Source organism: Molothrus ater, chromosome 18 (assembly GCF_012460135.2).
Source record: "Molothrus ater isolate BHLD 08-10-18 breed brown headed cowbird chromosome 18, BPBGC_Mater_1.1, whole genome shotgun sequence".
NCBI classification, from domain to species: Eukaryota; Metazoa; Chordata; class Aves; order Passeriformes; family Icteridae; genus Molothrus; species Molothrus ater.
The window spans coordinates 10,330,926-10,473,574 of record NC_050495.2 but is presented as its reverse complement, the minus strand read 5'-3'; the positions used below and the strand labels follow the sequence as shown (position 1 = coordinate 10,473,574).

Genomic DNA, 142,649 nt, shown 5'->3' with positions numbered 1-142,649 from the left:
CATCGGGGAAGTGCCAGGAGGGAATTTGGCACCCCCGAGGGGCACAGCAAGTTCTCCTCGCTCGCCGCCCGATCCCCCAGAACTCTAGCGGGGCTCTTTCGGTTGCCAGAGCAGCTCTCGGGATCTTTGTGCTCAGTAGTTCACCCCGGAGAGCTGACTACAGCTTCCAACAGCCACCGGGGCTTGCTTTCAATTTCAGATTGTTTGGCATGTTCTCGGGTAACATTTGTCCTAAAGGTACCCTCAGTGAACGTTGGGAACTGTAGTCAATTCAGCTCCCAATACTATTCCCTCTATTGAGGGCAGGACTGGTTGGGGTTTCAGTTTTGGTTTTGTTGATTTTTTAAATCTCCTTAGATCCCAGTACAGGAAGGAGGCTGAGGCAGAATACAGCAGCATAAACCTGTATATTGTCACCTTTGCTAAGACCCCATTCCCTCAATTTCTGATTATACTCTAATTTTAAGCAAGGCTTTACAGTGATGGCACAAAAACATTTTAAAGTGAACTTGTGCTTTTGGTTCCTAGATTCTGCAGACAGGAATTATGAGTTTCACAGCTTTTTTCTTTGTATACTGCTTTCTTGGGGTTTGCTTTCCTTTCCTTCACTTAGACCATGTTCATCTGTATGCAACAGCCCCAACACATCAGTCCAAAGGTGTTTTTGGCTGGGACAATTGGTGACTGATGCAGGTTTCAAGCACGGCTGGCTTCTGCCTGGCGTCAGACCCAGGGCCCTGGAGAGCTGCTGATTATTCCTAACAGTTAGAACATGAATTGTGGGAATGCAAACTTCCCTCTGGCCATCTGCCACTGGGACTTGGCCTTTCGTGGGGATACACCCCAACAGCCCAGCTTGGGGGATCTGTTGATCCTTGGCCTTTTTCTTGGCAGCATCAGTTAACAGCAGTGCTGCTTTTTGATATGTGAGCACCTACTCTCCAAGGACTGGGCAGACTGGTGCCTCGTGCTGCCAGCACCTGTCCCAGCACGGTAACTGTTGGCCCTTATGACCATTGTGATTTTCTTTTCGTTGGTGACCCAGAGGTGGCACCTCCTTTATCTCACAGCAATTCCCCCAGGCACTGACTTTTCTAGTCCTTTTGTCCTTGCAGCTCCACAGACGCTTACATTGCTGGAAAGAGGGATTGACCATAAGGTGAGATGGTTTGGACAATATTGGCCCTTTTAAAAGAATCCCTGTCCCAAGAGGAGCTGTGATTGCACAGATTTGATCATCTCTATTTAAACACAGGAGGGCGTTTAATATTTAAACTGATTGTGAGCACCTTCTGCTGGAAGTGCCTACTACAGCAAACCAAGCCTCCTGGTGTGATTAATGAAATCCATTGTGGCATCAATTTTCATCTCTAATGCTTCCTTCAGTGTATAAAACAAAAAGAGATTATACTGAGATGGTTTTAATCTCCCAAACAAAGCCTGAAACAAACCCCATTGCTGCATCTGTTAGGAGAGGGATGAAGAAAATCTATTGCTTGGATGGAGAGGGAAAAGCACATATAAATCAGTGAAATGTATTGTAAATATGCCACCATCTTAGTCAGGCCTCTATACAAGCTTAATGTTCTTTTGGGGACTATTGACTGCAAAACATAACTGTGTTATCTGGAGCAACCCTGGATTAAAGCTTTGTTTATAGCACAACATATTATTGACTTCCACTTAAAAAAAAAAATTAAAAATCCATTGTCCTGTGAATTTAATTATTGGTTTGGCTTTTTAGAAATATGGTATGTTACTGCTTCTAAAACTCCTTTGTATGCTACTTTATTAGTATTTGATTTTGTATGTGTCATCTCAATCAAATACCTATGAAAAACTGCTAAAAATATAACAATGCAGTTTCTTTACAATGAAATGGTGGTATTATCTTTTAGGATCCTAAAATATATTTCAGCTGAGAGCTGCGACATTTGCTGCCTATAAGTGGACGCCCAACTCCCATTTCTGCTCTTCTTGCCCTGCTTCAGCTTGGTTATGTCCTTTGGAGAGCCTCAGCCCAGAAAATAGAAGAACCAGTTATTGGAAACAAGTCAAATATGAGGTTGTTTTGTTTTAATTGCACTGCTGAAGGCTGATGTGAGACTTCACTCCTCAGGTACTGCAATAGTGAGTAGCTCTTGTGGAGATTTAGATCAGGCATTTCAAGAGCTGACACTCTTGAAACACAGAAGCTTTCTGTGTGTACAGAACAAATGATCTTTCAGCCTGGAAATCACTCCAGGGATGGCCCTTTCTGAAAATGCAAAAAGGCCAGACTGACTCAAGCACACAGAGAACCAAGAGCAAGTGACTGATGCCAGTGATGTCATCACAGAGCACAGAAATGTCACCTTGCCCAGGACACACTGCCTTCTTTGTGATATTAGCAAACAAGGGTGAAAATAAAGCATAGGTGTAAGAGAGTGGTGTAAGAGTCTTTGTAAGAGGGTCAGTCATTCTTTCCTTGCTCAGATGAAAATCTTGCATAGTTCTGTATAAACTAGAAAGCAAAAGGTTCTATTCTTATGGGGCAAAAGGGTGGCCCTGACCTTGCCTCTGAGTAATTTTTTCCTTTCTTGCTTTTTTCCATCCCACAAGCACTGAATTCAGTAAAAAAGCCATGGGGAGGGTTGGAGAACTTGATTCAAGGAGCCATCCAGGGCATCCTGCCAGTGCAAATTCCCTCCACTAAACAGGTTCCTAATAGAGCAAGATACTGAAACAGGCAATCCAGCTTAAGCTGTGGATACAGCAGTGGGTATTGTCCTTCCCAGAGGGTCAAGGGGAGGTGAACTCTAAGCTGTGCAGGCTCTTCAAGCCCAGTGTCAAGTATATTGTTAGATCTGATGCTTTGAAATCTGTATTCTGCCTTGCAGGGATTTCACTGGTTGGTTTGCTCACAAAGGAAGTGTGGCAGAGGGTCTGGACCTTTGGTGGTTACACCAACAAATGCTGGAACATGTAGGACTGTATGACTTGAGCAGGACAAAGCATTTTTCACACATCAGGAAAGCTGCAAATCCAATAAATGTCCAAGTGCTTCAATCAATACCTTCACCTCAGCTGTGAGGGCAGCACTCAGATAACAGGCACTGCAAGGGATCATCTTTTTTTGTTTAGAGTAAGGGGAGAAAAAGATGTGTTGTGGGAAAGCCACAGCCAGACCTGTAAAAGTAGGTTATTGTCCTGTGCTTTTAAAGCCGACTGTGGTGAGAAAGGAATTCCCATCAACATCCTTAATCTTCCTGCCAGTGGCTGACAGACTTCCAGGGGAGGCAGCACAAGCTATCAGGTTTCTTTTGCCATTCTCTCTCTCTCTTCTCTCTCCCTCCCTGCCCCACTCCCCCCTTTCTGAATGATGAATTGCTTTATTCTTCTCTCTGTTTTTCTGTACTTAATTTCTGACAAATATCTTACGTTTTCTGGTTGTTTGTGTACAACCACAGCCTCAGCCACAGCCTCCTCTGCTGCAAGAGGTGCAGGCAGCCTCAGAGAGTTTGCAGTTACCTTAATGAATAATTAAAGTACATCTGTGTCTTGCTTGCAAAACAGGCCAGAACTGTAAAGCCAGAGATAAGACTCGTGTGTGACCTTTCTTTCTCTTTGCTTCTGTAATGTCCAAACCTATCCAGTATGTCTGTGCCCAGCTTCTCCCTGATGCTGAGTAGAGGAAATACAGAATGGGAAGGTGTATTTGCAGAGCTTGGTAAGGGTGAAAAAAACAGAGATTTATTGTTAAACTCTGGAAAGTTTTAAGAAGGGAAAGGAAGTTGTTATGAGTGTTAGCCAAGCAAGATGTAGTAAAAAAAAAGGCCATCCTCTTTTTCTCAAGGCTCAGTATCTCCATAGAGTTTCTGACAAGTTTGTTTTTTCCCGGATTATCAAAACCACATCAGAAAGAACAGAAAGACCACTCATCCACCATGGTGACTCATGGTATTGAAGTCAGGGGAAACATCCCTTGACTGCTAAGGGGGTAAAGCATGGATGACTCAGGAGTGCCCAAGGACAGAACCAACCATGCTGTGCTCACCCTGCCTGTGTGTAAGGAACAGGAGGTGCAAAGGGAAAAGAACAGGAGAACAGTTTGACTTGTAATATGGCACATAGGAGTTAGAGATGTAACTATTTTGTACCATAGGTGTTAGTCTCTGTGAATTGTGAAGTTTGGAAGCATTCTGTAACAGTCTCTCTATACAAAGCTGACAGTGCTGGGAACAAGCAGAACTACTCCAGACCTGGAGGAGTTGCATGGCCAATATTTCAGGCCAGCTTGATCTCTTTGGTATAGTAGTGGAAATGTATTGGAATATCTGTCTAGAGGCTTTGCCCCAGAGGTCCCGGTTGCCCTTGATGGGCTGCAGCTGTAACTAATGAAGGTGACTGGGATAAAAGGGGGCAGGATAGCCAGTTAGGGAGAGCCTTGGAGGAGCCCTGGCCTGAGAGAGAACAGCATGCAGAAGAAGGAGTCAGTGAAGATCTGCAGCCATGAGAATACACCAAAGAGATATGGACTTTAGAAATCTGATAGAACAACAATATGGGACTCTAGAAATAATAGAACAACAACAGTTTGGGGTACCCCACCAACAATTTGGCTTTGGTTCACAGTTGGCCCTGATCTGACACACGTGCTGCCTTGCACCTGAGGCTCCTTCTTGGCTTACCATGATCCAGGGAGACTCTGGACACAGGATCCAAGCTGGCTCCTTAGTGGGATGACCTTCCAACACTTGTGCCAAGAGGGCTCCCATCCTCACACACCCTTGTGCCAGCTGCTGGGATTGCAGTGTGACTCTGCTGGAGCTACTCAGAGCTGCTGGAGAAGCTGCAGAGAAACAGAAAATATCTCAGGACACAGTGAGCAGAACAGGGTGCAGAGGAGAGCTGGGCTGGGGAGGTACAGGATGGCATGAACACTTACATGTGAGGTATTGGGTCTGAGTGCTCCCACACAAACCCAGCTGTGGGCTGGCTGCTCCTGCAGCCCACAGGAGTAAAGATGTAATGGTTCCATGGGAGATGCGCATCTACATCTAGACTGGTGCTGTGTTTTTTTAATGAACTAGGTGTTTTCAGCAGTGGGTGTAAGTTCTCCCTCTTGAATCTTACCACATGACAACGTTTGCCAGGCCTTTGTGGAACAAACACTCCTATTAAGATTTAAAAAGTAGCTTGTGCCTTTGCCCATATTAAGGCACAAACTGAGAGAGCTGTTCTTGCTTGTATTTCTTTACAGCAAACCATTAGGTCCTAAAATTACCTGTCATGGTGGGGGCCATGGAGTTCTGCAACCGTTAAATGATTGGACATGACTTAGTGCTTTGTTGTAGGGAAAAATTCTTGTTCACTACGATCTCTCTGTTTCTTAGGGATCTGCTGTGATTTGTAATGACTTGTTTTAGGAATGCTGGTCTTTGATCTGGCATTACTGGATTGTAATTGACCATGTTGACACAAAGCAATGGTGGGGGTTTAATGCAGCCCCTTTCACTCACTGTTGTGGTCAATTATTTCATGATAATGGCAACTCTGCCAGGTATTTTTGCTTCATTGAGCAATTATGTTGTTATGGAAACTGGTATTCTATAAATTATCTGAAGAGAGGCCTGATTCACTTCTTGGGAACAAGAAATTTTAAAGTAAAAAGTACAGGATAACAGGGTTTCTCATTAGCTGTATACTTATTTGTGTAATTACTAATCCTTAGAGCTGGTAATTTGCACTCCTTGGTGCAAATATCAGCACCTTCGTGTCCCTGCAGGATCTGTCACATCATTAGGAGTCAGACCATCCTGCCCAGGGGGAGGCATCATGGGTATGTGCAGCACAGAAGCTTTCAGAGGAGCTTTTGCAGCACCCATTACCTATGAGAGTAATCCCCTTTCATACCCTGAGCTGTTTCCTCAGCACTTTCCAAGAGCACGAACTAGATAAACATGTGGGTGGAAAACCATTGAACAGAAGTAATTAAGTTGCTCCTGGTGAGCTAAAGCTCATTCTACATGGATGAGGAATCCTGCATTAGCTTGAGGTAGTCAGTGCTAGTCCCCAGCATCTTTCTCCTTTTTCACACTTTCAAACTGAGATTTCTTCTGGTTCTTTTTAACAGTTGAGTTACTAAAAAGAACATTGTCACCTTTTCCACGTTCAGCTCACAGGACAGGGGACACACTGCCTCCCTGGGCCCCAGGAGTGCTCTGCACTGTCAGGAGCAATAACCTCTCCTCCTCTTAGCTCTGGAGGCAGCTGGAAATCTGTCTGCTGTGTCAGCCTGGCCATGGGGAGACCTGCAGTACCATGGAACCAGTCTCCAGATGATGTTTCCCTGAGTAGTGGGGTTTAATTTGGGAGGCAGTAATCAACCTTGCTATAAAACTAGCTAAGTCTTGATTTCTCCAGAAAAATGAGAATCCTGTGTCTTCTCATGCTAGTTGCTGGCTTCTAAATCCCCTTCAGTTTTGTCAGCACCTTTCTGTTTCACAGAATGGCGAGTTGCCAGACTGGTGTATCATCTTCCTGGGGTCTGCTGCCCACGTAGCAGGTATTCAAATTCAAAATAGCAGACTTTCTAAGAGTGCAGGACAGCTTCAGCTGGCAGGAAAAGATTTGGGTTTCTTACAAATGTGGTTGCATATTGGTGTATGAGAACAATTCACAATGAAATGAAACCTGCTATGAGTGATTTCCATTTTAAGCTCATGTTATGTATAGGAGTTTTCAAGAGAAAAAGAATTGCCAAATAACAGCTAAGACATACTGTTGAATTATGGGTATTGCTTTCTGCTGTTTAATTACTTGCAGACTGCACTACCCTGTTGGAGAGGCAATAGCAGAACAGTTTTCATCTGGCAAAAGTATTTCTGTAGGATTAGAAAGTAAATTATTTTCCATCACTTGTACTGCTCAGAAAACCAAGGTATCTTTTTTTTGCCCCATTTGGGGACTTGAATCACAAACAAAAGCAGAATGTAGAAAGCTTCTTTATTTTCTTGTTTTACTGCAAACATAACTCTGTACAGCACTGTGCAAAGATCCCTGGATGTGGCACATGGCATCTGCTTTTGGAGAGGAAGCAAAACCAGACCTTTCCCAAAACTACACACCACCCCTCCCTGTACTGTCTGCTTTCCAAGAGTTCAAAGCTCTTCACAGAAACCATAATGAGGCAACTCTAGGGGTGACATTGTCCTGTAATCCCTGCTCCCCTTTCGCAGAGGGATGAGGAGAAGCCAAGGCAGTAACTTGCCAACAGTCCCCAATGCCAAGGCATGCAAATCTCATGATCGAGTTGTGACCTACAGTCCTAACCCTTAGATCAGAGTTCCTCTTCAAGAGCCAAGTCACAAAAGGAAAACAGAAGAGTTCCTGTCAATATCTCTTTGGAATGGCTACACTGCTTTGGTTTTTGAGTCGGACTCCCAAGGATCAAGGAAGGAGCTGCTGTAACACAGCTGAAGTCACAGATATATAACAGTGATGGTATAAAACAGCTGAAGAGAACAAGAGCAAGAGAGAAGGTTGAGGCTCCAGAGGCCTTGAGATCAAAACATAAGCAACATGGAAAACATGAAAGAGATTGGTCTTAAATACTAGAAAGGACCAATGGAGAGAATGAATCCATTACAGTAATCTTACTGGTCCACTTTACAGTAATTTTTTTTAGATTTAAAATTGTGAGATAAATTATTCTTGTAATTTAAAAAAGTATTTCTTTATTCCTGCTGGGAGGACCTAGTTGACATCAGTTGTAAATGTGTTAGGACAGAAAAATCAAAGTGTTTAACTGCTGCGAGGCACTCTCATCATATCATGATGCCTTTTGAAGCAGTAATTCAATGATTGATCAGAGAGATCTAATTAACTGACTGCATTATATGAAAAAAACAACCATGGAGAAAGCTGTGATACTCTGGGTATCACATTCATCAGAATCTTTGCTCTGCTGCAGGGGTGTGGGTGTTCTAAGGAAAAGCCAAACCTTCATTCAATAGATCACCTAAAAATAAACCTTAAGATTAAAAGTTTCCTTTCTCTTTCTATCCTGCCTTTCCCATATTATTCCTTTGCATACTTCTAGACATTTTAGGAAGTGCATAGACCATATTTGTCACTAAAATATTCAGCATTAAGCTAACTGTTTAAATCTAATATTCACCCACACATTATCTATATGGGGGTGAAATTAAGATGTGAACATTACCTTAATAAAGTGCCTTCTATTCTTGTTTCCCATTTTTGCATTTTGCTGTACAGCATTCTGTGCCTGCAGGGGCAGGGTGAGCTCAGTTGCATTGGGAATGACATTTATGAACATTTAGTGCAGCCTTGGTGTGAGTTCACAGCCAATGTCTCCCATGGGGTGTGTGAAGGCAGTGATGTGACAAAAAGGGAGCCAGATACTCTTCACTGGGATCAATGAATACGTTGACATGCTGTTGTCAAAAGATAGGAAGATGGGGTGCATATTTTTCTTACTCAATGGCCTTTCATCCTGGATGTAGAGACTGATAAAATCCACAGCAATCCAGGCTCTGGGTTTGGCTGAATGCCCTTTGGTCTGTGATTCTCCTCTCTCTTGGAGATCAGGTTATTTTATAAAGCTTCACACCTTTGCCTACCTAGAATGACATGAAATCAGCTTTGTTGAGCAGGAAGGGAAAAGTCATAAAAAATAATATTTTGTACATTATTTCAGTGCTGTGGGTTAGCTTGCCACTTATTTGTGTATCTGGCTTCTTTCAGTAACACTGTGATATTAAAAGTATATCTTAGGATGTTTTTTCCTATTTAAGTAATTCTCTTCTAAGTCAGTGTCAGATGTAGCCTTATGTGAAGAATTTTGTTTTTATTTTCACTCACTGTTTCATATAAACCCATCATATAGACAGATGAGTTTTGCTTCCCCAAATTTACACTTAAATGAAGACGTTTCAGTGGAGGCCAAAAAACAGAGGCAGCAACTACCTTCCAAACATTCCATTATTGAATATCCTTGCAGAAGAGCCTGTATGGCTTTCCATTCCACTGTCTGCTTCATAATCCTTGTTACTCCCTGGGTCAGTTTTGTGCTACTCAGTATAAAATACACACTGTGTCAGTTTTATTCCAGTTATTTAACTCCAAACCTATACACAACTTGCTGAAATATTTATGGGTTTGCCCTTCAAGTGTTTTTGTTTGTTGAGTGTTTCAGAACTTACTCAGTGGGAAAAAGGAGATGCTTGCACATAACATGATATGTCTGCAGAGTTCAGGAAATATTGTCTCACTTTTTGAAGCACACCAACATCCCTGTCCAGTGCAGAAGCCTCCTGGAAACTTGCTGTGGGCAAGAAAGGTAAGAGCTTACTGTTATTTTTAGTGTGTCTGTACATGCGTCACCCTTGGTTGCTTCTCTTTCTCTCCTGATGACTTTTCAGCTCAATAAGTTGTAGCATAAATAACCTGCAGTGCTATAGCCACCAGAAATTGGAAAATCATTCAGCAGCACAGCCTAAGAGCCACCTCCAGCCAATGGGGGAAAGGCCTGTGGGTCAGGGAGGTGATTTATGGGAATCATCTCTCAACTGCTATAGAATTAGCAACTAGAGTTGGAAAAAGAAGCTGGAATAAAGGAATCTACCTCTATAGAAAAGTGCCTCACTCTGCACTTCAAATGTTTTATTTTAAAAGCTGGAGATGTATTTATAGAAATTAAGATGAGGTTCCCCAGTGCCAGCCTTTTGTATCTATTATTCTAACATGCTTCTATTGAACTCATCTGGCTTTCTGCTACCATTAATTGTATCTATTAGTTGTTAGCCTGTTGAACCCTTCCTCTATCTCAATTTTTGAAGAATAAGAGCAGTTTGAGTAATTGGAGAATGCTGCCTAGGCCAGTGATTGTGTTTATAAAACAGAAACATTATGTTCCTCTTTATTTACAGTCATTGTAAATGGAAAATGCATCTATTGTTTGTGTTGCTCTGAAATTATGTATTGCTCTTTCAGACACCTGAGGACCATTATCACCTCCTGAATTTTTGTGTTTGTCTGTGAGAGAAAATGCCCTTTATTGTCCTATCTCAGAAACACCATCTCATCAACTGGGAACCAATTTAGAATTCTTTTAATTCAGCAGATCATTAGAATATATATGACACTTCCAGGGAAAATTAAACCATGTCGAAGCAATAAAAGACTGGCAGTTATGTCTGATCAACAGTAATAGTCCAGCATCTTGGGAGAAAATAATGTATTTTAATTCAAAAGCCTATCAACATTTAACAAAGCTGAATTTTGTATTTTTAGCCCATTACAAAATTACCAGTATTTGGAAATTGGTTTTGTATTGTTTTTTTGTGCATTTTGCTGTTGTTGTTTTGTGGGTTTTGTTTGTTTTGTTTTGTATTTTTTTGGTGGGAATAAGGGGGAAAGAGTGAAAAGACAGACAGCTGCAAGGACTTGCAGCACATTCTAATGCTTTTTGTTTGACCTGATTTAACAAGCTTCCTCTGTTGAAATATCATCGTCTATGTCGGGAATTATGTCAGGAAGCACAATATGTGCAGTGTGGGTGAGTGAGCTTGCAAAAACTGTCAATGAAGATCAATTACAGGAATTTTTGAATTACACATTAGATAAGAAGCAGATGACTTCTTTTCCCTTGCAACTGCGCTGTTCACTATTTTTGTCTAAACTCAAATACAGCCGTAGAGGCAGTGCAAATCTGTCACTGAGCGTCACAGCCTGCCCAGCCTTATTGATCATTCTCTTCTTTATGGCTGAGGTCCTGCAGAGCCCCGGTTTTGGCACAGAGCTCTGTGCACAGGAAGCCAGAGAGCAGCAATCCACTAACAACCTAGGATTTATATGCAGCTTGGGCAGAAATGGCCCTTTACAAATGACTTGGTAGGCATGAAAAGAAAAATGCTATTTAGGAGTTGCCATTTTCTGATGTGTTGGTACTGCTGAATGATGCAGTGGGGGCTGTGTGTCCTTCTCTCACATCACAGCTGGGCAGGCAATGACAGGGGGAGGCAGCCTTGCTCCTGCACCTTCACTGTTTAGAAATACCTTGGATCAGCCTCTTCATTGGATATTTCTGAGTGTGGAATAGCATTTTTTTGCCCCAAGAGGCTACATATAAGGGGGGAAGACTTTTGCAGACTCTACACAGCTGTTGAACACCGCTGCCAGCATTTCCTGGCTGTGCCTCTGGCTCAGTTTGGAGCTGAATTCCAGAAAACATGTAGGATTTAAAGAACCCTTTTTAAGAGAGAAGTAGCAGTTCTTATTCACAGGAACTAGATGATACATGATCTTTTGAGGCTGGGATACTGAAAGGCATCAGATATAAGCAGGGGAACATAGAGAAGAAAGAGGTGCAACAAACTATGCAGCCTGTGTGCAAATCTCTTTTATTCCAGCATCTTGTATTCTAAATAATCTTTATTTTGTAGTATCTGTTCGTGGAGGAATAGGTTGATGCAGAACACAGACTCCTCCACTGATTTAAATGCTGTTTTCTGGAGGATTTTAAGTGGTAGCTGGTTGTTAACAAATAACAATTACTTAAGGTAAATTTAAAAAAATATTTATTTATTTTAGTTATTGTTGGTTTTTGTCATTTTGAGGTTGGCTGTTAGGCTTTTATTGATAGCTCTTTGATATGAAAAGCTGACTACTTTCTGCTTCATGCTTAAAAGCTTTAAGATGTGGGGTGTGCCAAGTCTGCACCTTCCCCTCATTTCCAAGGGACTAATTGATACTAATTGTTCTCATCCACTGGCAGAACTCATTAATTCTGCATCTGATCCATTTAAATTTCAGAGAAGCAATACACAAGATCCATTGCTCTGAGGAAAACTGGAGGGCTAAGTGGTGAGAGGAATACAAAGAAGAAAATATTCTACCTTAGTACCTCTATAATTCAATTACAGAGGAATTTGAACCAGTAGCATAATCCCACCTTTCATTAAAAAGTTCTTTTCAAAACAAAAGTCGACCTTCAGTACTTTAAAAACACAGGGGGAAAAGCAGCCTAAAGCCATTTTGTATTCAGGAAATGTTTATTCTACAGAAACTCTTTCACATGGAATTTCCATTCCTCTTTCAAGATTTGTATTTTTGTATCCAGCCTTTGGATAAAAATGGCAAAATGCAATTCCTTGGCACACCATGAGCATTGCACCATTGCAACAACTTCCCACCTTCCCTTTTTTTTTTTTTTTTTTTTTTTTTTTTTTTTTGAGGAAGAATATACTGGGTTTGGAGCCTTTTCTTTCCAGGTAGTAAAGGAAATTTCAAAGTGTGAAAAAACAATGTGAGCCAGGCCAATCACCATGAGAAATGGTGAAGAGCACTCCAAAAAAAGCAATTTCACCATGCAGCGACCTCCAAAGCAGCCAGAAATTGTCATTCACTTCCTTTATGAACCTTAAAATACTTCACTGTTTGTCAGTGTTATTTCTTAATCATGCATTCATCACAATTCTTAACAGGGAAAAGCTGTTTAAAAATGAGAATCCCACCACAGTCACTGTAAAATATCTCCTGGCCTCCAAGCAAACATTATAGAACTAATTCTAGAAGGATTAAATAAAGTAACATGTAGGCTGTCATTGCCGAGCTCTTCGGGACAGGAACGAACACACCCACTCAGAGCAAGAACATCCACAATCCAGGAGGTACCAAAATCGTGATTCCAGATTAAAAAATAGGCAGGCAATCAAATCCAAATTTCTTTTAGTCTCACCTGGAAGAGTCCTTTGACATTAAAACTGTCATTGCCTCATCTGCTGCTTTTATTTATACTCTGCACAAAGTGCTACTATTGTGCTTTTTTACCCTGTTCACACTGCCCACCATGCCATAGGGCTGCAGAGCACACATTATTGGTTACTGGAACTTTTGGAATAAATCTGCAAAGGAAAAAGACAGTTTATTTCATTCAATTACACAAAGAATCCAAGTCTACCTCTGTATCTTTAATCATTAGAGTTAGTAAAGACTGGGTTTGTTTTCTTTTAAATAGCTGGCATCATTTTAACAGACATATTTATTAATCTATTTTATACTTAATTTTGATACTTCAGTCTGATGGTATATTTGTTTTTGTAACAAAATACCTGGGCACTGATGCCCAATCCCACAAACAAGCAAATTATTGCTGTAGTTGAGGAAAGGATGTCTTTTCTGTGGATTTGTTGATTTAAGGCAAAGAAAAGAGTCCTGCTGTGAACATCTAGAATTAATTCACCCTAGGAGCAACATATGATTAAATTTTAATAATAAGTTTAATTGTGCTCTCAAAAGAATTCTGTCTCTTCACCATAAATGTATTGCTGTTCTTTTCTTCTTTTGGAATCTAAGTAAAATATAACTGGGTATGGCCATTTTTACGTGATTATTCTATCTAAATTCCAGAATAATTGAGAGTTATGTTAGATGCAGTTGCCATCTGATAAGCAGCACCTGTCCTGTTCTAGGTTTTATCTTGTAAACCAAAGTTGCCTTCCCTTCCCATCAATGAAAACATGCAAGTGGTTCTTTAGGACATTTAAAACAAAACATTTTTTATAATGGCTCAGATACTTTATCAGGTTTGCTTTAATTAAGCTCCTGTCACCTGTTGCTGTGCAACATGTAATTCCCATTAAGTCATGACAAATTCAGTTTTCAGCAGCTCCAGGAGATGTTAATGTGAATACATCAATATTCATGTCTCTTGACAGATTGTGAGGTTTAATAAATTGCTTTCTATAGAATAATTTTTGTGGAATCAGAGATGTTCCTCTGATAGCACAAAGCAAGCCTGAGCTGAGATATCTAAAATATCATTTGCTTTTCACTGTATCTGCAAGTTAATAAATTATTTCTCTGGAAAGTAATGAGGGATTTTTTTTAGGCTAAATATGAAAAAAAATTGTAGAAGACAATTAGGATTAAAAAAAGCACTTCACTTTCATGAGGTTAAACTCTCAGTTTGCACATAAAGAAAGATTCTTAGTGACCCAGTTCTGTTACTATTTCATTTTGGTCACACCAGAAATTTATCATGATTATGCTTTGGCTTACAGGGAAATTCAACATATGGCTGTGTTAGGAGAGTGTGGTCACAACTGAGCAGTGTGTGCTGGAATGAGGAACCCTCAGAACTGGGATTTGGTCTGAAGAGCATCATCACATATGTCTGTTTGCATTTTTATGAATAAATCAAAAGAGAGATGACAACTATGTATCTAATAGGAAGGCCCTGTGTTTTAAAAACTGTTTTAATGGATTTTACTTCTGTAAATATAAAGAAAATAGAAGCAATACATAAAAAAACCCAGTGAACATTAGCATTTGTATAATACAATTATTAGTATATTACTAATACAAACAAAAAAGACTTTTAATATTTTAGTCAAAATAACCTTGAAGAATATTATCTCTGTGCCTACCTTCTAGTGAAAGTCTATGGAAGAAACAGCAAACAGCCTTTCAGGTATTTTGAAGTTTCATTTCCTTTTTGCTTATCCCAGGAGGATGACAGCAGAGTGGTCTTTTTCCAAAAATTCTCAGGAGGAAATTAAAAATACTGCAGAAGGAAAGACAAAGTAATTGTTTTCCTGGTGATTATTTCTCTTTGCCTTCGTATCTTTGATAAGGAATTTACTTCCCTCTTCCATAACTCTTCTTCCCAAATCTGTGTTTTGCAAATATTCCTATCCCCTGTAGTGTGAATGACTATTATGTCAGGTTGGATAGTTTGGGAAAAGAAAGTGGAACAAAATGTGTCAGGAATCTAAGGATTATTTAGGTCCCATTAAGCAGTGGGGATAGCTACACTAAGCAAGGGTTTATGACAGCATTGGAGTCAGCCAAGTTAAACCCTTTATTTTGGAACAGGCAGTGGTAACCCAGGTGTGATCAGGGCTAGGGCTGAAGAAAGAGCTTGGTTCATTACAAGCTCTTTTAAATATTGGTGAGTTAGAGGAAGGGATAGAGCTGATAAAGGCAAATTCATTTTTTGTTTTCGTATAGAATTATAGATTGACATACAGATTAGCTATGGTAAAGGCCTTGCTGAAGAGCATGATTTATTTCTGGCATCCACATCCCCTGAGAGCCTTGGCTGCAGACCCATCTGCATGTGCAGCATCACAATTTGGAAAGAACAGAGCTGGAAAGATTTGCAAGGTAGGACAAAACCCCATTTTTTGGTCATCCTTAGCTCTTAGCATTGTGACAGCACAAGCCCTGTTTATTGTTTTCTGAGCATATATAAATTCATTAGCACCTTGGGCACAGCCACCAGTGCTCAGTGCTCCACAGATGAAGAGATTTCCAAGTAATGCTGCTGTAAATACAGAAGTTCACAGCCAGATGGTGTTGGGGGGGACTTGGCAGCTCTGTGCCCATTAAAATATGGTGAGGTTAGTTAGGATGAGGATCTGAGCACCAGGCTCTTGGCAAAAACCTGGAGTACCTGCCTGCCTGGTCGTTTACTTCTCCATTTATGGGGTATCTTAGACCTCAGGCAAGCCTGAAGGATGTTACTGTGACAAGCAATCCTGGGAACAGTCACCTTGGAGCACAATGCAGCAGCATGAGGGAGGAGAATTTGGGCCAAGGAAACAAAGGGAAACCCCTACTCTTATAATAAAATAATGCCAAACAGATGGTAACCAATTCAGTGCATGGTGAGATGTCAAAACATGTTGAGAACCATATTGGGACCTGCTTAGGGAAAATCACAGTGCTATTTATTCTGTTGCACTTTTGAACAACCTATTAATTTAATAGTAGGAATAAGCCCTTACTTTGTACAGTTGCAGGTCTGCTGCTGCTCCTTCCAGTTCAGTGAGGTTGTACCCAGGAGCAGCTGTCAAGTTCAAGGAGTGATAGATAATTTGGCTGTTACAAAGGACTGGTGCACTATGATTCCTCTTGATAAAAATATCAAAGGTAGGAAGGAATCATCACTTTCACTCTGAAGGCTTCAGATCATCAACTTAAACAAAAAGAAAATATGTGTTCTTCAGAACAGGTATGTATTTCTTTTTTACCTGAGACAGTAGTAATGGGTACTGAGGTGTTAGCACTGAAACTGCAGGGTTTTTCTTTCTCTTCTCCTCTCCTCATCTGCCACTTCAGTTGTTTTCTTAGCACTTGATAACAGTTCTAGTGCAACTGCATTTTTATACTACTATTTTATTTTGCTGCTAGACTTTTCCTGTTTACCTAAGTCTGTTACAAAGCAACAAAGAAGGAAAAAAACCAGTACGTGGTCTTGAATCACATGGCTGCTTCTAGCAAAATATGCATTTAAAGCCCTTCTTAAAGGGAACTAATCTGAGTCCTCACCTAAATGATGAGGAAAACTCTATCTGTCCCAAAGGGTTTTAAGAGCCAGCTTCTTTGCTTGCAAACACTCAAATCTTTATTTGGAAAAATGAATTATAAATTAATTTACTGTAAATCAGTAAACTGATGCTATTGCTGAGAGAGGCCCGTGTTTGGCAGCTGTTTGGCAGCTGAGAGAGGCCCGCGGTGCAGCCAAGCAGCTCACCTGGCTGGTTAAATTTGGGATATTGTGTGTTCATGTTCTGAAGGGAAAGGGGAGCATTCATGTACATGAGATGGGACCCTTAATGAGCCATATCCTCTCCCAGCGTGGATGAGCTGTTCCACTGCACCCTGCAGAGAGGAAGGAGGGAGAATCAGCCACACCCTGTGATTTGAACCCAATAGAGAACTGAGCTGTTCAGAAGGACAACCCAGGTCTTCTGCTGCCCCCATTTTCTAAATCCAAATTGATGTGCAGATATGGTGATATCCCCAGTGGAATGAGAAACAGTGGGGATGTTTAACAGTAATTCTGGCAGTTAAAACAGAGGGGGTTAATGATATTTGTTGAGAAGACAGGCTGGACAGAGGAGCCTGAAGGTCTCTTAGTTTGGATGGCAGACTTGTTCAAAATCTAGAGTAGAGCACCGTTAGACATGGTAGGGCTCCAACATCAGGGCAGGATGTGGCATTTCACTGAAATGCACTACCATGGCAATTGCCCAGTTCATGCACAGGAAGCTCTTTACTGCATTTCTATTTAAGAGCTGATCTCTCTGGGAAATGGGGATGTGGATGAGACACAGCCAGTCACAGTGTCCTGAGTGGAGTCCAAAACCAAATTGGCAGTGCAGGTAGTGGACAATAAATTAGATTTTAAAAACTCTTTCACACTTTGTAACTTGAAATGAACCCAGCTATGTAAGTTTCAGATGAGAAATACACCACAAATATGTCAGTGTTCCAGGGGTGGACTGGGGAAGGTGAAAGGTAAAATGATTTGTAGGAAGTCAAATGTAATAAATCCATGAGTGCATTACTTGATCAGCAAGATGCCAAACTAGTATTAGCATCATTAAAATGAATGTAAGAGGGCAAACTATCTTATTTTATATCACTCATAGCGACATGATTATTTTTAAGGACCACGTCACGGAGATTTCTGTTACCAGATTAAATCTTGCCCCGACCCTGTCGAACAAGGGCTGTGTTCTGCACCCTTGTGATGTCTGCAGGTCTCAGCAGTGCTCCCTGCCGATGTCCCACGGACATCTCCGCACGGATCCATCGGGTCCCTCCTCACACAAGGTCATCCCGCACCCCACTGCACCTTCTGATGACGCCTCACCGACACAGGGCTGCCGAGCTAAAGGCCTTTCACCAGTGCCTCACTTTAAAGTTAATCACCCTGTATCTGAATAAAACGGCCGTACAGAAAGGGTCATAAAGGTCAGGCAAGCATTTTACAGAAGGAAATTTAAAGCTTCTGAAAACCTTTCCATTTCCCCTCTGGCTGCCCTACCTGGCAGCAGCTACTGCCAACTATGACGTCTACGGTAGGGTTGAGCCAGCTTCACTTAGAACCACTGGGAATGAGTCATTTCTCCCTTTTAAGATGCGGCACAGGAAAATAAACAAACAAACAAAAAACCGTGAAATACACGACAAGCGCGAGCAAACCCGTGAGGGCAGGGCAGCGCCAGCGGTGTCCGAAGGCCCTCCTGAGCTCCCTCCGGAGCTGGGGAAGCCCCGCGGCACCGGGGTCCCCACAGGGTCCCCTCAGAGCCCGCGGCCGCTCCCGCCCTCACGGGGCTGGCGCCACACCTGGGCAGGGCTTCCGGCCCCGCCGGCCTGCGATTGGCCCGCGCCGCGGTACCAGAAGTGACGTCAGGAGCCCCACGCCCACCGCGCCGTTCAAACGCTGGCGGCGGTAAAAACGGGGCGCGCGCGGGGATCGAGGGGACCTTGGGGGCTCCGGGAACGGGGCGATCCTGAGGGGGAACGGGGCTTGGAACAGGTGGCGCTGAGGGGGGAACGGGGCTTGGAACAGGTGGCGCTGAGGGGGGAACGGAGCTTGGGATAGGGCAGCTCTGAGGGGGACCCGAGGCTCGGGATGGGGCAGCTCTGAGAGGGACCCGGGGCTCGGGATGGGGCAGTTCTGAGTGGGACCCGGGGCTTAGGATGGGGCAGTTCTGAGTGGGACCCGGGGCTTAGGATGGGGCAGCTCTGAGTGGGACCCGGGCTTAGGATGGGGCAGCTCTGAGGGGGACCCGGGTCCGCCCGCTGTAACCTCCGGGGTCTGGGGGGCTCTGTGTCCTCCCAGCGAGGTGGTGGGGTCGCCGTCCCTGGAGGTGTTTAAGGAAAAGCTGGCTGAGGTGCTGAGTGCCACAGGGAAGGTGGCACGGGGGGGTTCGCTCACTGGATGGTCTCTGAGGGTCTTCTTCAATGTAATTGCTTCTGTGCTTCTCCCCACTTTAATTGCTGGGGCGCTTCAGGTGTGTTTAAACACATAAATTTTGTCCCCGAGGAAAAGTAGATGTTACTTAAATTCCATCTCCTCTCATCCATATTTTTTGCTTAGAGTCAGCCAGCCAAGTGCTTCCTGAATGTCCCTGTTCCCTTTTTCAGGTGCTTGTTTCAATGAGATAAGCTGTAAAGATGTTGAAGTTTAAATGTGGAGCCCGAAATCCGGTCGAGGCAGGACCAATGGAGCCCATCACCAGCCGAGTGTCTCGGCTAAATCTGCTCTTTCAGGTGAAGGACATCTGGCCTGGGAGCAGCTGATCTTGGTTTTGTCCTTGTCCATCCCCAGGATCTCAAAATACAGCTTTGCTTTTTTTGGATGCTGAAACCATGCCTGTGTCGTTCTTTAGGGTAAAAGAAAGGGGTGACCAAGTGAAGTTCAAAGTGCACCTGGTTTGCACAAAATTCAGTGGATAGTAACTGGTCTTATGTTTTGTGCATCTGCTGATGTTTTAGCCTGATAGATTTTTCCACTTAAACATGGAATACTGCTTTCTGTAATCTTTAGTTTTTTCATGAGTGAAGGAGCTGTGCGTTTGTCCTAAGATGAATTTACCTAAGGGGCTGCTTTTTCATCATCTGAGGTCCAACAGCTTTTCCTTCCAAAGCTACTGTTGATGCTGATTTCTTCAATTGTTTGTACAATGAAAAGACCTGCATGATGCAGTGTCAAGGAAAAGGCCAGTCAGATCAGAGTCATCAGGAGGATATAAATTGTTAAAATTTGAATCATAGCTTTCTTGAGACTGGTAGTTTAGTTGCTTGAAACTTTAAAGATTGCTTTGTCTGCAAGAAAAATACCTGTAGCAGCTATTACAGATAGTCATAGTGAGATGATATATTTACCTCACACTTCTGTATCATTTGCCTAATTTCTGAAGTAGTGATTTTAAAATGGATATATATTATCTGCTCTATACATCTGTTATTGATTTGAGGCTTTTCATTGTTGTCTGAGACTCCATCTGCTGTTGCTGCTTTTTTTTTCCAGGGGAAGCCACTCTTTGTGACTCAACAGCAGATGTCTCCTCTCTCCCGGGAAGGCATCCTTGATTCATTATTTGTTCTTTTTGAAGAATGCAGAAACCCTGCTTTAATGAAAATTAAACATGTTGGCAACTTTGTCAAGAAGTGTAAGTTTGTTTACACTAATTTTCAGGTGTCACTTTATAAAACACTTCTTAAGAATCTGGATGTTAGAGTAATACTTTAGTTTCTTTGATTGTAACCCAGGACTTGGAGCATCTGATTTTTTGTTGGCAGAGTCAACTCTGCAAAGGGGATCTTGGCAATCTTGGTAAGGATTTGTTCAGGTCCAAGAAGATCAAATGCAAGTGGCTTTTGAAGTGCTGTGACTCAAATGTGCTTCCTTCTTAGTCTGTACTGTATATTTGAAGAGGTACTTTCTTGGAAAGTGAGTACTGGCTACAGCAAAGCTCTGAGTGTGCACCACAGAAGGGTGTCAGAAGTTGAGAGCAGGGTGGTGACTATGAGAAGAAAAGATTTGAGAGAGAAACTTGGTAATCTCTGGCTCTTTCAAAATACCTTTTGGATTCCATGTATTACCCAAGTACTGCATGTTTAGCTTGTAAAGAGTATTTCTGTGCTTCAGAAATACAGGTCCTAAAGGAGTAAATATTTTATTGATAATGTGCCCAGAATCCTTTTGGAGAAGAGCAAAGAAAATTTCCATCAATTTTTCCATTAAGATGTAGCAGAAAGACATTTGATTTCAAGTAACATGTTGTGCCCCCTGTTATGATTCCACCCAATGTTTGTAGTTATTATTAGCAGACAGTAATTTTCTGCTAGTTTGAAGAATTTTTAGAACAATCTCCCGTGAGTGACTGATTATCACAGTGCATGCTGGCTGGAACTAGTCAGTGGAAAGCTTGAGCTGAATATCTGCAGTAAATGCCTCTGGTTGGTTGTTAGACAATAGACTGGTGCCTCCCTCAGGCAGAGGAGCAAACCCTGCCCCTGGACTAGAACTTGCTGGGTAAAGCCATCATGTTTAGGGAATATACTTTGTATTGATAAAGGATGGCTGGAAAGAAATTAGGAACCAAAGAGGTTCTCAGCCTCTGATGTTATGAATGGGACAGAATTATGGTTGCCATGGGAACTGTCTTAGCATTTCCTGATCCTTTTGTATGTACCATATTTCAGACTTAACTCTGCATTGATACAGTCTTTTTCTAGTTCTGATGCATGCTGTTATTTTTAAGAAGCATATTCTGGAAAGATTTAACATTTCTTGAGAATCTGGAACTGAATGTTGGGATTTTTTTGGTTTTGGTTTGCTGGAGCTTTTTTAATTTTATTCTCCAGTTTCGATGTTGTCTCTTTTTTATAAAATGCCAGTTGCCAAATGTAAAAATAAGTGTTTTATTTTTATAGATGCAGAGGCTATCGCTGAACTAAAGGAACTGCAACCCAGTGTGAAGGACTTTGAAGTAAAGAGTGTGGTTGGCTGTGGTCACTTTGCAGATGTCAAAGTAGTGAGAGAGAAAGTCACTGGTGATGTCTATGCCATGAAGGTGATGAGCAAGGAGTCCTTGCTGGCACAGGAGCACGTATGTATGTTTTTCTCTTATGAGACTAGGAGGATAAATTGCAATTTGTTGAACACTTCCTTTCTGTCACTATTATTAGAACTGAGTTAAAAATATATCTTGAGAAAGTTCATCCTACATTTGAGCGAAGCAATAAATTTGTGAGTAGTTTTGCTGTGTTTAAAAGTCACAGTCTATGGGTCTGCTGGGTGAGGTGCCATCCTCAGGTACCAAAACATGGCCCTTGTTGTAAAGAGCTTCCCATCTAATTATAAAAAAAGAAAAACAGATGATGAAAACACTGAATCAGTATTGATCTTGTTGAAGATGGTTTGAATTTTCAGACAATCTATTCATTAAGGTTTTTTTTTTTTTATTTTAAAGAGCGAAGTAGAATGTCAGGAGTGGGTGTGAAGGCAAACTGTGGTGACTGGATTTTTATGGAGAGCCTCTCGCTAGCTTGAGAAATGTGTTACTTGGAAACTTAAAAAAGGGATAATGGAGGTTGTTCTCATAGTTTGGTGAGAAACAGAAGTTAATCTTTGCTGACATGAGATGACAAGTAGGACAGAGATACTCCATGAGAGACCTCATGAATTTATACAATATCTGCATCAGTTGTTCCCAATACATGGTGCACTAAGGTTGCTCCTGATAGCCCTCAGCATTGTTTGTGGCTAGGAGAAATGGAGCCTGACTAAAATGACCCTTTCTGGGGCCCAGATTGACAAGAAAGCAAAGTATGGTGCTACCCTCACATGGCACTTGCTCAGGAAACAGCACTTAATAATTTCTGTGTAATTTTTTTGGGATGTGTGCCAAGTTTTTCTAAAACTAGGGGATTATAATATATTCTGACTCCCTCTCATCATGATGTAACTGAACACTTTTTTGGTAGGTGTCATTTTTTGAGGAAGAACGCAGCATATTAGCTCAGAGCACCAGTCCATGGATTCCACAATTACAGTATGCATTTCAAGACAAGAAAAATCTCTACTTGGTAATGCCTAGTTTTTGATTTTCTCCTCTACTGAACACCATTGTTGTTGGTTTATTAAAGAATAATGTGATGGTTGAAATGTGCTTGTTTTCTGTACATTTTCCTGCACTGTTTGATATATGCCCAGTGCCATACTGGGGAGTTGAATGGAATATCTTGTATATCTGTTCCTTTAAAATTGTATGTAGGTTATGGAGTATCAGCCTGGAGGGGACTTGCTGTCACTCTTAAACAGATATGAGGACCAGCTGGATGAGAACATGGTGCAGTTCTACCTTGCAGAGTTGGTTTTGGCCATTCACAGTGTCCATCAGATGGGTTATGTCCACCGGTACGTCAAGGTTCCTTTGGGTGCTTCTGTATTCTGTCCTCTTTCAGTATTTCACATGCTATGTCAGAGGACAAAATGAGAAAATTAATCAGACTCCCAACTATAATTGTAGCTCAGGGCATTAACTTTGATGTAAAGTTCAGACCAATATCAAGAAAGGATTGTTACATATATTTTTCTGGAGGCTCAGTAAAAAGAAGCCTTAATATTGCACTATAAAAAATTTAAATATTTTCCATGGATTGCTGCTTTTGGCACCAAATACTATAGGGAATTAATGTAATTGTTAAAAATGGTTGTGTGCTGATTGGTGAACAGGGCAGCATAGGATGTTGGAGTAGTTAAATATCGCAGAGTTTTCTCTCAGGGCTTGGAGACAGTTACTGTGTGCATTTTCAAATCATACTGGTATTTAAAAAAGCTCTTCCATTCGGAGGGTGTGGAAATGTTAGCAAGTATATTATTTCCAAGAGCTTGTAGTGGCTGCACTTAGAGCATGGGCTGTGGCTTTCTAGTGCCCGGTCACTGGCTGAATTTGGAAGATGTACAGAATAAGTTGTGAGGGAGTTTGGGAAGAAAAATACAAAATACTTGACTGTAAGACAGTTACAATGTGGTCAAGGTGCAAAATCACCTTCTATTTTCATCTGCTGTCAATAATTATTAACCTTCCATGAAATTAGGGGAGCTGTAATACTTCCATATTTGCTTGGAAACAGGGCAATTTTTGGAAAAAACTCCCACTTGAAGGCTTTATGCATGTGGTTGAGTATAGCTGAATAGGAATATCCTGCAATCTGGATGTGCCAGTAGGGAATGGTCTGGAAAGGTTCTGATTGCTTTCTTCTGGCCTACAGGGACATCAAACCAGAAAATGTTCTTATTGACAGAACAGGACACATTAAACTGGTGGACTTTGGGTCAGCTGCCAAAATGACTGTAAACAAAACGGTAATAATGTGGATTTAAACTTTATCTGTGCCTTGCTTGGATAGTCCAGTTGAAAAAGGACAACTAACTTGGTATCTGTTCTTTGATTACACCTTGCTCTTCTCTTCTGCCTTTCTTGCCCACTATGGAATCTATTCACAATTGTATTTTTCCATTTGTGAATGGCTTTTCAAGCATGAGCTAAAGTATCTTTTTCAGCCCTCAGCAAATACATATTTGCTTATTAAAATATTAATACACAAGAAAGCAGACTTACCTTTACCTTTCTCATGGTGCTGCACTGGGTTGCAAAATCATACTTCTACAGGTTCTTACAGCTGTTCAATGCTGTGTTTAAAGGGGACGTGGATTTATAGTTGGAATGAAAATTGTGGCCTGTTGTAACTAAGTTCATAATTTTGAAGACTGGGGAGCTCTTGATCAAAATGAGTCACATTTAAATATTCTGGGCTTCACTCACCACAAAGTACTGCATCAAATCTAAATCAGTGGAGTGTTTTATAAGTTGCTTGTAAGTTTTGTTAACTGCACACAACTTCAAGTGAAAATTTTTAAAATTTAAATGTGTCTAAGTGAGAACATGAAGTTCTGCACCATATTTCTGTCTTGTTTTACAGTTTTTATTTTTCCATAACATTTTCTTTGTAATGTGATTCTTAATATCCTGTTTTTCCTTGCTCTTACATTTTCAGTGCTTCTCTGCATTGCATTTTCCTTTGAAACTTTTTCTTCACACTATCGCTTCAGTCACTCATAGGTTTTTGTGTTAGCCTCCCTGCAGTTTTGTTTCATTCTTTATGCCACTTAGCACAAAAATGATTGTAGCATTGGCTCCTGATTTACCTTTTCTAAGCAGTCCAGAAATTCAAACATTAGTGCTTTGCTGTTCATGAACACTAGGTAAAAAGATGACAGAGAATGTAATGAGGGCAGGAAGTGTTTCTGTCTGAACTTGACCATTTTTGAAATTTCAGCTATGATGTCCCTGTTAATACTAGTTGAAGCAGAGCATGTTTGCTGTTTAAAACAAACATCAGTTTAATATTTCTGTGCTTTTTGGGATGCTACTTTTCTACTTTAGCAGTTTGTACTTTATAGTAACAATTAGCTCTGATAATTTGACTACATCAAATAGCTCCCTTTGTTTATCAGTGGTTTCCTTAACCTGGTGCTTATTTGCTGAACAGCTTTGGTTAAAATTACTTTCTTAAAATTCACATGGAGGGCTGAAAATTACGTCTTGTTAAAAAAAAATAGAAAAAGGGTGAGGGGAAAAATAAAACCTTTGTTTTATTAGCAAGAACGTGGTAATAATGCCATTGAACACAAAGTGCTGTAATTTCACTTGGTTTATCTTTGCTCCCAGGTAAATGCCAGGCTCCCTGTGGGCACACCTGACTACATGGCACCAGAGATGCTGACAGGGTTGGGAGGGGATGGCAAAGCCTCCTACGGCCCTGAGTGTGACTGGTGGTCCCTTGGAGTCATTGCCTATGAAATGATCTATGGAAGGTCTCCCTTCACTGAAGGCACTTCAGCAAAGACTTTCAATAACATCATGAACTTCCAGGTAGAGAGATCTCCTTCCCTGTTCTCAAGTAAAAAGGCTGCAACTGAAGGCTGTTTTTCTCAGCTTTACATGAAAGTTTATGGATGTCTCTTTGTCACGTTCATCAAATATTTGGAATATGTGCATTGTGTTGTATTTATATAGGTATTGTAGGTATCAAGTTATTTTTTGTAACAGGTGTCATCATTCCCAATTCAAAAAATTCTATGACCCACCTTTTGGAAGTTTGTGAGAATTTTCTGGGGTAATATCTTGTTTTACTCTTCCATTTGTGTGTGCCATTGGCCATTGTTCAGCATAAGATGCTGACCTGGGATACCATTTGCCTGGGTGGGAATGGTTGTTCCTGTGTTCTTATCTTTACTGCAGTAAATGCATATAAAAGCCTACTTGGATAAAATGCACCATGCTTTTATTTGTGTGCTATAAATATTCATCCTTTGTACCTGACATATCTCAGAATAATGAAACTTAATCTTCCTGTTCTGAGCCTGTTTTCCTACTGAGCAGAAATCCATTTCTTTCTAATGCAGAGATTTCTGAAGTTCCCAGAGGATGTGAAAGTTAGCAGTGACTTTCTTGACCTGATCCAGAGCCTGCTCTGTGGGCAGAAGGAAAGGCTGGGCTATGAGGATCTCTGCTGCCATCCATTTTTTTCTAAAATTGACTGGAACAATATCCGTAATTGTAAGTAGAATAAAATTGTATTTATAAACAATTTCTGGGTTTTTTTGGTACTGGGAAAAGTTATACAATGAGTATTAAAGTGTGTTTGATCTGAATTATTCCTAATGAAACAGGACTGGTTCCTGGAGCAGGTGTTTTTAACAAAACAGCTCATTTTGGTTTTTGCAAAGGCTATGTTAACATCTCAGGTAAAAATTGTAAGGTAGGAGGATGTTTTATTAAACTCCACATGAATTCCTGATAGAATTGCCATATTACTGCAGGCACTAGACTGGAAAATCAAAATGGTCCTTTCCATGTCCTTCAGATTAAAAGGCATCAGTATGTTTTTTCAGGCCTTTCCCACTTCAGTTTGCTAAATTTTGGCTTCATCTTTTCTTGTTGTTGTTGTATCTTCAGGTTTCTCTTTTGCTGCTTGTGGACCAACTTTACTTAAGGTTGGTTTATTTTTTGTAGTCCCAGCAGGTGATGAAATGTCTGTGGCCATAAGGGCCATTGGAGCTTTTTGTCAAAGTCAATGGGGATAATGTATTACTGCTTTTTTTTTGGGTGAAAAATCTGTTCATTCAACCAGGAATAGAATAAAACCAGTGAACCAGATAATTCTTTATGCAGAAAACTGTTTATAATACTATGCAAGCAATGGAATTTGGTATTTGGAAGTACTGAGGCACCAGCTCCGTGGCAAAAGCAAATACTTCACAGTTCATCAGTGATCTCTGTATGGGGATCTGATTGTGTTGGAGAGTATTTTAAATTATTTGGACTGTAAGATTATCTGGGCAAGCAACATGTCTGCCTTATGTTTTTTGTCAAATATGCTGTAAGGGAATGATTCTGCTCCATTTTCCATGATAAATTGCTAAGCCAGTGCTTCTACTTTTGATGACTATCTCAGCACTTCAGCTGTCAGCTCCACAGACTGTTTGCTCACTTTTCTGTCGATTCATTAATTTTGAACTTGTGGAGCTGCTGTTCTGTTAAATTCCATTGTTTCTGCCCTTTGAGAGCCATTGAGCCTCGAGCCCTTTTCATCACTTTAGCATCCATTTCCCAGTGCTCTCTGCCTTCTCTCCCTAGAGCCCTGCCTAAGCCACCAGTTTCTGTTCCTGAGTTTAGTGTTGCATTGATATCATGTTACCTCAGATATAGAGAGAAGAGTGACATGTGAGCATATGTTCTGGTGTTTCCTTGGCAATTGCCTGTCTGGTATTCACACAGCTGCAGGAGTTAATGGAGCGTTTTGCCAATTTGTGTGACAGCAGTGATGCTGATGGACAAGCCACTAGGCAGCCCTGGTGTGGTTATAATGTTGGAATAATCATTTGGGATTTAAAAAAATCCCATTTCTGTCTGCAACTGGCCAGCAGATTGCATCATCATTCCCTATCCACACCTACCTACTGGGAGGTTTCATGCAGTTTTGACCCCTCATTTTGTTGTTATGCCTCATACTTGATAAACCCCCACTGTAACTAGCACAAAACACAGCAGTGTCTGTGCTTCAAGCAGCAGATTCAATGTATCACCTATTGCTTTGCTCTCAGTAGTGGTTCTCCCTGTGCTGATTTTTCTGAGCAGTTTTTCTGTCATTCTGTTCAAAACCTGGGTCAGGTTTGACCTGGGCTATCTGAAAGCTAAAGGCTTCTTTCTAATCTTGACCTCTGCTGATAGTGGTGTTTAGCTGGAGAAATGGCAGCTTGAGAAGATGGGTGATGGAAGAGGTCATAGGATTTAGACTTACATTAAAGAATCTCACTACCCCAAGTTAATCTGGTCAAAGACTTTAAGGTCATGGAGTGTTGGACTGGGTGATCCTAAAGCCAACTGAAGTGACTCTGATCCACAACTGTTAGACAAATTCTGTGTCAGTATAGTCAGACTTTAGTCTATAAGGGCAGTGATGTAATTTCTATTTCAGGCTGAGCAAGGTAGGGAAAAAAATTGGTACCTTTGCCTTGCAGGTATTTAATTATCATGCTGAGAGCTCCAGGATAGCCATTCTTAATACACTGATTTTGGTTAAGAATGTGTCATTAAGGGGCTTTTCAGTGTTACACTTTGTTGTTATGGTAACCTATGAAACACTTGACTTTTTAGCAAACCCCTTTCCAAAAGATCATTGCCTCTAAAAAAAGCTCCCAACTTCCCTGGGTCCAAGTAATGTGTCTATAGTAGCAGCTCTTATGTTACAGAAACAGAATCAAACAATTAAAGTCAGGTTTATCTGAATTTGTCTCAACAGGTGATTTTTACTCTTTGTTGGAGTATTGTACTGAAACACACCTATAGATTCTGCTCTCTGTTGGTCTCTTTTTTCTGCTATTTAATGACTTATAAAGCTTATTAAAAAAACCCACCTGAAAACAGATACCACTGCACTTCCTCCCCAAAAATAAAATAAACTAAAACTTTCAAAAGTTTGTGTTCACTTACTGAAGAATTTTCTGAAAGTATTTTGGAATTTATTTACCTGAAATAAGCATATTTCTGTCTGTGTTTCAGCTAAATGATCAGGTATTTCACTGGAAAGTTGATAACAGAACCATTTGAGTACCTAAGAAGTATCTAAAATCAGAGGTAGAGAATGGGGGAATGACATACTTAAGTTACCAGCAACAAGGCTGCATTCTGTATAATTTCAAGATTTTGTTGGTTGTCTTTTGTTAGTTGACATCCATAAACTGCATCAGCTTTTTAATTTGGAATCAAAAATCTGCTTGCTGAAGTCTAGATGGGACATGGTCAGAAAACTTTCATCTGTGTACAGCATAAAGAGCCTTTGATTTTACAAATTGTTTTGTAAGTCCAGTCCAAGAGGTCTTGAAAATGGAATGGCATATTTGGACTTGCACAAACTATATATATGAAAAGACAAGAGTTAATGTCTCGTGCAAACAGAAGAACTTGAGAAAGTATTAAAGACTGATTTTTAAACTGTTTTCTGCTGTTAAAGAGGCAGGACCCAAATCTCATTATTCATAAGTCCAAGACACTTCTCCTTATGAACACCATGTTGTCATTCAGCATGTTAACAGCTACACATTGTAGTGTTTAATTTAAATTCTTGTCTTCAGAAAAATGTGTTGACTTGTTTCTTGAAGTGGAGATCACTTGCACTGCAGGTTGGAAATCACTTTTATTAATAGGAATGTATGTGTTGGATCATTGCCTTGACAAAACACTAAAGGTGTTAAGATAATATTGTAATGATAGGTTAGAACTAGCACAGTGCATTCTTTATAAGTGGTCTTAGGAAAAATTTCCTTTAGTTTCATCACTGGGATTGTCTATTTTTCTTTCATAACACTTTCTCAAGTAGGTCTGTTAGAGCCTGAGGAAGAGGAATGCCTAACCTATTTAAAAAGGCTGTGTGGATGCTTTTCCTCAGAAAGCATTTATAGATCACCTTGTAGATCAAGAAGAGACACATTTTTATCCTTAAGAAACATTCTGTATTGCATTTAAGTTTCCTGTTTCAGTTGAGTCTTTCACTGTCCCAGGGGAAATGCAGTCTCTCTTTTCTGAATTTGCATGAAAATATTTTGAAAGGATGGAAAGACCTGGTTAAGGCAATGCTGTTTGTACCAGTCATAAATACACATACCGAGGCAGAGTTAAAAAAAAAAAAAGGCTTTTTTCCATAAAAGACACTTTATCTAATCTTAATTATAAACCGATTAAAATACTGGAGTATATGTGGTGGTTTTGGATTTTTCCTTTTTTCTTTTTCCTTTTTTCCTTTTTTTCTTTTCTTTTTTTTTTTTTCTCTTTCCCTTAAACTTAGCAACCTACAACACCCCCTTTTCCTCTGAAAGTCATTCTTTGGAACAGATGGAAGAGGGTTACATCCTTCCACAAGTGGGGATGTATCTAGGCAAGGAATTGGCTTTTTTAAAACATGCAGTTCTCCACAAGATACTTTAAATGGTAAACAGAACATGTACATTGTTGTAACGTGTCGGGGACAAAAGGAGCTCTTTGTACCCAACCAGTTTGTGTGAGTAGAAGCACTGGGTTTGCTGTCTTCTTGAGTAATACTTTTGGGTGAGCCTGGCAAAAGTGCAAATTCGTCACCTTGTCAGATGTGATGGCATGGTGCTCACATTTATTTCTCAGAGGCTTATCTTGACCTCTGCTGAAGGATCCTTCCTTTTAAAGAAGCAACTGATAAGCACATCAATGTATTTGCATTCACCAGTCTTCACCTTGTTCTGAAAATGCTATGTTTGTGTGACAGCTTTCTGATTTTAAACAAGAAGTAATAACTTAACTAGACATTATGCCATGGTGTGACCCACACTTGAGAACAAAATTGCTTGTGTGTTTTAGCTGGGTTTTACAAGACTACTCAGTTTATTCTGTGGGTATTTTGGGCATCAGGTAAAGGATTCCTTAGTCTGAGGAATAAAAATCCTTGAGGAAGCTACCAAATAATTAGCAACATCACACAGAGTGGATTTGCTTTTTTTTTTGAAAGTTATTTCCTCTTACCCCTAAGTGATATTTTTCTCCAACAGCTGAAACTTCTTCAGAAGTTCTGCTTCTCATTTTCAGCCACTGTTGACAGGTTCAGAACTACTTAACATCTAGAGGTGTTTTTGTCAAATGACTGTTTCAAGTTTTCTCTTTAGTTGCTACTACTTCTTGATACAAATGTTGTAACAAATTTATACTGCAGAGTTGCAGAGATTTTGGACTGTTAGTCATGGATTTTAGTGAATGCAAAATAGAGGGCAAAGGGTTTTTTCATTATTTTTTAATCTAGTATTCACAATTTCTCTTCTTTGTTCTCATATTTTATTGAACATCAGACGAAGCTGTAGTGTAAAACATTGTGCCCTTTAAACTAGTTTCCACCAGCCCCAAAGGTTTGCTCTGTCTCACATTCAGTTTTATCTTTGTGCATCCATTGTTCCCCCACTGAGTGCTTTTTCATCTTTTTGTGTGCATGCATAGTTAAATTATATTTTCTTTTATGCATGTGGTTTGAGTAGCAATTCTTATTGTTGGTAGGAGGAACAACTTTCTTTTTAATTGCAAGGCCTTGAAGATGACTCTTAAGATCTTCTTTGCTAATTTCTGGTGGGAAGTAAGGCTTTAGATATCTCTTTCAGAGATGAAGTTATATCTGTCAGGCTCTGGGGAGGACAGAACAGGGTGCTTGTACCATTATAAAAAGGCAGCTAAGTTGGTTTTTGCTGCCTCTTTAAAAACATTCTAAACTTCTGCAGATGAAGTGAAGAGTTTGCTGTTTTCTCTTTTACTTTACCTCATAGACAGTGTTTGCCTTCAAAAACAGTGTTAAAAATCCCACAGCAATCCCTTTCTGTGAGAGAAAGTACAGAGTTCTTTCAGCAACGGTCCTGAAACTAAAAAATACTAATCCTGAACTGATTCTCCTCTGCTGTGAATTAGCTACAACTTTGGGCTTGTATTTGCATTTAAGATTAGATGCTTACAAATTTTTTTCTGTTACTTCTCTGTTTTTAATCATTAAGAACATTTGTAAGAGTAGTTGGACATTATCCTGATATTCAGTGATTTTTTTAAAAGGAAATACGTATTCCAATCAACAATCTATATTTCAAAATTATGTTGCATAAGTATCAGCATTATGTTATATTTTTTATTATAACTAATTACAGAGAAGAAATTAATAAATCTGTGATACTGACATACATTTTAAATGTTCTGGAGCTCGTAAGTTCCAGTAGACTGAAACTGCTTACTACAGAACCTATTTAATTAGTGTATTTTCCCCATTTATCTCATTCTAATGCACTTGGAGCTACAGTACACGAGCAGCATCTGCTTCATGGAATTTCTTCTCACTTCCCTGCTTGGGAGCAGCGTCAGGATGGCTCTTCAGGGAGCTGCTACCAAAGCCTGCGCCTGTACTTGGGATTTGGCAGTTGACGGAGACAGATTCTTTATTTTTAATTTTTTATTTTTTCTGTCTCTTAATGCTGGTCTGGTGGGTAGTTCCAGCGAGGGAATGGAGAGTTAAAGGCGGGCAGTGGAGGGCTTTGGCAGCCTAGAGGGAGCCAGAGCCTCCAGCCGTGACTCGCTGTGCCCCTGCCACTCACGGGCAGCAGCGGCTGTCACGCCGCAGGCAGGTAGGGTTAACGCCGACTCGGGAGCAGGAGCCTGCACTGCAGGGGTTGGAATGTTTGTTCCCAGTCCTTCAATCCTCATCAGCCCTTCAGCTCCGGGAGATCCATGCTGGATCCATGGTAACGGTTTTAGCACACTCCACTTCCATCAGCTGGTGACAATGGGCTGTTCTAGCTGCTGGCTGAGGAGCTGTCTCCCCTTTGCTGAGCTCAGAGTTGCAGTGAGTGGGGACCCGAGTGATGAAATTAAATAAATAAACGTTAGGAAATGTGATTTAATGAGGTAGGGATTGCACAGCAGGGCTTCTGCATTCATTCCTTTCCCACACGTAGCCAAGCCAGCAGGTAGCTCGGGTGCTGCACAGCACCGAGAAGAACTTGTCCTTTTGTTCCTCAGGTTAATTAAACTGAAGCAAGCACGAGAAAATCATCTGAAATTAAACAACTGCTTAGCAAGTTAAGTGGTACCAATTTAGAAATTATAGTAAGAAATACATTGTAATTCCTGCTATTTATACCTCTCTTCAGAGCTGATTGTATCAGAGCCAGACTGCAGTGGTGTCCCGGCAAGAGTTCCAGATCTTAAGCAAGCTCTTTTAGAGAAATAAAATCAATCTTCTTTTCCTAAAGACCACCGAGCTTTTAGTAGCTGTAGTTTATTAGAACCTTCAGGAGAAAGACCAGCTTGCTGTTGATTAGAAACCCATGCTGGGAAGATTCTTGTTAGTGTTAAAGGGTAAGATATATCCCTTAGCTGACTAGCACAGGATCAGGCTTCTTTCTCAGGTAGTGTCACTAATTGGACAGGTTGGAGACATTTTCCTTTTCAAGATGAATCAGAATTGACAGGCTTCTGGCTATATTACAGTAATGATTTTCTTAGCCTGGTGCTTTGATTTTATTATTTATGTGTTAAAAACCCCAACATCTTCACCTGAAAAAAGCCCGAACCCCAGAATCTCTAATACCCAAGCTAAATCTCAGTTTGAACAGTGTGGGAGATGCTGTGCCTGCAGAGTGGTAGCCATGTTGGCAGCTCAGGGGTTAATCTCTTGTTGCTGTAATACGCTTTGAGAGCAGCAGCTCAGTCTGCTTGTGTTAGCAAGATTAAAAGCAGGAGCTGCAGTGCCATTGCAAGCACTGAATGAGTGGGACTGTTGCAGAGTGAACTGTAGCTGAATTTTATCTTTTCTTCTTGCTTTTTTTCCACCAGCTCCTCCCCCCTTCGTTCCTACTCTCAAGTCTGATGATGACACCTCAAATTTTGATGAACCAGAGAAGAATTCGCGGGTTTTATCCTCTACGCGCCAGTTGAACCCAGCAGGATTCTCGGGGGAAGATTTGCCGTTTGTGGGGTTTTCATTCATCAAGGCTTTGGGGATACTCAGACCAGAGTAAGTAGAAATTATTGCTCAGGTGGATAGGACTGCTGGAAAAATGGGTAGGTTTGTTGCAGTGAGGATGGTGTGTGTGAGAGGAAAAGCTGTTTTAACTGACCTGTACTCTGCTGTAGGGAAGCTGCCAGATTCGGGCTTTATCTGTTGCTGGTGTGTCTTGTGCATGTCCTACTGTTCTCTGATTATTTCTGGGATGAGGGGGAGGAAATGGGATAGAAAGATTCATTCTAAACCAGTTATTATTAAAATTGTAGTTCAAATAGTTTGAATTAGTTGTTGCTGTTAAGCAGGGAGCAGTAGGTGATTGCATTTCTGGTACTGCAGATCCCTGCAAGGAGGAGAATACTGAGGAGTTCAGAGATGGAAAAAGGGGATGGTGTTATTTTATTGAGTCGCAGAGTGGGCACCAAGTGCTGGGAATGTGTAAGGCTGAATCAGTGATCCATGGAAAAGGAGCTCCACTAACCTGGGAATGTGCAGTGATGGGTCAGTGAGCAAGGGAAGGAGCTGCATGGCAGCTGGCTCTGTGCTGCTGGGTCAAGTTAAATAGGAGGACTGGACATTGCTGTGGTCTGTGCTCAGACACTGGAGATTCAGATCAAATATGCAGTGGCCATGTGTGTGGAGGGATGTAAAGACCTCAGAGAAATGATTTTCAATGGAAAGAAAACATTATTTCCAAGAGAATGGAGTCAGAGAAAAAGAAGAATATAAGTAGTGTGATATAAACCATTTTATGTGGTGGCTGGCTGGTTTTTGGTGACAGAGCTATTGAAAAAGTATTAGTGCAGTGTGTTAAGTTGGGAAGTCCTTAGCTCAGGACCAGGAGGCCTCTCAGGAACGCAGTGGCTTTGGCTGGGTTAGTGACTCAATGCCCTGTGTTATCATGTCAACCCTCATTCCCTGCTGCTGGTTTGCTCCCTTCTGGGACTTCATTATCAATCTGTCTTAATTGAGTTTCATTTTATGTCATATTGGTGATAGTTGCTCTGCAGTAAGCTTGTCACTGAATTTGGTGATACTGTTGACATCTTTGATCTTGCTCACACCGTGAATCAAGGTTATATGATGGTTATGCCAGAAATAAAAAGGGATTCTTTGCCTTTCCCTCCTCAGCAGAGTTGCTTTTATGGCAAAAGAGGAAGGAGGGGAGAGGATATAAAACCTCAGAAAGTATTCTTTTGGTGAAATGATCTAATATTGTCAGCAGGATGGAATGTTAGATCTGTAGATACCTGAGGTTAAAAATCTGTCTTAATTTATGAGTGAGATAACTTAGGCTGTTCTCTTGTCTGCCTGGAGAACTGCAATCCATGTACCAGGTCTGTGTGGCCATTCAGGTTACAGTCAGGAAAGCCTCAACAGTGACCATATATGTGTGGTAAAAACATGTATGTCATTGGGCCCAGGACTAGAACTGAAGAGGAGCGTGGGGTGAAGTCTCAGAACAGTGGTGAAACTGTGCTGGAGGCTGAGAGAGCTGTAGCAGATGGACTGAGGGGCTTTCTCTGTGGAGCTGCTACCAAAAATGCGTATGGAAGTTACATTTGAATTTTGGGAATAGGTGAGAAGAGGTATAGCAAATGAATATAGAGATTAACGTCCTCTGCAGAAATTTTGACTGAAATAAAATTTCTGTTTGGTGTGGCCTGTTTTTTCTTAAACTGGAACAGAAAGTCATCTTATATTGAATTTTCTCCTAAATAATAATGGTTTCTTTTTCTTGAGTGAGATCTCGAAAAATGCACTTATTTTTAGCAGTAAATACTTGCCTTGTGGTCTAAGAAGGTGAATTAAGTATGGAAAAGCCCTTATGGAGACTTGAAAATACCTGTATTTAAATAATGCAGTGATTAGTTTATTCTCAATACCACTGCAAATGGGTCACAAAAAGATAACTTCTTACTTATAAAATATTGTCTGGTGTGTGTTTTACTTGAGGAAATAGAGTACTGTTTGTCTGCACTGCCTTGAAAATCAAATTTTAGATGATGAACAATAAAGTGTGAAGGGGGTTTATCTGCTGTGAATCTTGGGATGCCTTCTCTGGAAGGTCCTAAGTCATGAAGTTTATCAGTCCAGAATTTTTTGAAAAAAACCTTTTCCTGTGAAAGTCTATCCTTGTGGTTGCTAAGTGATGCAGATCTATTTTCCTGTCTGCAGCACGAACCCTCTAGTGCTGCTTACTGTAAGGCCAGGCAACTGCAGAGCGCTGGTGGCCAGATCCTTGAAACTTTCAGCACTTTGAACCTGGGGGCTGTCAGACTCTGAAGGTCAGGGTGATGCTCTTGCCCTTGTCCACTGGACTGTAAGAAGCTGGGTATTTGGGTATTTCAAATACTTCAGAGAAAAGGCAGCTAAAGAAGGACAGAAGAAGGATAACAGAAGTTCTCTTTTCCACTCTCCCAATGACTTGGGGCTAGAAGGGTTTTCCTTCTTTAAGTCACTTAGACCTGTTGCCAGAAATGACATGGTTGGTGTGTGTTTTAGAAGGGTCCATTGGATTACAGTGCTCTGTCTACTGCCCCATACCATGAGATTTGAGAAGAATTTGTCCCTCTAACAAATGTGAGATTAATCAAAAATGCAAAAGACACAGCAATAATGTGTCATAGGAAGCAATCAGGAGAAATCAAGGACATTGTTTAAGTTGTGGGCTCCTGTACTAGCAGAATGTTTCAGTGAAATCTGCTCTTAGGAGAGCTGGGCTGAGGCTGCAGAGAAGGACCAGCTAACTCCTTCTCTCATCATGGCCTCTGAATTCTGGATGTGGGGGAGAAAAGCCTGTCTGGCTGCAAATCTGGCTGCTGGTTTGGCTGCAAGCGTGTGACTGTGACAAGATAAGAGGCAACCAAGAGTTTAATTCCATTAAAAGCCAGCCCCACCTTACTTCCTGTCCCTAACCATGGCTGATCTCCAGTGCTTAGAACAAGTGACAGAAACCCTTAGCTGCCAAAAATATGCATCAAGTGGTGGAAGAAAATTGTTCTTGTCTTTTGCAGGTGACTAGCAGAAAACTTAAGATAAATATGTTATAAATCCAGAGCTAACCAAATATACCAAACTGCCTAATAAAAATAAATAGCTAATAAAATTAGTGTGTGATAAAAATAAATACCAAATGAAATATATCAAAATACCTAATAAAAAATAAGTGCCTAATTAAAAAATAGTTTGCTATTCAAAATTTTGCCTGCCTGTGCTCTCTCTCTGAGGTCCTAAGAAATGGTGTTTCTCAGGATTTCTGGGGTTTTGTTTTCTGGGGTTTTTTGGGGTTACTGGGGTTGAGGTTTTTTTAAATTAAAAATTTCGTATGGATTCATGACAGTCATTATAAAATACTGAGTTAAAATGGGCCATTCCTCCAAAAAGAAGGATTTCTACTGATTTCTTCCAACAGTTTGTTGGGTTCTGGTAAGCTCTTTCACCAAAGATAGATGAAAGAGGAAGCACAGGATGAGCATACCAAAAATATGCTTTGCTTCAGCAAGCTCTATTCACAGATTGATGGTATCACTGTTTGTTTTTGGTTGGTTTTTTTTAGGCCTGAGCAAGCATTTACGAGGGGGTGGAAGGTACAGATGAGTATAATGCTAAAAAGAATAGAGCATGAGGGATGGGGGATGAGATTATCAGCATGTTGTGTGGGGGCCAGGATTAGGACAGATGGTGCCAATCCTTGTGAGAAGGAAGCACAGGTGAGTTGGGGGTTTAGGACAGTGGCAGAAAAGGACACAGGAAGTTACAAGGTGTGATGGGATGTGCAAGGTACAAGTTGGACACCAAGAATCAGCTTGGAGCTTTTCCCATGGCAATGCTTTTTTCTTCTGCATCTCAGCCACGTTGGGACTGGAGGAGCTTTTACACAAGCAGCCCCATTTCTGCTCATTCTGCTGGTTGAGGCTGCTGCTGATCTAGCTGTGAAATCACTAGTCAGCTCTAAGTTAACTTGGCTTTTAGTCATGCAGGCTCTGCTTCTCTGGAAAGTAAATTGGCACAGCCAGAGCTATGAGAGCTTGGTACTCCAAACTTGGATTTGGGGTTTTTTTAATCTTTTACTGCAATTTTTTTGTTGATGGAGCTTTTGTTAATAATTTTTTTCACGCTTGAGAAGAAACAGCAGAAACTGCTCTGTTGTGCTAAGAGAATTGATCCAGATGTAGCAGTTAATTAAATGAAATACTCGGAGATGGTCCCATCCTGAATGATAGCTTTGCATCATGGCTTTTGATGTTGGATTGTATGTGTTTAATTTCTGCAATGATGCTGACTGAGGAAGAATATAAGTGCCCCAGAAATGTGGGTATTTTCCACCTTGTCATGCTCTGTTGAGAGCTTCTATCACCATGACAAGGCTTATTAGATTAGCCAGTATTCCATTTCTCTTGATTTCCTCTGTCTGCCCCTTTCTGATACTTTGAAGGTTGTATGGATGTTCAGGAAGTTGTTCTAATACAATTTGTACACAGGAAAGAATTACTGGGAGAGCATGTCTCCTAAAAACTGTGTGTCCAGTGCTAACTGAGATCAGCTTCCCTTGGGGATAAGATGTACTGTTTCCATGGCAGGAAAATCACCGTGTCACCAGCACATATATTTTTAAGGAATTTCTTCCTCACTTTGGACAGGGATGGGGAAGAAAGATTGGAGTTGTGTCTGCAGCCTTCTCTCCTCTTACAAAGCCAACACCAGCCCTGAGGAGCAGCTCCCTCTGCAGTCACCTCATGAAATCCAAACTTGGGCAGTCTCCTGTGCCCTGTCCCATCCCATCCCACCTGACTGAACCTCCTGCCTTTTGCAGAACTCCACTTTCCTTCCCTGCATCCCTCCTGTTCCTGCCTGCCTTGCAGTGCCTGGGGATGCTTTCAGCTGGTTCACCATGAGAAGTTTTTGAAATGCAAAATGGTGCCTGTAATATTAGGCTCTGATTCTTTTAATAGCAAATAAAATAAACAAGCAAAAATGGCAAATAAAATTAGCTCCTTTGGGGAGGTGGAATGGAAGACACAAATAAAACCAGCTCTGTCAGAACTGGCTAGAGTTTTCTTAGGTAATGCCTCAGATCTGAAAAGAATGGAAGTAAAAAAGTGATGATTAAGGTTGAAACTGTAATTTAAAAAAGAGATTGCTTTAGCCAATACAGTTCAGACCTGTAAAACTAAATTTTTATTAAAAGAAGATTTTCAGATTTGTCTCAGTACATATTTGCAGCTATTTACATATATTTGATTAACATTTGAAAGCAGATTCCTTAGTGTCATTTTTAGCTAATGTGAGCTTTAATTTGTATTTTTAGACTGCTTTTCTCAACTATTCATTTTTAGCCTTGTTTGTACACCCAGCTGTTATGGGATTTAATATGCATCTTTCTCAGATGGTTGCTTTTTCTCTGTAGGAGTATAGACACGCTTTATAAATTGATTTTTAAATATGGTAATTTGATGGATCAGATTGATTGGACCAGGGCTAAAGGAATGCTGTATAAAAGCATTCATTTTAAACTTTTTTTTTTTAGTAAGTCCTGATCATATCTCTATCATTGACATGCAGGATTCTTTCTTCTAAGTTTTTCCATATCAGGTTTCTGAAGAGATATATTAATACCTGACCTTTCAAGGCAGCATTGGTGGATTTTGCTGTGTTTGTTTGCTGATATTAAAACAGTCTTTCCTAATCACTGCTCGAGGTGGTGGTGCTGAAGATCTGTTTGATCCAGGAATGTTGCTGCATTTTTGTAAAAATCCACGTATATCTTTCTGTGCCTCTGCTGCATATCCAGTTGGATTAAGGAGTAGGTTTTTCTCAGAAAATGGTGGTGATGGAACGAAACTTTCCTTGGTGTTGAGAGGAGCCTGTGCTGCTGTGTGTGGGTGTCTGGCTCTATGCAGAGAGCTGCTCAAAGCTCCTTTCTCTCCGTGGGGATAACTGGCTGCACACCAAACTGTGGCCAGGAGAAGCAGAAAGCAACGTGTGGGCAGCCTGTGTGATCTTTTATTAGCACCTTCATTGTACTGCTGCTTTTTCATCTATCAGTTAACACTGCTTCCATCATTAACTGTTCCAGTCTCTAGTCTGAATCATTTTATGCAAGGGAGAATGTGATTTTTAAAATTGTGTTTTGATGTGTGTACTTAATTTTTTGGTCGCAGATTGCATATTTAAGACTTTGCAAAGCACTAAAAATATGCTCCTAAACATCAGGTGGCTTCCTATCCTCTTCTAAAATAAATTTAGACTAACAGGAATGGTAAACTTCTTAAATGCTGAGTCTCAATTAGACAGAAAGCTTAAGAACAAGTAAATATTTTCCCCTGGCTTCTGGAGTCAAATTGTTTTGAACAGTACAGTTGTGTCTCAGGAAAAAAAAAATTACTTCTAAGTGGAACTCTGAAGTTCTGCAGTGTGACTAATCATATTGATATTGATTGGGTTTGTAGGGATCATATGAATTGGGTTAGGGAAGTTTCAATTTTGATTCACAGAATGTAACTAAGGATATTAAATTCTTCTTCCTGTGGTGCAGATTATGACATGTTGAAGTTTGTAGGGCTTTTATACTTTGATGATAATTTAAAAACCTGTTTAAAAATAAAGTACCAAATAAAAAGCATTTCTCTGAAAATTTGTTATCTTTCCAAATGGTTATGTTGACTTTATGCTCTGTTTTTGTTGCACCTATAAATCCCTACAAATCATGCAAAACTGCTGCTGTGATTTATTGTTTTGCACTCTGACACAACCACTGATGGAAAATATTAATATTGTAATTAGAAGTGCACGTGGATTATTTAATAATGGTGTACTGTCATTAGCTTTTATGGTACCTTTGATCTGCAATGATGGCTGTTAGGCTGTGATTGCTGCACAATCACATTTCTTTTATCCTGGAATAAGTAAGTACCCAATGACTTTACAGAGGCTGCATAAATCAGATTTCTATACCTTTTGCCCATATTCATGTGCTGTTTGGCTTTGCTCTTTTAGATCTGTTTTTTCAAGTGTGGATTCCCCAGCCAAGGTCAGCTCCATGGAAAAGACACTTCTTCTCAAGAGCAAAGAGCTCCAAGACGCCCAGGACAAGTGTCACAAGGTATTTATTCATGCGATTGGCCACACCCATTGCTCCAGGAATCTGCAACCACTGTATGTCCAGGGATCTGTCAGATGCTGCTGATCATCCAGACTCGTGGTGGGCAAAGTGCTTTTCCTTCAGAGAGGTGGCTTCCTGTCCAGTACAAAGGGAGATGAATTTAGGCCATGCTGTTGCTGTAGATACTTTTAACTTAACAAGAAGCGGCTCTGGATTTTAAACAGTGCTTTTGTCAGCGTGCCACAGACGACTGCTGCTTCCTGCAGGCCCTGCCTCTTCATCAGACACACATTACAGCAGTACTGTTCTGAGGGCTCTTCCTCACTCATCAGCTCCTGCTTATATAACTGTTGTCACGTCACTGCTTTATGGTGAACGTCTTGTAACAGTTGCTGTGCTCCAATAAAGGGAACCTGGTGGAGTCTTTTAACACTTACTGCTTGTTTTGAGACTTTTATGAGAGTTCCATTACTTTTCTCCCTGCTCGGTTCTGGATTTGACCATTTGTTCCTGACAAGGAGATGGGGGGAAACCATCTTCTGGTCCAGCATGGATTTGGGATAAGGTTAAAGTGACCCATCTCTGCAAGTCAGGTGAAAAATGATTGTGTCTTCTTTGCTAACTGGGGTTCGAAGAATGACTGAATATGAACAAGCAGCTTGAATGAATGGGGTGACTTAGACTTACTACTTTGTCCTTAAGAAGAACTGTGCATTCCTGGAGCAGAGACAATGGTATCGGAATTTAAACACCATTTGGAGAAACATAGCTAGAAGTCTCTTGGAGACAAACTCCTTACAAAGAGAGCTCTGAAAGTAGCAGTTAACAAAGCTTTTGAAGCCCCCCTTTATAACCTCTTGATATTTATTGCAGATGGAGCAGGAAATGACGCGGTTGCACCGGAGAGTGTCAGAGGTGGAGGCTGTACTTAGCCAAAAGGAGGTGGAACTGAAAGCCTCTGAGACCCAGCGATCCCTCCTGGAGCAGGACCTGGCCACCTATATCACAGAATGCAGTGTGAGCCCTTACACCAGTCCTTTCAGCTCTGAAGGCCTGAAATCTGGTGGTCTTTGTCTTTCTCTTCCATCATGCTTTCAGTGGGGTACTTGATGGAGAGAAAATACTATGTGAGAGGATATCTGTTGAACATGGAGCCCTGAAGTGTTTGCATAAGCTTGATTGGTAGTTTTATTCAGATGTTGTTTCATGGTCATGTGCTTAGATCACGCAGGAGTGACTACTGTCCTGGTCTTGCTGAAACTCTTTGTGATGTTTGTCTTACTGGCTGTGCTAGAACATGCCTGGTTTGTGCTTCTTGAAGGTTTCTAAGCTGGAAGAGGATGGGGCCTAATCAGTGCCTAGACAGAAATCTTCAAGAACAAATAGGATTAGGAAGCAGTGGTGTTGCCTCCATCTGTGGTGTCCTGAGTTCAGACCCATCCTGTTCCCCAGCACAGTGTCAGGGAAGATCTAGGGCAGGTGCTATTTTTCAGGTAGAATATAAAAATGAGGCTGTAAAGCCATGTCTTCAAAGATCATTTTTCATGAGAGCTGGAATGTCTGCCCAGTTGTCACTGGCAATATTCCAGAGAGGCTATTTTCATTCTAGTTGATAGTCTCTGTATTTTCAGTTAGATACACAATTATGTTTCCTCTCTTGTACCAAGAGTAAAAATGCAGCTAATACTCTGTTCCAGAGAATTTAAACCATTTCTGATGTCTTGGTTTGTTGGGAAGAACATCTTAAAATGGGGCCAAGTGATTTTCCTATACTGAATGCTACTAGGCAAAGGAAGAAAATTCAGTTTATATCTTCCTGTTGATGAATAACACTTAGTTAATAGGAGCACCACTCCACTGGTGACTCCAAATTTGGAGGTAAGGCATGTGGTGAGATACACTCAGCTCTTCTGTTCCTTACAGAAATTTAACAATGATTAAAGCATTTGACTCACTTAACAGCAACAAGAAAAATGTAAGTAACATGAAGTTGAAGGATTGTATCTAGGTTGTGAATTAATAGTGCTGGATAAAATATAGATAAATGCTGTCAATAATGGATGCCTTTTGTGATCTGTGTTTGGTTTTTGTCTCTACACCTGATGTGAGGAAGTGGAGATTTGAACGAAGATTTAAGTTGAGTAAACAGCGTTTGTAAAATGGGCTGCTTCTGTTCAGATAGGAGCAGCACTGGCCATGAATTTCATTAGGATTCCATCATTGGTGCCTCCATTTTTCTGATGCCTCACTGCAGTCAAGGAGGCATTTGTGTAACTAAAGATCTTCATTATACAACCATTTGAGAAACCAAAGCCTATGTATTGAACATTTTGCTTTCTGCAGAGCTTAAAGCGCAGCCTGGAGCAGGCACGGATGGAGGTGTCTCAGGAAGATGATAAGGCACTGCAGCTACTTCATGATATCAGAGAGCAAAGCCGAAAACTGCAAGAGATCAAAGAACAGGTATTCCTGCTTCTTTGGGGAGCAGAGTGGCTGCCCACAAATAGGCATTCTTGGCACATTCTGGCTCTGGTGCCAGGATTGTGCTCGGTGTTGATAGGCTGTGATTACTCCCAAGCTGTGTGATTTCACAGGGGTTCCTGAGCAATACAGCAAGCTACAAAATTCCACTTGTGTATTTTGCAAGTAAGCACAAACTCCAGACTTCACCTTTTTCTTTTCCTAGTCCTGAAAGTACTTCATCTATACAATCAGTTTAGGAGAAAGTTCCAATGCTTTAGTGACATGCTGCACTAGAAATGACCTATCCATTTTAAATGTCACAAGTTAATGAATCTTCACCTGGGAGAGAGCTGAGCTAACCTGAATTTTGTGTTTTTTGGTTTTTTTAAAATTTTTCTTCTTTATCTTACTATTTAAAATGCTTAATAGCATTTCAAAATAGAATATGTGGTACCTAACTGTTCTTTTCCCGATTTGACCTGTTTGTGAAGTAGCAATAAATAATTTTCTTTTCCACCCAAAGAATGTTGAAAGATCACTAATTCACATAGTTGCTCATAGGAAAAAAAAAAGTCAAAATTAATTGAAAACATTGTGACAAATGTGGTCATTGCAAGGGAGAAGCCATTCAGTTTTATGAATTAACAGCAACATGCTGCATTGAGAAAAAGAAACTGAAATTTGCTATAGCATTCAAACAATTCTTTGTAATTATCTTGGTTTTCATCTTCAAAGCACTTTACAAACATTAACTGACTCATTTCAAAGTCTCAAAGACAAGGAAGCCCTGAAACCTTGGTAATAATTCTCCAGACATGAGTAGCTCTTATGTAAAAAGTAATGAAATGCAAACCCAACCCTCTGGATGTAGCTGGCCTCCACAGACTTCCCCAGCATTCTTCTGGGTGGTTGTTTTATGTAATACAAGGAATCTAAAGCTCCCTGCTCTCTCTTCTGGTGCTTTGCTAGCAAAGTTGCTTTAAATGCTGAAATGGGGAACATTTTTGATGATTTTAAATATCCACAGATTCTTAGGCAGTACAGGCAAATGTAACAGAGGAAACATAATCCAACTAATTTTTAATCAAACACTTTGTCCCAGAATCTCTTAATTTGGCTTGTGAAGATTCACAATGACATAAAGAGGCTGCTTAGTTCAACAAATGAGTCCTGCAGACTTTCATGTCTGTGGTGGCCTTCTGAGCTCCCTGAAACACGTGTGCAAGAACCTCACAACCAAAAATGCTGAGAGATTTGTGCTGACTCATGTCAGCAGGTGGATCTTGACCATTAAAGACTTGGACCATGACTTTTAAGTCAGAGGGAACTGGGAGTTGGAAGAGCCCCTTAGAATTTTGCTGTTGGAAACCTGAGGCTTGAGAGAGAATGAGTCAAATCAACAGCAAAGCAGAATCTTCAAAACCCAATAATTAGGCATTTGATATTTTCAGGGTGAGGCTGTAGGTTCAACTTAACCTCAGGTACTTGGATAGAAGAGCATGGTGGGTTTGTGGGATTTTTTGTTTGCTTGGGGTGTGTGTTTGGTTTTTGTTTTGTTTTGCTTTTTTGTTTTAACTAAACCTGTGCTCTGGTTGTTATTTGATGAAGAACTGTACTAACAGACAAACTTGCAACAAATCAGAATCTGTATTTTCTTGAAAGCCCCACTCATGTCTGTGTAGTTCTCTGATGTGATTTGCTTCAGATACATGCCCTGAACTTGTCTAGTAATCTGTGCTTAAATCTCTCTTGGTATCTTAGAACTCTGAGCAATGCATACCCCAGAGGTTTGTTCTGTGTTGCCTTGAGTGGTGTGGCCTGAGTTCCTCTGATCTATTTTGGGACTTATTCAAAGACAATCTTGCAAATGTGATGAAACAAGAAAACCTGAAATATTACTAATTATCTCCTCTTCTTTCTTCTTTTCTCCCTCCCCATTTTCCTCCCTTCCCAAATGCTCATTGTAACAGTGGCAACTATTGTCATACCTTTAATTCTTTGGTCAAGTGTTCACTGATAAAAAGCCCAGTATTTTAGGAAGTCTAAACAAATTATGATTTCTGAGCAGAACATTTATTCCTTCAAGCCATTCTGCCTTTTTGTTCATAGATGTATTTGTATAAAAAGAATACTTAAGTTAATACATGCTTAGTTATTAGGAAAAAAGATCTAATTTTTTTTCCAGCAAGAAAATAAGATTATCCTTGCATAGGAGACAAACTGGAAAGAGTAGGTCCCTGTCTGGCTTACAAAGTGGAGAACCAGTTTTGGGATTACAAGCCAAAGAGCCATTCTTTGCTCCCTGTAAGGGACAGTAAAGCAATCTGCTAGAGGCCTGGCTTCTTTCAATACCTGCATCAGCTCTCCATGCTGGGCGACGAGGGGCTGCCATCAGGGTCAGTGCTCAGCTGTCTCCCATGGAGCTGAAGGCGCTGCCTGTCTGGAGGGAGCGATGACAAACCTGATTCTGTCACGAGACAGTTACTCTTCTGAATATGGGGGTAGTCAGGCATACTGTAAGATATTAAAATGGAAAGAAAGATAGACTCCCCCACTGTCAGTCCTTCACAATCTTTGTTCCTAACTCTTGATGTGCATGTTTTCTACTTCTCAGCTTCATAAAAAATACTTCAATTTTGGAGAGGGCTTTTGTGTTGTTTTTGTTTTATTTTTTTGCTTTAGAATAATTTTATGAAATGCATACTTGCAGGACTTAATAAATGCTAAACATAATTAAATTCTTTTCTTCCAGTGAAAATATGTGAAGCACTCTCTCAAGCTAGTCTCAGTTTGAGTTCCCAGTCTCATTCAGATAGTCAATTCAAATGTTCTTTTCTTCTCCCACCTTCCCCTTCCAAATGCCCTGTCTTGTAGTCTCCTACATGGGGAATCTTTATTTCTGCCTGTACAGGCAAATATCTTCTATGAGCAATGCGAGTTTTAGGTAGTTTTTCTAAGTTAATATTTGATTTTAGGTTGTCTCCCGTACTGAGCAATGTGATCCTTTTTAACTCTCTCAAGAGAAATCTGATGGCTGCAAGCCACAGTGTGATACCCCTCTGCTTCTCCTTCTTTCCTTTTACCCAAGCTGTGCAGATCTGTGATAACTGTCATGTTATCAGCCTGAGAAAATAGATCTTGAGGGAGCATCTGGGCATTTAGTAGAGACATCAACTCAAAGGCACATTTCTGTTTCAGAAATTAGAAATGTAAGTAATTTTTATCATTTGTATGTAGATGTATTTATGTGTTCCTGCACTCTCAAAAAGTCAATGTTTTGAGTTGGAGGTATTAAGTTGAAAGTGGCAAGACTCAATCCAGAACACCATGGATGTTATTTTATTTAGTTTTTATCTTTTTATTTTGTACTTTACCTTTCTTCTACATGCTCTTAAGTGCATCTCTTGCCTGCAGTCAGTATTCTGGAATCTGCTGCTCCAAGCATTTCCCCTGTTGCCTCTAAACTGTAACCCCTTCTCCTTCCCTTGCACCCCAACCACAGGAATACCAAGCTCAAGTGGAAGAGATGAGGCTGATGATGAATCAGCTGGAGGAGGATCTGATCTCAGCTCGCAGGCGCAGCGATCTCTACGAGTCGGAGTTGAGGGAGTCCCGCCTGGCAGCCGAGGAATTCAAACGTAAAGCTGCCGAGTGCCACAACAAACTGCAAAAGGTAGTTTAGGCTCCATGGGAGAGGGGGCTGAGGCTTGCTGGAATTTCTAGTGCTGCTTGACACATGCACACACAAGTTGTGGGTGTGCCCTTCAAAGATTAGCGTGGTTCCTACAACTAACACAACATGGTTTTTTTCATTATGATTTCTATTTTGTGTACTGCTGGTGTTTAAATTGCATGAGGTGGTGACTGGGTAGAAGCCTAGCTTTTCCTGAGATTTTCATGTATATTATATTTAAGTTACAGGTTAAAGATCAAGGAAAAAATGAGGCAGGAGAGTTGTATTCCAAACTGGAAAAGGTATGTTACTTCAGTGTTCTAGATTTTGCTTCTCGGGTCTTTCATGTTTTGCACAGAAACCAAACTGTGGCTACTCAGTGGCATGCATGGCCTCACAGCCCCCACCTCTTTTGATTTTATGTTTTAAGACATCTTGGTGTGATTCACTGCTCTCTCTTATTTGATCTAAAGCTGTCTCTGGATAACCTGTTCCTAATGGATTGTGTTGAGAAGCCAGGCAAAGACAGGCTGTTATGTGTCATCCAAGTTTGGAGTCAGGCTGGGGCTACATCAGGGTTTGCTTTACTCAGAAAGAACAGCAAAGTGAAAAACTAAAAGAATTCTGTGTTCTCACACTGAACAATCTTCTTGGTAACTAAAATATTAAATCAACTGCAAGTTAGCAAAATGGGAATGGATTTGCTGAGGGGTGTTTTGGTGTGTTGGGATTACAGGGGGAAAACAAGATTTTTGGGAAGTGAATTGAAACAAATATGGTATCATAAGCAAAGAGCATTTTCTCCTCTTTGGTTTTGACTCTTTCCCTCCATCTTTTTGTCTAACTATAGATCAATACAGAGCAGCAAGCCAAAATCCAGGAGCTGCAGGAAAAGCTGACAAAGGTAACGACTGGGTGGTGAAAGTGGATTTTTCACAAGATTTCCCAGTGAAACCTTAATGAAGAGGAGGGATGCACTTTGTTTTACCCTCAAAAATAGAATTAGTCATAGCATGGGGGATGATAAGGAAAAGGGGGTGGGAACTGGTATCTGAAATCACTGGTGCTCTCAATATGCTTTTGGCTCTTGAGACATGTCAACAGTGTTTATTTTTACAAATGAAGCTGAGTCAGAACTGGAGTAGTGTAGAGAAATTCTCATTTAGAGGCCTGTTTGGGTATGCTCTGGACACTGCACTGGTCCCTTGCTTCTGAAGAAGGGCTCAGCTGCTTTTAGCTCACTAGTGAAACACATGCTGGACTTGCTTTAGTCTCCCAGTATAATCTGCTTTAATCACTTGACAGTTCAGTTCTTCACAGGATCTTCATAGCAAAAATGTTGAATGATAAGGATTCACAACAGAATTGAAACACCTTATCAATGTCTGCTGAAAGTAAGGCAGAATATCTAAGATTTGCTGTCATGGTCAGTCTGGCACTTCAGGTCTCACTTTAAGAACAGTCAGGGAACTTCTCTCATTGGAGTCCTTCAGCAGGAAAGAAAGGGGTTGTCATAGTAATTCCCTGATTGAGCTTTTCAAACTTGGCACCTGCTGAGAGAGGGCTATTTCAAGGGTTAATGGTCATGAATATGGAGGCCAAAACTACATAGAAATAGTACTTCTAGTATTTCAAAACAATCATGTTTTAATCCCCTGTTTCCTTTTCTACCTGCATTAATGCCAAGGAATTATCTGTAGGCCAACAGGTTATTCTTCTTGTCCTTCAGTAAGAGTATTTTCTGAGTTCTTTTAAAGAACTTGGGCTGAATTTGGCATAGACTTACTTGACTCTATATACTGAAAGTTAACTTGCAATATAGCAAGACAAACGTGTATCCTAGATTTTAATTTTTTTTGTGAAATAGAAGTCAAAATTATGTTTTGGAAGTTAAAATTTGGACTCATGCACATATTAATTTAAACTGTTAAACCAAAGTTCTGTAGTGGTTTTATTGAGAATGTTGACCATCTTGAAGTTCTGAAACTTTCATACACCAAATTTTTGTGTGTGTTTCTCATCTATTACCTTTTATTCTTCTCTCTTGACCTTCAGGCTGTGAAAGCCAGCTCAGAGGCAACTGAGCTCCTGCAGAATATCCGTCAGGCAAAGGAGAGAGCTGAGAAGGAGCTGGAGAAACTGCAGAACCGGGAAGATTCCAATGAAAGCATGAAGAAAAAATTGCTTGAAGCAGAAGTGAGTGCAGAGTGTCTGTTCAGAGTAAATCATTTATTGACATGTGCTTTAGTTTAGGAACCCTCACCTGGGTAGCTCTGAAGAGCATTCCTGTAGTAATTCTTCAGGGGACAGTGCTGTTGCACGTTAAGCCATTTTTAATTAAGAAGCATATTTCTTTGAGGAAAACTGAGGGGTTTTATTTTCAATGAGGAGTGGATAAGGACATGCAGTCAGCCTGGGGGATTTAGGGTGTGATGAAGATTCAAAATATGAAAGCCAGCCTTATATTGACTGCTTCAGCCTGCTTTCTCTAGAAACTACTCCTTGCCTTGTGCTAATGCAGAGTGGCCTAACCAGCAGCTCATAATTGCTGTGCAGGAACGGCGCCATTCTCTGGAGAATCAAGTGAAGAGATTAGAGACTGTGGAACGAAGAGAAAACCGCCTAAAAGAAGATATTCAAACTAAATCTCAACAGATTCAACAGATGGCAGAAAAAATTCTGGTGAGCAGAGGTGATAAATGAAACCTAGAGGGTAAGAGTTTGTAAGGAAGGGGTAGGGAAGAATGAGAAGATGTAGAATTGCATTGAATAAGGTGGAAATTGTTGGATAAAAGGATTTGTTTCCTGTACCAGCAGAAAGCTTAAGTATTCAAATACCATTTGTACCCCTAGTTACAAACTCTCTCCTGTGCCTTTAGTCTTAATAGCACTTCAAAGCTGGAGTCATCTCAGTGGGAAAGCTTTTCCATCAACACAGTAATACTTAAATTATTTACCTTATGATTGTTTCAGAGGTAAAACATTCTGAGGGCGGGCAACAACAAAAACATCTCTCTTTTTAAGTAAATTGCAGAGGAATTTAGAGGTCAGATCTATTAGAAATGCTTATATTTTGAAGCAGAGAGAAATTTGTCATCCAAACTGTTCATCTCCAAAGATATTTGTTAGGAAACCATTTGCACCCACATAACTTCTCTGTTGGCAATTTTTTGTTTCTTTCCTGGTTAAAACTATTAAGGCAAGTTAGTATGTCAGTCTCTAGTGAATCGAGCAGAGGGTGTTTCTAATAATTTTGCTTCCCTGGGACAGAAAGCATAATTTAATATTGGAATAATTAAATTTATTTTGCCTTCCTCATGAATTTTCTCTGTGTCTTGCCAATATGACAAGGAAAAAAAGGATTACATTTTACTGGTAGTAATCCCAAGCTGAGACACACCTGAGGAAGGCCAAATGAAAATGTAGAATTGAACATATTTGGAGTCAACAGATGACCCAGGCTTGTTCTGGGTGCATAGACTTTAGCATCAGTATGCTGAGCACTATCAAGAAAAGGTAGAATAAGTTCTTTAGTAGTGCTGTTCCTTTCAAATTGTTTTGATAGCAGGAGTGCATGGTAAGTGGGAGACTATGGTTGTGCTGGGCAGAGAGCCAACTTTATGTTTAGAAATAGTGTAAAACTTTGAATTGTTTCATAAGCCTCTTGTGTATATTTGGGGATTGTTCCTTGGTTTTGATTATGTTCTCTGTGGAGGAGAAAGTGGAAGGGAAGGCAGAAATATCAACTAATTGTTTTACACCATGGGATATGCTTAGCTCTTCTTATAGATAGTTTCCATGGAGTCCTGACAGAATGTTGGAGGGGTATTTTATAGAAAAAGTCAAACAGGCATTGAAGAAGTAATCCTATAGAGTCTTTCCTAGTCCCTTGCAACTGATCTGGGAGCACAGGGTACTGGTATTCTTTTCCTCCACTCCTACTCTGTACCTTCCCTCAAGCTGTCTCCTCAAACATTTTTGACTTTTCCTGGTGTAGAGAGGTAAGAGGGGAGTTGAAGATACAGAATTGCATGGAATAAGGTGGAAGTTGTTGAATAAAGGCATGGTTTTCATGTACACTCATGGAGCAGTACCTGAGAGTACCTGCTCATCTGTCTGTAAGGAACTGATGAAGAAGTAAGAAACAAGTTAGAGAAGATACTTCTGCCTGCCTGAAAGTGCAGATCATACCAATAACCAAGTCAGTGCTACACAGAGAATACTGAGTGAGGGCAGCAATGGTAGGAGATTACCTTTTTAAGCCCACACTGGCTGTTAAGTGCCACTGCAGGAACTGGTGAATCTCCTGCTACAATATGAGCAGTCTGATGCTGGGAGCTTTGAAGCTGCTGCTGATCTGGTTGTCTGATTCTCTGCCAGGACCTGAAACGTGTGGGTTTCTGGGGAGGTGAGTTGTCCCTCTTGTTGCTGGGAGACATATTTCAATTGCAAAAAGCAGCAATCTCCATTCCATGCAGGAGTGTCAGGGACTAGGCACTGTTGATGACCTACTTTTGGTGAACCTCCTCTTTGATTCTCACTTCTGGAAAAGGAGGTCTATTGCAATTACTGGAGCAAAAAAGCCTACAAGATGAGGAAGATCAGGAAAAAGCATATCAAAATACTATGTAAAGTACTACACCACACACAAATATCAGGAAATTTTCCTGTTCTGTGCAGTTATGAGGGCAGACAGGAGATTCAGAGGCACCTCAGCAACCAAATTTGTCTATAAAAGAGTCAGCCCAGTGGTGGTGAATGACAGACCTGGACCTGCTCCTGTTCTAAGGAAATAGTTGGAATGACAAATTTGGCAATAAATGAGCATAAAGTTGTAAGCTTGGCTCTTGAGAAGTATCCTGTTGAAAGGTTATTATAGATAGACACCCAAATAATATAGTCAGACTGCAGAAATAGCTGATTTCTGAAATACAAATGATTTTAAGTCCTTATTGTGCATGGCTGAAACTATTTGATGTGAAGTAAAGAGGCTAGAAAGATTCTGGTATGTTCCATCACATATATTGCATCCTGCACTTTTCATTTTTGAAGCCATTTATAAATAGCATTTCTGACAACATTTGTCCAAGGAATACAGCAAAGTAAATGCTATTCCCCCTCTGAATGCAGAATGAAAAGCACAGACAGCAGTACCCCGTTATTGAGGTCTGCTGTAAGAAAACAAGTGAGACTTTGTTAAAAATAGATCTGAACTTCCTGTGATGCCACTGCAGCTATAAAATGTTTATAACTATGTTTTCACCAAATGTCCTTGGCCTATCTTTGGGTATATTTTACTGGGAGATGGAGATTCTTACCATGGAAGTAGAAATCCTTGTCCTTAGCAGTGTTCCCACTCTGCAGTAGATGGGTCAGCAGCAATATGCAAACTAAAAGTTGATAATGTTCAGGTCTCATAATGCCTTTTTTTTTTTTTTACCATGACAGCCCTGGACCTGGAATTTTTATAGTGTGAAGCCTTAAAAAAAGAGAATGAATGTTTGGAACCTGTGTAACACATACTCACAGCACCTACCATTTCCTTGTGTCTGAATATGAATTTTTGCTGCTTTTAGGAGCTGGAGGAAAAGCACCGTGAGGCTCAGATTGCAGCACAACATCTGGAGTTGCAGCTGAAACAGAAGGAACAATTCTATGAGGAGAAACTCAAAGTAAAAATATCTTCTCTTCCTACAAGCTTTTGTGGGTAGAATGAGTTCAGGGAAAAACAGTTGCCTTTAGGCTCTGATTGCTTTGTCTTATGAGTTGCCTTCTTGTTGCCATTGCTGCAATGTTGAGGGAGCTTAGTGGAATCCAAATCAGTTTTCTCCTGTTTTTCCTGCCATTGTACCTTATCTGTCTGTGGCACTGGATTAGGAGAGGTAGCATTTGAAGCCAGAACTACAGGAAGGCATTTGTTGGTTGTAATTTGACTTTTGATGACTAAATAATACTTAGTTAATGCTGTTGGATCTCACACCCTGAAGAAGCTTTCAGTTCCCACTGATTTTCTGTGAGTGTTCACTCAGCCTACCTGCAAGTTTTAAATGCAGCAAATAGTAGACCATTTCTGAAATTCCATCTTGGAGCTGGAACATCTGCCAAGAAGCCACAGAAACCACCCACTTTGTTTTTGTCTTTTCCAGGGTAGCATTAACAAACAGTTAGAAATAGGCACCATCTAAAATTAGTAAAAACAAGCTGGCAAATAGGAGTATGTGCACTGGCTAAGGATTTTTCTAAAGAGCTTGCAATGTAACAGCCACTAAATGCATTTTGTAAGAATCTTTCATAAGAACAAATTATTCTCAGTAGGAACAGTCTTCATCTTGTACATTTATCTGATACTTTAATTCTACGTTTTTGCTGAAATGCGAGAGGATGTAGTATTTAAGAGGAGAGAAGAAATTTCTGTGGGAGAAATATAAAGGAAAAAACAAGTAAGATATGCTGGCAGATCAGAGCATGTGGTTATCAGTAATGAGAGGAGAGTGATAGAAAGCAGGAAGATCAGATGTAGATGTCGAGAAATAAGTGGTGATATAAAAACTGGAAAAGAGGATAAGCATTGGAAAAAATAAAAACAGAACCTGGTGTATTGTGGGGCCCTATGATGTAGGGTTTAATAGGAGAAATCAGGAAGCCAGGTGAAAGAGGTTCAAAGGAATAAAACAAGACATGGAGTTTTTGTAATTGGAAAAGTAAAAACTGTCCTGTGGTGTCCAGAATTTGTGCCTTTGATAAACTTTTCTTTAAAGGAAGAGACCTTCAGTTTAACAACTGATTTAAAACTCTGGTCATACATACACAACGTGCATTTCTAGAAAAATGTAGCAATTCATTACTTTAGTCCTGTTCCCAATGACAGCTGTTTGTGCCACAAAAAGAAGTTTTTTACTTTGCTGTTAGATTTTTGTCTCTGACTGGAAGAATTTGTATGGTCTCAGTTGCCTTCTAATCCATACCTATGGAACTCATAAATTATTTGTGAGCCATGTTGGTAGGACAGCCAAAGGATGGGCACTTTCCTATTTCTTCAGCTGTACATGTTGGGTTAGAGAGTCTTTTCTCTGTTTCTGTTGCATTAGGCTGAAACAGTTATTGAACAGTTTATATGACTCAACATAATAAATAAAATACCTACAATATCTCCATATCTCTATAAAATCTTATTGTTAAATTCAGTCTTCAGAGATAACTGAGAGAGTGCTCTTTTTGGAGTTTGCTCTTCCATGGATTTCATGCAATTGCATCATGGATTTAATTTTGCTTGAGATATGACCAATTGCTTACTAAAAAAAATCTATATTGATGATTTTCTTTCTGCTTGCCCTTTGCCCAGTGAAACAGATATAATTTAGACAAAAGAAATGTCTTCATTTAGGTGTTGGAAAATCAGATGAAGAAGGATCTTGCAGATAAGGAAGCACTTGAGAATATGCTCAGAAGACATGAAGAAGAAGCACGTGAGAAATGCAAAGTTCTGGCTGAACAGAAGGCGGTATGTGGTGTTGAGCTGGAAATCAAAGCTGTTTGAAGAGCAGCTTTCTAAAGCTGATTTCAAGCAAGATAATCTTGTTTGAGGTTCTGTAGTGCTGCTGAGCTGCTTTGAAAAAAATTCATTGATTAATATGAATTTTAAGAGACTTTTTTTAAAATTCAGAGTGCCTTCAAGAATATTTCCTTTAAAAAAGCCATGCAGCTTGCTGTGCACCCCTCATTTTGGGTCTTGATAATGGTTGCTTTTTCCTAGCATTAAAGCAGTAGCAAGTAGCTGCAAATAGCTCCAGTAATTGCATTTGTGTTGCTCATTTTGGCCATTTGATCAGTTTTCTTTTACTTCTTTTTTGCTTCTGGAAAAAGTTCAGACTTTTTAATAAACTTTATTTTTGTAACTGCTCGCGTTGTGCAGTCTCAAAGGCTCACTGCTGTGTTTCAGATGATCAATGCAATGGATTCCAAGATCAGGTCACTGGAGCAGAGAATTGTGGAATTGTCTGAGGCCAACAAACTGGCAGCAAATAGCAGCCTCTTTACCCAGAGGAACATGTAAGTGTGGCAGCTCTGTCACTCCTTTTCCAATTGAAGTGATTCTCTGATTCACCGTGTAAAAGTGGCTCTTTTTTGCAGGCCTGCTCTGCTCCCTGCTTGTTTTTCACTGATAGCCTTTCAAAAATATGCTCCCTTCTTCAAATAGTTGGGGCTCGCTGTGGATTTTGTGTTTTCTCAAACATGACTGGGAAAATTGGTTTGTATTACAGTGTTTACTTTGGAGCATTTCCTAAGGCAGGTGATTTGTGTAGGTTTGCCAGATATGTTAAATGAAATAATAATTTGATGTCTAAAATACCCCTGGAGAAGCATACATTCCTTCTTTAAACATAAACATTGCTAATAGATTTATATTTTACTCAGTTCCCCTGACACATGATTTTGAAATTGAAAACATTAAACACTCTTCACTCACAAACATTTCATCATGCCTTGATGGGTGAGGAGACAAGGAAGAACACTAGATTTTGAAGCCAAGAATTTCTCTGCATGTTTTTGAATTCTTCTGTTTCAGATCCTTTTGTCTGCCTGAACTTTATTTTTCTTTGGATTTCAGCTGAGATTCCTTATCCTTCCAATGCTGTTTTTCCTTCATAAATGACTGAGAGGTGTTCTACTTCAAGTGTAGGAAAAGCATGGGTTGTTTGATACCTCCTGCAGGGCAGGGCTAAAATAGAATTTGCCCTTACTGAGTTCAGAGATTCACCAGCTTGGTTTGCACAAAGGTTACAGTGTCCATCAGCTGCTGGATCCAACATCAGGCAGTGCCTTTGTGGGAAGCACTTGAATAGATTCATCTCTAATATTGCATAGAATCAGACAAGGATGAATTTTGGCAAAGACTTGCTTTGGTTTCATTCCTTTTTTTGTGGTCATTATGCCTTCAGATATGTAATGGCTCCAATTTTCATTGCATTTCAAATATCTTGCAATTTATTTTAACCTTAGCAGCCAAAAATATTCACAGAAATAACTGAGGAACTTAATTGTGCTGCTTAATGCTCCAGATGACCTCCTGTTAATCACCCAGGGAGTTTGTAGAGGCAGCAAAAGCCATAACTTACCTTCAATCTAAAATAAAACAGAAATGTCTCGAGGTGGAGCTGTTCAGTGTATGGAAGGTTGAATGTCTCAGTCATGGGTGCTGAACTGAGTTTAAGGACTTAGAGCAACCTCTGGGAGCCATATCCTTGACTGGAGAGCCACAGAAAACAAGAAAAACATATAATAATGTTTTAACATACAATTTAAAATAGATTATTGAGAGACATTTTGTCAAATGATGAACTTTGCAGGATTGGTAGGAGACAGTACAGAATTAGCAACATTTTGAGAGAAAATTGCTTAATTATGCATGCAGTTAGTTAATGAATTTGTGCTTATTTTGTGAATTGGGCTGTTGAAAATGTATAAATTGTTGTTGGACTGCATTTTGAACCCACAAAAGCTGCAGCTAATCTGAGCATGCATCAAGAGGAGAGCTAGTGATTAAACTCTTCAGAGGAGAGGGGAGCTCTGCAAGCTTTGTTCCAGCAGTATCTGAGGAAACCAATGATTATCAGGTTCCTGAGAAGATAGCCCAGTAAACAGCAGGAAATGAAATAACACCATTTGACAGTTCTGGCTGACAATAATCTGTAGAGGTAAATTAAAAAAACAGAGGGTAAAAGGGTGCTTTGCTTGGAATGCACAGAAATGTGAGTCAGAAGACTTAAGTCCTATTTTTAGTTTTGTTAAGTCTTCCTATTTGATCTTGGGCAACCCACATAATTTCTCTGGGATAGGATTAATAACAGCTTATCTCACAGTGAACTTCTTAAAATATTAATTCATTAATATATGTAGGGCTTTGTGAGGTTTCTAAGTAGAAAGCACTCTATGAGGCAGAATTTTCCAATGCATGATAACACAATTCCAGGAACTGTAAATAATGCAGAAAGACCTTTTTTTTTTTTTTTTTGAGTGTCTATTTCAAATAATAATAATTAATAATTGCCAGCTCTCAAAATTCTTATGAGAACAAGTAATTATTTTTGTTCAGTTTGTGGATTAAGACTTTGATCAGGCACAGCAAAAGCTTCACTTCAGTGTAGGTCAATTCTTATGTGCATTACAACTTTCAAAAGCCCCTAACAAAACAACCCACACACACTACCCCCAATCCTAAAGCATGGAGTTCCTCTTGTCTCATGGAAATACACTCTAAGAAAGCAACTCTCAGAATTTATATTTCCCCTATAGAAAAAAATGTGACAAGGAACTGATGAAACGCGTAGAATTAATTGTACCTTAAATTATAGATTACCCTCTACAAGATTCATTTGTTGTGCAGCTGGCAAATATGGAATTTTAGTGCTCTGGGCATATGCTGATGAATACACTATTTTTTTTTATTTTTAGCTGGGATGTGGAATTTAAGCCATGAATTTAACTTCACAGGAAACTTTTGTTTTCCTTACTTGACCCCAGTGGAAGGACACATGTTAAGGTCATTTTGGGTTTGTCACTTGTGCATTTCTCCTATCAGGAAAGCCCAAGAGGAGATGATTTCAGAGCTCAGGCAACAGAAGTTCTACTTGGAAACACAAGCTGGAAAGTTGGAAGCCCAGAATCGAAAATTAGAAGAACAATTGGAAAAGATGAGTCACCAAGATCACACTGACAAGAACCGCCTGCTGGAGTTGGAGACACGGCTGAGAGAGGTGAAAACATGGCTCTGATCTCTCTCAACAAACTTTCCTAAATGCACCCCATTTTGTGAATGCAATGAGAACTAGAATTAACTTCTTGTAGTGGTATTTGAAGGTGTATCAGTAATTAAAAAAAAAAAGCTCATTAAAAAGGAGGTAAATGTAAGTATTAAGGACTTGTCATGCTGAATCTGAGCTTTTAGATCATCTTGCTTTTTCAGAATTCTATTTCCGTGTTTGTTTGTACAATACCCTTATAGTATTGTCTGGATAGAGTATAATAGCTCAAGAGTGTGCAATGACCAGACAGATAACCTGTAGCCTTAGAGTCTAGAGCTTAGAAAGCAAAGGATACAGCAGAATTGCTGTAAGGAAAAAGGAACCTGCTGCTTCATGCACCATTTTCAGAGTTTTCTGGAAAGAAAACCTAACAGTGATATGGAAATATACTCTTTTAAAAATCTCTGAGCTGTGCTTCAGTTTTAATGTTGTATTAACTAGTTTGGTTCTACAAATTCTTCTCCAGTCTCAGTCCACTAATTTTCAGCTAAGGCTGAAATCTTGCCTTCAGCTGAGGTTGTTGAACAACCAACCTGTCCTACTTTGGCCAGAAGCTGACTGAGACCATGTAAGGTTTCTGACAGCCTTGTCACACATCTCCAGCACAACAGACAGATTCCCTTGGGATAGCAGGGAGCCTGAAGAAGATGCTAAGATTTGGAATTGATTCTGAAAACTGAGATGTGGTTTAGTTGTTTATTTCTTCTCCCTGGAGTGACATGTTTATCCCTTTGTGTGCTGCAAGAAAACCTTCATCAGAAGCCATTCAGAGCCAGATGAGCTGGTGGGTTTCTTTAAAAGGAATCTGAAGGGAAGATGAAACATGGAAGTCAATTGCAAAATGTATGTAATGTATGCCCAGAGATTCCCAAATAAAGATCCTTAGAGACTCTTAGCTTCAGTGAAGAAAGTTCATCACAAATTACTTGAACATTTTATATCAGTGTTTGATACGTTTGAGTTTCAGCTGGAACTATTCTTGTGCCCTTGTTGCTTCAAAATGCCAGGTTGTTTTTTCCAAAAAATCAGTAGATTTTAGGGAGTAGACAAAGCTGTGTCCTTGATTTAAGCAGTGTGCCAGGATGTGATTTTGGGAACAGACATGGCAATGGCATCTTAAAGTGTGTTCTGAAACAAGACCCCATTGCCTGTCATGTCTTCGTTAGTAACTCACACTTGGGTACTACTGTGACTTCCTTCAGGTTAGCCTAGAGCACGAAGAACAAAAGCTGGAGCTGAAGAGGCAGCTGACAGAGCTGCAGCTGACCCTGCAGGAGAGGGAATCCCAGATCACTGGGCTGCAGGCTGCAAGGACAGCCCTGGAGAACCAACTCCGAGAGGCCAAGACCGAGCTGGAGGAGACCACGGCCGAGGCAGAGGAGGAGATCCAAGCCCTCACGGTGAGCCCTGGCACTTGTCTGTGAGCTGCAGATGCACACTAGAGTCATGTAGGTGCATGTTTCATAAAGAGGATAAAAGGAATTCATATGATCCAATTTTTAATTTTCAGAAATGGGTATGAATTGTGCCTTGTGTTGATAGGCTAAAATGTCACATTTTGCCTTTAGCCATTTGAATAGTTCCTAGTAATGGTTCATTGCTGCCTAAACTGACAGATGGCTTGTAGGAGCATCATTACTTTTGTTTTGAGGTGAAAGTTGCATCTGAAATTGGTATTGTTAGGAGGTTAACTCTGTGATTTACTTATTGAAATAATAGCTCATGAGTTTGGAAGTACTTGATGGTCATAAATGTTTTGATGATTTTTTTTCTTCCTATCAGTTACCCTGCTTTGAGGATACTTATTCAGGAGTATATATACCAAATTCAGGGGTATATATACCAAATTCTCCCACCAAATTCCTAGGGAGAGTCTTCTAACACATAATTTTATTCCAATGCTAGTTTCATTAAAAATTGTCATGTGTGTCTGGTGAGGTGTGTGAGTGATAGAAAGGAAAACAAAGTTCAAGTCCTGCCACCCTCTTCCACCCCAATCCCTGTAAATGGAGTTCTAGATTATATGCTGCTGGTTGCTGTCTCTTGAGCACAAAAGGATGCTTTCAAACTTTGATTCTAAGAAATATTTCCTCCACAAAAGATTCCCAGAGTTGTGGGTAGAGAGTTTGACCTGCTACCAGCTAACCCCCCCCTTGAGCAGCAGCCTGAGATGACCTTCAAATCCTGTGATTTGGAAGTGTTGAAAATGTGCTCCAGTGGCATTTAATCAAAGAACTGTTCTGAACATTGCTGCCATTGCTGGGTTTTGGGAGGGGAGGGGCCTCAGCTGGCATGGGCACTGGTATTATGCTGATGCTTTGGGCAGATGAATGGCAGAACCATTCTCTCAGTTCTAAAGGGGGCACAGGCTGGGCAAGTGCAGCAAACAGCATCGAGGCCTAAGAATAACTGAATAGAAATGGCATTGGGTTCTTTTTGCTCAGAACTGAGGCAGTCCCTTCCCAGCTGAAAGCTTTGCCTAACAGCCACTATCACTGCCAGGGGGCTGGCAATGCACTTGGGATCCTTACCCAGCAGTGAAACAGATGAATATTCATGGCCTGTGTTCACTCAGTTATTGCTCCAGTTAATGGGGCAAACTGGTAGTGCTGGACCAGCTGCTGTCAGACACTCCAGCCAAGCAGGCTTGGGACTATTCCTGCCATGGAGTTTTTTACATACTTTTATTTCTCACATTGCCTGTTGTGGTAAGATAACTTTTAAGCACTCATATTTGACATCTGCTGAATGGTTTTTTTCCTGTTTAGTCTCTTGGCTCTAAGGAAAATGTTCTGAATGGAGAAAGGTGGCTGGATGTGCTTCAGCAGTAACCTTTCCTTTGTTAAGTTTTCAGATAGCATATGACATTAGACACTTGTTAAATCACTTTGAATTTTGAGAGGCCACGAGGCTGAAACAAGAACTTTTTGCTTTGTCATGCTTTGCTTGTAAATTAGGGGATAAAAATGGTGCATGCAATACTGCATTCTTTAATATGAGTGTTTGAACTTTTCTGTACTTTAGATGCTGTCCTCCAAAGAATTGATTCTTATGTTTTATTGCTGCTTTTTAGAGAGGCTCAGGCTTTAATGTGACTTTATGGTAGGATTCAGGTAGATTGGCAGAGCTGTTTGGGTAGCTTGCATTATACATCACTATAGCTTTTCTTTGCAAGCATTAAATTGTATGTAGTGTTTATTTTCTATGAAACACCAAATATGGAAATAAAACCAACTCAAATTAAAATGTCAAGAATGTAAAAACTTAACATGGGATCAACAAGTCTTCTGGTGCCCATTTCAGATGGAACCTATTGCATAATTCCATTCTTGAGCTTGTACATTTTCCTAAAGCACTTCAGAGTTGGGAGCAGAAGTGTATTTTGATAAGTAGGATGGGACTTTTGCTAATCAGTTCTTTGCCACTGCAAAGTGCTTTCATAGCCTGCAGCATCTGCCTTCCAAACTTTGCTTGCTGGTAGGTTGTTCTGCAGTTTGTTTAGCAACAGCATTCTTGAATTCTAATGTATGAAAAATTGATGATGAACTTCTTACCTCCTTTAGGCACATAGAGATGAAATCCAGCGTAAATTTGAAGCCCTTCGTAATAGCTGCACAGTGAGTATTAAATACAGATCATTGAATTATTTTGAAATTAAGGATAATGAAACAAACAATTTCCTCATTCAATCCTTGATGACACTAGTTCATAATGTGGACTTCTGGCTTCAAGGTGCTAGTAGGAGCTGGATGGATTGGATTGGATTTCTTTTAGGTTTCAGGTAAACCTCAGTTTGGAGGTTTTAGTCTGATCATGAAATTGTCACTGTTCTTCTTTTTGGAGAAGAAAGTAAATTAAAATATCTCATTGCAGTGCAGCTAATAAGAATGGTGCAGCAGCTGCAAAAAATTACTGTACATGAAGGTCTTTTCTGCTCACAAGAAGAAAAGATCTACCTGTCCAAATTCTGAGCTGCATTGTAGATCTAGGCCTGAGTGGGTTTTAAGGAGGATTTTAACACTGTTTGAAGAAACAAGAAGTGTTAAGGTTCCAAATAATACATTGACATACAGCAGAGAGAACTCCAGGATCTGAATTTTCACCTTCTGTTGCTTGATATCTTTGACATGTTTTCAGATTCATTTCATCAGTCCAGGACAGATGTACAAGGCCTTTGTCTATCCACAGGGATTCTTGCAGTTTAACACTATCTTCACACTTGTTCATAGCAGTTGAGGGAGAGTCTCTGCCTTCCAGTGACATGAATTACACAGGTGTTGGATAAGGACCACAGTCCTCTGGTCAGCTGTGATTGTAAATTATTCTGGGCTTTTTCTCTCTACCCCACACTGTGAGCAGGGCTTAATTGCTGGGACTTTTTATCTTGATTGTTTCCCTGCTGCCAGTGATTTCCTCAAATGTAATTTTTCATGCTGTAGGAGTAAGTCTCTAATGTATCAGTTTTCATCTTATTTTAAAATATCTTTTCAGCATGAGAGTCATTCTGTTTTCCTCACTTGCTCTTTAGCACTAAGCAAGGGGGTTATTCTGGACATGGAATATCTAGATAGGAAGAAGTGAGGAAGTAGAGCTTTCCAAAGTGCTTTAACCTGTGTCTAAAAGAAATCCTACACAAGAAACTTCACTTTCTATTCCCTTCCTCATTTTCTTAGATTGACCGTCTAGCTCCCTATGTGTCATCATAGATCTTACATCCAGAGCTATCTCCTGTTGCTCTGGATCTTGCCTTTCATTCAGAGTGACAGCTTTCTCTGAAAACACTTTTGTGATCTCCATGCAGGGAAAAGCCAGGTGTGGAAACTCTGTGGCTTCTGTTCACTGCAGGGTCAGCAGCCTTGCAGAGCTGTAACTCATTATCCAGTGACACTTCAGCTCTGAGTGTGGGGAACAAGCTCCAGCAGTGAAGAATGACCCATAACATTTCCAGAATGTCAAGAGCTTCAAAGGACTTGTAAAAGTGTTGTGCATTGTAAGGCCCTCCAGTGGGATAAGTGGAATCAGACATCCTCATCAATAAGAAATTAATTAAATAGTTCCTAAATGAATAATGCATGCCCATGGTACATTCTCTTTGCAGCCCAGGAGAATGCATGTATAATTTAATTGACCAGACAGATAATTTCATGTTGTGCTATGACTGCTCCTGGCTGTCCATCCTGCCTGAGGAATGAGGAAATCAGGGCAGTATTCTGTTGCCAGTGAGGGTCAAGAAATGCTAATTGCACTGCTTTAACCAGATGTTCCAAATTCATTTTTATCTGATGGTACCAGTATGATGCAGGCTGTGCTTTTTGGTGACCATGTGACTCCACTTGAAGGTGATTAGAATTTATACTCCTTTTAAAACCCAACAACACTTCAAGGGAATAATTGTAATATGCTGCTACTTATACAGCCTGATAAAGGATGGATTTATTCTTTCAGGAGGTTCTCAAGAGAGATCCTTTTTAATCTGACACAAACTCCTTGAACTAGTCTGGCAAACTTTGGTAGGGAATTACTTTTTATTTGATCTTATTGAGAAGCCCCAAACAGCATAAGAATTACAAAAATAAGATTAGACAGGAAAAAAATATTAAAAAATTGAATTACTTCAGTACTTTTGCAGTCTTCAAAAGATAAATAAAAATATTTAATCTACTTTCTTTGGTATTGTTCCTGTTTCTCTAGCTTCACAAAGGTCACAGCTTCTGATTGTAGAGAAGGCTGTGTCTGCTTTCCTTGTATTCTCATTGCACACTTGGTCTTCCTTTTGCTGAGGTCTCTGACCTGGAGGCATTTTCAGGTTCTACTTTTTCATGCTTTCTGTCACTCAGTTGAGCAAGAAATAATAGATACATAATTACAGCAAAAATTATAGCTTGTGGTACCTGCTGAACACACACGTGCTCATGGGAACACACAGAGTCATATCTTATCACAACCTTCTCACAATGATAGCTCATCCAGCAAATCTGCTGAGGGAGAACTAGTTCCCCACATTTATTCTATGAAATAAATGGCCCATTTGAGTGTTAAAACTATTTTCCAGGCAAAGCAAGATCTAGAAATAAAAGGCATTCTTAAATAGGAAAGTTTACACGTTTGTCAGTTGTTTCCAGATACCTCCAAAATGTAGCTTGTTCTGAGATCACCAGCATGTTTAAACTTAAAAATACAACTAAATTATCTAAATAATAATAGAACTGTTTCCAAAAGGAAACTTCCATTAAACAGGAATTAAAGTCTTTAAATATTTAGCAGGAAATAGTCCTATAAAAGCCTTGCACTCAGCTTAGGAAAATACCAGAGAACCACCATGTGAACCACCTGGGTTTTTCAGGTACAGGCTGTTGCTTTTACTCTAGCAATGAGTGGAATTTCTTATTCCTAATTGGATATTGCATTTCCATTTATTCAAGTCTTCCCCAATAAAACAAGGTTTATCTTCCCTTCTTGAGTTTCTTTTGTCATCATCTTGTGTTCCAGTCTTAAACATTACCAGGCTTGCTCTGCACTTGTGCAAGAGATTGAATACTGAGGCATTAAATCTGTGAGCCCATCAGACAGGTATAATTTTAGTTATGTGTGAATTCCTGCTAAATTCAGTCTAAGATCCTGATTCCACATTGGCTCAATAAGTTGACATAAGTTGTGTTCTTGTGAGCTTCCAAAATAATACTCAGAGATTTTACTTTGATGCTAAATTGTGTTTCAGAGTAAAGGAATCTTGCCCACTGTGACAAGGCTAATACCCAGGCAAAAACTTTTATATGGCTTTTAAAATTTTTTTTTAAAAGTAAAATTCCTGTTGAGTGGAAGGGGTTATCCTTTATTCCCATTTCACAGAAAATATGATGGCAGATACCAGTTATAGGCAGAAATGGAGTTTTGTATTTTTTGTAGCCTGACAAAAAATCAGAGACTTCTAAGGCATTGTTGTGAGAGGTTAATGAGACCTTCACTGTGGGTAAAATCATCATCATTTGAGGAAGAGGCTCCTGCTTGGGAGAGGCAGCTCATCTTCTGGGGCCTAGGACAGGGACACAGGGGAGGAGAGGAGTGCAGTCTGGGCAGTGTCCAGTGGGCAATGTCCCTCAAGATAAACCATGAAGAGTTTTTGGAGACTGAGATCCATGTTTAAGGTGTGTTTCAAGGCACAGATATTGTCTGACAATGGAGAGGGGAGGAAAGTGAGGGATTCATTGTCAGGTATTGATGGAACAGGGAGAGATACAATCTGTCTGCAGCCCTGTTTGAGAGCCTGAGCCTCCCAGTGTTGGGATTTCTCTGCCTGAAAAGCTTTGTCTCAGGCAGTAGGTGAAGACAAAAGGAGTCTGATCTCTGCTCTCACTTCCTTCTCACAATAATTTGGGGCTGAGAGACAGCCTTTTCTTGTTTCCTATTTATTTCTGACAGGTGGCTTTCTGGTAAAGATTAGTGGGGATGGGGAGGAGTGGAAATGGATAGAGCAACACTATTAGTCTGGAATCATATTAAACTCCAAATGAGACACTGCTGATAGCATCCCAAAACAGTTTCCCTTGCTGTGTCCTAGCATTTTTCTGCATGTTTGCTGATGGCAACTGAGAACTGAGACACCTTTATGAAGGAATAGGGTGTGGGGAAGTTTGCAAGCTGCAGTTATTAGTATATAAATAAAACTCCTCATTTTTCTCATTTTCCTCATAATTGTGCCTGTGGTTTTGGTATGTGGAGCATATGGATTAAAGTCAGTACGTTTTATCTGGTGTGCAAACCAAATCATCATGGCTCTGACTGTTTGTTGCTCTGATATTTGATTTAATCCATGGCTGGAGAGGTTTGTAGGACCAGAGGTAACAGCTGTGAATCTGCTCAGCCTCACCAGAGGAATACTTTGCTTTCCTCAGATTATTCAGTGGGGAGGGAATTATGCTGGATATGGCCCCTTCTGCTGAGGAGCTGCTGTGCTTGGGTTGCTCTGCAATATTTAAAAATGAGATACAGTCCTCTGCATCAGGATAAAGATAAGCTGTGTCCTTAGATGTGGTGTGCAGTGAACAATCTGTGTAGTTAGATGATATCTCTGGTTTATGGATTAGTTGTGATGAAGATGTGCATAAATAGAGGAGAAAATTCCAGTTGCTCTGAGTGGTGATGCAGTGGCACAGATACAGTGGCTGTCTAGATTGTCTAGAATTGCTTTTCCAAGGTTTCAAGTGTTTGGTTAATTTATAAACTTAAAATGTGAAAATTTTTCTAATTATATTATGGGTTTCTAAAGGATATAATAGCATTTTCTTACTGACTTCTCTTTAATACACTTCATGTTTACCTGAGAATAGCTCAGAATTGGTTGTCTTGTTTGGGGTTTTTTGGGGCTTTTCTTTTTTCGCCTGGGGATTTCCTTAACTGAAAAGAAAAATATCTAAAGCTACTAAATCTTTTCAGGTATGTGGGGTTTTTTTAATCTGTTTTTGGGGTTTTTTCTTTTTTTTTTTTTTTTTTTGTTTTGTTTTGTTTTTTGGGTTTTTTTTGTTTGTTTGTTTGGTTTTTTTTTTTTGGTTGCTGTTGTTAATCCCCAGGACAGGCATGTATATCACACTACATCCCCTCTTCCTGTGTCAGCGTTACCCATTACTCCATTACTCTTTAGGCTTTCAGTGTTAATAAACTCTCTAATCCTGTTGGGTTATACATAGCTCTAGATAGCTATTGGATGTGTTAAAAAATATCCCCCTTCCCATGAAAGATGGAAAATTGTACCAAGAGGAATAAATTTCCTCCTGTAAAAAAAAATCTATCTAGATTACATTATCTAGGTTTTAATATAGTTGGAATTTAAGCCAAGGTATTTTGGAATAGTCAGTAAATACACTGTTAGAAGAAGGAAAGAAATCATGTCACATCTTCTGGAACACTTCTTTGTTAACTGCTTTGTTATTTGTGAAGTTTTCCAGAAATATCCTACTAGATAAAATATAGCAGTGAAATATAATATGATCTGGTTTAATTTTAATTGTATTCAGGGAAAGAAGTCAAAATCTCAGAACCTAGAATAAAAGAAAATAGGAGCTCAGCTTCCAGCCCTTAAGAATAAAATCAACTTGAAATACAGCCAGTTTTAATAATTAATTATGTAGTTGGACATATTAACTCTGCCTATTACTTTATCCATTTTGTGTTTCCCTCATCTCAATTTTCTTGTATTTCAAAACTAGCTTAATATTTTTTAATAGAAATTTACTTGTACTAGTATATAAAATAGAAGTGGAAGAAACCATGAATGTATAAAATATTTCTTGAAACTGCCTTGATACATGGTGTGGTTAAACATAAAATTAAAAGAAATGGAAGAAAAAGTGAGTTTCTGATCTGGTAGAGATATCAGTTGTCGTAAGAGCAGTAGGTAAAGCACTGTGAAAACAAATGTTCTTTTGCTCCTTTTTGTTTGTATAAACAAATCTAAGTCCTTATTTCTGTAGCAGCATAGGCACTAACATGTCCTTACAACCCAGGCTGCCCCCTCTGAAAGCTTGGTGCAAACAATGCAGGGGAAAATGTGTATTTTGAATAGGGCAGTGAGAGTGCTCAGAAAGAAGCACATGATCAGATTTCTTCAGAAATGTTGTGTTTTGAAGTGTGAATCATCTTGATTTGACCCTGAACATATGGGTGGCAGGAACTCCCCTTCACCCAGCAGGGAGTAATGGCTGTTGGACTTTTCCTGCTCACAGTTTAAAAACCAAATACTGTTAATTTAGGTCTAGGAGAGGCATGGTAAAAGGCTGCCAAAATATGCATTACAGATTCTTCAAAAAGAAGTGGTTGTCATCTTTCCAGAGAGCTGAGAAGAGCTGTGTGCTCTATCCTCTACTGCTTTAGATATTTAAGTCCTTGGTTTCTGTAGGAAATTGGAACATTTACATTTGAATGTGTGGCCAACTGTGCTCTGAGATTTTATTTTTCCCCATTTAATGAAGTATCTTATTCACTTTTCTTTGACATCCAGGCAAAAGAGCCTCTAGAACATATTTTGAAGAGCTGAATGTGAATTGCATAGAGTTTACCCATTTCTGAAATTCTTTTTATTAAGCTGATTTCAAGATTACTGAGGTTTCTTTCTCTTCTGTTGTGATGATGTTGGTTTTGAGTTAGGAGGAGGTACAAATTCATCCACCCAGTGTTCAGGCCTTTCATTCATAAAATCAACTGTGAAAATTGCCCACTGTTGTTTATATTTGTCTTTCAGTTGGAGGGGACTGTGGTTGAAAGCTTTTAGTTAGTGCTGACTGAACAAATGGATGCTCCCACTTTGGCAAAGGCCTTGTTGAGTTTTTGCTTTTCACTGATTTTCCATATTGTGTTACCACACTGGTTTCTTCCCTCCTGTGTACCCAGCTGCCATCCATAATGCTGTTACTTTGATAGAATGTATTTCTTAACATTTTTCTGCCTTTCCTGGTTATACCCACTGCTACAAATAATAATATAAGCAATTCCCAGGGATATCCATCAGGTTGCACTGCCTCCACTGCACCTCTTGATTTGTTTTCTTCAGTACCACACTTTGAAAGCCTTTCTGAGAGTGATTAGCCTCGTTGCACTTGGGGGAGATTGAGGCAAAAAAGGTCACTGTAAGTCAGCAGCAGAGCTGAGAATCCAGCCAGAACTCCTGGCTCCCAATCCAGTGCTTTAACTGTGACAGGTCTCTCAAATAATAAATTACATTGCAGCATATTTATGCTCTGAACCAGATTTTAAAAAAAACCCTATTTTCTCAAACTCTACTCCTAATCCAAGTACATTACTATGTAAAAATATCTACCACTATAATGCTGCCCCTTTTTTGAATTAGAAAAAATGCAAAAGCTTGGCAATAAATAATTGTGTGAATTGATTAATCTCCCCAGTTACGTAGAAGAAGGATGGATGATTTCAAAAACCTGTGCTTACTCACATGTAATTTACTTTTCTTTCTAGGTGATTTCAGATTTGGAAGAGCAGCTGAACCAGCTCACTGAAGACAATGCAGAGCTGAACAACCAGAATTTCTTCCTGTCCAAACAACTGGACGAGGCCTCGGGGGCCAACGACGAGGTTGTGCAGCTGCGGAGCGAAGTCGATCATCTCCGCCGGGAGATCACCGAGAGGGAGATGCAGCTGACCAGCCAGAAACAAGTAAGGCTCTCTAGGTCTGATCAGGAGCCCTTGGTGGGAGCTGGCAAAAATTCCTTTTACATCTGGAAACCCATAAGAAGTGATGATGCTTCTGGGGGCAATGGCATTTAAGCCTTCCTTCCCAGGGCAGCTGAGTGAATGGAAAGTTTTGGCATTTCCCATCGTGTTTTTACAACATTTTATTTAGCGATCCTGCAATCTGAAGGCATTGTCATTTAGAATTACTCATTTTAATTTTGTGGCTCTGGAAATCTCAAAATGTTCATAATGAGCTCGACCTGACATTATCAGGGATCACAAGTGAATGTACAGGAGCCTTGAAATAAATGGGCTGTGATTTCCCAGCTCCTGCTGGCTGCTGATTTGCATGTACTGTAATCGAAATGCTACGGCTGAAGCTGAGAGTGCACGCTTGATGTGGGATGTGAGAATTGATAGGAGGATTTATTTTTAGACTATGGAGGCCTTGAAGACAACATGTACGATGCTGGAAGAGCAAGTAATGGACTTGGAGGCCCTGAATGATGAACTCCTGGAGAAAGAGCGCCAGTGGGAAGCGTGGAGAAATGTTCTAGGGGATGAGAAGTCCCAGTTTGAATGTCGAGTTAGAGAGCTGCAGAGGATGCTGGATACTGAGAAACAGAGCAGGTCTCTCTCTCTCTCTCTCTTCCTTCCCTTTTATGAACTTTTATGAAAATTCTCTATAGAAGCTAGTACAAAAATTATATTTAGCATAGGATATGGGAGTTGGAGCTAAATATAAAATCTTGTGAGGTAGTTCTAAAAATGGTTTATTAGTTAATAGTCATCACTGATATTGTTCCTTTTGTTTCTTTGCAAGTGAAAGATTCAAGGGGAGTGGTATTTATCATTGTAATTTATAAAATGTCTTGATTTATTATCTTCTATTTTATTTTACGGAAAAAATAGTCTTTGCTCCTGACTGTTCCTATGGGGTCTTGAAATTTTTAAGGCTGTAGTCCTAGCAGGGGCAGGAACAGGATTATATAATAAAAAAGTGTTGCAGCAAACAGTCTGGCTTTCTAATGTAACATCTTGAATTTGAGGCAACCTCTGAAAGAGTTATTGATGCCACTGCCTGCTAGGGAGAGGTCAAGGAGTTAGTAACATTATTTTCCATTTTAATGCAGAGTGAGAGCAGATCAACGTATTACTGAGTCTCGCCAGGTGGTAGAACTTGCTGTCAAGGAACACAAGGCAGAGATTCTGGCCCTGCAGCAAGCACTCAAGGAACAAAAACTCAAAGCAGAGAGCCTTTCTGATAAAGTAAGTAACTTTCAATCCTAGACTTTCATAATTAGATGAAATACTTTTCCACTGATATTACTTTTAGAAATGTGGCCTTGAGCAGCTTTTTTTCAAGATGTTATAGAGACAAATTAAAAAGACTGGAGGGCATAGAATAGAATTCTGTCTTCAAACCAAAGACCTCAAATTTTCTTTGAAAAAGACTAAAGCAGACAGCAGCCTATGATGCCTGGAATGAAGTCCTTCAATGACTTGGTATCTGCATTTGAACAAGCCAGAATGTCTTTTGCCTGGTTTTTCCCCAGCAACCAAAGGCTAATTGTATCATTTTTCTCGAGCATGTGCTTGGTGAAGTTGGATTTAAGACTGTGGAACTATATTTATTAGTGTTCAATGTTATTCTGACCCTCTTTCCCAGCTCAATGACCTGGAGAAGAAGCACGCCATGCTGGAGATGAACGCCCGCAGTTTACAGCAGAAGCTTGAGACAGAAAGGGAGCTGAAGCAGAGGCTTCTGGAGGAGGTAACCTTGGAGATTCATGTTAGAACTTCAGAAGGTTCCACATCTTGAGATGGGGAGGTTGTGTGAATAAGAGTTACACATCCATCCTTCTTCTATATAACTAGGGAGATTAATCAAGTTGGGGGAGTTGTTTTCACTTAAAAGTTTGCAGAGTGTGTGTCCATGTCAGAGAGCAGTAAAAGTAAGCTGCTCCTCAGGGGCAGGGAGCTGGCAGCCAAGTGTGCCAGGTAAGGACAGGACCTTGCAGCCTGCAGGCTCACACCCACAGCACCTGAACAAGAGGAGCAGTGAAGGTACCAGTGATCATTATAGAAGCCTCTGGTCACGAGGCATGTCCTAGGTCTGACCTGCAAGGCCAGGTCTGTGCCCAGGCACAGCTCTGACCAGGCCAAGGGCCATAGCTTAAAACCAGCTCTGGAGCCAACATGCTGAGGGTGCACACCTGGAGGCCACAGGTGAGGCTTCTCAACCAGCTCTTGTCATCATTGATTTGGGTCACAGGATTTTAATCCAAGGTCACACACCTGCACCACATCAGAGAGTAATTGAATGCAGGCAACCAGTTGTGGGTGGTGGGGGAAGAGGCTCCAGAGGAGGATTTCAGGGGTGGTTATGGACAATTAGAGCCTTCTGGTATTCTTGGGGTACTGACAGGTTGCCTACTCCTTTGTGCACCACCAGGAAAGATTTCTGACTCTTACTTTGTAACATAGGTTACCTTCATGGTTTTCCTAGTCAGGGACCTTCTTGTCAAGAAAGTGTAAATGCTAAAGGAAGTAGGAGTATTTTGTCATGTGCCCTCTTTTGGTGTTAATTGGAGACAAAGATGCAAACAGCTGGCCATTATTTTCCTTATCTCATGTGACTATGACTGTCCTGGTTTATAGTAAAGATTATAGTTTTAATTTATTTTTACAAAGTCCTGGGTAGCTTCTGGTGGTTGTACAGAGAGCTTGAGAAAATAAGGTTACTACAGATTAATATAAATACACAGAAATGCTTGTTTAGTCACAATGCATTCTGAAAGAAAAGGAATCTTCTAGAGTATTGTAATTTTCCAGCTTTTGAAGAATTGTGTGTTTATTTATAATTTCTGCAGTGATGATTATTTACAAGAGTGACAACATTTAATAGCTTTTACTTACAAACAAGAAGACAACAAGCCCAAAACCCTGGTCTTTGTTTTCCTTTCAACAGCAGGCAAAGCTGCAGCAGCAAATGGATCTGCAGAAGAATCACATCTTCCGCCTGACTCAAGGTCTGCAAGAGGCTCTGGACCGAGCAGATCTTCTGAAGACTGAGAGAAGTGACCTGGAATATCAGCTGGAAAACATTCAGGTGAGGGTGAGGAAGCAGGGCAGTGCTCTGCCTCATTCCCTGTGAGGCTTTGGGATGTGATTTACAGTTTGTCTGTGACACTTTCTTTAGGGTATTTTTTAGCTCTGTTTTGCTATCGAGTTGTTTGTTTGTTTGTTTCTTCTGTTAAGATGAAATTTCTTGCATCTGTGTGTGATTCACAGGTTCTCTATTCCCATGAAAAAGTGAAAATGGAGGGCACTATTTCTCAGCAAACTAAACTCATTGATTTCCTGCAGGCAAAGATGGACCAACCAGCAAAAAAGAAAAAGGTGGGTGAAGAAGGTTTGAGAGGCATGGAATTAAATGGTTTTGTAGTTAGTTATGTGCTGTGTATTCTTAATATTCTGTTTTATCTTTCTTTGTGTAACAAAATGTTGTCCTCATTTAAAACCATTCTGAGTTGGTGAACACAAACTTTACTAGGTAGAATGTGTTCTTTGTGGCTTTTCTGGTATTTTGTTATTCCTACAACACTTAGGTTACAACCCAGTAGCTACACCTCAGTGAAGCTATAGGAATACAGAATTTTAAGTATGTTTTTTTTAATGCTAAGTATGTATATGTGTACAAATTTATTGTGTATCAAGAGTGGTTGTCCTTTAGTCACAGCATAGGACAGAGCAGTCAGGCAATGTGACTCGTGTCACATCTTTGTCATAAGCTGCTCTGTCATTTTGAATGAAGTAATTTAATTTTTAACCACATATTTTGAGATCCTCTGTTTAGATGCTTTCAGAGACTCCAGGTGTGAGTACTAACAGGTAACGTATGTCCCTCTTTAAATTAATCCATATCTTGACATTTTTCTCTCCAGTGCCAATATGAACTAAAAATCCATCCTTACACATAACAGAGTTGCCATTAGGCCCTCTGGCCGGACTGCCACTAGCTAGTGTCACTTTGCCTAGGTTAAGCCATCTCTTGCTAGGAGTTAGGAGTTGTCTGTGTGTTTCTGTTGCTAGGGCCTGTTTAGTCGGCGGAAAGAGGACCCTTCTTTACCCACACAGGTTCCCCTGCAATACAATGAGCTGAAAGTGGCACTGGAGAAGGAGAAGGCTCGTTCTGCTGAGCTGGAGGAGGCTCTACAGAAAACACGCATTGAACTCAGATCTGCTCGTGAAGAAGGTAGGGGTTAACAGAAAAGGTGAATCTGGAAGGAGGCACACGTTCTTGGTCTGAAAATGTGCCTTTAATTGTGTGCCACTCTAGTAATAATTAAACAACAAATGTTATTACCACTGCTGTGATGTTACAATAAAGCTACACTTGATTCTGTGGGCTGTAACTGCAGACTGGTCACACAGAGCCCTGCTAGGAACCAGAGTGCCACGTTGGTCACATTAACCAGGGACATTTGTCTTGTCTGTAGCTGCTCATCGGAAAATATCCGACCACCCTCACCCCTCCACGCCGGCCACGGCCAGGCAGCAGATCATCATGTCTGCCATAGTGCGCTCCCCAGAGCACCAGCCCACGCCCATCAGCCTGCTGGCCCCACCCTCCAGCCGCCGGAAGGAATCCTCCACACCTGAGGGTAGGCTCCTGCTCAGCTCCTCTTCTTCTCCCTCTGCCAGTGCCATCTCTTTGTATTGATTTCGTTTTCACCCTGCTGATGATCTCTGTCCCTTGCAGAGTACAGCCGGCGCCTGAAGGAGCGGATGCACCACAACATCCCCCATCGCTTCAACGTGGGGCTCAACATGAGGGCCACCAAGTGCGCCGTGTGCCTGGACACCGTGCACTTCGGCAGGCAGGCCTCCAAGTGTCTGGGTAAGGGCAAAGCTCAGCACAGCTCGGGGGGGGGAGAGGCATCATCTCGGAAGGTTGCGGTTTATTGCAGCCCCGATTCACGTGAAAAGTCTCTGTTTCGGCCCGCGCGTTCGAAGAATGAGTCAGGGCTCTTCATTTCTTGGTCTCAAGGTTGTTCATTGTTTCTTATCTATAAAAAATTTTCTCCTGCCCAGCCGGGGTCCGTCCAGCAGGGCAGTTCTAGGCACACTGCCTGCCCCCAGGGCAGTGTTATGTCTTTAAACTAAAAACTACCTATACAATGTTTACAATTACTTTCCAATACCTATCACCTATGTTAAACAGTGAGTTTCTACTCTAAACCAATCCAAAAGTGCCAACATCACAGCAGAAGATGGAGGTAGAGAAGAAGAAAGGCTGGACATGCCCAAGTTCCTCCATCTTGTCCCCAAATCCTCTATTCTAAAAACCCCAAAATCTACTTTTTCACCTAGTGATTATTTTACTATTACACTACTTTAACTTCTGTGGCTTTGAGGTCTTCATACAAAGCTGGTAATTTGCTCCACGGGTCATAATCAAACCCACAGGTGTTCTGGGCTGTGTGCCAGGGTCTCTGAGCCCCCTGGCAGGGGTCCCAGCAACTCTGTACTCCCAGAGAGATGTCCTGAGTTCCGACAATCACCTATCTAGAGCAGGAAAAGAAATGACAGCGTGAAGACTCTGAAACTACTTGGTGCAAACATTGAGAAAACATCATGGTTTGGAGTGGAAGGGGAACCTTGGAGAAGCTGGGATTTGTGTGTTAGAAGTTGAGGTAGCTGTGTCATGATTGTTTTTTTTTTTTTGTCATTTAACAGAAGTTTTTCCCTGTCCTCTTGTCAGAATGCCAGGTGATGTGTCACCCAAAATGCTCAACTTGCTTGCCAGCTACTTGTGGGCTGCCAGCAGAATATGCCACACACTTCTCGGAAGCGTTCTGCCGGGATAAGATGAATTCCCCTGGCCTGCAGCTGAAGGAGCCAAGCACCAGTCTGCGTCTGGAAGGGTGGATGAAAGTGCCAAGGTATAAACAGGACTCTTGGTGCCATGTCAGCTGCTGAAATATTTGGCCTGATATTATCTATTACCCTGGCTCTTACAATGAGATAATTGGTAAAGGCCTATTACTGGGGTATTGCAATTACACCACTATAATTACAATTGCTACTGCTGAAATTTCTCTTTTATAGGAGTTGCATGCTTGCTTTATATAGAATCCAAGCAGAAAGTCCAACATGGCTTTGTGCTTATTTTCTTCAGGAATAATAAACGTGGGCAACAGGGCTGGGACAGGAAGTATATTGTCCTGGAAGGAACCAAAGTGCTCATTTATGATGCAGAAGCAAGAGAAGGTAACTTAGAATTTCTAGCAAGAACATATATTTTAATCTTCAGCTATTGTTTGGTGTGTTGAGAGGCTTAAAGATTATTATTGTTTCCTATGGCTGTACCAAATTAACTAAATCTTCAGTGATAAGGCAACATTATTTTTTTTCTAGACTCTTAGCCATTTTATTGGCTGGCATGTCATAATAATCGAACTGTGAAAACATCCTGTGTGCATCCACTTCCTTTTGCTATCACAGTTATTTTCTTGCTACCTGTTTGTCTGTTCCTAATCTGTCTCCCCATTCTCCTGCAGCTGGACAGAGGCCTCTGGAGGAATTTGAGCTCTGCCTTCCTGATGGTGATGTAACTGTTCATGGAGCTGTAGGAGCTACTGAGCTTACCAATACAGCAAAGACAGGTGAGAATCTTACATAGATGAGGTCAAATGGATTTCATCTGGCTTGCATCAGTTAGCCTTGTTTGGCTGAACAGAATTTTCTCCCTCGAGCTTTCATTGTGTAATGCTGTAATTTACCTCCATCTGAATTAGGGGAGTAGCTCAGCACTCCAGACCTAGTTACACCCAGGCTGTTGCTTCTGTTGTGGTAAAACTGTGGTTAATATAGTCATCAAGCCAAATGGAAGTAAATCTTAAGAGATTTGTAGCATAAACACTCGCTTTATTTAAATTTCTTCTCTATTAACTGTGATGTATCATAACTTCTGCCACCATTGTGCTCTGACCACAAAGCCATTAACTTAGAAATGCTGTGGGGTGTATACAGTCTCTTATTATGAAAAAATGTTGATGTGTTGATTTGTATGTACTGAAGAGAACTGATGGATAAGATTCTGTATGTCTTGACTGTTACATTAAAGGATACAGACTGTTAAAAACAAAGGTTTCCATAACCAGTTTTTACAGATTTTTCTTAATCAGTACAGGGAAAACTTTAGTCAAGTGGCTGGTTTTGGTTTGGTTTTGGGTTTTTTTTCCCCACAATGGAATTTCTTTCTCTTTTGAATAAAAGGCAAGAAATTATTTTTGTTGAGTTAAAGACAGCCTTGTATGTATGGATTGCATACATCCAGCTAATATTTAGGTGTAAGTAGCTAGCCTGTGCAGGACCTGTAAAGGAGAAACCAATGTGTAAATTGCCATGGTACGTCATGATAAATACAACTTCTCTCCGATGAGGCTGAAAGGTGTTGATTTTAAGTCCACTGACAATATTCCAAAAACTAATCTAAGTCTTATTCTATCTATATAACATCTCAGATGTGCCATATATCCTAAAATTGGAGTCTCATCCACACACCACTTGCTGGCCTGGTAGAACACTCTACCTGTTAGCACCCAGCTTCCCTGACAAACAGCGCTGGGTCACAGCACTGGAATCAATAGTGGCAGGTGGGAGAGTTTCCAGAGAAAAAGCTGAGGCTGATGCTGTGAGTATAAAAGTTTCATTTAATAATAAAATATTCTGGGAGGGAGCAGAGTTTTGAAAAATATTTTTTCGGTATTTGACATACTGAGGTTTAACTGAAGGTAAGTTATTGCTTCTGCCTTATGATTTGAGCACCAGGAGCCAGTTCACTGTGAGAATGATGCTATGTATTAAAATACTCTTCTTTAGACTTGGGGAGTGTAGTAAGAGAATCCCAAAATATCTCTGTAATTCCAGCAGAGGAAGGAAGAGCAGTTAGGACATTGTTTAAATCCAGTCTCATAAGGTACCACATAGAACAAACAAACCGTAAAAGAAGCAAAAACTCCCTCCCTTCCCATTCTTAGAGAGCCAGAGGTTTTATGTTTCTTGCTGGGGGGAGGTGTGTGTGGGTGTGTACTTTTTAGTTTAAGTTTTATCCCTAATAAGAGGTTATACAGATTTGTTTAGGTTTTGGATAGCCTTTCTCACACTGTTACCCTGATAATTCTATTTTCTGGCAAAGGGAGGTTGGATTCTGTGGCATTGCATAAGAGAATTAGCTCTGGAGGTAGGGAATATCTGACTGCAGGAAATACTCTTTTTTCCTCAGGCTCACATTTCTTTTGTATCTGAGAAAAAAACATGCTCCCACCAACATTTATACTTTTCTTTAATCCTTCCCCTTGGAAAATTCCGCTGCTCTGTTGTAGGAGGTTGGGGAAAATGGAAAGGATAGAGACAACAATAGGTTCTGCCTGAATTTAGGATAATTCTGATCAGTTTGCCTTACTGTGTCTAAGGTAGATGAAAGTTTACGAATTCTTTTGTAGGAGGCATCCCTGCAACTTTTAGCTTTCTGAGAAAAAGAAATCTGTGCCAATCTCTTTGCCTGTCTGAATGATGACCTTACATTGTTAAAATACTCCCAGATAAAGAGATGAAGATTAACTCAACAAGAAAAAAATTATTTTTGTCATTTACAGAAACTGCTGGGGAACTCCCTGCTGAAGCTGGAGGGTGAAGACCGTTTGGATATCAATTGCACAATGCCCTTCAGTGACCAGGTAATGGTCCTGTGCACTTGGTTTTTCTCAGAAGTGGATAATTGATTCAGGGAAATGGTATCTTGATTGCAATATGTGTAATTATGCACTTGTTTGTGGGTTTGATTTTTTCTCTTCATTGCTGAAGAGTATCACCCAGGCTGCTGTTGGAGCATTCCTTGTTCTCCTCATGTAGAGCTATTTTTTCCCCTATTGTAGGTAGTGCTGGTGGGTGCAGAAGAAGGTCTCTATGCCCTGAATGTACTGAAGAATTCCTTAACGCACATCCCCGGAATGGGAGCTGTCTTCCAAATTCACCTCATCAAGGACCTGGAGAAGCTACTCATGATAGCAGGTACAGGGCTGTGCGTCCCCACTGGCCCTGCAGTGGCTCTGTGCTGCCAGGTCCTGCTTGCCTTTGGGTTTGTTCCAGGCTTTTGTCTGTTTTTTTATCAGCAAATTGGCAGGAATGCCTTGCTGTGGTTAACACAGTCCTGTCTGAGGCTGGCTGGTAAGGGATGATGTGAATGAGCACTCAGTTAAACCTTCACAAGAAACTGATTTCAGAGCTGGGGGAGGGAACAACCAGAGACAAAACATTTCCAGGTTAGAGGTCAGTTGTCATTTTAAGTTCAGTTTAAAAAGTGTTGAGCTAATCAGTGAACATCTCTTCTTAATTATTGCATAACCTTTTTAATGTAATTAACCATTTGAGGACCACTATGGGATCACTGGGGCAAGGGCAAACTCTTACCCTCTCTTGCCCTGTAACAAAGCTGGGACTCCTGTCATGATTTAAGATTTCTTTATGAAAGGAACACCAGCTTTAATCTCTCCATCTGTGGTTTTCCAGAGATAATCCTTCCCACACGGATGTAGGCATGCTGAACATTAGGCTGTATCTTCATCTGAAAGCCCAAATTATCAAGTGTCTATATGACATTTGCAGGGAATGAAAAACAAATTCTTTCCTGTTCTGCTGGTTTTGTGTTTTCTTCCTGGTAAGGGTTTAAGATGTCCATGGTTTGTTTGTGCCAGGGTAGTAGAGAACAAAGCAAATCTCACACATAATGAGAAAGCTGTGTTAGTCTGTCACTGGGCTTCTGAGAGGAACTGGCCTTGGGCTGTAATGCAATTCATTAGGGCAGTTCTTGGAAATCCCTTGCCAGTTCTGTTGGCACAGAGTGATTAAAACATCTTGTACTTGAAGAAGTTCTGAAGGGCAAAATAAAACTTCCTGGCTAATTTTGAATAATGTCTTAATGAGGCCACAATTACTGTGTTCTGCTAGACTTCAGCAACACTAATAATCCACACAGGGAATGGTTGTTCTCCTGGTGGATTTACTGCCTGTTGTAGGGTTGGGATTTTAGAAGTTTTCTGTTTCAGTTTGAATAGGAATAATATGGAATGAATTCTGCCTGGTACCTTGTGACTGTTTCCACAGTAACAGCCTGTAACAATGAGCTGCTGCTTAGGTAAGACTTTTGTAGTGAACAGGGAGTTCTCCCTTGATGACATGCACCCTTTTTTGTTTCCAGGAGAAGAAAGGGCTCTGTGTCTTGTTGATGTAAAGAAAGTGAAGCAGTCCCTAGCCCAGTCTCACCTCCCAGCCCAGCCTGATGTCTCACCAAATGTCTTTGAGGCTGTCAAAGGATGTCACCTTTTTGCTGCTGGCAAAGTAAGTCACAGCTCCCTCGTGCCCCCAGACCACCCCTCAGACTGCTCTGAGTTTAATATTAGCAAATCAGCATCTTTACTCCACTGGCAACACATCCAAGGTCTGTATTCTTGCTCTGAATATTTTTCTTCAAATAAGAAGAATTTATGGGCTGAAGAGAGGCTGAGCTGGAGACAGAATGGGGGATTTGCTGCTAATGTGGATCAATTCAGTCAGGATGCCATGGTGCTATAGCTTAAACTGCTCGACAGTAAGAAATCCAGCATAGCATGGTACTACTGCCTCTTCACTATTGACTACAGTTTTGAGAACTTTTGAGGTTTTTAATTAGTAAATTCTGTCCAGTCTTTGTTCTTGAATGTCATGCTTCCAGGCTAGAAAATTTCCTTACGTGTTTGTGTCACTTTAATTTTAGATATTTACACAGATTACTGGTTTTAGTATGGAGCATTTAACCACAGCAAAAATTCTCATTAACAATAACTTCTGTGGACTACATTGGTAACAAACTGAGCACCACTCAGTTCAAAGTGATGCTTAAGATAAGTTTCAGGGGTTAAAATGTAGACCTAACCTATTTCAATTTGTCAATCCCTTTTCTGTGCAAAACCTTCTCATATTTTATTAACGTCTTTCAAGCATAAAAGAAATCATAGAAGCCATTTAAATTCACGTTCTTTTTTGAGAATGTGAAGAGGCTTTTCATTATTTCATGAATTCACAATAATTACCCTATTAATAAAATGTACTTGCTTATCTCTGCAAAGTTCTTTTTGTGGCAAGAGGTTCTCAGATCCGTTTCACACTCTCAGCAATAGAATTTATTTTATTGCTGTCCTGAACTATGCTTTTTATCTTCCTTACAGGTTGAGAACAGTCTTTGTATCTGTGCAGCCATGCCCAATAAAGTGGTGGTTCTGCGATACAACGAGAGCTTGAGCAAGTTCTGTATCAGAAAGGTGAGTTTAGTAACTCCCTGCTGTAGTTGAGGTTAATTCACATAGTGCTCTAAGCCTTTGCTTTGGAGCAAACATCTAAAACCTTTCTGTTAGCATGAGAAATTTTGTTTTCCAGCTAAAATGATAACAAATTGCACTGTGCACTGACTCAAAGTGGAGTAGGCAGCAATTTCCTTTAATAAGAGTTGGCATTTTTGGAGAGATGCAGAACAGAACTGTGATTTTTTGAGATATTGGGCTGAGCTGTAATCATACCCTCAGAGATCTCTCCTCAGGACAAAGAGTTTAAACACCAGCTGCCTTAAAACATCTGGCACCCAGAAACTCATGTTCTCTCCTATGCACAAATTAAAGGATGTTCAGCCAAACTACACCTCCCTGGGTGAAAGTCCCTGCAGGTGACTTTGCAGGCACCAGATCATTTTCCAGTGTGACTGAGGCTGCTGGAGGAAGCAGTGGGCACAGCCATGCAGATCTGGCCTCCTCAGGAGGAAGGGCATGACTGACAGAGATCTGGGCACACCTGGAATGTCTACGAGCCCTGCAGCTGATACCAACTCCTGCTCACAGCAGGGAACACTGAGGGTCTGCAGCCCTTCCTCTGACAAGGGCTTACATGCACAACATGCAAAGGCAGGTTTTAGAGGGCAGGTTTTCCTTATCTCCACTAATCCAGACAACTGAATTTAGATCCTAACAAGATGGCAGCAAGCCCAGAATATGCTTTTCTTTTCTGCCAACAAAATTTCCAGATAAAGTAGGATTTATGTAAGGAATCTTGTCCTCAGAAGATCTGGGAATCTGAGCATTGTGTCAGGCTAACCTGCAGAGTATCCCAGCTCTTCAGCCACAAGGCAGGTCCTGGTGGACAACATCTGTCTGTCATGTAAAAAGAAGGAAGGAAAATTGGCTGTGAACCTACAAGGCAGCTGCTCATTGCTGCTCCAGAAATCTGAGCTGCAGAGCAGAATATCTTCCAGAACAGTGTATTCTTCCAAAAGGAAGAGAATCTCTCCAGAGGAGATTTGGTATGTGAGTCTACATTCAAGCATCACTTCCAACAAAACAAAACTTTCTTCTAGCAAGAGTTTTTGTTCACATGCTTTTGGGAGACTGCTAGGGTCTTTGAGGTTGCCACCTCTCCCTTTGTAAAGATAAATGTAGCAATATCCAACTTTCCAGACTCAGTGTTATCTGTAAGCTGGTACAGGGGACTAATATCTGTCCATGCTCTCCTTTTTTCCAGGAGATTGAAACCTCTGAGCCTTGCAGCTGCATCCATTTGACCACTTACAGCATCATCATTGGAACCAACAAGTTCTATGAAATTGAGATGAAGCAGTACACACTGGAGGGTAGGAGATAATTCCTGAGAAATGCTCCAAGTGGCTCCACAGGTTCTTTTGTAGGGCTTTTCAAAAGCAGTTTTGAAAAAAGTTGGTGCAAATCAAAGTGTCTTTCTCCATTCCCTTTGCAGAGTTTTTGGATAAAAATGACCACACTTTGGCCTCTGCTGTGTTTGCTGCTTCCACCAACAGTTTCCCAGTCAGTATCATCCAAGTGAACCCAGCAGGGCAGAGGGAGGAGTATCTGCTCTGTTTCCATGGTAAGTGGTGGATGCTTGTGCAGGTGTTGCACTACTCCTGTTCTCTGAGCTGCAGTAGGTACCCAAATGCTGTTGAATTTTGGACAACCTGCTTTGGCTGTAAAATTCTCCATGCCTGGAGGATCAGTTTTTGCACAAGATTTCTGTGCCTGAGGGAAGGGCTGCAGGCAGTGTGCTAAGTGCAAACAGGTGCTTGATTGCCCTGATAAGATGTTCAGGGGCTCTCAGACTTGGGTTTTGTCTGGTTTCTGTGCTGACAGATAAGACTTTTTAACCTTCTGGTGATTAAATAAGAGAGGGTGTTATTTTTTTGTATAGCTGCTTCTGTTGCCCTCTTGTATACTGTCATGGGAATGCACAAACCTTCTGAAGCCCTCTAGCAGTAATTTTGGGTGAGTAATGGTCATCACCTGCCCAACTGTAGATTAAATAATGACCTTAGTTTAGCTGGAACAAAGAGACATGGAATCACAGCACCTTTTGGCCTGGCAGTATTCCTACATCCAACCAGTTCCATGGCATTTAGAGTAACTCATGGCAATCTGGGATTTGTAAGATGTCTCTGATAAAAAGCATGGGAACAACTGCCTTTGTCCCTTCAGAAATAAATGAATAAAACTCAGGCAGATGCTCATGACCTGATGTGGCTTCTCTTGGCAGAGTTTGGTGTCTTTGTGGATTCCTATGGAAGACGCAGTAGGACAGACGACCTGAAATGGAACCGCTTGCCCTTAGCTTTTGGTAGGTGTTGAGAGACAACCCCTTGCATTGTGGAGATTACTGAAACCAGGAAACATCCCTGTGGAATGGGTACTCTGCTCTCAGCCCTTCTGTCTCCTTTTCCCTTCCCAATTCTTCCAGAAACTATGGAGCTTTTTTCTATGATTTAAGTTTATTCTAAATCCAGATGGCAAACCCTCTGAAATATAAGCAATTTAAGGAAAACTAAACCGAAGTTCCATTTCCTTTTTGTTCCTGGTCTGACACTGGTTGAACTGGCTAGTGGAATTTTTAACAATGCTCTAAGTTTCTGAAATAGTGAAGAATATATGAGGGCAGCATGGCTCCCTCAGGCCTTTTGCACTGCTTAATGGGATTTTGTTCAGTTAATAGCCTGTCTTTAATGCCTTTTTCATGATACTTTGGTTAGTAAAGTCCTTGAGATACAGTTTCAAAGCAACAATTCTTTAAACTTGCATCTCCCCCTATACTGATGGTGTCTGTGTCATTACATAAAATGTATTCCTTAGTTTTCCCACAGGGCTGTCAGCCTCTCTTGTGCTTGCTGTTGTGTTTTAGAAGTTTTTAATAGAGAATGTATTTTGTGTTTTTTCCTGCCTTTGCATTGCTCCTCCAGCCTACAGGGAGCCCTATCTGTTCGTGACCCACTTCAATTCCCTTGAAGTGATCGAGATTCAGGCACGAGCTTCTATAGGGTAAGTGGTTCTCTTTTCATCTCTTTGAACAGCCTGTTTTGCAGGAATATATGGACTTGCCAGGAAAAGGTACTGTGCTGCCTCTGTAGAAACTTTTTCCTGCAATTTTCCCCAGAACTCCGGCACGAGCCCACTTGGAGATCCCAAACCCGCGGTACCTGGGGCCTGCCATCTCCTCGGGGGCGATCTACTTGGCCTCCTCCTACCAGGACAAGCTAAGGGTGATCTGCTGTAAGGGCAACCTGGTGAAGGAGACCAACAACGAGCAGCAGCAGCCGCAGCACCACAGAGGCTCCTCTGCCACGCGCAGGTGCGGGGACATCGTGTGTCACGGTGACGGTGTCGGGGTGTTACAGTCCCTGCGTGCCTCAGGAGCAAACTTCCCTCCTGATGCTTTCCCTCTGGTGTGGTGGGATGCCCTTGTTCTGTTCTTAGAGCCTGGTGACAGTTACTGTAATACTGGCATAGAGTCGCTAATGGCTTAACATCCACAAGGAAACAAACATCAGCTCTAGATGGGGATAATCTCCACAAATGCTTTGTGACCTTGTGCTGGTTTGCTTTGATGTTGTGATAGAGCTCTGGCTTCAAAGCTTTTTGAGCTCAGATACTGTTGATATGACACTAAACACAGCTTGGCTGTAACAAGATGTAAAGCAAGAGCCCCTTTCTATCAAATAATGGGTCTGCCTTAGAGAGATTAGTGCTGGGAAGTTGTGATGTGATATACAGGTAATTAAATACTCGGGCTGATGGTGCCACTGTGTGCACAGGAAACAGAAATTGAGGCTTGTAGTTCATCCCAGCCTGGCCTGAACATCCCTGAGCTACAGAAAATTGTGTGAAAACTCATATATCAAATTTTAGTGTATTTTTATGTGGAAAAGCATATGGCTGGAGTGTATGAGAAGGTGTTGTGTACAGAACAGGCCAGAGAACATGACTTACACTGGCAATTCATTAAGGCACTTTGCCAGTGTGGCTTATGTGATGGATACTCCAGCTGCCAAAATACCTCTGCATTTTCCATCTTGCCTCAGGGAGGGGCTGATGCTCCTCACCCGAAGGGTGCTGGGGGAAAAGTTACATTTTTGCTAAAGAAATGTAACGGGAGGTTTTTGTCACTCAGCGGTTCGCATCAATTATTTTTGAATGACAGCAGCCCCAACAAGAGAGGCCCTCCCACGTACAACGAGCACATCACCAAGAGGGTGGCCTCCAGCCCAGGGCCCCCCGAAGGGCCCAGCCACCCCCGGGAGCCCAGCACCCCGCACCGGTACCGCGAGGGCCGCACGGAGCTGCGCAGGGACAAGTCCCCAGGGAGGCCCCTGGAGAGGGAGAAGTCCCCGGGGCGGCTGCTGAGCACCCGCAGGGAGCGCTCCCCGGGACGGCTCTTCGAGGACAGCGGCCGAGGCAGGGTGCCTGTGAGCGGGGCCAGAACTCCTCTTGCTCAAGTCAATAAGGTAAGGCAGGAGCCTGCAGGAATGTCTGTTCTCAGGGAAAGGCTTGTAGGTACTGCAGAAGGGCGGGGGCACTGGAAAGCACAAGAGCAGATCAAAGCTCAGCCCCCTGCTCTGCAAATTCTGTTGGGGCAGAGTCCACGTGGTGTCATGCACTGGCCCTGGGCTGGTTGTGGCACTACAGAAGCTGCTTGACACTAGAATGGGCTGAAAGCAAAGATGCATTTAGTAGCAAGTGATGGAGGACTTGAAGGGGAATAATGTCTGGAGCAGGGAACGTGGGAGCCTGCTGTGCTCAGAGTGGTGCTGGCAGTGCCTGCCTTTGTCAGTGTTTGTGGATGACAGGAGCCCTGGCTTTGTGGCAGCAGCAGGTGATGGATGTACTGCTCCCACCACCCCGTGCCTGGAAGAGAAGCACCTGTGACTTCTAACTTGTCCTTTTATTTCCCTGCCAGGTCTGGGACCAGTCTTCAGTGTAAGTCTCAGCTAGACAAGTTACTCGTCTTGACCTGCAGGAAAAAAAGGAAATCTACTGAGTATATGCACTCCATCTGTCTGCAGCCCAGTTCCCAAACAGCATTCCTGGGCCAAAGCTCGCTCCTCAGCGGGAGCCGTGACGCTTTCCAAGACCGTTCGCAGCTCAGTTAATTTCTCTGCACTTTCCTGCACTCCTGTTTTTGCACTTTGTACTACTGTTACTCTTTCAAGCAGTTCATGAACTTTTTGTATCCACTTTAGTCCCTAGTAGTTCATCCAGGAAATGGGACTCGTGTCCTACCCCAGGTCATCACTGTGGTTAGCACCCCTTAACAGAGAGTTGGTCAAAGTTCTGAGATGTGCTGGGAGCCCCTGATGGCCTGGAAACAGAAGGGCCAAGGTGAGTGAGTCTTTCAATAGGAGCTGTGGTTGGATGTTCTCCACAGAACACATGAAAAATTTCTTCTGATTAGCCTGTTCACCTGCCACTTCTGAAAGTTATTTTGTTCTCACTAAAATCGCTTTAGAGCAGCTCTGATGGGGAGGGAAGAACCCTGCTTTAACCAAGCCCCCTGCCCGGCCCTGAGACAAAGTGCATTACCTATAAGCTACTGGGTTGTAAGACTTTATCCAGGTCTTCTGCATGACAGTTCACTGCATGCTGCTGCACCATCACTGGCTCTCTCCTTTTAGGTTGCTTTGCTGAGTAGTGTATTGTACCTCACTTGTAAATTAACTGAAACCTTTAGATTACGCTGCAAAATAGCCGTTAATTACTCTGGAAATTTGGCACCGAAGCGTTAACAAGCCTTATTCTATGACAAGAATCACAGTCACACTTGTGTTCTCCTCTCAGCACTGGACGTGGTCTCTTCAGCAATGAGTCCTGCCAGCCTCAGCTCCCCAGGGGGAGCAGCCCGGGCTGGCTCCTCCCGTGAGCTGTAGCTCTTGGTGCAATCAGATCCGGTGTCTTGGCACAGGACACCCACAGGGAGCAGCTTTGGCAGTTGCTGACACACCTTCGCTTCCCCGTGTCTGACCTCGAGCCTTTTATTGCTTCCTATTCTCTTTTGCTGTGAACATGAAGCAGAGAGCAAATGATTTTCAAAGCAGGTTTTGACCATTCACTCTGCAATAGCAACATTCTAAGTGAACAACCATGTTCTTTACAACTGGAAAGAGCAAAACTGCATCCAATCTTCTTCCCTTGGCGCCACACTTAAACTTCTGCTAGTCCCTTGCAAGCCTGTGCTAACCTGTTCTAGAAACCCATCAAAATTCCAATGCCTTGTCAGTGTCCTTTGGCGAGTTTCATGAATATTGTATTCTGTTCTCTTGTCTGTTGGGTTATTTTCAGTCAGATGATTTGGCAGGAAAGTTGCTGAAAGTTTTTGTCTCCTGGTCTGAATATTTTGAAAGGTCACTGAGATCAGTCTTTAAATCTTTGCATCTCATGGAAGATCTTCAAGACCTCAGAAATGGGCTTGTTGAGTCCTGAAAGTGTATATCTTGTGTCTTGTTCGTGAAATGCTTCCTGCTATAGAAATAGCTCAAAGGACTGTACATATTTACAAGAAACTTTATATTCGTAACAAAAGGGAATTGAATTGGTTTCTACTTTTTTATTGTAAACTGTGCGTTTTTCAACACTGGCTTTTTGTTTTACTGGTGGTTGTGGACAGCCATCCTCAGACACTGGAGGGGCCTCGCCTCAGTCCTCCTCGCTCCCATGAAGAAATATTGTAACATTAAATTGCAATTGAAGCTTGTTAGCATAAATGAGGTTTTAGGTCTCTAAAAGTACAGGATTTTTCTTCATTACCTTTTTATTATTGACAAGGGAGGGAACCAGAGGGACAGTTCAAAGCTCCACCGGGAAAGTATTGAACTTTGTTGTTGAACAATAACCAAATAAAACAAATAACTATCTTGACTGGCATGGTGAAATGACGGCTTCCTTCTCTCTGGAGTGCCCCTGCCCCTTACCTGGCTCTGGGGCTGGGGAATCCTTGGTGTCACAGCTGACCCCAGAGCAAACCCTGGCAATATTCAGCATTTAATACTTTTCATTCCCTGAACAGTAGCATAAGTGGCTTCACAAACCCCAGGCATGTTCACGTGCACTAACCCAGGTGGATTTATCCAGGTGCTTCACTAGAGCAGCAGTCACTGCAAGCACCCACAGCTCAGTCCTGCCTCACCTGTGAGAGGGGCAGAGGTGGAGCACCTGTGAGTGTCTGGGACAACAGTCTTGCCCTGGTAGATGACCCTACACACCTTGAGCTGGAAAAAAGGCATCTTAATTAACAAGAGTGTGATCTAATGACAGGTTTGGGACTTATCCCAGCAATGTACTGGGAGCAAAGTGGAGGGAGGCAGTTCCTCATCCCACTGCTGTAAAATGCTGGTGCTTTAAGGCCTAATAGCTGCAACTTTAAAAAAAGACCATTCACAAATCCAGTCAGATTGAGTACAACCTGCAGTTACTGTACAGCTCAACTTACACCTGCTGGGAAAACTTGCTAGATCAGACTTAAATGTAAATACATCTATTTTTAACTGAACTAGTTTTTACAGGGTCTGAAGTATTCTTTCACAGGAAGAGGTTTTTAATATTCACACTGCTGCCTACAGTAACTTAATTTGTCCTCCTACTGTTCAGTGTTTTTGGTTCTGTGCACATACCCACCCCCTCAGCCCTGAGAAAGGGCCTGTTGGAGGCTCTGGGGGTGGGTAACCAATGGCTCCTCTTACAATTTGGTCTACATGACATTCTCCATGAAAATGCTCTCCATCAACCCTGAGCTGCTTGATTTATCTATTGTGCCTACTATGATGTATATGATGAAATGCTGACTTGTTCAATGTTCCTTTCTTTCTTTTACTGTGCACAAACAATACTTATTTAAAGCTCATTGTTGCAGTCCTATGATGCATGATCCGAATTGTAACAAAACTAAATTAATCCAGAAACTGATGGAGTAAAAAAAAATAATTAATTATTTATTGAGCTTTCTGATTCCCAAGAACCCTACACAAATCCATGTCAGCTTGACCCCCACATGCTGTGCTGAAATTCAGGGGGTTGGGGAGGGCAGGGAGCTCTTGTTATTCCTGTACTGGTTTACTCCAGGGTCCCCAAAAGTGACTGTAACAAAAGCGTCTGCATCTACCTTTAAAAAAATGTGCTCTCCTAGCAACAGCCAAGAATAAACATAACAGCACAGACTGTGAGCTGTGGGTGGGGAATGTAAGTGAGCTAATAAATCCAACTCTTGATCCAGCTTTTGCCTTTGGAGGGATTTGATTCATCCCATTGCAATAAGAGAACACAGAGTGATTAATTCATTCACCTGTCAAGCAGAGAATGACCCAGCAAAAAACCCAATGGAACACCCCAAAACCCACCCCCAGGCAAAAACCAAAACAACCAGCTTTCCTCTTCTTCATGCTGCTGGAGAGAAAGGGCTTTGGGGGGGCTGAGGGTGCCAGTGCCTCACCTGAGGAAATCTGTGGCTCCTGGGACTGGCACTGGAGGCCCCAGGGACCAGCTCACCTCCATCACTGCTGCTGCTGGCAGTGGGGCAGGAAGGGCGGAGCAAGAGGGTCCCTCCTGCAGGCCCTCCACAGCCTGGGGCCCACCCTGGGCTCCCCACCAGCCCTCACAACTTTTTGGGGCTGCAAAAGCTGATGGGGGCTGCAGTCCCTGTACTGAGCCCTCTGCCAGCTGAGACAGGGCCCGGGGTTACAACCCAAAAATAAAAATTAAAAATCCTCAAGCTTTCTACACAACATTGTTCCTGTCCTGTGGTTCCACCATAGCTGATGCACTGGTGAAGAACATGGAGTGCTCTGCAGGTACCAGCACTGAGCACACACCCCACAGCCTTGGCATTCCCTGGACACTGCAGGGACACAAACTGCGCCCTCACACAGCTGGACCTGCAGAGTCACCCTGCTGAGGACAAAGGCTTGGGGAAAAAGGTCTGCTTGAAGTGGCTGCTGGAACTAAGAGAAGCTGACAGGAGGCTTAAGGCCCATCCCAAGCTTTCCAGCTCTGTTGCTGGAGCTTTTAACTGGAGTCTTGTCCTTCCTCTAAACTTTACATCACAAATAAACACGAACACCTCGGTCTTGTTCACTGACTGAGTGCAAGAGGAGAAAGTGTTTCAATCTGCATCATTAATGAAAAGCTCATACAACCCACCAAGGCATAAAACTGCAATCAGGAAATCACATGTAATAACAAAATAACTCACTGAAGGTCAAATTACCACAGGTGGAAACAGTAGTAACAAGACAAGTCACCCACATCTCTTGAAAATGTTTTATTTGTTTCTAAAGAGGTTGAAAACAAGCAATTCTGTAGTTCAGAATACTAAATACTATCCATAGCACAGAATGAAGAAAGTTTTCAGAGAAAACCATTGCACTAGACCCAGATCTACTCAGCTACTGAAGATATTGCAACAAGGCTGCTGAACAGACCCCAGGATGGCAAGGCACCCTCCCACTGTGGCTCACCCCACGCTGGCTGCTGCAGCTCTGTCCCCACTCAGAGTCCTCACAGACTTGTGCAAAGTGCTTCCCTCACAGTGGGAGGGGCTGCTTATCATTGGCACGGTCACGATGCCCCAGGCACCACAACAAGCACACTGGCAGCAGGTTTGCATTAATGTTGCATTTGTTTTGGGATAAAACAGGCTGTCAGCACCAAGGACAGGCAGCCTGGCATTACTAGAATCACTTAGAAAACAGAAACAGAATTAAAAAGTTGCCCGGCTCCAGCCCTGGGCACAGAGGGTGCTGCATCCAGCACTGCTGACACTGAGGGGTAAGTTTGGCCACTGGACACAGGAGACTTACAGTCACCCTCAGGCTGTTACTGAAGAACTCATCCCTAAACTGCATCCATCCATCTCCTTCCTCTCTCAGATTAAGGAAGTCCTCATCAGTGACAGCAAGAGAAACCAGTTTTCCAAAAGCAGATTACTGCAAGACACAATTACGATTTACAGAAAAATCCAGCCATTAAAAACAATTGTCTTTACCAGAAATTCCACAGGGGAAAAGATGTATTTCAGTTCTCATGAAGAGAAAAAACTACAGAGCTATTCACAGTAGAAACAGTGCACCCCACTCTACCGTAAAATAATAACGAGCTTGTAGTGATGATGATGTTGCTGAATTTGCCCAGAAAAGGCTGCTACAAAATGATCATCAATATTCACACTTACTTCAGCCAGGCAAGTTAGGAACTTGCTACTGAAATAGTGTTTGATGAGCAATGGAAGCAGTAATGAGCTTGCTTTTGCTAAGTGTTATGCTCAAATCAGATTCCCCAAGAATCCTGAACTTTCCAGACTTTGGGCTGGCAGACTCCCAGTCTGCCTTGCTGCTAAAGCTCTTTGATCTGTTGCTGCCCTGACATTATTCAGCCTAATTAAATTGGTGTTTTTTTAACTCAGCTGACAAGGGGCACTGACATCTTTGCCACCTGTCTGGGTGCTGTGAAGCTGCCATTTCCAAGAACTTCCATGGTGGGGCTAACAAAATAAGGCAAATACAGGAGAACCTGGAAGTCTCAGGGAAAATATGAAATCAGAGTTTGTTTGCTACAGCACAGAGCAGAAGTACATTTGGTTAAGTGAAGCATTTTTTTCTGAGACTGCACTGGCCCAGAACAATTGGTCACAAATGACTGTGATGCTCATATTGGCTTGTACAGCAAAGTGGTCACGTATTTCTTCTTGTAACGGTGTGTAGCACTGAGCACCATCACTCCATCCTACAGGGGAGGGAAAACAAGTGAGCATGTGCCATGGCCAGACACATGGGCTGCCCCTGGGCACGACATGCCCTGGCCTCTCACCTTGATGGAAAGTGCATACAGGTGGTTCAACATGACGTGGTTGGGCTCAGGGAGCAGAGCAGGGGTCACACTGCAGAGAAGAGGGACAGTGTGACAGTAACAGTGGGACAGACAGTGTGACAGTTCACTCCTCACAGCTGAGGGGTGACAAACAGCATCTGTGACCAGCCACTGAGTCCATCACAAACACAGTCACCATTTCAGAACAACCCCAGGTCCCTCTGGGTAAAACCCTCTGCATCCTCACCAGGACCATGTGATTATCCCTTATGTGCTTCTGGTGTCTTAACAGTTAACAAGATTAAGCTTTTGGGAGGAAAACAGCAGTCTAGTTTTCCATTTTAAAGACAATCAACTAGAAAAATAGATTTACTTCAGATGAATCCATCTGGACACACATAATAAGGAACTCACCAGCACAATAACTTATCCTAAGGTTTCTTCTAAGCTGTCCCTTGTCCATATCCAGATTTTTCCCCATCTGTTCCCACCCTCAAGGGCATTATTTAGCAAACCAAAGTGATGTACTCACAGAAATGCCTGTGTCCTTGTTCAGGATGACCTGCAACAGGTGTGGGGGGAGAATGGGTGGGGATTTAAAGCGCTCCTCTGCCTTGCAGACATAGGGCTCCTGGTGGTACGGTCCTGGGGGTGAACTGGACAGCTCTGCCAGAGAGAAAATGGTAAATATGGTAAATATTTCATCCTGAATACTTTGTGAGAACATCTGCTCTTTATAGGTACATGCAGCCTAAAGGAATCAATGGCACTTAAGTAAAACTGCAGCAGCTGGTGGAGTGCCAGAGGATCAGTCACTGCCTAAGAGGGGATTTAAGGTGCCCAAAGTCTGACTTGGAAGGAGCTGTGAGGGTCTGGGCAGCAGAGTTCTGAAGGCACAACTGCACTTCAGAACCTCTCTGTCACCTCTGCCCAGAGCTTCTGCTAACAGCCCAGAGTGCAGGCTGCCCTACGAGGGCAAGACCATGGGATGCACTTGAGAAAGGCAACTGCTCCCCCCTGCAGGCTGGGCTGTGGGAAGGGCCCTTCCAAGTCTGATCAGGGAAAGGAAACACTGCTACAGCCTAAGGGGGAGGGCATCTACCAGAATCTCCTCCTGGCCTGCCCCACAATCACATAGCACTTCCTCCAAAAAGGCTTTGGCCAGGGCAAAGTCACACAGAGCAAAACACACCCAAACACACCTCCTGGCCCAGGCTCAAAGGTCTGCTGAAGGTGCTGCCTCAGTCATGGGCTCCATCCCTACAGAGCTCAGCAACCAACAGGGCAGGGCTGACCTCAGACACGGCTCAAGCTAAACCCCACCTCTCTTCTGTTACACTGGAACATGAAACTTAAGGCAAGAATTGCATTTTTGTATTATTCTTAGGTAGATAATTTACACTACACTGTGAGGATACTCCCCAGCCTGTGCTAGCATGGAAATGCAGCTAATTTCTCCCTGCTGAAAAGCAACTCCTGACCCCCTCAGCCACCTCCTTAGCAGAGGAAGACTGAATTAGGAGCAGTGCAGGCTCTCAACGTTGGTTTGATGTGGTAAAGCAGAGACTGATCCACCAGTGACTGCCCTAAACCCAGCCACTGCACACAGCAGGGGCAAACAAGGTTACTGAGCACCCAGGACTTCTCCTCATCAGATCTGTGCTGCTTTGTATAGGCTTCCTCCTCTGTGCTTTCCACTTTCTTCCTTTGGGCATTTGTGACTCCTGCACACATCACAGGGCCTGACACAAGTGGAGATTAATCTCTGCTGGAGCTTTAACTCAGATAAAAAGGGAAAATGAAATTTTGAACAGCTCTAAAAAGTGTGACATAAAGTTACCAGTGAGCTCATACCAGACATGTCTGAACATTTTTGGGAGTCCACCATCAAAGCATCGAACACTTCAAAGTCAGTTTTCTTCACCTGGATGATGTTGTTGACAGTACCCAGCTGGCTGGTTACTACTGGCTGCCAAAAGACAAGACAGAAAAACCAGAATAAAAAAAGCCTGTGGGACTAATATATTCTCAGAACTGCACAATCAGCATTACCAAGAATGAGGTACAATTACTTTTGAAATATGACAGAACCAGATGTGAGAAGAGCTCAATGAGTGTTAGGTTAAGAGGAAGTGCAGGATTTTAAGGGCTGGGAGGGGAAAATGTCAGCTGAACCTGCCAAGCCCACAGGGCTCCAGACAAGGCAGGGGTCAGTCTGGGCTGGAGTTACCTGTGACACCAGCTCTGGACACTGTCCTTGAGCATGGGGGAACTGCTGGGCAGGCTGGGGTTAAAGCTCATTTTATAGCAGAGGAGGAAAAACAGGCCTGGTAGATTTTGGCACAATTACTGGACTGTGAAAAGATCTAGAGCAGCAATAGCAACATGCTGGCACAGAGAGCCAGGAAGGCACAGCGAGCTCTGGGCTGCCAGCAGTGCTGCAATGCTCTAAAAGGCAGTTTGGCACTGGACAAGCAAAGCTTGGCATCACTTATAAACCAATGGCCAAGAGATCCTGTCCCTCATTGCATCTCCTGTCCTCTGAGCTCAGGTTGATGCTGCCACCCAGGCCAGCAGAAACCTCTCTCTCACCAGCCTGAACAGCCCCTTTCTCCTCTTCAGATACCTCAATCAATAAACAGTGACTCAAAGCAAACTTTACCTCTGCGGGATCGTGTGTCCACTGCCCATCCACGAGGAACTTGTACTGGTGCTCTCCTTCTGGCAGGTCCAGGATTGCCACAAAGTTATTGTGACTGGAATTTAAGACAAACAATCAGCCCTGCAAAATTCTGAAAAGTGCCTTGGTCTCTAAGCTGTGACACACCCTGTGACACAGAGCAGAAGCCTCCTCATGCAAAACCTTAAACAGGCAGAGAATCTCTGATGCAATCCAAAGGTAAGGAATCAAATTATGATTAATGCTCATGATAATTTCCTCTGTGACAGTGAGTCCCCCCACACTCCTGACATCCCATAACTGGCACTGAGCTTTTGTAAAGTCACTCTCACATCTTCATGTTACTTGTTAGCACAGGAGACCTCATTTATCTGCTGATGGAACAAGATCAGCTTTCTCATATTTCCCTGCCTTTCAGTATTTGCCATCATAAACTGCATTTCCCAAATGCCCATGAAATAAATGAGCAATGAGCAGATAAAAGCAGCAACTCGATACTTCAGGGTTACTTTGGGCCTGAAGAGCTGCTGCTTGGCAATTTCCAAACTCCTTGGGCTGTGAGCTCCCTGATTCCTCAGAAGGCTTTAGCAGCATCTCAAAAAAGCTGAGAAACACCTGATGGCTCCAACAGGCCACTGGGCCCTCTGAGCTGGGCAAAAGCCACTGACATGGCAAGGATGTGTGACAGAGACTGTGCTGGATCCAGCTCCCCTTTCCACTGCCCAGCCCTGCTCCAGGCACAGACACACAGCAGGGACTGTTTGGGGTTATCTGTGTGCTGTGCCCAGTGAACTGACACACAGCTCAGCTTCCACCCTGTGCCATCCAGGAATGGAGAAGCCAGACTGTCATCAAGGGCATGAGGAGAGAGGCAGGACAGGGGTAAATCAAGCCCAATCCCATGTCTGAGCTGCCCACCTCCCTCATGGCACTGAGCACTGCCAGTCCATGGGGAACAGGCTGCAGCAGCACTTCCTTACCTCCTTGTCAGAGGAATTTTACTCCAGTTGTTGAAGGATCCTGACAAATAAACCTCTTTCCCTCCTCCAGTCCAGCGGAACACTGTTGGCCGAGCTTGAGTGGGGGTTTTGTCATTCACCTCCAGGTCCTGCTGCCAAGCCAGAAATTCCTCTTTCTCCAATGGAGCCTACAAGCACAATGTCTCAATCAAAAAAGGTTCTTTCCTGGCAGACTCAGACAACCTGTGCTGTACTGAAAGCTTTTTTTTTCCCTCAGGCAGGATTCTCTAAGTTTACTACAAGCAGGTTTTGTCAGATGCAGAATACAAAACGCATCTCTAGATACTGTTCACAAGTTCATTTGCACGAATTCTGCAAAGGTGTTAAAGCCTTCCAAATTTGCAGGAAGAGTGGAAGGCAAAATTATGCTCTTCCCTCCAATTATACCTGCTTAAACACCAATTCACTCTCTCCTTGGCATGGGAAGGAAGGGGGATTGACAGCTTTGTGTAAACTCAATGACAAAATCCCTGCAGGTTGCAAACAGCCCCAGAGCATTCCAAGCAAGCAATGCTGGCAGAACAAACCAGCAATACCTTCATTTCCTCTGGATGGAACAAGTCTGCATCTTCAGGGCTGTCCATGAGGATTTTGGGTCTGTCCCCCTCCTTGGTGGCTCCTCCTGAGCTGTCCCCTCGGGTGGCTTTGTGCCCATGGCGCTCCAGCCCCGCGCGCTCGCTGCTCGTGTTCCCCATTTCTGTGGATCTAAAAGAGCAGGGAAAGCTGGATTAGCACATGCACTCCCACAGCTGGGACACCAACAGGCAGGAAAGGAAACTCATCAGTAGCCTTGGGCTGTGCTTTTGAGTTGAAGAGCCTCAGAAACGTGATTAACCAACCCATTGTGAAGTGACACCATACTCTGAACAAAGGCACTGACAGTTTTTAGCTAGTGCTGATGATGTGCTGCAGTTCTGTACATGAGCAGCTCTACCAGAGGCAGCCAGGCAGGGAGCTGACCCAGCAGGTCCCAGGCACACAGCACGGAGCTGTTGTGTCCCTCCAAGCCAAGGGCTCGATCTTTGCCTCCTGCCCCCGTGCACACAGCGCTGCACCTCGCCAGCAGGTGTTCTCCTGCAACGCCAGGGGAACTTTCTGTCGCAAGGCTCCAAAAGCAGCCTGCCTGAAATGTGACCTCACTAGAGTAAGGTATCTCACCCTGCTGAGGATGCTGAGAGCAGCCGAAGGGAGCTCTAAACAAAGAACCACAGAATGTCCCGTGCTGGAGGCCCCACAGGGACCACCCGGGCGAGCTCCGGCCCCTGCACAGACACCCAACGTTCCCACCCAGTGTCTGAGAGCGGTGTCCCAGCGCCCCTGGAGCTCTGGTAGCCTGGGACTGTGACCGCTCCCTGGGGACAGCTCAGTCGCGCTCTGTCCCCGCTCTCCTCCGGGAGCGGCAGCGCCTGCAGAGACCCAGCCCCGCCTGGGTGCCAACGGAAGGGGCCCGCGGGCGCACCGGGACCTCCGCGGGGCACGGGGGCACAGCCCGGCCTGGCAGCACCGGGACCGCGACCCCGGGAGCCGCCCCTGCCCTGCCCTGCCAGGCCCGCACCCACCGCCCGCCGCGCTCCCGCCGCCGCCGCCGCGCTTCCGCTTCCGCCGGGCCCAGCCCGCGCCCGCCGGGGGCAACCGAGCCCGGCGCGACCGTTCCGGGCTGCCCCGCGCTCCGTGGGCTGCCTGGTGAGCTCCATGGTGAGCTCCATGGCGAGCTCCATGGCGGGCTTCATGAGGAGCTCCGTGGCGGGCTCCATAGTGAGCTCCAAGGCGGGCTCCATAGCGGGCTCCATGGGGAGCTCCATGGCGGGCTCCATGGGAAGCTCCAGGGCAGGCTCCATGGCGAGCTCCAGGCCAGGCTCCTCCCGCGCCTCCTCAGCACCCACTGCTGCCGGGCACGGCTCCGTGCCCCCCCCGGGAGCTGCCGTGCCCCGGGCAGCGCCTGAGGGCGGTGTTGGAGCCACGGGCAATGGCGCGTCCCTGAGCACGGTCAGAGCGCGCTGGAACCGTCAGCTCTGGTGTCTGCGGGGGTACAGATGGAAGGCCAAGTCATTAAATGATAAATGTTTCCCAAATGAAATGACACTGTACCTTTCTCAAAGCATTCCCACTCAACACTGTCTGGTTTTACCCTTGGCTCTTCCCCAGCTGTTGCTGGTTTTTATTTCCCTTTCCTCACAGCCACAGAGCTGAGGCCTGCAGGTGTGTCACCCTTCTCTTTACAGATAAATTGCTTTTTTGTCATTACAAATAGAAGCAACCTGCACAGAGACAGAAGGATTCCTACCAAATGGAAGCATCCACACACTGTAACATTGTGGGACGAGTTCTGCCAGGATGGCTGTGCCAGTGCAGCGCTGGCTCCCGCTGTGTTTTGGGGAACAGCTGCTCCCTTTTTGCCCCTGGGGGTCGAACACCCTGCCCGGGGCAGGCTGCCAGGGCAATGTGTGCAGGCAGCCCTTCCCCAGCCCTGCACACAGCCCCTGCTATAAAATGCAGCTGCTGTAATTTTGGCATTTCACACAGCTTAGTGTTTATAAATGTCCTGTCTCCAACCCTGGTTGTTTTGTTCTCCCCAGTTTTCTTGGCCAGCACTGTTTGCAGTACAGGGTACCGTGTCTTGCCCATCACTTGCCCATCCAGGACCACTGGGATGATCTGCATAGCAGACACATAGACCCACTACAGGCCACGGTACCTTCATCTGGGGCCTGGCCTTTGCAATGATTTTGTTCTTCTAGGAACCACAAAATGGTAACAAAATGCAGGGTAAGGCCTGCTAGCAGATCATGAGGCTGTGGTTACCAGTCTGTGGTAGGTACAAACATTAAAGTCTGCTGTTAAAATGTGATGGTTCCTCCTCCCATGGTGATGAACCATTTGTGGTTGTGCTCCATGCCAAAACCTCTGGGAGCTGCTGGCCTGTGGACAGAACAGAAGCCATGGACAAGGCATCTCAGCCTCACTGTTGCTGCCTTCTCCTCCCTGTTTTCCCTGTGTCTGCTCCCTTTTCAGGACTGGCTCATGTCTCCCCTGGCCCTGACGGGTGGGTGTAGCACACTCCTGGAGCAATCAGCTGTAACTCACTCTGTCAGGTGCTGCTCCCTGAGAGGGCTGGATGACATCACACCATGAACACCTAAATCATCCCCCACCTCCTCATACACGTCTGTGTGCACGTCCCTGCATTCACTGGAGTGTTGTTTTCTCCCCTCAGCCTGAGTGGGAGCCCCATTCCCTCACAGCTGTTGGTGCAGGAGATGTGGGAAGTGAGGGATCAGCTAAAGACAAGCCACAGGGCCTGGCAGAGCTCAGCCTCCCACTGATTCTCTGGAACCCTGGAGTTCTGCTCCTCCCTTTAACAGCATCTGTGACTTTTTGCCTCCTTTTATGCTCTGCAGCCTGAAGGGCATAAAAACTCCCCCTCTTCCACCCCATCTGAACCAGCCTTCACATTCCAAAGAAAGACTACAAAATACTTTTTCTACCTCTGCCGCTGTTGGGGTAAAAGGAGCAGGGGAAAACACAGTGACTAATTCAGAATAAGAAATTCTGAATAAGAAATTCCCTTAAAAAACCAAACAAAATATCCCCAAAACAAACAAACAAACAAACAACCCCAAAATTCACTTTCAGACTCCTCACAGCCTCTAAAACAAGATAAAAGTAATAATGAAATGTTTCATCTGGTGTCATGACTGTGCCACACCCCCTCCTAGGACAATGTGAGGTTTTAAAAGCAGAGGCTTGTAAAAGACCTGCAGGATATGAAGAGCCGTGTGGTCTCTGTTAGTTGCCATGTCAGTAGCCACAAGCAAAGCTCAGCTCCTTTCTCCCTCCCTCACACCTACCTTTTTTAGTAAACACGAGCTAGACCTGGCCTGACTATTACATCTTCTTAGTCAGAAGTTAATTTTAAGGCAGTTTGGTTCTTGGCTCTTAAAATGATGAGACTCAGCAGAGCTGGTCAAAGTTCTGGGAATCATTACAGAGCACTTTGGGTGCTGTACAGGCTGAGGGGTCAAGTGAAGTGACATCTTTGCTACTGAGTCACTCTACCCCCTTGGAGATATCACTTACCATCCCTCTCTATCAGCTGACTCATTTTAAAAGAGAGTAAGGACCAAACAGGATAGGTCTGAGGTCAGGACAGACCTGTGTTAGGGGAATGCATGTCTTGGATTAGATGGGGTGAAGAGTGGCCTTACAAGCTTTTCAGGCACAGAAGTCAGGGATGGCACTCACCACATACCATGCTCTAGGCCAGAATATCTCATTTTCACTATTTAGATTATCTCTCTTGTTATTTGATTAAAATCAAAAGGCAATTAAGCCCTCACTGAATACTGATTGAAAAGTGAACATGAGGCTGCCACAGCTCACCATGACCACGCAGCCTGCTTCGGTCTGGATACTTCACTTCCAGTGGAGTTTCCCCTTCTCTTACCTCAGAGTAGGTGTCAAAAAAGAAATGCCTTCAGCCTCATGCTGTGCAGTTCAAAGTCCTGAAGAGTCCATTGAAATCTGTCAAAGTTCTTTTCCCTTGACATGATGCAAACTTATTTAGCCAAAGAGAAGTCATTGCAAGTGGTGTGGAAGCTGACTCAGCCCTCCAGTGAGAGATGACAAACGCAGAGGAGCCATCCTCAGACGTGAGCTGGGAGATCAGATTCACACATGCCATAAATCACATTATAAAGGACAGATGAGCAAGAGCTTCTTGCAGCTTGAGTGCTGTGGAGAGTGAGCTGTGTGGGAGCAGAACAGAACTTACTCAGAGTTCAAGACAGAGTAAATTTCTTACTATACCTTGGGGTCCTGAATTTGTTCCTCCATCTTTACAGTGGCTGATTGATCTCTTTCCAGGCCCCCTCCTCCTTTTAGGTCCCTTGTGGGTTTAGCCCCCTTTGCCAGGCTGGCAGGGAGTGCAGCAGAGGAGGTTGGGCAGCCTCCTCAGAGGCTCAGTCCCATCTCAGGGACATGTGTCCTGCTGTGCTGCAGAATGTGCTGTTGTGCTTGGGAAATGGAACGTTGGGAGTGCACAGAAGAAATCCCTCACACGCCACTGCATCCCTCCTCTGCTCCAACTCTGCACACTTCCCAAGACCTGCTAATTCAAAATGAGGTTGGAGGTGGGAGGATTGTAAGAGGAAACCAACATTTTGGTAGTTTTTGAGCCTGAAGGTGCTGCCTGTGGAGACTGAGGGCTGTGTCAGAAAGGTGGGGGTCAGGCAGCAGCCCTGCAGAGCCCTGAGGGCTCCAGCCTTGCCTGGAGCTATCTCCTGCAAAGCCAGGGTAGGTTCCACATCTGTTCAAGGTTTGGTGATATGGACTTCATCTTCCACAAAGGCTCCTGAACAGCTGTCAGGTAACCAGGATGCTTCTAAGCAGCTTGGCCCCCATCAATCCAGTGACTTTCCTTGTATTTAGATCTTACTTGCCTTTGGGAATTCAACCCTTCAACTCTTCTTGCATGTGTGCACACACAAACACACAAAGTAAAAACTAATGGGGGAGATGACTCCATCTTCCCCCTTCTGAGGCAATCAGAAATAAATAACTGGCAGACCAAGTTAGGGTGCAGGGGAGGAAATGAGCCTAGAGAGAGATGTTTGCCCATTGTTTCAGCAGAGGCACCTGAACAGACGCTGAGAGTGAGGAACACTGTGGCAGCAACCAGATACAGCCTATTTCCAGGCTGAGAGGCAGAACACACTGTGAGCACATATCCAAAGATAGAGGTCCAAAAGCTACAACTTCTGGAGTCTCACCACTCATGGATCCTGGCTGCAACCACATAAATTGAAGAGCCAGTGCTGATCTTCAGGGGAAAGCTGTAAACCCCTGGGTGTGTCTGCAGGGAGGCACCTCAAGAATTTAATTTCATATTATCCCCGAGATAATTTGGTTTTTGTGCAATCTGAAGAAACTTACACCACGTTTTGAGTGTCTGGCTGACCCCCTTCATACAGCAGCAAAGAACCCCCACTTATATTTAGAAGCCTCTTCTAGGATTACATATCAAGATACGTGCACTGGGCTGTTTTGCAGAATGCAGCTGCCTTGTAAGAAGCCAAAGGTGCCAACATGATCCAGGAGCTGAGGCCAGCAATTTCAAGTTGCCATCTGTTTCTGCCTGTAATATGTGCAGGAAAGAAAAGGGAGCTGGACTTGAGGCATTAGTTGGTGCCTTCAGTGTGTGAGGACACTGTGTCCAAAAAGTGGAAGCCTGAGGCAGCTTTGCAGAAGGAAGACTCTGTTCATGCACCCAGGACACAGATGTTGAGTTGAATACATCTTACTGCTTCCCACCTCCCTCTGTTTCATCAAATAACATCATTCAGCACATATATCGTATAACATGGGTTTTTTCCTACCAAAAAAGGAGGGTCCAATGCAGAATAATGGACCAAATCCAAATCTAGATGTGTGACAATGAAGAACAGGTCAGAGATAATGGAATTTGTATACATGCCCCTCTAAATATGGAGCAGGCACAAATTCCTCAGTCAGACAGCTGCATTCTGCCTTCCACACCCACTGCTGGCACTAGGGCCTTGCTGATTTGGGCACTAAAATGTCATTTGTGCTCCCTGTGTTTGCTGCCTGCTTTGGGATGTCTCTGTCACACATCAGAACAATGTGGTTGTACAAGGACCTGATCTCTTTCCAGCACAAGCTGCACTTCCCAAACATGGTTGAAAATTTATGTAAACATAAATAAATGAAGAGAAACAATACCAATACATTAGTAAAGCAAAAATAAGATTACCTATGACACAGAAGCACTAAGGACATTAGAGGAATTGCTGCATTCTCTCCTCTCTGTCACATTAAGTGGTTTAATATAAAGCCTTTATTTTTATACCAATCAATAGCACTGTAAGGTACCAACATTTATCTTCAGAAGCACTGAAGGTACAATGGCTCAATTCTCAATTATATTAAGAGTGAGACTTCAAAGATATTTATAAGGAACAAGAAGCAAGTTAGATTTCCAGTATGGTTTTCAAAAGCTTCTGAACAAGTCGGGTGTCTAGCTCCTATTGATCTCAACCCTTGTCAGGCAGTTGAAATAATACTTCAAGTTGCCTATCCCTATCCTCTGGTGCCCACACAACTTTGGAAACCTCCTTTTGCTGTGATTCACTTCATTCTGAAACTGTCCAAGGGGCTAGAAAAAGGGATATTACTCTTTCCAGTAGAAGAGGCAACAAAACTTAGGAAAGACACTTCCCACATACCAGAATAGACATGAATTAAAAGTAATTTTATTCCACTTGTCAATGACATTTCTATCATATCTGATAATAAGGCAAGCTCCCACAAGACATATCAGACCATTAAAATAGTATTCAAAAACCAAAGAGGAGTTCACAGAACAGTCAATTCTTGGGATCATCAAAATCAGTGGCAAGATTCCCACGTGGACAAATCTGATCAGTGTAAATGTTTAATAAATCAGCTGACTTCACCAGAGTTTGTGACGTTTAATACTGCAGGAATTAAGGAGAGGTAATGCTTCACTGACTTCAATGAAAAACAGAATTTGGCAGGAAGGAAAGCGAAAAAGCACATTGAAAATATAATATCAAGGCACAAAAAATACATGCTACTTCCAGGCATATGCTTTAATAGGTAAAGGTTTCTGGGAGGATTTTTTTTCGCTTTTAATAGGCTGTTGAACTCCTGACAGATGATTCTTCTCTCACCTGCACCTGCAGAGCTCCCTGGATTCCTGGGCAGTTGCTCCAGGTTGATGTTGGTGCAGGGAGTGGAAGTTGGCACAGCTCTCTTGAAGGTGTGGTAACAAAGCAGAGCAGCAACTGCTGAGGATGCAGCCACGTCTTAATGCTCACCAGAGCTCACTCCTTTTAACATGGGATATTTGTGTGACAAAACAATCATATTCTGTGAAACAGCTAATAAACACAGCTGTCCCATGCACAAGGTATCAAGAAACTGCAGTAATTTAGAGGCCATCGATTCTGGAACCCGAGGCTGCTCACTGAGTAGTGTCTAAGGATCAGGAAGTGTGTCTGTAACTAGGCAGAGGTGCAGAAGTCTGTCCATCTCTAACTGCAGTGACACACAGTCATAGAGATGAGAGGATGAGCCAAACAAAACCCACATGAACAAAGCAGAACACAATGAAACGATGTGCCTTGCTAGAAGCACAACAACAAAGGGATGAAGGACATTTGTTGAAAAAGAAGATCTTTTGTCAGATAAAAAAATAGGAACTTTTTACATATGTGAGGTTTAAAGAGGAAAATATGATCAGTGCAAATTTAATGAGGGACAAGAGCTAAGTCAAGGGAGTGCAACAATGAAAGACAACAAAACAAAAATAAATCATTAAGAAAAACATGGATGCTATGGAACAAGAGTCTCTCTTAATAATCAAGTGATTGAAATCGGTCCCAGGTGTTTAAAAATCCAAGGTAAAGTTCTAAAAGCTGAGGATGACAAAAGAAAGCAGCTGCTGAGTCAGAGTGCGCCCACTGCATTGTAAAATCACAGAGCAGGATAAAATCACAAACCCATGGGGACAGTTGTGTCGTGTTGAGACTATTTTAAAGTAATGAAAAAATCCTTAATGGCCTGATCCAAAATCTGCCAGAAGTAACAGGAGTTCTTCTACTAGCTTCAGTGGGCTGTGCATCAGATCTTACACTGTGCACCTTAAACAGTCTGGATATGTTGGCTTTTTCTGGCTGGGGTCAGCCAGGGAACATCACAGATCCAGCATACATTCCATGGAAAAGAGAAAGAAAAGGGATTTTTTTTTAGGGCAAGATCTCATTATACATTAGGGTAAAAGAGAAAATGCTGCTTTATACTGAGATGTCTTATAAATAAATAATTTTGAAAACCTGGTCACGCCATGCTGATTAACTAACTGGGCTATCAGTTCATTCACCAGCAACATGCCTCTGCAGACTTAGAGGGTCAGAGCTAACAGTCTGGAATGGTTTCCATCTCTTCTTTTTCCCCCTCCAGAGGTTTACGTGTTGATATCATCCAAGTGCAGTCCTGGTCTTCAGATAGCATGCTGCAAGGACACAGAAATATGTGTGTTTAGAGGAGGAGAAGACAGAGAGTTTGCCCTGTGAGTTTAAATTATTAATTCTACAGATCTAATGGATACATTATGCCACATTAGTGGTACTTGTTCTCTTAACAAACATCCCTCTAGACTAGCAGCTCAATACAGTTTTGAGTCAAAGAGCTGAGTTTCTAATGGCATTGGTCATCTGTCAGTCTGAACTGAATTTTTAAACTTGGTTACCTGAATCAATGCAAATCAGGGCCTTCCATTCCAGGAAATGGGCTCTTACTGTGACAAAGATTCATGAGGTCAACAGCATCTCTGCTTCCTTGGACTGGTACATAAAGCAGTCAGACAAGAACAACCCTCCAGCAATGGAGAACTTGGTAAATCCCACAGTAACACACAACATGCTTTAAAAGGACTGGGAAACCTGTCCTGTGCATCTGCATTAGGAGAGCAAGGATCTGAGGAATTCCCTCAAATTCTTGTGTAGGGGAAAGCTCTCAGATAATACCCATGGATGCCCTGAAATATCCCTGGATTCTGAGGGATCTCCTCCATCAGGCAGATACATTCTAGCAGCTCCTCAAGGAGGGATTTGGGACCCAAGGCACTGCCCAGTAAATATATCCTGCAGACAGCATTAATGCCTTTGCTGACTGTCTCTTGGATGCTACTCATGGCTCCACTGGGTGGAACCCATTGTGGGAATATCTCCTCTGTGCACAGATGAAACAGCTCTTTCTGGACCAGAATTTTTCATGTGGTTTGCTAAGGAAGTCAGGCTGATGTAACCACCTTGTCTGTGCACCTGCACACTGTGCCACTGATCAGCCTCCCAGTTGAGGGAATACTTTGAGAGAGAGGTAGAGGACTTTAGGCTCCTATGTTTTCACAAATCCAGTAAAACAAGGTAAGGATCAAGGAAATCATCAATATGTGCCCTTACAATAGAAAAGCAGCAGTATGAGCTCCCTGGCTGGGTGGACACCAAGAATTAAAGAACAGGAATGCCCTGACTTCAGGCTTGGAGCTCTATCCCTTACTGGCAGGCCAGTCCCTGCAGCACAAGACCCTGACTTGTTTATTTTTATGGTAAGGTGCAGAGGACAGGATGGCCAGTGTAAAGATCTGGAGGTTGGCTGAGTAATCCCTGTCCTTGTGCTGGTCTTCAGCTTGTTCTGTCTCTGAAAGACAGGCAGTCACTGAGTGGAATTTCTGCAAAGGCTTCTGAGAGCTTCAGGAACAGGACAGCAGAGATACTAAAAATAACCTTGCACTCCTTTTCCTCCTGAAGAATTATTTCTAAGTCAGTGAGGAAACTGTGCGTGTACATCTGTCCCTGGTGCACAGTCTAAACAATTACTCCTTTCCCTTCTACCTGGAATTACCAATGCTGCATTACTGCACATGTGCTTGATTTAAAGTCCTTCTGATTCTGAGCAGTGCAAGCTGGTGCTTTCCTCACAGCCTGGCTGGCTCTGTGTTCCCTGGAAGCCATGCTGACAGGTGGCATTTCTGTGGCTTCCCTGGGGCCGAGTTCTAAATCAAGTGAGATTAAGGAAGGGGTCAGAAGTTCAGGCTCCTCTACGAAAGCATTGAAATATCCTAATGGTTTGCATAAAATTCCAAACTCACAGCGTTTTGCCTTCCTTCCTCAGAGCAAAACTGTTGCTGTCTCAGTCTACTGGAGTTTTTACTTCTCTCTAACACCTCTCACTCACCCTCCACATTTCTGCTCGGCTCACTCCTACTTGTCCAGACTGCAGAAGTCCACAAGAGAGGAGCACAGAAGATGTGGGCTGTATATTAAATGCTTTGTGGCTCAGCTGGGTGGCAAAACTCAAGTGAGCTCTAGTTCAGCCCTGAGCAGCACTGCTAAGTGTCACTCAGACACTAGAGGTGGTCTAGTAATGTGCTGTGAGGAGCTGAATATTGTTCTGAACTACTCACATGCCAGCATGAAGTAGAATATGACATGTTTAGATCCAGTTAAGAATTGGGTTTGGGATATCTAGGATCTCCTTCACTTAAGTAAGGAGGATCCAGCCCAGGCTCTTGTTTCCCTAAACCCTGCCAGCAGAACTCAAATGTAATCTGAGGGTGTCTCATGTCAGCAAAACCCAAACCAAAACAGAATTTGGAATCTGCTTCAAAAACGTTGAGGCTGCTCTGAAAACACAGATTGTAAATGACTTGAGAGCCCTCGCTGACTGACAAAATCACCACCTTTTGCTGAACAAAATGCCTAGAGGTGGGAAGGCTGACTCCAAGCCTGTGCAAGTCTGGGGAAAGGTTTCTGAGAGGAGCATGATGAGAACAGTGGCACTGGGTGGGAGCAAGCAGGGTATGGCACACACAGGCTGTGGCACACAGCCCTGCCCTGCTCCAGGTCACAGTGCTGTCCCCTCAGGGAAGGCAAATACATCCCATTTCTCACTGCAGTTCCTGATGGACAACATGCCTGAGGACAACATGCCTGAGGCAGGGCCAGACTGTGGTGACACAAATACCAGCTAAAGTTACATCTGAGCAAGCCCTGGAAATGTAACTCAGCTCTGGGGACTGGCAAGGCAGGGGCACAGGGGAAGCTGACAGGGGAGGCTGAAAGCAAATGGGGAAGAGTAAGAATAAATTTGGCCCAGTGTGGAATGAGGCACAGCCCTGATCTCACACACAGCACAGCTCTGCACTCAGAGCCCTCAGCAGGATGAGGGACATGCCACTTCACACTGATCAGGACACACAAGTTTTATTGCTGGGCTGTCAGCTCCAGTGATGCAAGTGATGGCTTCCCCTTGCCTACATTTAGGGGCATGGCTGCAGATCATAGATGGTTCCCAAGTGTTGGGTGGGCCCTGCTCCAGGATATAAATATGTATCACTACATATCTTAATATATGTTTGCTAAAGATAACATGCCAGTGTTTGAGACAAATGAGGCTCTCCAAGGCAGCAGGAGAAGCCCCAAGCTGCCTTAGCTCTGAGTAAATCTTCAGAATGAGAAGTCAAGGCTGTTTCTTCCCTGCAGTAGATGTGTAGGTGTTGGCTGCTGTTATTCCTGTGCTATCGTTGCTCTGTGACTGAACCAACCAAGGAAGGCACATGAGGACACTTGGAAGTGGGGGTTTGCTGAGAAGTGAAAGGGTCTTCCTCTTCCCAAGTCTGCCACTATCATTGGGGGTACATTTGGGAGTATTATTGGTGGTGTAAAATCATTGTTTGCTCAAAGCAGGAATTTCCTGCTCTTCCTCTCTCTGCAACTTCCACCATTTCTACCCTCAACACACCTGACTGGATATTCTTCTCCTGGCTGAGGCATGTGGAGTTGTTCTGAAGGAGGCTTCAGAGCCAGCTGAGCCTGACTCAAGTTTCTGTACCTATAAGAAAAGTTGTGTAACAATTGATAGAGATTCCCCCCTGCCAACCAGACTTGGATGTCTCACTTTTGTTGCTTCTCAGAGGCTTCATGTTGTGGAAGAGAACTTGAGTTCTCAGTACACTTTGCATCTTTGATGCTGGCAGCAGTATCTCCCCAAGGTAATGTGCAGTGAGATTTGTTATCCCTTGAAGACCAAAAAAAGCCACAAGGAATGTCAGCAGAAAGAACTGGGTACTGTGGTATCTGATTAATTTCAAGTGGATAAAGTATAGGAATTAATCTTGGAAGGGTCAAGCTTTTCCTGCATATTGCTGAAGTCCAACTTGCAGGAAAAATGCATGTGTAGGTCAGGGAAACATTAAATCTGTGCTTAATGGTGATCAAATAAATCTGCCATATTATTGTATCTAAGGCTATTTTGTGCTACCTTACTAATATTGAAACATAAATTAAAGTTAGCACAGAATTAATTTACCATCACTTCACTTCAGCAGAGGCAGAGTGGCTGTCAGTAAATAATCACGAGAAAGGCACAAATGGGTGTGAGGTCAGTGAATGGGGTGTGCAAAGCCATTCACAGCAGTGGAATGTCAGACTAAAACAATTTAGTATAAAGTAAAAACGTCCAAGAGTAAGGCAACAGAGGGGACTCAGGTAAGCATGGAGCGTGGAAAGACCAGCTGGGTGCTTCTGTTCACTCATTTTCACATCAAAAGATTGTTGTTGCCTAGAAGCTCTTTGGAGGGTGACAAGTGAGAGGGAGAAGGGGAGCAGTGAAGAGGCTGGAAGGACAGAGAGAAGAGTGAATCCAGTGAACCTGGACTCCTCACAAAAGTCATGGTGCCATTTGGCCAAGAAAGCTCTGTGGAAACTATGTACAGAAATTAATATCCCAGCAGTGTTCTGAGGGTTCCCAGGCACCTAGCTGCCTCTACCCAACAGAAAGTTTTCTCTTTAAAAAAAACTCCAGAACCAAAACCAATTTAAAAAGTCCTCATAGGAAAAACAAAGTTGTATTATACTGGTTTGCTGCTGCCTGGTCACTGTGAATGCTTCAGACCAGTGCTGTCTGCCACTCCTCACACTGCCTTTCCCTCCCCTACTTTGAAAGAACTGAGCTGCTCTCCTTGCCTGAGAAATGATGAGCAAGGTGGTGGAATTTACTGCTGCTGTCAATTACAAAACTTGGCACCCCCAGCCTGAAGGCCTTGGGTTTAAATCTGCCAGCGCTGAATGAGCTGAACACAAGCTGAACCAAGACTCTTGCTTGCAAAATGCACAGAAAATTAATGAATGCACAGGACACTTAGAGTCTGCAGCACCATCTAATAATGTCCCACAGAGCTGGACCCCCTGTCCAGTAACTTCCCTGCAGTTCAGTATGTTGTACTTCAATTTTTGTATGAAAATGCTGTACACGTTTAACCAGTTACTGCATTCCACTCCCCAGAGATGTCTTCATTTCAGTGGTAAATGGGGTGTTTTCTGTTTATAGCTTATGCATAAGTTTGTACAGTGCACTGAAATGCCCTCCAACCAAAGCAGCCAATAATAAATTCATTTAAATTGGTTATTTCAATGGGAAGTGCACAGTACTGTGGAGAAAAGAACACATTGTTGCACAACCTTAAGAAAGATTATTAATACCCTCAATTGCTTTTGTTCTCTTTTCCAGTAATCCATTTGGGTAACCCCAGAGATTCATTTGTTCATTTGTTTGTTTCTATTATTGCAGGTGTGGGAGGACAATAACACAGCATGGAGAGTGAAGGGCCTTACCCCACAGAGACATCAGTCAGAATGACATTTTTGATCACTTTTGATATAGTTCTGGTCACCTGTTTTACTGTCAAACAGTAGAGGAGTAATTGACTGTTGTCTCCTCCTTGCAGAGCTAAAAGATCGGTTGGCCAGACATGAGACTGAAAATTATCACCTGGGGAATCTGTTACCTGAAATTTAAAGGTCACTTGATCTGAAAGATGGTGAAGCTGAGGAGGAGAAAAACCAAAAAGCAACTGGCCAAAATTGGAAAAACATATTGGAGCTGCAAGAGTTTCTAGAAAACCACCTGCTGCTAAGACAGAGTCACTTGCGTTTAACCACAGTCAACAGAACTTTCTAAAGTGTAAAATACAATAAAATCCTTTTGGAAAGCATACATGCATCCCTGGATGGATAGAGAGAGGTGGTTTTGGCAGCCCTTAGTGCCTTGCTCTGGAGGCCTGCAGGGAGGGCTGTGAGAGCCCTTGCTCACCGTTGTGAAGTGAACCGCGCAGTAGATGCCGATGATGAAGAGGCCGATGATGATGGAGGCCACGGCCACCCAGAGCGCGTTGCGACCCAGCCGCTTGGAGCCTTCTATGTCCCCCTGGTTGTAACTGTTCAGAGCCTGCAGAGGGCAAACAGGGAATCACAGCTCTGCCCTTCAAACACAAACCTGTTGGCAGAGCAGCACAACAGCTCTGAACCCACAGAACAAATCAATGTCCACTGCCAAGGTAAGCAGGGAGTCCAATTTTCTGTCCCACTCATTTTCTGTTGGAATGTTGGGGGACACAAGACAGATCATTGACTTTGGACCTGGTTAAGATAAGAGATTTGATAACAGGATGCTTTGGCAAAAGCAAACTGAACTTTGAAAATTAGACCTGGATTGCAAGAAGATTAAATCAAACAGGTTTACCAGAAAAAGAAAATCCCATTAAACTCTGCAAGCAAGAGATGTTGTTATATGCATAAGTTTGTGTATGTGATTTTAACCTAATCATTGTAGTACACATTACCAGTCTCCCTGAAATAGTATATAAGTGTTTGTATCTCACAATAAAATTGGATTCTGATCACCAGTCTCCCCATCTCTCTCCACTGTCAACAATTTTCAGTACCTTTCATTGAGGCTACAGCTCTTTTTTTGTTTGTTTGTTTGTTTTCGTTTGTTTGTTTTGTTGTTTGGTTTTGGTTGTTTTTTGTTTTTTTTTTTTTTTGTTCAGTTGTGGGGCTTTATTTATATGATACACACCTGTCACCATCATATTTTCTGAAAAATCCCCTTGCCCAGGATTCTTCTCCTGGGAAGCTGAGAAGCCTCAGAGAAAAAAGAAAACAATATTATCTGATTTGCTTCTCCTGTGTTTTGGAGTGCTTTGGAATGTAGTTTGGAGATTGTTTATCCAATATGTGATTTGTTTTAACTTAATGGCCAATCACAGCCAGCTGTGTTGAGGCTCTGGAGAGAGTAATGAATTTTTCATTAGTATCTTCTAGCCTTCTCTAAGTATCCTGTCTCTATTCTTTAGTATAGCTTAATATAATAAATATAATATAATATAATAATAAATTAGCCTTCTAAGAACATGGAGTCAGATTCATCTTTCCTCCCAATGACATGGGACCCTGAAAATACCACACATACCAGCATAAAAGCTGTCAAACCAACATCCACCCACTTGCATAAACCAGTGGCTTTTATCTTTGGAAATAGTTTTGTAGTATATGGGAATTGTTAGTTGGCCACTTCACTAGCAGTGAGATAAATTCTTATGCTTTACAAGACTATAAGCATCAAAAAGAGCATAAACAGGCTGCAGTTTTAGAGAAAGTCTCAGCAAAACTTAAAAAAGCTTACTAATTACCTATTTTTCCAATATTTTACTTTTCCAAACAAAGTTTGAAGAATTAATAGGTAGTTTGCTAGTGGTGGGAAAAATACAAACCGAAGAAATATAGGTCATTTGAACAAAACATCTGAGTGCCATCCTCATGGGCTAGAAGTTGTGTTCCTTTGCATTTCTGGACGACACTGATAATTATTATCATATCCATCCTGAGGTATGCATCAGATATCCCCATATTATCTCAAGAGACTCGAGTTTCTCTCTACCCACCCATGACTTAGCAGATGCTTTACATTCATTACATGCTCAGATTGCAATGTGTGATAGGACCACTCTGATCCTCTAGGCTTTTGTGAGACAGACTATTGGATTTTCTGAATTAATTTTTGGTTTAACGAAACCATTTTAAAGGAAAAGATTCAGTGAACCACATGAAGTACTGTAGTACATGAGTCTAAACACAGTTTGTAGAATTTTTTTCCCAAGAATGAGATGCTATCAAAGCATTAAAAAGGGCATTATTCCTAAGAATTCTTTTGTAAAATCATGAGAGTTTGAGTTCATAAGCCATAACGCTGAGTCCAGATTTCTAGATCAGATTTCACTATTGAACTCAGCACGCTTCCTCAGGGAATCAGATTAGTCACAACATGGTTTTTAGTATCTTGTATATATTTCAGGAGGTATCAGAGAAATGGGAAGAGTAGGGGGAGAGATATGGGGACCTGATCAAATTAACTGCTCTCTGGACTGAAGAATTCAGATTGTCTCTAGAAGACTGTATGAGGTACCACCAAGTGCTATAATGAAAGTGCTTCAGCTATAAATCACTTTTTGCAGCAAACAGAACAACAGAGTGAAGAGCTGAGGCTGTGGAGGGCAGGAAAGGAATGAAGTTCAGAGCACACCAAGCACTGCTGTAGAGCCATTTCTCCCAAGCAGGAAAGCAATGAGGGGCATGATGTGTGTGCTGTGTCAATTAGTGAGCACACAGAGCTAATGGGCTGGGTGCACTCGTGGTGTCAGCACTGCAGGAGCATCAGCCCAGCCCAGCCAGTCCCAAAGCAACACAGCCTGCATTCCTAGAACTGCATCTCAAGGATAAGTGCAGGTACTTACTCTCTGGAGTCTACGAAAGGCTGAGATGCTGATGCACTCATGTCCTTAAAGAGAGCACTGATGCATTTCTTCCCTTCCAGGAAGCCCACATGCCTAAACATTTCTCTGGTTTGTGTCCCCAAAGAATATCACTAAAACCTCTGCTCTGCTGTCAGATTTCACTGAGGTTGGAAAGCACACAATGGGAAAGAGGGCAGATGTGGAAATGAGAGATGGACACGAGCACATGGTCAAACAGGACAGTGCCAGCCCTGATCCGGCTACAAAGGGGCTGGCACTGTCCTCTCACCAAAGCCACTCCACTGTCCCCAGCAGTTCTGGCTGCAGAAGAGCTTTCTCCAAGTACATTTGGAAAGGTCTTTAAAAGGATTATGAGGAGAAACACAGCTCAGCTTGGCCCTGAGCAGACTGACCTCCTCCTGTGTCTGCCAACAACCACCAATGCCACTGTGGCTGCAGGGAGAAACACAGAAAAGCACCACAGACACCCTGGCCCTGGACTTTGTGCCCACCTCTTATCAAAGCTCTCCCCTTGCATGGCATCTGCAGAGGGGTTCTGCAGACACCATCGACTCAGTTCCCCAGGCTTGTGGTCTCAAAAGTGAGACAGAGTTGTAAGCAAGACCTGACACCATCAGCTTGCAGTTCTGAGCCATTTTACTAATGTAGTTAGGAAGTCTGGAAAATGTCCATGTGATTTCTGCAGGTACTGCATAAATAATTCACCATGCAAACTTTAATAAATAATGTCATTTTAATATAAATCCACGATGAAGAGGAGGAAAACAACATTAATGATAAAGAATAGGATTTGGGAGAGTCAGGAAGGAGACCAAAGTTTCTCTATGAAGAGGTTTAAATTAAATGAATAACTTAGAAAGCATTCAATAAAAAAATAAGAGGTTTGAGGGAGTGGTTGGGGTCTGATGCAAAGCTTTTTGAAATTCATTACTTCCATCTACTTCAAAGGGCTCCTGGTCAAGCTTCCAGTTTTCAACATTAGACAGAGATAACATCAACTGTTAAAGCTTTAACTGTTACATCTATTTAATTCCAAAGGCTGGGCAATATATTGAGAACATGTTATCTGTATGAGGCATTTGGTCTGTCCAACATTTAAAACAAATTTCAGCCCTTTTCAACCTAACACCATATGATTTCTCAGGTTTCTGCTACCTCACTGGCTATGAAGTCATAATGTAAATTAAAGCCACAGTTCTGCAGCTGTTTGTTTACTTGAGTAATCTCAGTGACTTCACCAGGTTCACATACATCTATTTATAAAACATTCTCAGTTCAACAATAAAGTGACTTAACCTCATGTGAACAGAAATGTGCTGAATTAGCTATAAAATATTAATCCCTTTTCATGTGTATTTTCTGTTCCACACTCCCAGAGCACTGATCATGGCAAAAACATGAAAGAACACTGAGTTGCTTCAGAAATCTTCCTCTACAATTCTTACAGATCTGGGCAGACCAGACTGAGGTTCTCTGATCAGCATTTTCTAGGCTCTATAAGCCAGACTGGGTGAACCTTAATTGGCTGTGCCTGGAAAGGAGACACTGTCTAGTTCAGACCTAAGGAAGAACCAGGCCTGCTGACTCAGGGTGACTCCTCACTGTAGGAACAGCTCACAGGGAAACACAAAGGAGAGGGGGGACTTGGGGAGCAATTCAGAACAGGCAGGTGCTGAGCAGGACACGTGAAAGGGGAGTTGGCTCTGCAGGATGCTGGTGAGGAAAAACAAAAACCTAGCAGTTTGCAAAGGCAGGGCCATGCAAAAATGCCTTAACAGCAGCTGCTGAGCCCTGTTGTTTAATATTCCTGAATATTAAATATGTTGTTTAATATTCCTGAAGTGAGTACAGGCTGTCCCATATGGTGTTAGATATCCAGGTACCTACAAGCTACCTAACAAGGGTTGTATAAATAATAAACTCTGCAAGTAAACTTTCTAAATACAGAAACATTGGTCACTCTGCTGCTCACTGAGCTGGCCACAGCCAGCACACTGCACATGGCTTATGAGGATCCCAGTTAAAAGAGGTGGCTCCCTGAGAAAGCAAGGTCCATCCTTTCCTGTCCCCAAGGCTTCCACCACCCTCTAATTTGTTGTCTCTGCTTAGGGAAACCCATATAAAGACAAGGCATCTGAATCCAACAGCAACAAATGCAGACAAAGAACTTGTTACTATCAGAGGCAGATGAGCCAAGATTGTCACAGCTTGACCACATATGTTGTTTGAAGCATGGAAATGATTAAACAAAAATGTGTCAACAGCAAGAGGGAGTTTGGAGCAAAAATCAGCGAGAAATAGCTTTGGAGAGACTGTTTGGAGGTTGTTACAAATGTAAGGCCCTATGGAATTACAGAACTAGTCTGACATAGAGATCTCTGAAATGAAGACAGCTGAAGGGGGGTACTGAGAAGGGCCAACAAAACATGTTCAATTGTCAGACCTCAGTGCTGGCATTGAAAATATCTGATTCATTTCCCAGAGTTATTCCACAGCCTCCCTCTAGCTCTGACCCCATGAGCCAGACACAACCAGTCCACCCCAGCCAGGTCTCAGACACAGCTGGCAGCTCACTGAGAGCTCTTTGGGTTAATCACTGCAGACAAGGAGCCAAAGAGCTCAGTGACACAGTGCCCACACCAGAGAAATCTCCTGTGCCACAGAAGCCTCCTGACCTGGTACCTGCCCCCAAACTCTTGCCTGTGGGTACACTTGTATGCAAAGAATAGGGCAGAGCTGAGGGGGGTGACTGATGGCACAGCAGTGTGACACAGCTGCTCACAGTGACCCAGCTGCTGGAAGCAACAAGGAGCAGAACTGATGGCATCTGGGGCTGCACAAGGGTATTGAGAGCAGTGATCCTACAGCCAGGAGTCCTGGGGAAAACAGAACTCCATTTGCCAGAAATGCTGAGCAGTGCTCACCCTGCAGGTGGTCAGTGGCTTGTTGGAGGGGGGCTCTTGTAATGCCAATATGGCAAAACAGTGATGCCAATAGTGCCCTTTCTACCAGCTCTCCTCTGACCCCTGCCATGAGAAACAGACAGGTAAGGAGCAAGGAAAGTTATTATTGCAATAAGGAGAACTTGCAAAAGGTTTATTCTAAAAATAAAGGAGGTAAGATCTGTAACGGTGAGGTTTGAGCCTCCAAAGGTGAGAAAGGAGTGAGGAAACCAGCGCTGGAGTTGTAAATGGGGCAGCAGAAGAGACAGAAGAGACTGAAAACAAATCTGTCACTTATTTTGGGGGTGTGTTAGAGCCCAGACTCTACTTTTAGAGTGAAAACATTGTCTGAATTTAGAACAGTTAAGGAGGACATGACACAGGTACACAGGGTGCTGAACCATGCCCCCTCTAGAAGCCAACAGGACTTTTCCTTTTAGGTCCATTTTATGAAGTGGAAATTTGTAGAACATCCACTTGTGAGAGTCTTTAAATCTGACTCAAGGTCTCAGGTAAGCTCTGCAGACTGTAAAGGTGTCTTCTGTAAGAAAAGAATATAACCCACTCTTGTATCTCAGTGTTAACCCTTAGCAGCTCCAGCTGAGAAAGGGTGGGAGGGTGCAGATCCCAGCAGAAGTGGAAATAAAACCAGCCCAGGCTACAATGCAGAACCTGCAGCTGAGGATAATGCAGCAGTTACAGGTTGCAGCTTGGAAAGGCAGGGGGGTCAGGCTGTGGAAAAGAAATTGGACATGCTATTTTTATAGAAAAGGAGAGGTTTTAGGTAGGATGTGTTGAAACAGATGCTATTCCCAGACAGGGGAGGTCACTGGTCTGGTTTTTGTTTCCCCCTGTAAGGGAGTGAGCAGCTGAGACCCGCACAGGCTGTTCAGCATTCAGGAAGTGCTCTTCCCACCCTGGTTCCTTCAAATCCCCCGGTAACAGTTACTGATGCCTGACTCCAGAAGCCTGCATGAACTTCAACCAGGCTGTGGGTGGAGATTTCTCCATATGGGGTGCAAAAATCTTTAGAGGCCAAATTCTGTCCCTGACAGTTAACTTCTGTACAGCCCCAGCACCTTGATGAAAGCAGTGTCACAGGGAACAGACGCTCCCAGCCCCAGATCATCAGCTCTCATTACTTTATATAGCACCCTCAGTGTCCATGGGCAGAAAGGATGCTGAGTACCAGCAGAACAAAATCTTCCCAAAATAAGGGAAAAAGCATATTGTGTAGTTAAGGTAACAACAAAGAAGATAAACACAGAAGGAAGAAAATTAAAAAAAAAAAAGAAAAAAAAAAGAGAAGAAGACATCTAATACTTAACTACAAAGAAAAAAAAACCCCAACCAAACAAAAAAACCCCAAAAAACAAACAAACAAACAAAAAAACCAACCAAAACTTGAACAATGGCTTTGGAATAGTAGTTTTCAAACTTCAGCAATGTGATTTCTCATCAATCTCTATTTGTCACACTTTACAAAAGTGTGTTTTGGGATATTTTAGACATAGTTAGCTATTCTTATACTTAATTGCAAAAAGAAATAACTACATTTTTACTTACCTTCTCAGCTTGGCTGTCAGAGAAAAGGATGAAAATACACAACATGTTTTAAACCTTTTTCAGCTCCTAAACAACAGAAATACATTGCAGTGTTACTGATAACACCGATCACGTATATGACTAGAAAACTCTGGATCTGACTCTGCAACTTTTAACTCAGAGGAGGAGATTCTGTTCCAACAATCCTTTGGAAGTTAAGGGGATTGCTGGGTTATTGAGGACAAAGTGTATCAATTTCAGATTGTAGGAGTAAGGCTGTTGTCTCAGTGTGTTTGATACTCAATTTACACGGGCAATTGCCAACAACCTACAATCGTTATCATCATCTGTATTATTTAAACAAATAGAATCAAAGAGCCTGTTTACTGGAAAAAAGGCACTCCTATTATATTTGATTAACTAAAGCAGAAACCAAATCTGATTTCTGTTCTCCAGCTGACACTTTCACACAGATACTCCGTCCAGTTCAGCGTGCGGCTTAGTTGATGCAACAAACCCCGTTAACTGGAATAAACCCGCCACCTGACAGTGAAAACTTGTTGGAAACTGCCTTTCACTCCACGTTTTCCATCGCTGCTGGGATAGCTCGGTGGTCCCCCTGCCCGCGCCTGCTGATGCTCCCAGGCTCGCTGCCTCACCCGGTGTCCGCAGGCTCCCGGGACAAGCGGCTCCAAGGCGGCTGCTGCCCCTTTCCCTGCCGGGGCCGGCGGCGGCCGCTCGCAGCCCAAGCCGGAGGTGCTACTCACCATGACGGCGAACACGAAGGCGACGATGTTGACGGGATAGGCGGGACAGAAGCAGGAGAGGATGCTGAGGAGCAGGTAGTTCTTGGGCCGCGGCGGCGGCGGCTCGTCGGGCAGCTCATCCTCGATGTTGGTCTCGGGGCTGTTCTCCAGAGCCCGCTTGATGTCGGCGCCGGCGGGGAGCGCGGACATGGGGCTGCGGTGCGGCGGGCGGGCGGCGCGGAAAGCCCAGCGCTCCGGGCAGGCGGGACCGAGCGGCGCCGAGCCAAGGGAGCCGCCCCGGGACGGGGCCGGGCGGGGCGGGGGGGCTGCCGCGGGTCTCAGCGATCCCGGGGAGCGATGGGAAGAGCGCCCAGCCCGACGCCGCCCGCCGAGGCTCCCCCAGCGCCCCGGCCCCGCGGGGTCCCCGCGCTGCTCCCGCCCGGCCCCGGGAGCGCCCCCGGGCAGCAAAACCCGCGGCTGCTCCGGCCTTTAGGGAACTTCTGCAGCTCCCGCAGTTAAAGGACTTGAGCCGAGTTTGCACAACCCCCGGGAGAACTGCGCCGCGTTCTTAAACTCGCGTTTCCAAGTGTCCCAGCCGCTTCAGCAAGCGGGGTAAAGCCCGCAAAGCCATTTCCTCGCACCTGGACTGAATTTGCCATCTCAGCCTCTTGCTGAACTTAGCAAAAAGCATCGAAGAGCAGCAGAAACTAACGAATTTAAAACATTAAGGTCAATGTTTTAGCAAATCATTCTGTTATTACTTGAACATGACATCTGTAAGTGAAACCCACTATGGGGGATGCACGAAAGGGAGCAAGGAAATCAACATTATCTCTAAAACCTAACATACAGGGGGAAAAAACCCAAACGACCACAAGTAAATAAAGATCTATTTCCATAATGGTTTTCAAGTAGGAGGAGTGACATGGCAGCCTACACTGAGAAAGGAATAGGCTGTTTCTGCTATGTGGTCCTAGAAAAACCTTCACACCTGTATCAACAAAATAGAGACTTTTGGTCAGATGAAGGCTGAAGCTGAGATTTTGCTCTCACTGGCTCGTCCTGAGAGCATTTCATTAATTAAAGTTGAAAAAAATAGTAAGGTGTGCTTACAGCTTTATGAATGAGAGACTTTTATCCCCAGGTGTTTTGCAATTGACTTGAATGGAGTCGCCGTTTCCCTGTTCTGGATGTTATCCTACAAGATGTGACAGAGTAAAGACTTTTATAAGGAATAAAGGTGCAGTGTTTTCACTTTCATAGACATTAATCGTCTCTCAGCTGCATGCCTGGAATATAACACAGAGTGAGAATCTGCTGATCTATCAAAATGTCAAAAGAAAAGATGGTACATCTTTAGGAAAGAGTAAGAAAGACCAGCTCCCATCTGCTTGCCAACGTAGCCATTAATGTTCAGGCACAAGCTCTGTGCAGCTGTAAAATCTCTGATCTGTTTGTTCTCAGGGGACTTTAAACACAGTCACCAGACAAGTGCAGGAAAAACAGTTCACACCACAGCACACAATTACTGCTGGGGCTGATTTCAGTAGGGATGGAGTCCATATCCTCTGCCAGGGATCAGCATCTTCCAGGGCCCCTCAAGCCTTTAATCCACGAGCACACTTTCAGACCCATTGTAATGGCTTAGAGTTCGAGTTTGCCTGCTGGTGGTTGAAACACAGTTAAATAAGAACCTGTTATCTCATGAACGTGAAAATCCAGCTGCTTAGGGCAGTTTGAGCCATCCAAGATGGACATAAACAAGGACAACAAAAAACTGTGGGAGGAGAAGGCAAAGTTGTGTGCAGAGATCAGCCAGAGAAACATGACCCTGAGCTGTGAGGAAAGGATGTAGATTCTTCCTGTTTAACACCAGACATCGAGTTTTAGTGCTTTTCCAGGGGACCTCCAAGAGAGTGATCCAGAGTCACCAGTGACATCAACAACCTGTGTTAAATCTTCCTCTGAGGACAATGAAGTGCAGGTGGAATTTGGGCTCTGTTAAGCTGGACCATGTGAATCCCTTCCCAGGTCTCTCAAAGACACAGATCTAACAGGAGAACCTGGTGTTTCTTGTGTGTTTCTAGAAACCGTAAAGTTTAATTGTTCAAACGAGGCTGCTAACAGATGCTAATGGATTGCAGAGAAAGCAGGAGATAGGAAGTGGTGAGACATTCAGGGCCAATTTGTGCTAATGAGAGCTCATTAAGAGGTTCTTGAGATAAAGGTTTGTCACGAGGCAGTTAGTGTGGCTGAATTTAGTGGTTTGTGTAGAAGATGGGTTAAAATCCAAGAACTCTGTCCTGTTAGGACGAGACTGATTAAATTTTAAACAGCACTGACTTGAAGCCACTTACCGAGGTGAGGAAAAGGAAGGAGGAGGTCCTCAGCCAACATTTTGGGTTCTCAGGCTGCAGAGGGAGGGCAGTTCCAGCCCTTGGAGAGGCTGTAACCTCAGAGGGGAGAACCACTGCGCTGGGACGGCTCGGCAGAAAGCTGTGAAAGTGATTTAAGAACGTGACCTGAGAGTTTTAAGATATAGTTCCATGAACAATCATAAAAATAGCCTTCCAAGGGAATGAGTCAGAGTACCCAATATTGCTGCTTACAGCCTTGCACTTCATGCTGAGACTTGAAAGAGAAACTGATCACTCTGCACAGAGCAGCAATTTTTTCCAGGGATATGAGTAAGGCAAGATCATGGAGAAATTGCTTATCACGATGGGCAAAGCAGATGGGCAAGAGACATGACAGTTGCAAAATGGGTTTTTTTGGAAAAGTCTCCTGATTTCAGATGCTATGGCTTGCCAGCAGGATTCCTTGTATGGTGGAATATGGTCTCTCCACCACATTTTGCTGTATTCCTGGCTGGTAGGACTCTCCTCAAAGGCACGTTCACAGCTCAGAGTGGCCCTGCAAAGAAGTTCCAGTGTCTGCACACAAGATCACATAAAGACCAAAAATGCCAGTTTAGTGCCCAGGGGTTCATTGGGGCTGACATGTATGTCCAGACATGAAACAGTAACAGCCAAAGGGCAAGTCAGGCTCCAAGCTGAGTTCTACTTACCTGGAAAAAAAGTAGTCTCACAATCTTCCAACATTTAGCCATGCTTTGTCTTTCCTGAGAGAACAAAGAACCTCCCTACCTTCAAAGGGAAGAAAAAAATATAAACTGGAAATGAAGTAATTCAGTGCCTAAAATTCTCATACTGCATCCATTGCACAGTAATTTAAAGTTCTTATATACTTCATCACAATATCCCATGGTAGTAAAATCCATCCCTGTTTTGGAGAAAGCCCATGGGGTTTGAATCATGCATACACACAGCAGAGCTGTTTCTTCTGTCACATTGCTCAATAAAACTCTTCCCCTTACCCAAAAGGAGGATCACCTGGAGATGGGACACAAGAGGCTGGATGGAGGCCTCCCATATTCCAAAAAGTAGTATTTTGGCTTGGTTTAGTAAGTCCTTCTACAGAAGTATTCTGCAGGGGAGCAGTGGAAAACTAACCCACCCTTCTCTTTTCAAGGACAATTCTGTATCTGGTCATTCTGGTCTTGCCAAGTGTGTGGGGATCTCCCTTCTCTGCTGGCTGCCCATCCTCAGGACTGCCAGGCCCCTCAGCAACACTTCCCAAGCTCAGGGACTGTGGCTATGAAGGAGCACAGCCAGAGCTGCAATATTGGTTCTTGGTGCTGTGAAGTTGGAAGGAAATCTGTGCCACTCCAGCAGCCACTGGAGAGAAATGGCTCCCTGTCTGTTCCCAGGCAGCCACCAGTGTCTCCAGCTTTTCCTCTTTGCAGGTCTTCTGCTAAATCAGTTCTTTCCTTGGTACATTTTGTACATTTTGGTGTCCAAATTTGCTTTGCACTGATAGGTCTTTGCTTGGAAGCCTCTATTTATAGTGAACTGAGGTGAACTGTCTTTTTAACTTCTGCCTGAACTTCAGCTGCAGAAAACATTCCATCCCACGTTCCTTTTTCTTCCCCTGAGGTATTAAACACAAATACCTTCACAATTTGGTTTAAGTTTTGTTTACTGGCAGGCTTTGGAAAATAGCCATTATGCTTTTGGTTTTAGGTGTTTTAGTATCTTTTAGCTGCTCTAAAAGATGATATTGTTTGTAAAGTGAAGCTTGTAGATAGAAGCATTTTGTTCAGCATGTTGAGAGCACTAAACTGAAGCATGAGGAGAAATGAAAAGGGAGAAGTTTGGGAGGCTGCTTAAACTACTTCTCATTCGGTAATTCCAAATGAATATATGAATCAAATTACTTGTCAACACTATGCAAAGGAAACAGCTCCTTGTTCCTGCTCTTGAAATGGACATATGTGGCATAATAAGCAGTGGAAACTGTAATGACTGGAAGGATGCACATTCCTTTCCTTAAAAATTATGGGTCAGGACTGGTTTTGCTGTTGTATTTCTGTGTTACTGACTCAGCAGTGGCTGTGGGGCTCTCCTCTGTGCACTGATGCTCTAACAGATATTGTGAGAGAAATGCTTTTCCTAGTTTAAACCAAACTTTGCAATTTTACCCTTGCAGCTGCAGATTCCCATTTTTCATTGTGGGCCAAAGCTGAGGGCTGTGGCTTTGGAAACACCAAAGATTTGTGATGAGCTGTTAACTATGCTAAATTATTCATGGCAAATAAATATGTGACCAGTGAAATGTTCAGATAAAAATGAAAGTTACCTTCACAGTCTGAGATTGCTTTTTCATCCAGTGATAACCTTCTGGAATGCTATCACAATTTGAAGTCAGTAAGTTGGCTGTGCAAGCCTGCAAGAGCTCAAACACTCGTGAAGATGTCTTTGGGTGTTTTCCATGATCTGTCCTTTTCCATGCTGTCTCCTGGCTTCTGACCTGTCTGATGAAGTCAGATATCAACATTAGAGGATCTGTTCCAGCAGCTCAGACAGTGCTGGGCATCTGCTCCGTGCCATGGGTGACCTGTGCTGTGCTGGGAGGAGCCCTGGTTTATCTCAGTGCTCCATTTCCCTGCAAACCAGTTCATGTTCTTGAAAGTTTTTTCTCCTTGTGACTGCCAAGACAGTCTGGGGCAGGAGTTTATCTTACCTCACTTTAATGCTCTGAAAACAGAACATCAAAGCTCAGCTCAGTCAAATTTCCTTCAGAATCTACATGGAGAGTTACTACAAGGGAGTTTAATAGCAGATACCTTCTCATTTATATGCTTCTTTTAAACTGGACACCTAATTTTCCAGATTTCCTGCTATGAGGATTCATTTCAGATGTGGTTGTGCAATGCAGTGCTGTGAATTCAGCCTTTTGGAAATATTATTGACCATTAATTGTCTATGAGTTCATGAAAACCATTTATAACAAACTTATTAGTTTAAGAATTTGAACAATTTTGCCAATTTGAGTGATATTTCTATCATCAAAGAAACTACTAACTGATTTGTAGAGGCAAATATTGAAATATTCCTCTTTTGAGTGTTTTTCACAAATTCAAGCATTTATGGAAATATTTTGGGGTTGTTTAATTATCTCATCTTCCATTAATAAAGGTATTTGATACAGACAATTCATTTAATTAATTCCCACTCCACAGTCAGCCTGGAATCTTTTCATAGACTTCTCTGGTTAGCTCCAGCTTCACACAACACAAGCAACAGGAAAACACAGGCAGGGCAGTGCACAGCTATGTTACAAGCAGGATAAGTCTTGAACAAAAGGCTAAACACACCCATTAGGGAAAGTTTGGATCTGGACTCACATCTGAACTTGTGGGAGGAGCTGAATACTAATTGTTCTATAAATATTTAATATACCTAGCACTTTCCCATTGTGTAGCATCCCAAAGGAGGCATCTCTCACACATACACACCCGGTCTCTTCTTTCATTAAGGGCTCCCAAATAGAGTAATTGGAGCAGTCATCAAATTTGCATCTGGCTGATCAGTGCCACTCCAGCTCTATTTCAATGTAATTGCAGTGGCCTCGGGTGCACTGGTGAACATGGCTCAGGGCACAGGTAATTATTGTGTCAGAGATCGTTTAATGAGGAAAAAGCAAGTGAGACACTTTGTGGGATAGGAACCCACCAGGAAATAACCTGCTTGTAAACATAACAGGACCTTGTTATTTTTCCTAATTTATACATTACGTTTAATTTTCCTAATTTATACATTACGTTTATCACAATTTTAAAAAGTTCATATGTATGAATGCAATGTGTTTGTCCTCTAATACCAAGACAAGCCAAGGTACAGACACCAGCACATCAGATTGATAAATAATATCCCAAAACATTTTGGTTTGGGACAGAATTGCCATGCTATGCTGCATGACTGTCAAAAATCCAGATGCAGTTGTCACAGGACAAAAGCTCCTTGGAGGGCTACTTGTAGGAGCTTGTGGATTTCTGTGAGATTGAGGGGTTTTTGCTCCCCTTTAGACATAGAAACTGCAATTGTAGAGGAAGATTAACAGCTCCTTACCCATGACTGAGGAGTCTGACTGCCCACGCTCATCCCCACAGAGCTTCCATGCTAAATGGTTGTCTTGTTTAATAGATTCAGTATTTTCCTTTGACACTTCACATGTGAGAAAATCTGGTTACTCTCTTGTGGAATTTGTAGAGGGCTTCCAAAAAGTTGAACAACTTTCAGCCCTTGCTCATGCCCTGGATTCTTTTTAGAAGCCTGCAGTAATCAAGTCTGGTTTTTTTACAGGAGAAAAGCTTGGTTTTCTGCCATTTTTCTCTCAGCCACTTAGATTATGTGTGTCACAGTTCTTCCTCTTTTCCTACAAGAAATGGGAACAGCTGGACATTGTTTTAATGCAAAGTTTTCATTACAAAATATGTGTATTTTCCTTAGCTTCAACCTGCCCTCCTCTGTTTGAAGGGCCACAGGTAAGGAACACCAGCCTTTGAAAGGCAAGGATTTGCTGGAATATTCTGAGAAATGTGCTAATGAAATCTCTGTGTTCAATGTTTTGATGACTGTTACAGTAACCTGGTCCTAGAAATAAATTAGATGCTGGAGTGGTCAACCAGGACAAGCTGTTTTAAAAATCTGCTACAATTTATGACACAATGACCAAATCTGTCATGTAATGGTTGAGTGTAATTTACAATGTAATGTACTAAAATACAGCCACCCTAATAACAAGCCATATAATGTACATGGGAAAGAAACAACCATTTGCCAAGGGGGAAAAAAATAAAGATGTCAACAAAGAGAAAAGGATTTCTTTTCAGCCTTCCCCTGCTTCAGGTCTAATCTTGCCCCTGTGAAGTGCACTGCAGAAATCTTGATCAACAATGGAAAATCAGAATCTTGAAAATGGGCATTGTTAATCAGGACTGACACCACTAAAAATAATGTTATAGTGTGGGACTGATGCAGCCATCGGCCCAAAGCCTGCAGGAGTTTTGTGGAGCTGGAGCATTCCAGCTCCTTGGGGAGGCACATTCTGAGGGGAAGGAGTTTCAAGGTTGCTGTACTTTGTGCAAAAGTGAGTTTTTCCCTTCTGGTGGAACACACCCTTTATTTCCCTTTTTGACTGCAGAATAATCAAGGACCTGACTTATACTACATCAGGTAGCTCAAAATGCATCTACAGCTCCTTTTTGATGCTCAGATGATTAAGAAAAGTACAAAACCAGGGCAATTTCAGGGTATTTCAGGCCCTGGTTCCTCCTCCCAGCGTCTCATGATCAGCTGTTTTTGATTCAAAATAAGAAAATTAAGCTTGGGGCACCTGAGAATTCTTCCCAGCTGCATTTGGTCCCATCTTTGTCTGTCTTTGATAATTTTCTTGATGTGGTGGGTCAGTTTTCCTACTGGGAAATGTATTCTGTGTGTAGGATTGTGCCCACACAGAGCCAGTTACCAGATCAAGCTGCTGGTTACAAGATCAGCCATGGCACTTGTGATAATAATCTATTCTGATTTTACAGCCATCAACACTCATCAGGGTAAACAAGAATCTTTCCACTGACCTTAACAGGAGCTGGAGCTGATCCCAAATATCCTGGAGTTTGTAAGCCTGAGTTTTCATCTTCTGCAATGCTACAACAGTGATATTGATTGAAACCTAGCAGAAAGAATTGTTGTTATTAGTATGCCAGGCTAAATATAATTCCATCTCTTTAACGTGCTGGTGTGGTACCATTCACTTACAAGACAGCAGAACAGAGGGGTGATATATAAATCTGAAATTCTGATTAGATGCACCCCAGTTTGTGAATACCCCTCCAGTGACATTTCTTTCCAATAAAACAGCTTATCTCCAAGACAGAGATGTTTCTTTTATAATCTTTATTTATAAGATGCTGCTTTTGATGTCCAGTATAAAACACAGAGGGACTATTGTTGATAAAAGAGGATGGTTGGCTTCTTTTCTACAATGGTGAAATCCTTCCTAGGAAAAGAGAATAGAGATGACAATTTCAGAACTCTTGAGAAGCAGAAGGGAAAGGTGAGTGCTGAAAGAAGCATTATTTACTCTTTTAATTGATGAGTTTTCCTGTAAGCACTTGCCAGCCCAAAACCCAGGAAATTCTCATGGAACCAGAGCTTTCTGCCCAGTGACACCCAGGCAAATCTTATTTCAGTGTCACAGGTGGGACCTGAGGAGGGAGGGGTTTGAGTGACACTGGGAATGGACAGCAGGAAACAGTTCATTGTCTGAATCCCCTCCAAGCAAGTGACCAGTCCAAGCTTTCATGGCTTCTTTTGGCTAATGGAATTTGTTAATGACTGCTCCATCAGCCGAAATTGTAGAGAGTCAGAGCAGGATGGGACAGAGCTCTGGTCTGAGCAGCTCCACCACACACTCTGGTGACCTTTAGCAAGCTGCTTGGACTCTTGGTGCATCTCCAGGTGTTAAATGGGTTACTCTGAACCTCCCTTGCAAGGGTCTGCTGAAATTGAGAGTCTAAGGCTGTGAGATTGTTCATGGAAGTATTTGGGAGAATCCAAGATATCTGCAGGGAAAAGCCCTCTGAAGTTTAAAGGGCTCAAATCCTCTTTTATCTGGGTATGTCCCTCTCAGTGTTCTGTTGCAGTCCTTTAAATTGGCAGATGAAGACTTCAGTAGAGCTGAGGATCTTGCCTGAGGAAATCCAGCTTTTCAGGAAGCAGGAAAAGGAAAGCTGCTTTTTTGCTCCAGAGGAGCTCTTTGTCACCTCAGAGTGAAAGAAGCAGAAAATTTTTCATTATGATGATGCTGGAGAAACAAAAAAGACAATTTGCTTTCTTTTTAGAGAGAAACCTTGTGGCAATAGGAGAGAGAAAAGCCATCATCAAGCAAAAGCATACATAACAGAAAACCATTAGAAACTCCTAACATTCACACTGACATCCTGCTCTGGGAGCTCACAGGGCTGCTCAGACATTAGCTAATTACATTTGGCACAATCCTCTCATCTTACATGCAGGCAGACACATTAGGTCGCCTCCTTAGCTGGTATAAAGTTTGGATTTTGGCAGTGTGGCTCGTGCCTTCTAGCTGAGGACAAGCCCCTTTGTTTTCATTATTTTTTAATATGTGATATATAAATAAATTTCATTTATTAATGAAATTTCACAAACTCTGCCTGCAGTTGCATACAGTGAGGAAGGACTGAGATGGAGGTTCCACCCTCTGTAACCACAGTTTAACCAGGAGCTTCCAAGCTGCTAAAATAAGATTTCTTTTTGTTGGCCACAGGGTAACACAACAGCCAGTCAATGAAACTTGACCCAGATCATGGTGAAACAATCCCAGAAGAACAGCAGAACTGGGGGCTCTCTCAAAACCTGCTGAGGGCTGCAAGGAAGTTTAAAGAAATAGAAACAAATGCTGGAATTGGGGTTTCAGAGATCAGGAGACCTGGTCATGCTTATCTGCCAGAATCACTGCAATTGATTTCCCTGAGCACCAGATCAGGCCCACAGAGTTTGTGTAGGGAAGGTTTTCCACTGGATTTTGAGATGGAGGAAAAGAAAAGCGTGGACAGGGGAAAATATGATTTCTTAACCTGTACAAGTGCTAATTTATCACTGCCACATATAGAAAGAGAAAAGCAGGAGCTGTACAGAACTTTAAGGACTTACTTATCTGTGCTCCTGGTTCTTTTTCCCTGAGAAGCAATTACCTCTTGATAATGAGGAAGGACAAAATAAGGCCATTAATCAGTAAAATATTACACATCAATGGTCACTGTGCTCACCTGGCCTTGTTTCCCCTTATTGTGGCTGAAGGATAAACAGCATTTCTTCCCAGTGTGCCCTCAGGAAGCTTTGACAGGCAAAGAAGCAGTTCATTAAAATTATCAGCTAAGAAAATCTCTAGGTCACCAATTCCATCATCCAGCAACTGTGACCCACCGGGAAATACACATTTGAGCCCAGACAGGTTTATAAATATCACATATTTATCACTGTCTACAAGTTCAGTGGTGTCATTCTACCGCCTTTCCCTGCAAAGTGATGGCAAACATATGCTGAGGTAATCAGGGGAAAATGTAAAATGTACCTTCAGCTGGAAACCTGGGAAATGCATCTAATGATGCTTGGTGTTTCAATACTGATGTTAGTAAGGCAAGAATTAATCCATAATCAGGAAATAACTCCAGAATAAACTCAATGCCAACTGCCCCCTCCATCTGAATAACAAAAATAAAATAATTAATGCAGAAAAAATTGTCTTAAATCTTACAGCTGCCCTGTGTTTGTATAAAGGAGAGCAAAACTGAAGAGCAGCTAGAGTTAATGCTGTTTAGAGATGGAAATCAGGATATCTGTACTGAGTAGATGCTTCCTATAGTAGGTATTGTTAGAGGAATGTTATAAAACATCAAGACAATACAGAGAGTCTGATCTGGGCGCGTTGGGTGCTAAAAGTTTGCCTTTGTAAGCACGAAGACACTCGGTGTGTGTAAAATGCAGAATAACCTGCTGCCGGTGAGAGATTTCTGTCGGTCCCGCAGGCAGGGCAGCAGCTGTGATGGGAGCAGCAAACACGAGGTGGCACCGTTGCCATTTTGGTCAGAGGTTCCCGGGTAACGCTGTCAGTGGGCTCTGCTCCCTCCCTTGTGTCCTTCCTCGCCGGACAGCAACTGCAGAACGACAAGAACTGAGCCCAACTTAAGATCTTGAGAAGGAGCTGTTGTTTTCAGCTTTGCTGAAGCAAAAGGCGTCTGGAGGATTCCAGGGTCTGTGACAATTTACAAAACCTGACCAGCTCATGGATGCAAGGATTGGGAACACCCCCCCTTCTCAGAGCTCAAGTTAATGTTTCTCCTCGAGTGTCCTAACGGTTTATGACAGATGTCACTTACACTGAGGCAGTAAATAAATCAATAATGACATAATAATAAAATGATACTGATTAATAAGACAGTGGTTGTCATAACATCTTTCCCCTGAAGAGTTCAAAGTGTACTGTAAAAAATGAATCTTCATTTAATGAGATCCTAAATGATTTAATCTGGTGACTTTTCAGTGCAGGGATTTCACCCACAGCTGCCTGCTCTCCCCACCCTCATATCACAGGGAATCAAGAACTGGGCTCCTCTCACCTCCACAGCTGCAGCAGTTCTGTAGAACACACCTGCAGAGCAGCCAGAGCCTTAAAAAAGGTGTCTGGGTGAATTTTCAAATCAGGATTCTTCCATATTTTTCCAGTTTTTCTGTACATATTGGTCACCCTTCACACACTCTGGGAGTCAGGCAAGCAATACAGGAAACCTTTAACAGAAAGAGCAGCAATGAAAGAGAAGCTTTTGGGAACAAATGCATGTCTGATTAATAACTCAGAGTTTGCCTGGCATTTCTGCCACTTCACAGCCTCCATAAGTTCCACAGAAAAAATGGCTCTATGGGGAATGCAGCACTCAGTGTAATTCTGAATGAATCATAGAATGTTTTGGGTTGGAAGGTACCTTTGAAGCAAGTAATGCCAAAGAGCTTTTCTTTACTGGACTTGAGCACCAATTCCCTTTGCTGAGCATTGAAATTAGGGCTTCTTCATTGTTCATCAAATTCTGGATGACAAACTTGGGTATGAAAGGAAATAATAAAATCCCAACAAATGCTTTCATTTTACTACAGATTTGTCCTCTTCATTTTTCTCTATTTATTTTGTTTGGCCTCTATGGATTTTCCAGTGCAATCAGTGCCTGTTCTGCCACACTTTCTGATTATCTTTACTATCCCTTTTCCCTGTGCTATCAACATTCTCCTCTCTCCATGTGCTGAGATAAATCTCACTGATGTAAGGGCTCTGCAACATGCAGCCTTTACCATTTCACTCTGAATGCAGAGATACAGGAGGAGAATTACAGCTTACAATAAAAATAAAAATCTTGTGAAAAGACTGCCATTTTTAAATGTTCTGTCTAAATTCTGCAGTGCTGCTTTGACAGTCCTGAAGACTGATGTTCCAAACCTCTCTAGTCTCTTCATGACTGGGCTGTGGCTTCCATTGCACAGGCAGAGGATTTGGCAGCACATCACGAGGAAGAGCTGCCTCCCACCAGTTTAGGATACATGTTACTGGGATAGGAGGAAAGGGGTGAGAGATTTCCTCATTAAAGCAGTAGAAAAGGAAACTCATGGTTCTCAGCTTCAGCAGGGCCAGTTCTACACTCAGTAGTGTCCTGCTGGTGTGAATGTACAGCCAAATCCTTATTATCCCTGGCTGGATTATCCAGGTAACTGGAATCATGTCACACACAGCCCTTTTATAGCCCCTCCACGCACTATTTTGAGAAGGGAAGTTCTGCTCTGTGCATTCTTACACTGCACTGCTCATATTTGTTTGTTTTTCTCACTTCGTGAGAGAGCCAAGACAAGCAGCACGCAGCAGTCAAGTGTTCCTCTGTGATTCAGCTTCCTTGGCAGGCAGAGCATGGAAAAACCAGCCCCATTGTAAACGAGACAAGTGCCTGGGGAAAGCAACGCCTCTGTCATGGCTTTGTGTCTCCACGAGAGGGGTGACCAGCCTTGTCAGAGCAGGAACAGAGATTTCAGTCCTCACAGGCAGCCCTTGGCAGGGCAGGGCTGGCACAGGGCGCTGAGCACATCTGTTCTGTGCTGCAAAGTCAAAGCTGCCCGGGGTTCTGTGCCTCCTTATCAGTTTTGTCCATCTTCATCACGGTCTCTTCCAGTTCTCATGCCCAGCTGTCTTAATCTTTCCATGTCACTTCCAAAATCCTTCATTTGTTTCAGAGCCTGTTATTCCTGTCAATATCACCCTTCCTGCCTGCTGCAAAAAGCCAAACCAGCCCAACCAACCAAAAACAATCTGCGTTTGAAACATGCTCATACTTCTGCAGAGTTAACTGGGAAGACACTAAGGAAGGCAGAAAACAATGAATGTGAAGAACATATTTTATGTTCTGCCTGTGGGCATTACTACCAGCTTTTGCATTTGCAGTATCCTGTATACATCCCCATTTTACAAATATATTAAAAGTGTTTACATTTTATATCAACTTTAGGCTGTAGGTAAGAAAATCTTCAGAGTCAAACTGCAGACTGTGTGTGGGCTGAATTTATTATTCAGTTTTTGTGTGAAAAGGATTACAATATCCAGAGTAAAAATATCCACTGTATATGCCCAAAAAATCATTCAAAAATAGCCCCAAAACACTGCTGTAAGTAGTTAACCTGTAATGTATTTTTGTACACAGTCATAAAACTGTCCATCATCATTCCTATATTTTTATTTTAATGTCAAATCACATAACCATTTTTAAAAGGCCTGAAAACAAAAACTGGTCAAAAGGAAGCTGAGTTGTGTTACAAGAGTTACAAAAACCAATCTCTTCCTACCTCTCAAGGCTCACTGGGGTGTCATGTAAGAATCAAGCAGCTTCTTCATGATCTTCTGCCTCATATTGGCAATGAGATGGATTTGCTTTTAATGGAAGAGCTTTCAGGACAGCTAAAGCAAGAAACTGACATCCTGTAGTAACCATTTTGTGGCAAGCACCGGTGTTGTTCAGAGCATACAGCAAGACCTCTTATTCTCACTAAAAATCAAAATTTAATATAATGTACAGCTGGGGTTTTTAAACTCAATTTTATAAAATAATTTGATGTATTGAAAAAAAAGGTAAATGATACTGAATTTGGATTGCTGTCATCTTTCACTCCAGTCACATCCTGGCAGGGAAGTGCCCTCACATTGCACTGGGATGTACTAAAAGTGCTGCAAGGTTTCTGTGGCCTGTGCTGCTCTCATGTCAGAAAATGCTCCCTGACATTTGCATGCCAAGTGCTTTGCATGGAGAGGGCTGAGTTTGTCCAGCACATGATGTGCTTCAGAACCAGTTCTGTGCCCTCACCCTGCCTTCTGGGCCTCTGCTTCCTTGGTTTTACACTCTCATGGTCCTTAATGAATGGCAAGTTCACCTTGTAGTTCTTCTGGCAGCAAACCCTAGGACATAACCACCTTTAAAATAATGCACACCGTGCCTTCTCCAGGATGTGAGACATTCTACAGGTGCTGGTAAAACCCTTTTAATATTACACACTTGATGGGGCTATCCAGGTATAAAATTTATTTCTCTTGACCTCAAGGGGGAAAACAAAACCTTCAGCAAAGTCTGTTTGTAAGAATGGTTTGTCATGTTGATCTTAAAGCCGTGGAAACCAGCACAGAGCTGAGTGATGAGGGAACACACCTCATGTTGGCTGGAAATGTTATAGAGAGACTACAGAAAAAAGCACCGGTGGAAATAGAAACAATTCCACAGGAATAAGATAGAACATTGCTTTTTCTACCAAGCTGCTGGAGCACAGGATTTCTTCCATTTGCAAAGGCAAGATTTATGGAGTGTTTTCCAGAAAGCACATCCTGCTTGCACAGCAGCAAAATGGTTATTCTGCCACCCATGCAAAAAAAAATTGCACATATTATCTGAATTTACTGAATGCTGAATTAGGTTGTTTGGGGGAAAAAAAGAATAAAAAGAAAGAAAGAAAAAGGCATAAACACTCTGTTCCGATTAGTTGCTTTTCCCTCATGCAGAAACCCATCAGGTAACATACCTGCAGTCCAGCCTTCTTAACCACCTTTTTGTTTATGGACACCTTCTGACACCTCTTCATGTTTTACCTGTAGGGATGACAAAAACTATCCTGTAAAATCTTGCCAACTCAGTAGTGATTGCTCTCTCCCTTCCAGCACTTATGCTGCCCTGAATGAGACATCCTAAATAAACCTGAAACTTAGTATTCCTGAAAGTTAAACTTTCTTCAAAGAAAAGCAGATTTTTAGAGATGTTTCAAGATAGGTACCCAAATACAAATACACCCAATTCATTAATCACTGTTGAAAAGATAAGCTTTGTTCTTTCAGCTGTGAAAAACCCCAGCCATTAAGTAGAAGACACTAAATACTTTTTACATTAGATGCTTATAAAAATAGTGTATTAGAAAATAAGGTAGATTTGAACAAACTATGAAGAAAGTCTGTTTTCAGTGCCATGCTGTGCTAGTGGCATAACTGTCAAGCCTGGTGAATTCCTAAACCTACTGTATCACTTTGCCATTCTTCTTTTAAATGTCATGTGGAATTTAATGCATTTAACACCATCAGGTATCTAATTACATCTCTGTGTCTCCTTATCAGCATCCACCACCACTCCAGACACCCTCAAGCAGTCCTTCACTGGCTGCAGTTTCCAGACTCCCCCTCTTTGAGCAGATCTCTCTCCAAAAATACCCTTTACTGGTTTTGCCTCCCACTGTAAGGTGAATGCTTTTCTTCTCCATCCCTGGAACACTTGCAAAGTCAATTTAACTCACTGTTTTCCTTCAAATTAACATCTTTGTTGTCCTTCCCACTGCTGTTTCATTGCTGCTTTGGTGCCAATCCCCTGGAGAGACAGACACACCCATTTTCTCTGTCTTATCCCCTCCAATCACTCATGCAGTAAAACACCTGTCAGGCTCCTTGGCAGAAATCCCAGTGTTAGCTGTCAAATCCTAAATCGTCCTCCGAGGTGCTTGGTGTGTCCCACATGGTAATAAGTGACATTTCCTTGAGCACACAACACCTTGAAGTTGTAATCCCCAAATTCAAAAGGTCCTTTTCCTCTCTTTATGGGAAGCATTGCATACAGAAGAGGAATGGTGGCTGTGTTAAATAGCAGCCCAAGCTATTTCTGCATGGTAAAAGTCAGAACCCTGCTTGGAAGAGCCCAGTCCTTTCATTCATCTCCACCTGGAGGAACTGAAGACAAAAAATCAAGCTTGTCTGTATTAATAATAATATTTTTGAAATATTAACTTCCATAGCTGTGAGCTAGTGAGACATTAATTAGGAAAGAGAAAAAAAGCAAAGAAGGATTCAGTAATTTCACCTGACTTTGATTTCTATGCCTTAGTTAATCATCTGTGAAATGGGGTACTATATTTACCTGTTCTGCAGAGATCTAACAGTGATAAATCAGTTGAAGAGGCATTGATCAACCTCAAAGAAAAGTCCCAAATTCAGGAATAAGTTTTATAAGGAAGATCCTTTGCAGAAACACTTATATCCTCTTTAAAATATACAGTTTTTACGGAGAAGGCAAAGCTAAACTGCTGTCTGGAAAGCTTTGGGGAAAAAATATCCAGTTAGTGTTTAATCTCTCATACAAGTCCCACATTTTCCTTTGCATTGTGAAAGAAATGTGTGTCATCTGAACTGGTCTGCACACATTGCTCATTACACAGGAGCCATGAAAAATTAAGCTTGCATTTTGTACATTTGGATCACATACTCCCTGTCTGTGGAAAATGAGATTTTTAATTTTTCTTAAAATGGGGTGAAGAAAGCAAGCTTGGAACTCTAATCTGCTCTGTAAAACCTTTGAGTGATTGGGTGGGGGCTGAGTGATAAATGATACTTCCTCAGCAGTGACCTGTTGTTCTACCACAGCTGCCCTGCTCTGTCAGCATGATGTAACATTTTAACCTTTGCACTAATGCAGCTCCTCACTCAGCCACCAAGCACCGAGAAATCCAATTTGTATAAGCAAAGGCAGCACTGGACAAAAGGCTTTGTATTGAGTCATGAATTCTTAAAAGAAATCTTTCTGTTGGAGTCACGCTCAGCTGTATCTACAGATTATCTGCCTGCTGCAGAATCACTTTCCCAGCTTTGAAATATAAACATGTGCCCATGTGGGTTAGGGTTGTGTGTGCTCTCAAAATTATCTGTGAAGATCTGTGAATTTGGGGTATGAGGCTACAAGGCAGTTGTACTTGTAATCCATTAATTGTTTTTCCTTCTATTCTGTTAAATTGTGTTTGCACTTGAATGTACTTCCAGCAATATATTGTAGCAATGATTTCCTAAATTTAATCATGCTTGAAAACACTTCCCTTTGCTTTAAATTTTCTGCCAGATAATTTAATTTGGTGTGCAATAAATCTGGTGTCAAGGGAACTTGTGAATAACCACTCTAATCACTTTTTTTCCATGCACTCCATGACATTAGAGAGATCTGTCATAACCTTGTCTCCAGTCATTTCTCTCCTGCCCTGAAGAGCCTCAGTCTGTTTAACTGCTTCTCATGTGGAAGTCATTTCAGATCTCTACCATATCTCACCACTTTTTTATCAAACTTTACTACTTGTGAAACCAGCCTGGGTGAATGGGAAGGATGGGAACTGATAAAGCACTTAAAATATTTATATTTTTACCCTAAATACTTTCTTTTTAGCCTCCTCTTCATTCTTAGGGTTCTTCTTGCCTTTTTGACAGCTCCTGAACAGTCCCAGAACTCTCCACAAATGGCTCCAAGATCTCCTTCCTGAGTGGTAATTTAGAGTGTAGCAGAGCATGCTGTCAGCCTAATAATGATAATATAAATATCAATTAAAAAGTAATTAGTAGTACTAAATGGTAAACGTGCCTTTCTGGTCCAGTTTGACTTGGAAGGAAACAAAAAGATTTAAGATTATGTAGTTTTGTAGTGAACTGCATTGAGAGCCAACAGTTAAAGACTCTGTCAGGTCTATCAAGTGGTCAGAGGCAAAAGGAACCAGGGGCTGCAGAACTGGAAAACCTGGGGAAAATCCAGGGTTCTGTGCATTTATAATCTGCTGCCAGCCTGTACCTGGGAGTCTCCTGACAAACTCTCCTTTCTCCCAGTCTATTGGTTGGTCCCCATATGTAAAGGGGTCAAAAAGCCATTCACCACACACACCAGGACAGCTTCTGTCCTCCAATTTATCAGGCTAATTCTACATAATGCTACTCTTATGCCTCTGTTATACACAGACACATTTTGTCTTGGCTGAGAACACAGACAGAAAACACAACAGTTTTGGAGAGCTTTATCCTGCAAGTTAGAGCATAAACTGTTCACTGTTCTTACCAACCACTCATGAATAATTTAAATACACGTTATGTCAACATTACTGTATTGACTAAAAAAATGTTGAAAATCTAAATTATTATTTACTTTTGGCAGTATAAAAGTTCAGAAGCAAGAGATCTTTTACAAAATACCCATCACTGTCATACATAATTGATAGAATAAAATCAGCTACTAAATATCACTTAATAGCTGGCTTTGTTCTGTAATGATAATGTATATGGAATTCCTGTTGAGTTCAGTGGGATAACCCTTCAAGGGAAGGCTGTGGGAATATACATACATCTATTCCTAAATGTATTTAATTTGCATATTTATTAGCCAAAAGAGAAAAAGAGAAGAAAACACAGATTTGGCAGGGATCTCAGTATTTTCTCCTGGTTCTGCAAGCTGCAATAAGAGAGGAGGATGCTGTGCTGCAGGTCTGACTGTACCACTCCCTGCTGACTGCACAGGGACAAAGCCAATCCAGGATTTGTTTCTGGTGCATGGCACTGAATTAATAACATTCCACTGAAATGGTTATTATTTCTTGAAAGGAGAGAAACAACAACATACAAGGGACAAAAGATTCCCAGCACCCTGCTCCTTCCCCTTGGATTCCAGCAGGTCAGCATGGAATGGGCCAAACTGTTGGATTTGAGAGCCAAAGCTTCCAAAAGCCAGTGTGTGGCACAGAGCTGTTGGAAAAGGTGTTCAGTGGAAAGAGGAGAAACCAACATGTTACATTCTAGCCAGGGAAAAAGCCCAGCTGGCACCATGTGGGCTCAAACAGACACATCCAATTATTTCTGTAGCAGGAGCTTTTAATTGTCCCAGTGGGTTCTAGGCATCTCTCAAGGTTTTTCTAGTATTGATACATAACTCTGTGTCCTCAAAGAATATTTTTGGATGTGAAATTTCCAATGGGCTTATCTTGATGACATGCCCAGTGCTTTCAAACTTTGGAGAATTCTGACATTTATCCCATTACACTGTGGATTCTTGGGGCTTTGGATTCTGTAGGAGCTTCTAAGTTTTGCATTTAAGTAAAAACAGTGTGCAAATTTAAAATGTTGAGCTCATCTTTTTCCAAACCAAGATTATCTTTGGCATTCAGCTTGTTCCATGTAAATATATAAAGACACATTTGCTGAGCAATTGGGTTAATGAACTTAGAACAGAGCAGATTGTGTGTTAGTGACTAATCCAAAGTACAGAGAAACAAACATGGTACAAGCACTTTCCTCTCTCTCTTTCATAGGCCCACTTTTACCTTGGCTGATTGAATTTTAATTTTCACAGCCTTTTGTTAAAATGAGCCCAATCCTGAAAGCTACACCACATAAAACATCTTATGCAGTTTAGAACTTGCTGAGTGAATGTCAGCAAGGCAAATGACACATGATTGTGCTTCTGCACATGTGCACACACAAGGTGCTCTTCAGGATTCAATCATTTAATGTTAGAATTTGACAGTTGCTGTCAGTAAAGACAGACTGTATCCCCACCAAGTCCTGAAATTCTCAGAATACAATTTCAACAGCTGAGCAGCAGCTCTGGGTGTACCTGTGATGGGTCTGTGTCACTGTGGGTTTCACTCATGTCCTACCATGGAGGGCAGGACATGAATCTTCCTTCAAACTTACCTTTTTGCTCCAGGGTGGTTTGGAATCCAGACATTGGCATAAAAAGTAATAAACCACTCTAAAGTAATCTTTTTTCTTCTTCTTCTTTTCTTTCCTGACTTCCTTATGTGTCTGTCTCCTTAGGAAGGAAGAAAGACTGAAGTTTAAAAAGTAGTATATGAAATGAAGGCAGAGCCAATAAAACTGTGTATTGTTTTCATCACACCTCCTCCCCTTCTTAGCTTTTCAAAGAATACTTAGATACATTTCTAAATTGTTAATGACTGCACTTATTAGCATTTATTAATATTGAGAGTTGGATAGTTCTATGTTAATCAGGATATATAATTTTCATTTATTTCTAATATGCTTACAGTACTTTATAAATTATAATACAGTATTATTTGTATCCACAAATTTATACTACTGCTTATTATTTGTAATTAAGCATTTATGTGAAATCAGATTTGGAGGCAGAGGAAATAATGTGACTGATTTGTTTGAGAACAGATGCTGACACACTGCTGGCATTCCATTTTTGTTTTCACTTGTTTTCTGTTGGAATCATGCCACTGGAGGTGGTAGGATTGTATACCTGAGGCCAGAGTTTCAAGATGTGCTTCAAATTCTGTTCAGTTTTTCCTGGGTTACCATATTGTCAGCACAGAAATAGTAAATATTAAGTTGAAAAGATTCACCCCAGTGAGAAGAGTCTTGGCCAAAGCAGTGTAACAGAAAGCTGAGCTTTTTACAGGCTGTGGGCACTGCTCATTCACTGCATGAGTCTCTTTGACTTGTTTTCTCCTTCCATCACACTGTCTCTCAGGAATACTTTGTTCCTTTCCCACCTTTTCTAACTGTTCAATTAGGGACCATTTAGAATGCTGGATACTCAGTGTCACTCTAGTAAATATGATACTTTTCTGCTGAGAATTACTCAGCCTGTCTGTACTGCTAGATTGGTTTTTTGAGCTGGGTTTTTTGTTTGTTTGTTTGTTTGTTTTGTTTGTTTTGTTTTGTTTTTACTCTCAGGAGAGATTTTATTTCTCATTTTTTATTAATGGCTACATGTTGTTGTCTCAGTTCATGACTAGAGCATGATGGCATCTCTGATGACTGTGGAGAGTGAGTTTTCCAAGTTGAGAGTCAGTTCATGAGAGGAAGGTGGTACTTGGGAATCACAAAAGCCACAGCAAAGTGATGAGCAAAGACTGCTGGAGACGGATGAGCTTTTGAGGCACCAAAGCCCCAAAGGTCTGTAACCTCCAGAAGAGTCCCCCTGTCCTGCTGAGCAAGGATTGAATCATCACCCAGTGAGGGCTGGCAGGTGGAGGACAACTCCAGTGTTACAATGGGCATTAGAGGTGCAATGGGAGCCAAAGGACTGAGGACAATTCAGTGATCAAATGGACAGAAAACCTGAAGAAGATTGTAAGCAATAGGTGTGGAGTCATGAAGAAACCCAGCTACTTCTGCTGAGTATAATTCTATTTTATTCTTAGTGCTGTGGGGTCCCACACTGGGGAAACAAAAGCATGGCACAAGCTCACCAGGTTTTTCTTCATTTCTGAGGTAGCTATGAAACCTCTCCAGAGTTCACTCACCTTCCTCCTACCTTCTAAAGGTCCTCTTTTTAAAACCACTTCAAGCACTCTCCCCTCCACGCTTGCCAAGTTTACAGCTTCTCACTTACCCAGAATTTAAGCATTATCCCTTTCAAGTCCATCCAGGGGAACTGCCTCAATAGCAAGGAATGACAGAAACTGGAAACTGTTGCTTTTGAAAATCACTGCCCTCAGATCACCCAAAGGCCTCTGAGCTGACTTACATGTTTATTTGTTCCTTTGACTCCTCCACATCAGAGGAATATTTGGGTGGCTGGAGCTCAGCTCTTTCTCATGTGCCCCAAGCCTGCTGGGCGGCTTTCTGTGTGCTCTTCCTCCTCAGTGATTCCTGACCAAGTATATGAAAGTATTCTCCACCTTGCTTCACAGAACTGAGGTGGAGCCTGCCAAAAATCATCATAACTTGGGCAGGGCTCTGATCACACACTATTAAATTAATTGATTTCTCTGTTGCCCACCAACTTAATTTTTAAAGGTGATTTCACATTCTTCTATTTTCAAGAGTTCAACATTAGTATCTCCCTCTGCACTGTGATAACAAAGGACAACAATACCCCAGTATGAACTGGGAGAACTTTCCCTCATCTCTTTCAGCATCACACAGGAGAACTATTGGATGTCTTGAGCCTGGCATCACTCTGTCCAGTCCTTAGTTCAAAACCACCCTGTCTAATTCTAATTTCTAGCAGTACTGGCCTCACTGTGTGGGCTCTGCTGTCACTGCCCTGCAGCTGCCTGCTCACTGCTGAATTCCACATGCTCTTGGAAGGCTGCAGTGTTGAGGAAAAGGGAAGGTGCCAGGGCAGCCTGTCAGTGAGCTGGAGGGAACAGGCAGGGTATTACTGCTGGAGAAGGAAATAAAGAAACAACCATGCTGTGCTGCCTATGGAATAACAACACAGGTTAAAAAAATAATAGAAGTAGAACAAGCAAAGATGATGGCAGTGAAAGGGATTTGACACACAGGTACTCTGCAGCCTCAGAGTAAAATGGTAGTAAGGATGTGGCAGCAGATCCAAGTCCAAGGAGCATCTTACCCCACACTACAGGACACATCCCTGCCAGTGAATGTGCTGCTGACTTTTGAATCCAGTGTCATCAAACTGTATTGATTCCTTTAAACACAATCCAGGCTTGAAAGCTGGGCCTCATTTGTTTTTCTGACAAGTAATAACTCTCTTTTCTTACCAGAGGAGTTAAAGCACCCAAAGGCCACGAGGTGCTCATCACTCTTGGGCATGGGATATGGTGATGGTCTGTTGCTAATGGTCCTGTGCAGGGCCAGGAGTTGGACTCTGGGATCCCTGTGGGTCCCTTCCAACTCAGCATGTTCTGTGATTCTGTAATTTCAGGCACCAAATTCCCCACTTCTCAAAGGGAGCAGTTTACTCCCTCCTTCCTTCTCAACTATAGCAAAGGAAATAAAAACCAGAACATTTAACAGCAATGCAACATATAAAAGAGCTGTAATAACCATCTGGATTAAATACACCAAAATATCTACTTATAATTTCATTTTTTGGGGTATTTATGAATGAATCCTAAAGGTTCATGGGCTGTTTAAAAACCCCCAGTAAAATAAACTCAAAATTAAAATACAGAGATAACCAATGCACTCTTCTACACTGTAGATTTACCACATATTGCTGGAATATGACATCAAATATTTCTCCATTTAAATTTGGTCATCACAATAACCTGTTTATACAATAACTTAATAAATTTAGCTGGGCTGCCTATTTGACAAGTAGGCGAGAATCCTTCATTAAAATGCAAATGTAATCAAGGTGAAATTTGGAATACATTTATTAAAGTAATTGAGCTTCAGTCAACTGTAGTCACAACACAGATTTTCAAGTGCCGTTCAGACAAAAGGATATGTCTAATTCTTCCACATTAATATCTTTATCAGCATGAACATTAAAAGACTTTTCTGAGCAGTAATAATGTACTGTGGAATAATTCCAGTTTTCTCTGCAGGAATATATTATTACAGATAAGGGTCAAAGACATGCACAAAGGAGTGACCCAGCAGTGTACTGCACATACAGAAAATTGGTTGCAAGTGTATTTTCAGAGCTTGGTGTAACTATGCACATCCTAAATTACTCTGTAAATCCTTTAGAGACTCAAGGTCATCAGTTAATTGACCATTCAAGTGTTGGGGAATTGAACTTTTACTGCTAGGATTTGGGATTCTTGGTGCCTTTGATTAAGAAATTACTCATAAAAATAAAAGGAAATACTAAATTGTCTTACTTATCATTTAAATGCTAGTAAAATATTAGGAAGCTGTGATAGCAATGTCAGAAACTTTTTCATTAGGATAAGGACAAGCTAGATATTTACCTTTTTTTTAATATAGTTTCTACTTGTTTAAGTACCCTGGGTCATCTTCAGTGCCTTCAAAGGAATCACAGTAAGGTTGTATTTGTTGCAGAAGATCAAATTTTATAGTTGATAATGTCAGATCTATGGTGTGCAAAAACAAATTCAGGGGAGAGATGGTTATTAAGGGACTGATGTGATGCCACCCCCTTGCTCAGCTCAGCTGGTTTGGCTCCAGCCTGAACAGATTAGCCAGGAAAATGGGAAGAAAATTGCAAGCCCTTGGCTGCTCCACTGTTTGATGCAATCCTGGTGTCACCAGGTGCTTCAGCCTCTCACTCTTCCTGCTCATCTCCCTCTGCCCCATTCCCCGAGGCTAGAGTTGCAGACAATTTATACCAGCTTGATTCTCTCTCTAAGGCTGAAGATTCCTGGTGAACAAATATTTTAAGCAGTAAATAAAGTAATTAGGTAGCTATCAAGCAATATATTCATAGGTACTTCTCTGATCATGGAAATTTTTAGCCACCATTTCATAAAATGGCTTTTTCAATTTTCTTTCTTTAATGGAATCAGCCATTATATCAACAACGCTAATGACAGAACATCTCCTGCTCCAGACACTGTTAGAAAGAATCCAGCCTTTTCCAGAGGCTTACAGCCAATTGTAAATATAAATGAAACCTGTGTGTCACTGCTCTGAAAGCCACTGGGAGCACAGGCTAAGGCCGTTTCCTTTATTTTCATAAAAGTATTTCAGTGTGCATCTGCAGCAATTCCCTGCTGGAGCCATAAAAGCTCCTCTTTGGGCACCAGGCCAGGTCCTGCTGGGCATTGCCTGAGTTGCTGCAGGAGTGGAAAACTGGAGAGGAGCTTCCCAGGTGAAAAACAAGTGCAATTTAATTCACACTGCAACTTCAACCATTGCCAGTCAGTATTTTTTGTGGCAGAAAATGTAGTACAACAATCCATTTTGTTATAAACCAGAAAGGGCAGGAGGCAACAACTTTGAAACTGCAGCAAATACAGCTGAACTGTTTCCTGAGCAGACTAAAACTGTATTAAAACCCATTACAAATCTTCTAAATGAGCACTTTGCATCATTTGCAGCCGTGCCATCATGAGCTGTGATCCCATCACAAATCTCAAATGAGGACAGTGAGCATCTGGACCCTGAAGATTTCAAAGCCATATCCACTGAAGGAGCAGGGAGAGCAGGAAGCTGACTTAATTTGGATTAAACTTGAAATCTACACCCGTTTTTGGGGGCACCATGGTACTGGAGGGTCTGGTTTTTTTTGAACATATAGTAAAATGGAAGTTCTGACAAGCTGAAGGATTCAGGATGTCATGGCAATTCTCTGCAGGAGCACAAGTGTTAACACTGCATTAATCAGATTTCAATTGATTACACACCACTGCCCTCACTGCTGTTTCACTTTTAATAGGACACTTTTTTTAAAATCCTTTCAGTCCCCAAAATATATGTTGAATGTATCTGCTTTGGAACACATCAGACTCCAGTGGAGCTGTTGCTGCATTCTAAGGGCTAAAACAATTCTTCCATGTCCCTTAACTTTCTGACAAGGTGCTGTAACAGCTAAATAGCAAATAATTATGAAACTGCAGGAATTGCCAAGGTAAAATAAAATCCATATGTACACAGTGCTTTTCTTATTTACAGAGCATGCACAGAGCAATGGGAGAGCAAAGCCTGCATTTCTTGTAAACTGTCAACAGTGACACTGAT

General features: G+C 42.2%; 3 protein-coding genes across 7 annotated transcripts; 1 reads left to right on the top strand and 2 right to left on the bottom strand.

The window, feature by feature from the left end:
- The first annotated feature begins 21,157 nt into the window (after positions 1 to 21,157).
- Positions 21,158 to 86,937, top strand: CIT (citron rho-interacting serine/threonine kinase). Of its 5 annotated transcripts, XM_036393541.2 has the most exons (45): positions 21,158 to 21,419; positions 22,297 to 22,398; positions 22,587 to 22,729; positions 23,587 to 23,680; positions 25,047 to 25,250; positions 25,784 to 25,937; positions 33,267 to 33,447; positions 40,435 to 40,540; positions 41,414 to 41,557; positions 42,884 to 43,003; positions 46,506 to 46,676; positions 46,925 to 46,978; positions 47,527 to 47,580; positions 48,732 to 48,872; positions 49,233 to 49,358; positions 52,253 to 52,348; positions 54,061 to 54,177; positions 54,616 to 54,725; positions 57,256 to 57,430; positions 58,681 to 58,878; positions 61,042 to 61,095; positions 68,444 to 68,641; positions 69,096 to 69,289; positions 69,793 to 69,928; positions 70,329 to 70,433; positions 71,631 to 71,771; positions 71,954 to 72,061; positions 72,755 to 72,917; positions 73,162 to 73,326; positions 73,425 to 73,562; positions 74,427 to 74,607; positions 74,844 to 74,935; positions 75,226 to 75,330; positions 76,192 to 76,361; positions 77,326 to 77,406; positions 77,605 to 77,740; positions 78,927 to 79,066; positions 79,933 to 80,025; positions 81,272 to 81,380; positions 81,503 to 81,631; positions 82,292 to 82,372; positions 82,989 to 83,067; positions 83,183 to 83,377; positions 84,227 to 84,530; positions 84,983 to 86,937. In XM_036393541.2, the coding sequence occupies exons 1-45, from the start codon at positions 21,180 to 21,182 to the stop codon at positions 85,004 to 85,006; spliced, it is 6,051 nt and encodes a 2,016-aa protein (XP_036249434.1). In that variant the 5' UTR covers positions 21,158 to 21,179; the 3' UTR covers positions 85,007 to 86,937. The 5 variants fall into 5 exon arrangements, with proteins under 5 accessions (XP_036249434.1, XP_036249433.1, XP_036249432.1 ...); XM_036393540.2 differs by lacking the exons at positions 21,158 to 21,419; positions 22,297 to 22,398; positions 22,587 to 22,729; ... (1 more) ...; positions 25,047 to 25,250; positions 25,784 to 25,937 and having other exon boundaries at positions 33,242 to 33,447; positions 84,230 to 84,530; XM_036393539.2 differs by lacking the exons at positions 21,158 to 21,419; positions 22,297 to 22,398; positions 22,587 to 22,729; ... (1 more) ...; positions 25,047 to 25,250; positions 25,784 to 25,937 and having other exon boundaries at positions 33,242 to 33,447; positions 84,197 to 84,530.
- A 2,380-nt stretch (positions 86,938 to 89,317) lies between these two features.
- PRKAB1 (protein kinase AMP-activated non-catalytic subunit beta 1) lies at positions 89,318 to 95,827 on the bottom strand. Its single transcript, XM_036393569.2, is given in 9 exon segments — positions 89,318 to 90,792; positions 90,877 to 90,939; positions 90,941 to 90,946; positions 91,409 to 91,542; positions 92,731 to 92,845; positions 93,539 to 93,632; positions 94,537 to 94,703; positions 95,112 to 95,280; positions 95,734 to 95,827. Coding segments are annotated over 8 exon segments (816 nt in total). The 5' UTR covers positions 95,271 to 95,280; positions 95,734 to 95,827; the 3' UTR covers positions 89,318 to 90,714.
- Positions 95,828 to 101,821: 5,994 nt separating this feature from the next.
- TMEM233 (transmembrane protein 233) lies at positions 101,822 to 117,389 on the bottom strand. The gene is made up of 3 exons (XM_036393613.2): positions 117,021 to 117,389; positions 109,267 to 109,401; positions 101,822 to 103,627 (listed from the first exon to the last, which is right to left on the bottom strand). The coding sequence occupies exons 1-3, from the start codon at positions 117,207 to 117,209 to the stop codon at positions 103,616 to 103,618; spliced, it is 336 nt and encodes a 111-aa protein (XP_036249506.1). The 5' UTR covers positions 117,210 to 117,389; the 3' UTR covers positions 101,822 to 103,615.
- Positions 117,390 to 142,649: the final 25,260 nt, after the last annotated feature.

Bases quoted from the DNA above. Each gene is read 5' to 3' on its own strand.
- CIT (XM_036393541.2), top strand. From the start codon at position 21,180: ATGTTGTCTCTTTTTTATAAAATGCCAGTTGCCAAATGTAAAAATAAG. The intron at 49,359-52,252 runs GTGAGCAGAGGT...TGCTGCTTTTAG, and splicing joins AGATGGCAGAAAAAATTCTG to GAGCTGGAGGAAAAGCACCG. The intron at 72,062-72,754 runs GTGGGTGAAGAA...TTCTGTTGCTAG, and splicing joins AACCAGCAAAAAAGAAAAAG to GGCCTGTTTAGTCGGCGGAA.
- TMEM233 (XM_036393613.2), bottom strand. From the start codon at position 117,209: ATGTCCGCGCTCCCCGCCGGCGCCGACATCAAGCGGGCTCTGGAGAAC. The intron at 109,402-117,020 runs GTGAGTAGCACC...TGCCCTCTGCAG, and splicing joins CCTTCGTGTTCGCCGTCATG to GCTCTGAACAGTTACAACCA.